Source organism: Ictidomys tridecemlineatus, chromosome 8 (genome assembly GCF_052094955.1).
Source record: "Ictidomys tridecemlineatus isolate mIctTri1 chromosome 8, mIctTri1.hap1, whole genome shotgun sequence".
Taxonomy (NCBI): Eukaryota; Metazoa; Chordata; class Mammalia; order Rodentia; family Sciuridae; genus Ictidomys; species Ictidomys tridecemlineatus.
This window is the reverse complement of record NC_135484.1, coordinates 143981925-144126103: the sequence shown is the minus strand read 5'-3', so window position 1 is coordinate 144126103 and position 144179 is coordinate 143981925. Positions and strand designations below refer to the sequence as shown.

General features: G+C 45.3%; 1 protein-coding gene and 1 long non-coding RNA gene across 5 annotated transcripts; one reads left to right on the top strand and one right to left on the bottom strand.

Moving 5' to 3' along the window:
• Positions 1 to 70058: 70058 nt before the first annotated feature.
• On the bottom strand, positions 70059 to 72392 carry LOC110598369 (uncharacterized). 3 transcript variants are annotated; one of them, XR_013425432.1, is made up of 3 exons: positions 71900 to 72213; positions 71645 to 71768; positions 70059 to 71402 (listed from the first exon to the last, which is right to left on the bottom strand). It is a non-coding gene; the product is annotated as an uncharacterized LOC110598369 (long non-coding RNA). The 3 variants fall into 3 exon arrangements; XR_013425433.1 differs by having other exon boundaries at positions 70059 to 71165; positions 71900 to 72210; XR_013425431.1 differs by having other exon boundaries at positions 70110 to 71768; positions 71900 to 72392.
• Adtrp (androgen dependent TFPI regulating protein) lies at positions 71555 to 130340 on the top strand. 2 transcript variants are annotated; one of them, XM_078020544.1, is made up of 7 exons: positions 71555 to 71670; positions 72303 to 72541; positions 82122 to 82256; positions 84179 to 84280; positions 110363 to 110478; positions 122344 to 122495; positions 129450 to 130340. In XM_078020544.1, the coding sequence occupies exons 2-7, from the start codon at positions 72392 to 72394 to the stop codon at positions 129482 to 129484; spliced, it is 690 nt and encodes a 229-aa protein (XP_077876670.1). In that variant the 5' UTR covers positions 71555 to 71670; positions 72303 to 72391; the 3' UTR covers positions 129485 to 130340. The 2 variants fall into 2 exon arrangements, with proteins under 2 accessions (XP_077876670.1, XP_077876671.1); XM_078020545.1 differs by lacking the exons at positions 71555 to 71670; positions 82122 to 82256 and having other exon boundaries at positions 72000 to 72541.
• Positions 130341 to 144179: the final 13839 nt, after the last annotated feature.

Sequence of the window (144179 nt, the reverse complement as noted above, 5' to 3'; positions counted from 1 at the left end):
GAAATTTACATAGAAAAAAAATATAGAGATAGGGAGTTGACCTTTTAAACAAATTAAAATAATAAACGGATAGAGGCAAGACCATGTGCTCTCAATATGTCACAGACCATCAAGAACAGACGGGTCGTGATGTTTGGAAGCCAGGGAGTTCCCTGAGGTCATGCTGCGAATCAGTGGTAGAGTAAATACGAAGTATTTTTGAAAGATATCAAATTCTCTTCCCATCATATCAGCTGAGGGCATATTTCCGTGCCTCTCTTCTCTGCAGGCAGTCGGGACCGTTGCCATGACTAACAAGGAAAGCACCACTTTCCCGGCGCCATATTGAGCTATTCAAGACCTGAGTCCTGGGAGCTGGCTCCCAACTTTGAGCTCAGCAAAGGGGAACCCGCACACATGGGGCCAAGGGACTGCCCTTCCAGAGGCCCTTGGTGACTGTTCTGGTGTATTATAGGCAACATTGTCTCCTGGATGGAGTGAAACTATAGTGTTGGCTTCCAAACCAAAATACTCTCTACCTGGGTACCTCCCAGCCTTGGCCATGTTGACCCTTGGGCTGGGTAAGCCTTTGCTGTAGCGTTTGTCCTGTGCATTACAGAGGTTTCTATATCCTAGATCCCAATTGTGACAACCACATGTAGCTTCAGACATCGCCCAGGGTCCCTTGGGGAGCCCAGTTAGAACCTGTTGAAAAACCACTGATACACACATTTGCTAGAAAAAAAAAATGGGGGGTAAATAACTCTGGAATAGACACAAAAGGCTTTCTGAAATACATTTTACTTTTCACACTGGAGTCTTTGAATATGATGTGTTAAAACATAAACATTCCAGGCTTTGGAAAGAAGCGAAGAATCTTTGTATAAATGCAGACAGCCCTCGGGACCATCGGAGAGCAACACTGAAGTACACAAAATAAAATTCTGTGTGTGGCATGAGGAATAATTCTCTGAGCAGATTATTTATCAGAGCCCGTGTTACTAATGGTCACAAACACGACAATTAATCTCTGGGCATGCCTTTAAGATACACAGTGTCTAAACGTGATCAAAAAAATATACTCTTACTTTGAAAATAGAACAAGTATCCGAGAGGATGGCTCAGTCAGCAGGTTGCTTCCCTGGCGCTCCCTAATTTCTATTTTTGCTCTGAAGAGCGGCTGCCTTTTCTAAAGAGGCACCGAGCCTTAGAATATGTTAAACCACTTTTGCTGCACATTGTTTTTTTGCTTTTTTTTGTTTTTGTTTTTTTTTTTTTTTGCTTGGATAAATTTGCGTAATGGTCATAACTTGTGCCCTGAAAGATAATCTTGAGCCAAATGTTTGGAAGGTGAATGAAGGAATTAGTCAGCCCAGGAGGCTGAAGTTAGAACAATTTCCAGAAAAGCATTTGAATTTTTTTCAGTCTTGCCTAAGACTGATGCTTCTGACTTCCGTTCACTGCGTTGACCATGGAATGCTGCCTAACTTGCCTATAAAAGGAAGTTTCCCTGACTCTGAGGCTGATCTGATCTATCCTTTCTAAGCTGGGGGAGGGGGCGGGATGGAGGTGAGGGTGGGGGGAGAGGTCACAAAATGTAACACAGTTTTCCGATGAAAGAAAAAGAATCACTAAGTGAAAATAGCTAATTGATGAGTTCAAAGTACTATCCTATGCAAAGCTCTTTAAGAGTATTAGACCCCAGACATATATAGGTAAGTATGTGTGTACAGGCAGATGCCCCAATATATATCCTTTATATAAAATCAGTTAACTCTCATATGACCCATGCACACCTTCCAGTACTAGATAACTTAATATATAACCTAATGCTCTGCTCTGTAAACAGTTGTTATACTGACTTGTTTAGGGAATAATAGCAGGATACAGTTATTATTGTACAGAGAGATATCATCTTTTCCAAATATTTTCTGTTTTTTGGTTGAATGTATGGTTCAGACCCATGGAATAGGGTGCTACTGAATATGTATGGATGTCCACACACGCATAAACAAATATTTCTATATGCACACAAGTATACACACATGTGGATTTGATCTCCTTAACAAAATCTAGTCCCAAGAAACCACCCTTCCAGAACCCTGTGGGAAATGAATGCTGTTTGGTTCGTGGGGTGAAGAGGTGGTAGGTGAGATTTTTCCTCTTTGTTTTGAAACATTTCAACCACACTCCCATCATGTCATTCGCTCAGCAGCCCGTCCACTAATTAACCCCCTGGTTGTTATTGAAGGGCCTGCAGGTTGAAGAAGGGGAAAGCGCAGAGCTTTTCTGAAGGAACACGGGTCTGGATCTTCAGTTGGAAAAATCCCACCAACTCGGGAATCGTGAGTCTGAGCCCTTCTTCGCGGCGTTTCTGAATGTGTAGAGGACTAGTTCACAAAAACAGAGTGGAGGAGAGGCAGGAAGCCCCTAGGTGACAGCAGGACAGAGAAGGTGAGGAGCCGAGAAAGGAAGCTATTCCCAAGTCTCTGCCCAGCCTCACCTGTCACAGAAAGGGGCGTCCTGTCCTTTCTTGTAGCTCAGAAAAGAGAAAACTGGAAACTCCCAAGAAGGAGCAAGGGTCACATTGCTTCTTTCCTAACAGAGGCAGCAGTTTCAGATGAGGGCAGAAATGTTCCTAAAAATAATTAACTAAGTAAATGAATAAGCAAATGAACAATAACACTCCTTGGAGATGCGAGGACACTGAAGAGAGCCAAATCGAGGAAACCCTGTGGGGCCTGGGTTGGATGCTGGTCTTTCAACCTAGAGCTGAATGAGAACCCTTGAAACTGACCTGCAGGCAGTGGGCCAGGAGAGCCAGAGGTGCCCAGCGGGCGAGCTGGGATGGGTGGGGCTCTTCCTAGATCTTAATCCCACTTCCTCCACTTTTCTCCCCTATCCTGCCCTCCTGCAGCAAAGTGGAAGGATGAAGTTGACTGTCTGCACACCCCAGCAAAAAGGCATCTGCTGTGCATACCTCTAATATTCTAAGTGTGAAATCCTAACTATAAATACCTGAAAGAACGGATGTTAACATGTTTTTAAACCAAAATGTGCTATGCAAAAGTGAAGTTATTAATAACACACTCAAAGACCCGGGAATCAATAGGTTCAACCTGCCTCTGCTGTGAGGGGAAACATTTCTGAAAGGAACCCAGCGGTGTGGCACCATGTTGTTTGCTCACAAACTTTAGCCACTGATTTCATTCATGCAGTCATCCAGATAACCAACCATGTGATCAGGATTGGCGTCCATCAATGATACGAAATAATCTGTGGGCCAGCAGAATTCTCTCTGGTTCGGCTATATTTTCCATGGTTTCTGCGCTATCTCAGCCTCCCACATTGGCTTCCTAAACTGCTAGGATAAGAGTAGATTCCAACCAAGAAAAGAGAAATGCTCAGATTCCCCTCTTGAAAACAGTTCCTGAAAAACACAAATGAGAAGTATCTGGGACAACCTCATTTCTTTATCAAAGATGTATTTCTGTTTGTTTTTTTTTATCCCATTCATTTCTATTTCTAAGGAAAAGTCTGCCTTTAGATAATCTAGTAGGCATTTTAGTTACACAGTTTGAAGCTCGAAAAAATTTTAATTGATGCATAATAATTCTACATATTTATGGGACACACTGTGATATTTTAATACACATCTATATAGAGAGATGTATTAATACATATTTAATACATCTCTCTATATACATATATACACATAAAATGTGTAATGATCAGAGCAATTGATGTATTCATCACCTTAAACATTTATCCTTTTTTTTTTTGGAGAAGAACATTCAAAATCCTTTATACTAGTTATTTTAAAATGTACAATAAATTGTTGCCAACCTTAGTTACTCTACTGTACTATGAAACACTAGACACATATCGGGTTGCACTGTGCTATAAATCACCCTAAAGCATAGTGGCTTAAAATAGCAATCACTGATAAGCTAATGATTCTAAGTTTGAATTGGCCTTAGCAGAATAATTGTACTGGTCGTGCCTGGACTTACTCATCCACCCAGGGTCAGCAGGTAGGTTGCTTGGGGGTTGTCTGGGGGATGGCCTAACTCCCATGTTTGGCTATGGGTGCTGGTTGCCATCTAAGGTGAGAGACTGACAGGGTCAAGGGTCCCCAACAAGTTTGTTGACTCACGGCAACTTCAGGATTCCCAGGAGCTACCATCTAGAAAGCCCTAACAGGCAAGCACTTTTGGAAGCCTCTCTTTGGGTTGCCTCTGCTGATATCCCATTAGTTGAAGGAAGCTGTATGACCAAGCCCAGATTCAAGGGGTTGAGAAACAAACCCCTGAGGGGATAGCCTCCCATTGCAAAGGAATATGCAAATCCCAGCAGCTCAGGAGGCTGAGGCAGGAGGGTAGCAAGTTCAAAGCCGGCCTCAGCAAAGGTGAGGTGCTAAGCAACTCAGTGAGATCCTGTCTCTAAAAAATATACAAATAGGGCTGGGGATGTGGCTCAGTACCCCTCTCCCCCAAATCATGAGTATGAGTCAGGAGATGCAACAGAGAATGTTGAGCTCATTTTTATCGTCTTCTATGTAGAGTTGCCGGCATATTTTTTTTGGAACGCAAGTTGGAAGGCACAGTAGAAGTTCACCCAGGCAAATCTCCCAGCAAAAGATCCCATTGAAACCCATCAGTGAGTGGCTTTTCAATCACTGCGATGAGTCTCGTAAAGTCCTTTCTTATAGTGAATGTGATTGTCTCCATGCAACGGTGGTTCTACCAAGTGAGACTCATGTCCAGGAACAACTCCTCCGATAAGTAAGACATGGTCTCGGCCCTTGAGCACCCTTTACGGAGGAGGCTGCTTATCTCAGCGGCTTCCACTGTTTCTCATCAGATCTGGTTGTAGTGCCCTTAAATATTCCACTGGCTCTCCTCTGCCCCAAGGTGAAGGTGTGGTATTCCAAGGTGATCCACCAATTTGCAGGTAAGAGAACTAGTCTTTTTTCAGCCTCTTCTTCACTTTCTTTAGGAATGTCAGATCTCACTGTGAACTCAGATTGGATGGCAGCGCAGGTTGCCCCAGCCTACGCACGGATGCTATTTTAAAAGAAGATACAAATACTTTTATTTCATTCTTGTCGAATTTCATCTAACAACACTGATGCCATTTTTCCCTGTGACCAGTCCTCTCAGGAGACTTACGTGGTTTTCAATGGGGTTAGGTGACACAGGTGTCACCTCTGACTCTAGTCCATGTGCTTTCTGGATCTTCATTCAAGCGTTGGATGGACTACTGGGTAGGACAGGGCTGAAGATAAAACTCTAGGGCAGGCCACGAGGAACCTGCTTGCATTTCCCACGAGGACTGTCACCAGGACTGTTGGTCTAATGTCACCATCCTCTTACCTTTGCTTTTATGTGTCCACCTCATTCCAAAATGGAGCAGTGTCAAATGCAGTTAAATGGTGTCTATCTTCTGATTCACCAGACTTGTTAACCCCACCCACAAGAAGCATGATTTATGTAACCCCTTTTCCTAAATCTTCACAAAATATTCCTTCATCACAGTTATTTCTGAAATTGGCATTAATCACACTAATCTATATTTAAAAACATCATACCAATCTCCTCTGAATTCCTGGTATTATTTTAATACTCTACGGTTATTTCCCAGAGGACACCAGTGATGTGTTCCGATGACTCCGCTGTAAGTTCTCTCTCCATCTCCCGGGATGTTACTCCCTGAGGCCAGCAGACCTGTTTATGACTCATCAGGCAGCTCTGTGCGTGCTTTGTTTAGCTCAGACATAAAAACTTCCACATAAATTCATCCCTCCATTCAACATGCTTTTATTAAACACCTATTGTGTTTTATGCAGCCCTAAGAACTGAGGTAAAGATGAGCAAGACTTCGGTCTGTATGTGTTGTTGGTACTGTGTCTGTGGATGAGTGTGTGTGTGTGTGTGTGTGTGTGTGTGTGTGTGTGTGTGTGTGTGTGAGTCAGTGGTACTATTAAAGGAGTTTGGACCAGGGTGTATGTAGAGGAACATATGGGGTCTAGAACAAACAACGCCCCTACTTGGGTGTGTGTTAGAGGTTATCCTCACTTTTTTAATATTGCAATTGAAAATAAAGGTTTGTGTGTATTTATCCTGTACAACTTGATGTTCCGAAATATGCAAACAGTGTTTAATGGCTGAATTGATTCATTAACCTCATGCATGAAATCACATGCTTCTAATTTTTTATGGTAAAAGCACTTAAAATCTACTCTCTCAAGCAATGTTCAAGATTGTGATTCCTTGCTGTTATTTATAGTCACCAAGTCATATAATAGATGGCTGAACTTACTTCATCTGCTTAACAGAAATCCCGGGCCCTTTCACCAACATGACCTTATCCCCTCCCACTCCCAGGCTCTGGTAACCACCCTCCTACCTCCTTCTTCTTTGAGTTCCACTTTTTCAGGTTCTACATAAGTCATGTGGCTTGTGATATGGATCAAGCTGTACCGTCTCTCTGTGCCTGGCCTACCTAGAGATTGCCTAACTTTAACGGCTTTCCATCATAGAGTTTATGTTCACACTCAAAGGCAAAAAAGAAAAAAAAATTCAATTCCCATTTGTAGCAAAGACAAAGGTGATGCTTTGGAGGTATGGTCAGGATGCTGTGGGCACCCTAGAGGGGCACCTCGTTCAGAGTGGATGTCCAAAGAAGGCTCAGAGATCAAGCGATGCCTGATGTAAGACATGGAGGTGGATACACAGGGTCACAGCATCCAGACGGTCGGTGCCTGTGGGCCTTTCTGTTTAAGACATTCATGAATGTGTGCACGCCTAGGTGTAAAGTCCAGAGATTCCTTGTCAGGCCACACTTTGGAGTTTGGAACTCTATATGCAGTGGAGATGAAATGGCTCATTTCAAGTAGGAAAGTGACATAATCAAATTTGTGGGTCGAGTCGAATTTTCTAGGAAGAGTTTGGAAGATGGTGACTGTAAGAGAGAAAGTTAAAAGTTGAGTCCTGCAGTCAGTAAACTGACAGACACATGGTAAAGACCTGAACTAGGGCAGTGACAGCAGAAAAGAAAATGAGGTACATTCAGCAATGGGAGAACACATCTAGGAACGGGGGGATGACAGCGATCAACTGAATGGAATAGGAGTGAGACAAAGAATTCTAGAATAGCTCTCCTTAGCTTCTAGTTCAATTGATTGGATAAATAATTATACATTTATTGTGAAAGAGAATCAGTTATTGGCTTTATGTTACTATTCCTGGGCTTCTACATATTTTTATTAAATTTGAATCCTCTCAAGAATCTCCTTATATGTCTTTCTCTCTTATTATTACAAATACATGTGATGACACAACCCAGTGGAAATATTAGAATATCTCCCTAAACTCCTAAACTGTTTGTTCCATGCAGTTGAAATGCTTTGGTATTTTTTCCTTTTACGTATGACCTCTCTTTTTCAGTTGACCATGTGCTACCATCCTTACTGGGTTAAAATTTTATTATCTCTGTTGGGTGTGATGGTGCACGCCTGCAATCCCATTGACTCAGAAGCCTGAGGCAGGAGGATTGCAGGTTGAAGGCCAGCTTTAGCAACATCGCAAGGCCCTAAGCAACTTAGTGAGACCCTGTCTCAAAATAAAAGATTAAAAAGGGCTGAGGATGTGGCTCAGTGGTTAAGCACGCCTGGGTTAAATCCATATATATATATATATATATATATATAATCTTCTAAGGTCCTCATCAAGTTCATTTCAGCAGGAAATTTCTGTAAATCAGAAGAAAAGACCTGGATTACCTCCTCCCTTACCATCTAGGATGTGAAATGATCCACCATCTGTCTAGAATTTCTCAGGGGCTCTGCTATTTTTGCTGAAGGAGATTGAGAGGCGGTGTCCTGAGGCTTAGACTGTATCATCACTCACGGACATTCCTTGCTTCAGTTCCAACTACACGGTTTATTTCAAAAGCACATTATCCACTTCCTGCCTTTGGCACGAAGTCTGCAGGATGTAATCCTACCACTTACTATGTGTTGGAGGGAGACAGCGGATCCCACGTGTAGCATTCCAGACCTGGAGGGGACTGCGGGGTCTCCCTACCCAATGCTCACTTTCTAGGTGAGAAAACTAAGTCCTGGGAGATGATGATGGGCTTTACCTGAGACAGCACACCGGGTGAGTTGGGAACATCGCCAGGTCTAGAGCACACGTCTTCTCACTTTTAGACAGAACCACGTTATGTTTTCTTCCTTGGCAGGGAGTCAGAAACTGGGACCAAGGTGAAGAATGTATAGCATTCCACTCCCGGCTCTTCAGGACCCAGTGACGCACCCAGCAGGGAAGCCCATGGTTGTGTGAGGCTGTGAGGATGTCCTTATAAAGTCACAGTCCACCCTCCGGGACTAACGCAGCTTCAGTAGCGCCCTTTGGTCTACAGACTCCACAGATGTGTAAACTTGGCCTTACCCAAATGCTCCTTTGCTCCCCTGGGGCCCCACTGACCACTAGACGGATCTCTGTGAAAAACCACGGGGGCATCTTGGGGCTCATGTCCCTGATCTTGTCTCCTTTTGCACTGCCCCATCGAAGTCAGCAGTCAACCTCCCCAAAGGGAGCAGCACATCCAGCCCAAGGTGTAGCTTTGCTCGTCTTTAAACTGGAATCCGCCCACGTTGACCCTGTGCCTGGCCAGACTCTGCACAGCAGCCAGGGAGCCATGAGCAGGTGGGCTGGCTCATGAGATGATCCTGCTCTGGCCTGTCCTTGACTGCAGAATGAGTGCTGCCACCATGAATGAGCCTGCAAGGTGGCTTCCAGGAACTGTTCCTCACGAGAAAGAACTGCACCTGCCTGAAGCTCATGTTACAACTCATTCCAAGGGGAACGCTACCTGCTGGGGAGGCCGCTGGAGAAGGTCTGCCACCAGGGTCCCTGCGGGGGTCCAGAAACAAGGTGCGGATGGAGCATGGGAGCTTGGTGCACAGTACTGTGGCTTGGCATGATGTAAAGTCTTGGTCCCCGCAGAGTGGCAGTGTTGGGGGACACCATGGAGCTTTCAGAGGTGGGGCCACTAGGGAGGTCCCTCGTTAATTATTTTTATGTCCTCAAAGTGGGACCCCAGTCTCTCTTCCTGTCGTGAACTGGGACCACTTGCTCTGTCAGATGCTCCAGCCACAGGCAGGTTGTACCTTCATCCAAGGCCAACCCGTGGGGCTGCCCAGCCTGGATTTGAACCTGCAGAGCTGTGAGCTGAAGAAGACTTTTCTCTTTTCCATGTGTCGCCCCGAGTATTTCATGGAAATAGTGTGAAGCTGACTAACACGCAGAGGTCCTATTTTGAAACATTTTCCGTCTGAGACACTGGCCTATTTCTGTGGGACCGGGAAACACCGTGGACCTAGCAGCATTTCTAGATGCTCTCGTAGAACAGACCTCGGCCACTGTCTTGGCTTTCCTTGAATTTCACTCCCTTGGGACAGCTGAAGTCAGACCAGCTTGGCTCTCCAAGATGAAGAGTTCAGGGGAGGGAGGAAGGTAACCCCTCTACCCTCACCCCAGGTGTCAACTGGGGTGTCCTTGCTATGTCACTTGGTGTGAAGGTCAGTGACGAGGAAGTTGGAGTAAAAGGAGGAAGCCAGGGGTCCTCACATCTTATGTCTCATTCAGCTGGTGGCTGGTGGTGTCACCAAAAGTTCATGTAGCCACAGACATGGGGACAGAGTCGGAAGTCACCAGCCCCATGCATGAAGGTTTGTGACACAAGGCAGTTTCTTTTCAAAATGAACATCCATATTTATGTGGAAGAGAAAAGTCAAATATTTATATCACTCATTCTTCGGCCTCTTCCTAGCATTTTAGTTCTTTAAAAGGACATAACATGTGGCCTTTGCAGGTAAATGGATGGAGCTGGAGAATTATCACGCTAAGCAAAATAAACCGAACCCAAAATACCAGAGGCTGAATGTTTGGCTCTGATAAGCAGATGCTGATCCATAATGGGTGGGGGGTAGGGAAGAACGAAGGGACTTTGACTTGTGCAGAGGGGAGTGAGGGGAGGGGAGGGGGTATGGCGGTGGGAAGGACGGTAGAATGAGACACACTCTTACCCTATGTACATGTCTGATTACAGGGCCCACCCGTGTGACTGCACCATGCACAGCCAGAGGAAGGAGAAGTTGTGCTCCGTTTGTGTACAATGTGTCAAAATGCATTCTACTGTCATGGATAACTAATTATAGAACAAATTTAAAAATAAAAATAAAATAAAAAGGAAAAGGACATAATGTGACACAGCCATATTGGTCATTATTTCTTAAACTTGCTTTACTCTCTGAAGCACCTGGGCCACTCTGGGTTTGGCAGTGGGCTGACCCAGGTCTGTACCCACAGAACCTGAACTTGTGACAGGAATTGTCAGACTTGCTGCTATTTCAGTAGAACTGGTCCTGCCAGTCAAGTTCTTTGAGACTATGAGGACAATGAGCCCACAGATCACACGCATTCCTGCAAAATCAAAATTGTTTTTAAGTATTCATGGAAATGGGAGGCGAAGGGTAGTTCTCCCTTTCATGATCAACTTGGGTTTAGACCTCTGGTCTCAGAGTCTGTGGCATATTTTAGATTCTACCAAGAAAATCTCTCAGGGTCCCTCAGAAAACAACCAACGTGAGCTCAAGTGAATAGACTTTTTTTTTTTTGCTTACCTGAAATTTTCCAAAAGAAGCAATGAGATCAGATTATCTCAGTGTCTAACCTTTCTGTAAAGCACTTGATAACAATCGCCCAACCCTAAAGTGGCAGACCACTGTCAAGTCTGGTGACATCGACCAGGACACCAGTTCTCATCCGCTCCCAATGAGACGTGCCCTGAATAAATGTGATAATTGATTTCACCTTCCAAACTGGCAAACCTCGCAGGCCAGAGCTCTTGAAGTAGGACAAAGAGGTAGGGAAGCTGGTTTTTGAAGGGGATTGTGCCATTTCAGGGCCACGCACGGGATGTCACAACTCTTGCACAAGCGCATCCTACACCTTGCACCCAGGAGAAGACACACTCCATCCCCTGGGGTCCAGCCACCATGGGAAATCACCCAAGCCCAGTCCACAGAGGGCGTTTCTATTACCGCCACATCTTTCCTTGCTGCATATTCTGAAAAGAAGGGGACCAAAGGATTTAAACGTGATCGCACCTCTCTGAAGTTTATCAGAAGAGGCTTCAGATGGCCCTGTGATTCCCTAGATGAAAGGGAGGACAGAAGTGCAAATCGTTGGCATTCAAAGGGAGCGACAGAATATGGGGAGCTCAAGTGCAGTTTGGGGGGAAATTAAAATCAAGAACAAAGGAAAGGAAATTAGACTCAGAGCTGTTCCTTAACATGTTGGATTCGGATTCTGATCATGAAAAGCAAAACAAAATATTCAAGAGAAAGCTGTTTCCCAACGGGTCCATCTTTTGACCTTTTATAACCTTTCTCCTCTATGGCATGATTTGAGGGGAAGGAGAGAGCTCTCGGGGATAAAGACATCCCAGGACTGAGCATTGAAAATAATGGCTTGTTTCTATAAAATGATGGCGGTTGTACATATCTGTCGCAAATAATCTAGGTCAGTGCAAACAAAGAGTAAAAAAGAAAGAAAGAAAAGCTTGCAGAAGGGTAATGTTCTTATTCTAATAAAACTCACTATTTATCTCCTTGGTGAAGATATGATGTTTCATTTTGAGTAGAAATAAACGGAGCAGGCATTGGTAGGGGTGATGTCGTCATTATGGAATTCTTTGAAGAATGCATCAGTGGCTCTTTCTCTATTTCTCTTCTTTCCATGCTCAGGGGGAATCCAAGGGGGCCATTTTTGGTCAAAAATGAGAGTTATGCATAATGCAGCAACATTCTAGATTGCAGGATAGGCTTGCAGGATTGTTACGGTCTTTGCCCTCATTAATAAAATAAAATAAAATAGAGACCATTTCCTTAAAAAGGTCTGTCTAGAGTAGATAAAGTATTTATTTATTTATTTAGTTTTGGTACTAGGCATTGAACCCAGGGGTGCTTTACCACTGAGCCACATTCCCAGTCCTTTTAATTTTTTTTTTTTTTTTTTTTTACTTTGAGATAGGGTCGTCTCAGTTGCTAAGGGTCTCGATAATTTGCCGAGGCTGGCCTCCAACTTGAGATCCTCCTGTCTCAGTCTTCCTGAGTCGTTGGGATGAGAGGCGTGTGCCACCACACCCGGCCTAGAATAAATACAATATTTTTTTAAATGTTATCGTTAGTTCTAAATGCAAGGAAAGCACAGTTTCCCCTCGTGGCCAGAGCATAAGGTTTAAGGTTAAAGAGCAGCTCTCCACCTCAGTTTTCTGAATGGTATTGGAGATAATATCATCCACCTCCAGCCTCTCCAAGAGATTAAATAAAGTAAAAGAGGGGACGATACTCTGGAAAGTATTAATTGATATGCCAGTTAGAAAGGGGACATTGTGATAAACCTTTGGCATTTGTGTGATTCAGTCATGAAGGCGCCCATTTTGGGTGGGGGACAGAGAGGACAGCTGGTAAATGCCAGACTCGGGCACGGTGAGAGGCGGTGGCATGTTACTTTGGACACCACTTTCTGTAGTCTTCCTCAGGAGAATGACTTTTCTCCACTTGGTTCCAGAGAGAACAGCATCTCCTGCTCCTGCTGCACCCTGAAGGTCGCTCCTGCTCCCTTTACAGGGCCCTTATCTCGTACTCTGCAGAGCGGCTGGAGATGCTGTGATAATGGTCGCTTAGTTATTCTCCTCCAGGTCTTCTTGCGTTTTAACTTGGGACAATAACTTATCCCACGGAGTGGTGTTAATGGCGGAGACCTTGGTGCCTGCTCTCAGGACGATGCCCTTCAGTCTTTGGATCACTGATTCAACAAATATGTATTGAGCCTTGACCTGGCCCAGTAATGTGCTCAAACTGGAAATGCAACGGAGAGCCAGAGAAGCAGCCTCTGAGCTCTGCTTGGGGCTAGACATCCAAACAGGGAGGGACCTTTGAGGCGCTGAGGACTTAGCAGGGCAGCCTGGAAGGCTGAGAGAAGCTTCCAGAGAGAAAGAAGGGCTTGGGACAGGCTGCTCGGGAGATGCTACAGCTGTGTAGGTTTGGGTGCCGCCCACTTGGGAGAGTGATGTCTTCCATCTTCAAGTAGGGCCAGTTCTGTTTGGAAGAAACTGGGAAAGAAGGAACCATATTGAGTTGGAAGTGGCATGTCCCAGACGGGGCCTGGGTTCTGCATTCAACCAGCTGTGTTTCTCTGAGGGATTCTTTCAGCTTTGCTGACCCTCAAGTTCCTCCTTGGGGAGGGAAAAGAAAAGAAAAGATGCCTTCTGTGATCTTTATCCATTTTAATCTTTTATATCAAGGTGTTTCCCTGATACCTGAATTAACCCTTTTCAGAGGAGAAATGATATTTCAGGTGCAATGCGGTTCTCCCTGAATGTCTCCTTAAGGTAAACATCATTGCCTGCTTATATTTTAGTTTCTTTGCCACGGGTGGTGACTACATCCACGCCTTTTAAAAATTCTGTTGCAAAGGCCTTGGTCAGATGAAGGACCGCTGTGTGCTGTGTCACCAGCCAAGAAAGAACCAGCAGATAATCGAGCTGGGCCGCTTCACCCACCAGCCCTCCTCATCAGCACCCTTATCATCTCAGGATCGGAATCCCGGGGTCCAGTGCATATGGTGCATTTAGAGAACCTCATTCATGTCACCCAAACCTCAAGCGAGGAAGGTGCCCACCAGTCAGGTAGAACGCACTCAGCCTCGACTCTGCTGTACCCCAGCACGCAGGATTGTGGTCTACGTAAGGGGAAAGGAGACAGAAAGGTAGTTCAGGGGAGGAACTGGTAGTTTCACAAGTTTGGACAAAATCAAGTTTTCAGTCTTCTCGAGGCCAGTGGACACCTGGTGGTTCATTGAGCAATCTACAGTTCTGCAAACCAAGCTTGTAAAGATGACGAGATGAGCCATTGATAATTAGAGGAATGGAGACAGGGACCCTGGTGAGCTTTCAGTGTTTTCACTGAAACTAGGGAAGAGAGAGTGGGTTAAAATCCCGTCAGAAGAGAACAAATTTTATTCACTTCACTGGTGGGCTTGTGTACCCTGCGGGGGGTAAATGTAAAAAAGATTAGAGAAACTAATAATTCTTCATCAGAGAAGCTCACTTTGTTATGCAAACATTCCTTGTTATAGAGCTTTAAAAAAAAACAAAACAAAAACAGGATTTCCTTGCCAACCACGGTGATACATGTATATCTCTAATCTGAAGGACTTGGGAGACTGAGGCCGGAGGATCACAAGTTCGAGGCCAGCCTCAGCAACTTAGGAAGACCCTGTCTCAAAAGAAAAAATAACAAGGACTGGGGATGTGGTTCAGTGGTTGAGCACCCCTGGGTTCCATCCCCATTACCACAAAAAAGAAACAAAACCCCGAAAAAACAAATAAACAACAACAACAAAACATGACCTCAGGATTGGGGTGTAGCTCAGTGGCCAAGCACTTGTTCAGCATGCATGAAGGCCCTGGGTTCCATCCTCAGCGCCACACACGCACACACACACACACACACACACACACACACCCCTAATGGAACCCAATCACAATGACAACTTCTTTCAGGCATACAACAATAAAAAATGAAAGGTACCTTAGAAGTCATTTGATACAAACCATGCACTTCACAGACAGGGAAATTGAGACTCAGAGAGGATAAAATATTTGGCCAAGAACCACAGCTGGTTGGAGGCAGGCCAAGACCAGAATTCTGCTTTTCTGATCTGCAGGCTCTGGGGCTCACGCTCCCTCCCCTTGCTACCCTCCCCAGGTTTTGACCTTTTCTCTTTAGTGCAAAGACACCCATGGAGCCCCACCTGCTCCCTCACCTCCTGCTCCCTCACCTCCTGCTCCCTCACCTCCTGCTCCCTCACCTCGGGAGAAGAAAGAGGTGAGCCTCGCTCCTCCTTCTGCAGAGCCCCGGAGCCCCAGAGCCTCAGACCTCGCAGGGCTCACTTTGTGGGTGCTTCCCTGGCCGGGAGGCCTCTATTCTTGGCGTCTGGAAACCCCATCGTCTCTATTCTCTGTTCTCTTCGTGGCCTAACATCGGCCTCGATTCTAACCAAATGCATCCGGATTTGACACAAAGTAAGACTGTGGAATAACCAGTTAGGGGACTCATTTTCTCGCCGCGCATTATCTTTGTGTTTTCATGCATCTCTTACGCTTTGAATGTCATCACTGTGGAACAAATGCGGGAGCCATCAAAGGCAGAGACGGGCCTCGGTGCCAAGCTGGGAATGCCTTCCGTGGGGCTGGGCCTGAGCCAAGCCTTTCATGTTGCCCTGCTCTTAGGCGGGCATGTGAACACCAGGAGGTCAGGGGGCCTGCCCAGCACCCCTGAGCTCCCGGGCCAGCTTCCCTGTCCAACCAGGGAGCAGGCAGACCACAAGAAGGCATCAGTAAGAGCCGTCCCACCTTCGTTTCACAAGTCCAAAGGACAGAGGTTTTAATTAAAATGAATTTTTGGAGAATAAATCCTTGCTTTCCTTATTCCCCTCTGAGAGAGGGGAAAGGAGGGCACGTGTTTGCATTCTCTTAAAAAGACGAAGAAGCAAGAACCTTGGGCACAGACATTTTAGGGAAAAAGTCAATACATAAGAAGAAGAACAAGGCAAATGGATGATGGTATTGATCTAAATGATACAGTTTCAAACCCACAGTCTCTGAGAACCATTAAATGCGCACATGTGCATGCGCACACACACATACACACACACACACACACACACACACAGATGCACTCACACTCTTCTAGGAGTTTTTAACCCAATCAATGTGTAGGCATTTATTTATTAGATCCCTATATGAAACAGACTGCACCAGTATTTTTTCTGATACCTGAATTCCAAAAGCCAAGTGGCCTTTCAAAAAAGAAAGAAATGTGGAACCATCTCAATAGGAAGAGAAAGAAAGCGGTCATGAATCCCGCACAGGCTCTGACCCAGCGTGCTCTGAGGCCAGGTCACCCACCTGTTGCTTATTTTAAGAAGGGGGATTCTGGCAGCAGCTGGGAGCCTGCCGTAAATAACTTGCACACGCGTGTTCTAACACTGAGCCCTTCGTGTCCCATCTTCCTAAGTGACTTTGACTTTGTGGGTGTCTCAGGTGACCATTCCTTCCAGAGCCACAGAAAATGACAGGTATGTTCAAGGGCGTTTTTCTCCCCTGAACCCTCTCCTCTTGCAAGCTGGCTATTGGCTTTGAAGGGCTTTCCGTGGTTGGAGCGCCAACGGCACCAGAATCATCGCAGTCACCGTCCCAGGTCAACTCCCTCAACTAAGGAAACCCACCCACATTTCACAACTCTCCGTTTCACAAGTCTCCACCATCATTCATTTTAAGCTCAAAATCCCCATCTTGGCAGGTGAATCTCCGCCAGAGTTCCCAACCTCCTCACCATCTGCCCGAGCCACAGCGGCTATGAGGGCTGCTTCCTGATTGAACCTGGCTCTTGAGCTGTCACAGGACTCCACCCTCAGGCCATGGTTGCTCTGAGGCTTAGCAGGCATCTTTCCCCAGCTCTGCTCAGGCAACTGGGAAGAGATGACCAGGGAAGGGCCTGGTGCTCTCATGCAGCATGAGTATAAAGGTGAGCTCGTGTTTTCTGTGCTCTGGCCAATGGCGGGGGGTGGGGGGCTCACCTGCCCAGGGTTAGAGAAACCTCAGCTCATTCAAATCCGCCATGTAAATGAATTCAACCTTCCGACTGGCATTAGCAACGACAAGGACTGACAAACCCTCAGATCCAAGGGAGAATCTGAACTTCTGCTTTAATGGTTCTTTAAAAAGTCAGCCAAAAAAAAAAAAAGTCCTTTCAAATATTGGCTCTAATATCTTTTGTTTATCACTTGATTAAGACTGGAAAATTCCCATTGCTAGAGGAATTTTTGATATGTCAAAAATTTTGACATAAAAGCTGATATGTCAGGGCACAACAATTCCGTTGGCTTTAACACTGGCAACTGTGTTTCCCAGTATTTGCAGATAAGATGACCAAACCTCAGAGAGAAATACGTGTGTATGTAAGTTCAGGCACTGCTTAGACCCCACTTGTGAGAATACGGTTTGATCCCTGTATATCACATCTGAAATGGGAATCATATCATCTTCAAAATATCCTAGTGCACAGACTTGGGTAGTCAATAAATATTGAAGAGATGGTGGGATGTTTTAGCTCACAAGATCGAAGTCATTGTCAACACAGTCGACCCTGGTGGGAACTCTGACAGGCTTAATTTCCCATCAGGAAATACAAAATCAACTTCACTCTTGTTGTCCTCAATAGACTTCAAGGTCTTAAAGGCTTTGAGTTTTAAGATCAGCCTATATTCAAGAACCTACCCTACTTGACTTGATGAGTTATGTTCATGGAAATGTTTTTACTACTAACAGGGAAAACCGGGTGATTTTCTGATAATTGTCTGATTCCCTCAGGGTCAATGAAACAGGTTCACTGTATCATTGACGGTTCACACCTCAGCAGAATGAATACTTCTCAACTGGAATACTATATCCTTTCTTTCTAGGAGCAACCAATGCATTTTCAAAGCTGGTTTGAAGTAGTATTTGACCACGACAGTCATTGTTTTTAGGCAGAAGTTTTGATGTTGTTTGCTTTTGAACATGATAAATTAAATGCATCTCCTCCTTGAGTGGAAGAGGAAAATCCATGAGTCCAGAAGAATAATGGGGGTCAGGGTCATTTGAACATTCATGGGGCAACCAAGTCAGAAGCCCATAAAAACATATCATATTACTGGATTCTGCATTAGTCTCTTGCAGAACGGGAGATCTCCCAAGGACGGTTTGGCTTTGAGCAATTAAAGGAGGTAGAATGTAATTATCATTGCTAGTTTGGCTGCTGGGTGTCTTCCAGGGGGACAGAGACCTCCAGTGGGTTCACAGAAGGATTCTCCCAACTCCATTCAATTTGAAAATCCGTTTAAATATCTAGGTCACCAACTCACATTGCTACACCACCGTAGTCTCTGAATGACATGGGACAGGGTCTTTCTTGGCCAAGACGACAGTCTTAGCATCCAAAGCAATTGCTTCTGTGGCATTGCATTCAGTAGACAGATTTTAACTGGGTGAATTGTGTGAGCCATTGAAGAGGGTAAAAGAAACGGCAGGATCCTGTTTCCACAACTGCTGACATTCCTTCTCAGGTCTCTGGCCCTTTACCTCTAAGGTCAGCCCTGGAGGGGCAGCTGGAGAAGACTAAGTACGTGCCCAGCCTTCTGCTCAATGTTAGCCCATTCCCCTGAGCCCACCTGCTGAGGGGAGCTCCTTGGAGACCTGTGGACACCAGAGCAGTTAGAATTCCCATTGCCTTCTGCGGGGGATAGCACTGGCTGATGCTGGGGTGCACCTTGGCTTGGATCCATGGTCTGCACCTGTGGGAATGTGGTTACACCATGGCTCACATTTTCTTTTTATCTTTTTTTTGTTCAGTTTTATTTCAATTTTAATTGACATAATAGTTCTACATATACGTGAGATATAGCGTGATGCTTTAATACAGATAAGACATTGTGAAATTATCAGATCCAAGTATTTAGCCTATCTGTTACCTCATGTATCATTTCTCTGTAGTAAGAACATTCAAAATCCTCTCTTCTAGCTATTTTGAAATATAGGACAAAATGTGGTTCGTTAACCGTAGTCACCCTACTCTGCAACAGAGCACCTGAATTAATTCTTCTTATCTCACTGTAGCTTGGTAGCTGTTGACCAATCTTTCTGCCTCTTCCCCTCCCCCTCCCCTTAATGCAATACTAGTCACTATCACCAAGACACGGACTTAACCTAAGTAGGTATCAGAGGACAAATGGATAGAGAAAATGTGAGATATTTTCATATATATTATGTAGGAATACTACTCAGCCTTAAAATGAGTATCTTATAGAAGCCAAGCATGATGGTGCACACCTATAATCCCAGGTAATCTGGAGGCTGAGGTAGGAGGATCACAAAATTGGAGGCCAGCTTGAGCAACTGAGCAAGACCCCATCTTGAAACAAAATAAAAAGGGCTGGGGATGAGCTCAGTGGTAGAGAACTCCTGGATTCAATACTCAGTTCTCCAAAAAAAAAAAAAAAAATGAAATCCTATAATTTGTGGCAACATGGATGAACCTCAAGAACATTATGCTAATTGTACAAAACCTGGCACAGAAAGACAAACAGCGCTCTGTCTTACTCATCTGTGGAAGTCTTTCATCTCACCATGACTCAGGACCCTCTGTGAGTTTACTATTCGGTGACTTTGCTAAAATTAGCTCATTTCCCTCTCTCCCCGCCCATATTAGTGGTGAGTAGGAGATAGTTGCTCATTCACACCACGGAAGCTAGACTCAATCCTTACTTTTTTTAGTGCGATTGTGAAGTTTTCCCTCTACTAGCACAGATCCTGGAAAATGAAAAAGAGTCAAATGTGCCTAAACATTACATAAAAGTCTATATGAGGAATTCATGTGAAAAAAATACCATGAGAGTCTATTTGGCAATTAAACCAGAGAGTGGAAATCAGAGTACCTCCCCGTACCTCTGTACACACTGGCACGACTGGTGATCTTTGAACAGATCCCTTCGCCTGGGTTTGTTTCAGAGGTGAGTGACGATTCAATCCTTCTTCTGGTTTGTAGATGAAGAGGACTTTCTTCCCACCTGGGAGATTTGCTCTGAAGCCAGGCCCTTGCTCTAGGTCCTGACTCACCTGGCTTTGGGAAGGCAGAGATCCCTTGTCCTGTGGATCACGGTGGGGAGCATCTTGGACAGTATTTGGCCCACAGCGGATGTTCAGGGGGTATCTGCTGAATTGGGAATGAGGGATGGGCATGTTCCATACACCTGACCCAGCGCCCCTACTCCAGACCCACTTCAGAGCCCTTTCCACTCCAACCTCCACACTGGCTGTGGATTCTCTGGGAAAGAAGACTTGTCCCTTCAACAGCTCCCCCTCCACCTGTGAATGAGAGAGAAAAAAAAACATAACCAAAACACTCAAATAGTGCAAGGGGGTAGATACAGGCACCAAACACTAGCAAGCCCAATTCAATTGCTTTTCCTTGCATTCAGTCGAATCGTTTCTCAGTTTGAAAACTAGAGCAGGCTTCTTAAGCCCTTGGCACACTTTTGATGATTCCAGAGGAAAAACTCGGATGGACAGGAAGCATCTCGGAGAAACACGTAGGAAAATTCAATCATCGGGCACCGTCCTAGCAAAAATGGATTTCAAGAAACTACTTGCATCTCCGTCCCTCTGCTGGGGACCAATCCTGTGTTCCCATCGGTTATAACATGGCATTAGGCAAATAGCAAATAGCGGTGGTGTGTGTCACAAGCTTTGTCCCCCACCACCACCCTGCCCTGGATAATCTCTTCTCCTTTCACCCACCGCTAATGGAATCCAGCGACAGTGTGGGGAGGTGTCCTTTGCAGAAGTCTCTAGGGAGGGTCTTCCCTTCTCTCCTGCGTGTCCTGCCCGCCATGTCTGTCTCCCACACTGCATCTGCGTCCGTGTCACAATATTTTCCCAAGAAGCTGCAGCCGTGGCAACATCCTAAACCCACCCCTCGCCCAGCTCTTGAAGGAGTTTATAAAAATCCAGCTGTAAAAACTGGCCGCAGACCATCTTAGCCGGTGGCTTGATTTGCAGGAGTCCGCCTTCTGCCCCTGTCTGTCGTTGCTACTCCCACTCCAACACGGGCCGCTTAACAATATTGACAGAGTCATTTAACATGTATTTAGCCCTCGGAGGGGAAACCAGAGCTGAGCTGGGGTCGACTACTAGGACACCTCTTTCTAAGGTCGACCTCGTCACTTTTTTCCCCTTTTCTCTCCTGCCATCGGGGTGAGCGCAGATGAGATCAGAAGTTCATTTTCGTGTCCCTCATTTCCTCTTGTTTGGAAGTCTTCCCTTTCCTAAATGCCTTTTGAGTTCAGTGAGAGTCCCATATGGGGGGGGGGGATACACAGCCGTCACAGAGAAGGGGACAGAAGTGTCAGGATGACTTCATCCCAATACAGTTAACCTCCATTTTTTTTTTCTGTAACCCACTTTGTGAGATATGGGATGAAATTCTTTTCTTTTTCTTTAAAGTTATATAAGGTGTCAGTGTCTCCATTATCCCTCATGGTGAGGGGCCTTTTCTTTGCACCAATTTGGGTAACTTGGGCTAAAATCCTGTTTATCCCTATTCTGAATCTTGATGAGTTGGATAAGGCGCCACCGTGTGCAGTGGCTGGGGGTGACACAGGGCACTCTGCCTCACCTAAGGGAGGGGAGAATTTTCACTCCAGTCCTAGGGATTGAACCCAGGGATGCTTTACCACTGAGCTACATCCCAGCCCTTTTTATTCTTCCTTTTGAGACAGGGTCTCATTAAGTTGCTGAGGCTGGCCTTGAACACACAGTCCCCCTGAGTGGCTGGGATTGTAATTGTGTGCCCATGTGGAGAGGGAGATTTTTAAGTTTTGTGGATTTTTTTTCTTTTTTCCTTTTTTTTTTTTTTTTTTCTGTAGCAGGGGGCAGGTGGGGAACCAGGGATTGAACTCAGGGGCACTCGACCACTGAGCCACATCCCCAGCCCTATTTTGTATTTTATTTAGACACAGGGTCTCACTGAGTTGTTCAGTGCTTCACTTTGCTGAGGCTGGCTTTGAACTCTTGATCCTCCTGCCTCAGCCTCCCGAGCAGCTGGGATTACAGGTGTGTTCCATCACACTTGGTTATTTTTTTTTTCTTAATTAAATTAAATTTGTTAGTCTAAAAGAAAAAAAAAATCTAAGGAATAGTCAACCCACTGGAAATATCCTGAGTTAGAGTGCTTGAAGAATGTAAGCGTGTAAGTATGGATATGTTCCTTTGTGACGTTTGATAAATGAGATGCCCTGGTGGAAAATTCAATTGGAAGTTTTGAGACAATTATCACTGAGGCGAATTTACTTCCGGTCAAACAGAATGCCTAAAACCAAACACTTCCGGGTAAAAAGGTCTTCATTGGAGCCGAATTGCATTATCTACATCCAAAGGGGAGGTAGGCTGCCCCAAGGTCACCTTGGGCAGGGTCTGTTCTGAGGCAGACAAACGAAGGCTCTTGTCCACCATGCCCATGAGGTGGTTCTGACTGTGACAGATGGGGCTGGCTCTGGCTCAGCCACAGCACTGGTGACATCCAGGAGCTTTTCTTTGGGACCTTTCCATTTTCCCTTCTCCTCGTCTCTCTCCCATGTCTGGGCATGTCCGAGACCTAGTGCTCCCACTCAACGCATGGGTTCTCTGTGAGTGACTAGATCCATTCGTTTCTAATTAGCAATAATTGGTAATATATTCTCTCAAGAACTATATTCATGACATCTAAAAGATCTCGAGAACTGTCATATCTTGAAACGGTTCCTCTTTAGTCTAGCAAGTGAAACAACTCAGCTCGAACTGAAAAGTCCCCCTAGTCCCCATCTGCAGAGTGTGGCAATTGCATCAGACTCCCTAATCACCACAGGATAGAGCAGTCACAGAGTGGCTGCAATGGAGATGCTTATCAGTCAACTTTTCAAACTATTTTCATGCACTCTGCCTCTTGGAATTCCCCCTCTTCCCCCACCACCTTGATGTGGAGAGCAGCTGCACACATGGGTCAGCTCTGTCAAGGGCCACAGGAGTTCAGCTGAGATTACCCTGGAAATTCCCTCCTAGGAGTGGGTTGGTGCAATGGAAGGAGAGGTGATTTTGCAAGGTAGATGTATTTCAGCACGACAACCATTCTGAACAGGAGGGGGAAAAAATCACTCTGTTTTTCTCAAAGTCTGTGATAATCCAGGCAGCGGCAAATATGTACAGAAAACAAGTCAGTAGTCCTGGTCTACAGAAAAACCCGTGAGTTTCCTCTGTGCTAATGGACTGAAGCCCAGGGATAGACCAGATCATCTAGGAAGAGAGCCAAGAAGAAGAAGGAGTCGAGGTCAAAGTCTTGAGGAATGTCAATATTTAATGGTTAGTGAAAGATAAGCTTGAAAAGGGGACCCAAAGAAATGGCAGGGGGTGAGAGGTTGCAATAATCCAGAGAAGAGAGGTTTCCAAGATGGCGTCAGAGATTGCTAGTGGGACGACTGCAAATTGGCACCACCCCTCTGGAAAGAACTAAGGAGATTCCGTATGAAACTTGGAATAGAACCATGATTGGACCCAGCTATCCCACTCCTTGGTATATAAACAAGGGACTTAAAATGAGCACACTACAGTGACACAGCCACATCAATGTTTGGAGCAGCTCCATTCACCAAAACCAAAGGTCAAATGATCTCTCGGGTATGTGGATGCTAACACACAACAAGGGGAGGGCAGAGTAGAAGTTCATTGGATTCAACAAAGGGGGATAAAGGGAAGGGAGAAGGGATAGGAATAGGAAAGACAGTGGAATCAACTGGACATAACCTTCCTATGTGTGTATATGAATTACCACCAGGGACTCTCCACTCCACGTACAACCATGAGAATGGGATCCTAATGAGAGCCAGATATACTCCATGCGTGAATAATACATCAAAATACACTCTACTGTCATGTGTATCTAAAGAGAACAGATGTTTTTAAACATGGTCAGCGTAGACTGAACTCTGGGGTCATCCCGAAAGGGCAAATAAAATAACCAAAGGGAACAAACAATTCTGGAGGTTGGGGTGGACTGAATCATCTCTTCCAAAATGCGTGCCCTGAAAGCTCCAACCCCCACGGTGCCTGCATTTGGAGATGGGGCCCTTCCTGGAGCGATTCAGATGGAGGAGCTCAGAGGGTGGTTCCCTCATCCAGTCGGACTGGTGTCCTTCCACGTGGAGACCCACAGGAGGGCACAGGGGGGAGGCCTCAGCAGACACCACCCCTGCCCACGCCTGGGTCTTGGACTTCAGCCTCCAGAACCAGGGGACGATCAGTTTCTGTGGTTTCAGTCTTGCAGCTTGTGGTGTTTGTCACCGCAGCCCTGGCCACCACCGACACAGCAGCCAGGAGTCAAAGGGGACCCAGGGTCGAGTTGTTTCGGCAGACAAGGGAGGGAGAAGACTGGAATGGAGAACATTGAGGAAGGAACAGGGTCGGGGCGGAGAATAAATGGAAGCAGGGTGAAGAGCTGACTCTCAAGAACCTTGAATGTAGGGGGAAAGAGAGGCAGGGCCAAGAGCTGTGGACTGAATGTGGACTGAACTTGGAAAATAGTCAAAATCACCTCACAGGGGCAGAACAGCCCTCAGGTTAAAGAGCAGAATGTGGTGGTCACAACAGTAACAAAGACAGTAACCAAGAACGCTATGATTTAGAGAGCCACTAATACGTGCCAAACTGTGGGCTTCATGCTTGATACATTCTCCCTGATTTTATCTTCACCGTTTAATGCCTGGAACTTACCAGGTATTCAAGGTGTCTGTCCTGGATAAATAATGTCAAGCACGGGTTATTGTTCCATGTATACAAAATTAAACATCGCTTGGTTTAAGTAACTTTTTCAAGGTTTATATGTCTCTAACGCCTGATCAATAACATGGACACATCTAGAGAGATGATCTGGCAACCAAAGAAAATGCTTCCAGTGGAAATAAAAAAATAAAGAGTCCAAAAGGCAAAACCTCGGGGGCTTTCCCATCGCTGACCCAGGGACAGGGATCAGGCAGCTGCCGTGCCCGCTGCTGAGGGTGGAGCCCTCCTGGGAAAAGGCACTTTGAGGATTAAGGACATTCCAACACTCACCCCCATCCTGGGGTCCGGTAGGCCCCTGTGGGCTCTCAGGGATGTGAGGCATGACTGGTTTTCCTTGCCCACCCGTGTGAGCCTCAGGAGATGCCAACATGAGTTCGTCCTGCAGGAGATTCGTTAGGAGATGGGAGAAGGCTGGGCAGCCGTGGGGCCCTAGGACAGAGAGGGAAGGAGGATGGATTGCTGGGTGGGAGCTGGCTGGGCGGCACTGGGGCCCTACAAGGGTATTAGCCAAGCTGACAAGGAGAACCTGAGCCTCAGGTGCCCGTGAGAGGAGGCCCTGCCGTCCAGGGAAGGGCCTTCACCATGTCCCTCCACACCAGGACGTTGCCTGGGTGCAGCCCAGGGGTACAGGGCTCTGGGGTAAGGGCTGCCTTCTGGAGCCCACCCCGGGCCCCGCCGTGGAGGTGGATGTCAAAGTGCAATAGCAGAGCTGAGAGTTACCACCGCCACCTCCCATCCCGTGCCTGTCTGTGACTTCTTACTCCATAAAATGGTTCTGTAAAAATGATCGAATTCAAATAAAAGTGCTAGAGGAAATCTGAAAAGACCGTCTTTTTCTGTCGCTATTCAATTGCTGAATAACGCATAGTACAATTTAGTTAAGTGAGTCCACGGAGGGCAACGGACTATGATCCAGGGAACTTGCAGTGACCTGGTAAGAGAGGGTTCCCTCCCTTACAATATTATCCATCTGTCATACAATGATTATTCAATCCCTCTCTCTTTCTCTCTTATTTATACCAGGGATGGAACACAGGGGTGCTTAACCATGGAGCCATATCCCCCGCTGGTTTTATATTTTCAGACAGGGATCTTGCTAAGTGGCTGTAGGGTCTCCTAAGATGTGGAGGCTGTTTTGAACTTTCGATCCTCCTTCCTTGGCCTCCCAAGACACTGGGATTGCAGGCATCACGCACCACTGCGCCTGGCTTGATATGTTTGAATGGATAAGACCAAATAAAGAGAAAAAGCAAAGAACACTCTCTCTGCTTCCCATTATCTTCCCATTATCTCATCATTTCCTAGCTCTGAATCCGTCCAGGCCCAGCTTGCCTTCTCCTCTTCCATATTCTAGCCCTCTTCCCCTATAGAAGGTGCTCCTTAGATTTTAGTCTAGCCTCTATCCCCAAAAGTCGAACAGAAAGCCACTGTTCTCCATGTATTTGTTGAAGGAACAATTCGCCCCATAAATGCACACTTACGTTTTTATAAAAAATTGTGATTCAGCAACCACACAGTGAAAGTATACATTTTGCAAAATGAGTATTGGGTGAGTCAACAGTTAATGATTTTCTAAGACAGGAAATAAGCAAAGGTGGACAACTGGCCTGCTTTTCTCAACTCTGTAGGCCAAGAGTGTTAGATGACCACGAATTCATTTTCTTCTTTTTTTTAATTGGGACATTTTTATGGGGACCAGGACAATAATTCAACCCATGTGCACAATTCACAATGATCAAATCTGGACCCTAAGCACCCCATCTCCTCCACATCGATCATTTCCATGGGTTGGGAACCTTCGTCCTCTTTTAGCTATTGCGAAATATATCACAGATCATTGTAACCAGTCATCACCCTGCTGTGCTAAAGAGAACTGGAATTGGGGCTGTAGCTCAACGATAAAATGCTTGCCTCGAATGTGTGAGGCATTGGGTTCGAGCCTCAGCAGCACATAAAAATAAATATAGATACTGCATGTTCATCTACAACAAATAAATAAATAAATAACTGGAATGAATCCCTCTCGTTCAACTGCATTTCAGCACCCCATCCCCCCCATCCATCCCCCCAACCCCACCCCCTCCCAGGCTCCAGCAGCCGCCATCCTGTTCCATTCTTCCATGAGACCAACTTTCCAGTCTCCACCAGTGAATGAGAACATGTGGCCATCTGCATCTGGCTCCCCTTGTCCAGCACAATGACCTCCCATTCCATCCATGTTGCCACAAAAGACAGTATTTCACTCCTTTTCATGGCTGAACAGCATGACCTGATGTATTTGTTTTCAGAAACAGTCAACTGAGTCAGAAGAATGATTTCCTTTTTTTGCATTCCCTTGGGAGTCAATAGCAAAGACAGAAAGGTGATATCGAGTTTTCCAGTCCTGTACCAACTCACACAGCTGCTGGAGATGGCTGCTGAGCACGTCAATACCCGAGAGTCACTTGTTGTGTGTCCATGAGACAATAACTGTATTTTTGCAACGGGATATCGATTCTTCATGGGCTATCGTATTGGACATACCATTTCATCTGAACAAAGTAATTTCTTCAGTATTGCAAAAGGAAAGATAATCGCGTCAGGACAGATTTCCCTGCCTCCTCGTGTATTAGTTACTAGCAGAGAACTTCCATTTTAAATTTACTAGTAATCACATACCTCCTGCTTCTGTTATTCTCAGTAATACCAATGCATTTAGGATTTTCGGTGGGGGAGAAAAGTGGATCTCAGATCAAGGGAAAGTTGATTTTTTTCTTCTTTCCCGGCTCAGACTGGGAATTCATAACCACATCATTAATTTTGTAGTGGTTCTTTCTCTTCCGATTCTTGAAACCTCCACAGCCTCTCTCTATGGAACACTGATCGACATCTTTTACTGTTTCTGAGACAAAACAAAAACTCTTCAGAACCTCACTACTTTAGGAAGGTATTCATTGACTAGAAGTTGTCCATGATAAAAAGTTCAGCAATTCAGAGAAGTTAAGACCACCCCAGGAAGCTATCTATTCTCTATATTGAAGCTTTAAGATCTTAAACTCAGTTCTAAAAAGATCCCAAAGAAATGTTACCTTCCATTTTGTTCAATTCAGAAAGGATGGGAACACAGCTGGGAGATACCAATCAGACTTCCATCGCAGTCCTCTGAAGCAAGAGAAAAAGAACTGCTTTAAAATATGGTCATGAAATACAATACTATGCTCTTAAAAGACTTGATATGAACCTACTAAATGTGAATACTGTATAAATACCAGAAACATCTGTCGATTTCATATACCAAATTACTCTTTTTTTTTTTTTTAAATATATGACCTTTGGTCAATAATTCTGGTTTCCATTCTTATTTGGTTTGGCCACACTTACTGGAATAGTATGGCAGAATCAAACCTAGACTTCCTGTACAGATGCAAATCTATATAATCTTTAACCTCATTTACAAAGACTTAAAAAAAAACAAAACAGGATTATGTGATTTTGGTTCCAGAAATTTTTTTTCTCTTTTTCCTCTGTTTTTCCTGTTCAGTGGCTCATATCCCCTTAAAAAAAGGGTTTTTTTTTGTTTGCTTGCTTGCTTGCTTGCTTTTGAAAAAGGATACATGAGGGTTTTGAGTAGTTTGTCCAGTAATTTCCCAGGCTACAATATTGATCATCATCATACACTTGACTTAAAGATCTTATTATTTTGAATAATAACTTTGAAGAGCATTCTTTTTACTTACTCAGGGTGTAAGTGATTTGAGGGTCTATCTTGGGAAATCCCACGCTGGATGCTGTGGAAATGTCTGCAGTTGACATAGACCCAGAGCCCCAGGCTGTGCAGCCTAAGACACAGGACAGACCTCTGTCTTTACTCCTGCTCAGCTGACCTCCCAGTTGGTTTCATCCCCAGGCTGTTAGCAGCATAGAGAAAGAAAGAATGCGAGAGGGGGAAGGACTATCCTTGTACCCTTGTCTTGGAATTTTTTTTTTCTTTTTTCACCTTTGGAAGCGTGGAAATTTTCCCTAGAAATCTTCTAGAGCTTTCCCTTATATATATATTTTATATTTCATAGATTCTAAGACCATTGCTGAAGCTGTCATTGATAAAAAGTTGATTATTGCAATGTTTGGCATGGGGCTAACCATTCTAGACGGTGGGAGATTAACCAAAATAACTATAATAGGCATGTAGGAAAATCATAAAGTGCAAGAGAAGAAGTCACAAACGAAAACTGATGTAATAAAGTGCTTTCGGGGTTAAACTTGGGAGAAAGGATTTCCAGTTAGACATGGGGAAAGCGCTTATCCCGGAACAGAACACTTGACCTAGGCACAGGAAGCCATATGGAATTGAGCCCTTTAATTTGCCAATCTGGAAATGAAATTTGGAAGAATGGAGCATACATAAGGTCACAAGTTACAGTTGGCTGAGATAGAGGTATATGAAGGTATATTTGCTAGTTTTTGCTATGGGAACAGAAAGCTCCCACATCTCAGATGCTTAGAACCACAGTCATTTATGTTTTGCCCACAGATCTGCTGGGTGTCTTCAGCTGTGGCTGAAGGCATTACCCATGTCTTCTTATTCCTGGAAACAGGCTGAAGAAGCAGCCTCTACCTGGGATACACCCTCTCCTGGGAGAATTAAATCGAACCTTGTGTGAAGTTTCCAGGAACCCACAGGTCTGGAGAACATTGATGTATTCCCTTTCAGATGAAGTCAATACACACACACACACACACAAACACACACACACACACATATATATTAGTACTGATAAATACTCAGGGGCATTCAACCACTGAGCCATATCCCCAGCCCATTTTTTTGTATTTTATATAGAGACAGGGTCTCACTGAATTGCTTAGGGCCTTGCTAAGTTGCTGAGGCTGACTTTGAACTCGAGATCCTCCTGCCTCAGCCTCTGGAGCCCCTGGGATTACAGGCGTGTACCACCTTGCCGGCTGCAGACGAAGCCAGACTTGTGGCTTCTTGCACCTCCTCCCAGTTAGAGGGACAGTAGCTGATGTGTGTTTGTGCTCTGGGGACAGTAGATGCGATAGGCAGCAGTGTTGTTGTGATCTATGTGCCAGGGTATCTGGAGGTAGGCAGTTTTGCGAAGGGCTGAGAGCAAGCGAGGGTTCTACAGCAGTTCCAGACACTTTGTAAGCTGCTCCACAACTTGAGTGCTTTGCTTTATCAAATAGGATGATGGATGAAGGTTCTGTGATGCTATATGTGTCTCCAAATGCCTCGGGAAGATAATAACTCTGCAGACCTTTTGGACATGGATGGATAGCTCTGTCCTCTTCTGCAATGACTCTTCTCTCCGTGAAACTCAGCTGCTGACTTGCTCCTGGGAGAGAATGAATCTGCGGCCCTAGGAACCAATCACCACTTGTCCCACCACAATGGCCTCCACAAAGTGTCCTTTCCTCCTTCCTTCCAAATCCTGCATGTGGTTTCTGTCAACACATTCTAACCTGGAGCAAGGGATTTAGGGAAATGTGATCCCTGACTCCTCTGCAGCATGAGGAGGCTCTGAGAGAGATGGTAGGTGCCACGTTGTCAAAGGTGATCAGCATGGGAGAGGGGAGGGACCTGAGATTGGAAGGCGGACAGGATGACATCCAGGAGGGCAGCGATGGCTTTCCATCATGACGGAAGGGGCACTCAACCACTGAGCCATATCCCCAGCCCAGAGCTTGAGAGAGTCAACATCAGGAGAAGAGGTTCCCCGCGGCTCTCGGTTTTGGAGGTGCTAGTCCATGACATGTTGGAGCCATGGCTTGGGGCTGTGTTGACGCCGCACATCAGGGCAGAGCACGTGGGGAACAGAACTGCTCACCTTAGGGACAGGAGCAAAAGAGAAAGAGGAAGGGCTGTGGTCCCAGGATCCTTTTCAAGGGCACATCACGAATGACATAAGGACCTCTCATAAAGCCCCACCCTCCAAAGGTTCCACAGCCTCCCAACAGCACCTCCCTGGGGACCAAACTTTAGCACACAGGGGACCCTCAAGAGCCAAACTATCACAATCCAATCATTTCACCTCGGAACATGCCTGCATGAACAAGGGAGCTTTGGGGGGACCCCTCCTATCCAAATTGTACCACTCTTGTGCGGTCACCACGAGCCAGACACCAGACACAGGGAATCACTAAGGACCTTATGTGCTCTGCTAAAGAGAAGGCAGTGGGAAGGCACTTGAGGCGTAGAAAAGTGGCACAGTCTTGGGTTTACTTTGAAGCTTTTCATACTCTCTACAGGCAGGAAGGTGACAGGGGACCCGGCAAAGTCACAACACTCCCTCTTTACTGGGCTCCTTTGTGTCTGGCGTGGAAATACATAAAATATAGAATCCTTACTCTTCAATCCTTTGCACCTTGGTGTTTCATCCTGGCAAGGTGGATTTTTTTTTCCATCCCGTCTTTAAGATAAGGAAACGGAGACTCAGAGGCTAGTGACCGGACCCAACTTCCCTCAACCAACAAGGGACAGTTGTTGGCATCTAAGGTTTTCCCGATTCCTGAATCCAAACTCTTCCACTCTGTTAAACCTGCGTCTCCCTGGGAGACACAGAGATGGAGCCCGACAGCCAGAGAAAGGCCAAGGCACAAGTACTTGGAAGGGGCTTAATATCCTTTGGGCCTTCATTCCTGTACGTATCCTTCCATTCAACAAATGACTCATTTGATACCTGGGAGGAATGCCGCCACCGTGAAAGATAGACGAAGGGCCAGAAGCTACCCAGGTCCGAGGAGGTTTGAAGAGTCTTAATTTACCATGGTTGAAATTGGAGTTTTAGGCATCACATTTAACTTGGGTTCCTTCAAATTATACCCAGTTATAACCAATGAGATACTTAAATCCAAGATGGCGCCCCTTGGATGGGCCTGACTTAGCCCCCTAGAGTCTGAACACCAAGAAGGTAGAATCATGCCAGTTTTATGTCACCATGGTCTAGCACACAGTAATTGCTCAATAAAGATTTGATGAGTGGTATGTAGTTTGGATGGGAGGTATCCCCAGAGCTCCTGTGTTCATGCAGGAATAGTCAGAGGTGAAACCATTGGATTGTGAGAGTTGTTACCTAATCAGTCCATCCTAGTTTGAATGGACTGACCAGGGGGTAAGTGTATCGTGGTGGAGTGTGGATGGAGGAGTGTGGGTGGGTCTCTGGGGGCATGCCCAGGAAGGTTCATCTACCCGGTGGCCCCTTCCACCTCTCCCCCTGCCTCTGATTCCTGGCTGCCATGTAGGGAGTATTGCTCCTCTACCACACCCTTCCACCATGATGTTCTGCTCACCCTTGGGCCAAGAGCACTGGACTTGCCTGACCATAGACTGAATCTCTGAAAATAAACTTTTCTTCCGCTAAGTTGTTCTTGTCAGATATTTTGTTCGTTGCAACAGAAATGTAAGTAACACAATGATTGAGCCGTGGTGGATTGGCTAAAGGTGAGACCTACCTGATAATAAGGACCAGATGGGGGGCACCCCTGGTTGGTGCGATTGGCTCTTTACACCCAAGGACATTCTCTCCCTCGTGTACTCATTAGATCCACTGATAGCAGCCCAACGCCTCTCTTCCTGCCTCATATCTCACTTTCCACTAACCCATTGCCACAGGGTAAAATCTCTAAAACAGAGAACCTCATTCATCACATTATTCTTCCAATGATAAACCTCCAGGGATCCTCCATTTGACTTCAGAGTTTGGCAGCCCATCTAAGGTCTCTTTGAGAGTTTGCTTCAGCCCAAATTTTCACCTTTATTTCTCTCACTGGTGACTGTCAGCTCCCCAACCCAATGGCCTACACTTGGTCAATATGGGACCATTTGCTATTCTTCACACCCTCTAGAACCTCCTCCATCTCTCTACCTCAACTCCACATTATCTTTCAATGAGGCACAACACGTGGAGTTAGTTGTGCTGCTTTCTGAGGTCAACATCACCCTGATTTTGACTTTCCTATCCATTGCTGCATTCTGATCATGTATTTCCATGTCTGCGTCTGCCCGGACTCAGAGCTTGGAGGTGAGGCTCTACTCTACGTGAGTGGTTCCTAGAGAGGTTCCCAGCAGGTCATAGGTGCTCAGCAAATGGTGGTTGAAAGAATGAGCCTAGACAGTGGTGCTAGTGATACTTCTGCCCACCCAAAAGGTTTTGATCCAGGCTTCTTGGTTGGGGTGTTTATGCTGTTTACAGGTAGTTGCATGGCCCAGTGTCTGCCACCACAGATGAAGGAGAATTTTCCTATGAATGGTGTATAGGTCACACCTTCTCACCCACAAACCTCTCCTACAGGTGGTAGTAACCTGGTATTGGTGTCTGGGACAAGGGACGTCCCCACAGATCAATCTGCAGAAAAACTGAGAAACTTAAATCCAAGATGGCGGCCCTTGGAGGGGCCTGACTCGCATTCACCACAGCTGTTCCTCTAATTTGCCATATAGACAGTCTTGTTTGTGAAAAGAGAAAACACAGTTGGTCATTAGGTGAAATGGGCGCTTGCACTACGAATTGCCCCATGCTGTTACATCAAGGGGTGTTCTCAAAAGGGGGCAGATACATTTCTTTAAAGCCAAATAACATTAAGAATATAATCAGACCTGCTCTCTTTCCACTGAGAAATATTCCCCTCTCCTTTGTGGCAAGGATGAGGATGACAGCAACCTTTCATCTTCCCTGACAAGATAACTCAGAGGTTTTCCTCAGGGAAAAGGGGACTGATCACGCTGTTCTGTTCAAGAAGAACATGGAGCGTACGCAGACTTCACCCAGCTCCTTCCTTTATAGCTTCCTCCTTTGAAAACCTGTGAGCACACACAGGATGTTCCTCATTAGACAGGAGCCACTTGTAATCTTGACTTCTAAAGGTTCTTCCATACCTGGTCCCACGTAAGAGGTTCTTTCCACTCTACAGTGTGGACCAAAAGAGTCCTCCTCAGCCCCCCACACATGCCTGACCTAACTACTCTGGACGGCATCCATCCCTCTCCTCTCTGAAATCCTCCAAGTTCTTTTGGCCTGAAGCTTATCACAGAATATTTATTTTATATGTGAATGTTATATTGTTTCTAATAGAGCCAAACCCTCTCATGGACAAGGGATCTACCACATGCTCTCTGGGTCAGTCCTAGAGTAGCCAGCACAAAGCTGAATAAATAAATCATGTTTCATAAATAATTTCTTATAGTCCCATACATGAAGAGTAAAAATGCCCAGGAGAGATTAATCCTAATGTGTCAACTTCTTTTTAGGAAAGTATGTAAGAAAACACCTTCAATCTATAACTGAACATTATTTCTTTCCTCCTCCTCCTCCTCCTCCTCCTCCTCCTCCCTCTTCTGTACTGGGGATGAAACCCAAGGGCACTCAGTCACTGAGCCACATCCCCAGTCCTTTTTCTTTTTTATTTTGAGACAGGGTCTCACTAAATTGCTTAGGGCCTTGCTAAGTGACTGAGGTTGGCCCTGAACTCGGGATCTTCCTCCCTCAGCCTCCCAAGCCACTGGGATTACAGGCATGAGCCCTTGTGCCTGTGTATATTATCTTTTTTGAAACCTAGATAACAGAAAATTTTCTACAGCCAATGACACAAACAGTTCCCCAGTTTCAAAAAATCACCTGAAGTTGGTCCCCTAGCTCATGCGAACATGAGGATGATTTTCAGTAATAAGACTGAAACAGCGTTACATTCTTGAGCCTAACCAAGATACCTCTACAGGAGGAATTCTGTGTACCATTCTGTGGTGTTACCTTAAAAAAAGGAGAAGAGTTGTAGAGATCTTCCAGAAGACATCTCAAAGAACAAGCGGATGAATTTTTTTAGGAAAAAAAAACCAACTTGACATATTAAAATTCTTCATTCAGACAACAGAAAGGTTGGTAAGAGATACAAAGTTTATAAAATCATGAAGATAAAAGTAAAGAGACTTTAGAATTACCCACTAAGTCCTGTAATTCTACCACGTGGCAAAAATAGCTTAGAGAATTCCTTATTTGATGATCACTTGACAAAAGATATAAATAGACAGATTAAAATCAATTAGTGTGCATAGAGACACAGTGTATTACTAAGGAAATCAGGAACACTTGGAATTCTTGTGCTGAAGAGCAATTTAACATACTGCCTTACCCAAATCTTCCTTGCTGGCCTTCTCAAACAAAATACTGAAGGGATGGATGGTGGTGTTGAGCTTCCTTATTATTACATGCCTTCAATTATTATTCCCGGGAATTATTTTTTTTTATCTGTGCTAGTCATGTGCTCTGTATATTTTATGCCTTCGACTGCAAATAGTTAAGTGGAATTTACCCTACTAGATGTAGAGGTCTTCAGTTATAGAACAATGACAGGGACGATGACAATGGTGACAGAAGTTCACATTTATGTGTTAGTCAGTTTCCAGTCACTGTGACACAATACCTGAGATAAACAACTTATAAGGAGGAAAGGTTTTTTCGGCTCACAGTATTGGAGGATTCACCCGGTGATCACTTAGCTCTGCTGCTCTGGGCCTGCAGGGGTTCAGTACATCATGGCAGGAGAGAGTAGACCACCAGGAAGCAGGAGAGAGACACAGGAAGGGCTGGGATCCCAATATCCCCTTCAAGGACATGACCTCAGGGGCCTAACTTCCTCCTACTAGCCTCCGCCTGGTCTAATTCAGGTGGCTGAATTCCCACGCCCCATAGTGCCAGAGGCTGGCAGCCAAGCCTTTAGCCCGTGAGCCTTCAGGAAACGCGGAAGGTCCAAGACACAGCAGTCCACTCTCCTCTCACTACACGCCGTGTTTCATTTGGCTTCGTGATGGGACTCATGCGATGGCATTGCATTCATCTTTGTCTGCTATTTTTAGGTCTCCATAACTTGAAATCGGCACAGGGTGAGCAAGTAGAGTGTTTTCCCTGTGGGTCACGCGGAAACGTGGGAGGATCTGGTTCAGATCTGGGTGCACCGTTGGTTCTTCTCTCCCCTTACCGCTCTTCATGAGCTCCTTTGGCCACGCAGGGAGCGTCAGATCTCCTGGGCGCCTGTTTCCCTGCCAGCCCCTCTGCAGTGGATTCCACCTGGTGGCTTCCCAGCAGAGGCAGCTTGACTTCTATAGGGCCACGTCCCTGATGGTGGAGAGTGACTGAGCATGAGGTGGGGCCACTGCTGGGGGGTACACACAGTGACCTTGCTAGGCATTTCAAACCCGGGAGGGGTTCAAATCCAGCACCCAGTTTCCCGAGAAGATGACCAGCCGTAGAATTGATGTGTGATCCACACGCCCCAAGTGTGTGTGAGAGGTCCCTGTGTGATTCCAACCAGTTTGCCTCCATCTGTGGAAGGTAGGTGCGTTCTAGAAGGCTGGTTGGAAATCTCTGAACGCCATGAAAATAATAAGAGAGAAACTGATGTTTCCAAGCTCCAAGTGGCTTAAAAAATAAGTCCCAAACATCCTCAAGAAACTCCCACTCCTAGTGAAATGACTAATTCATGAACAATGGGAAGACATTCTCAGTGGACTCCCAGTGTCAAGTCCCAACTTCCCCTGCTCATATCTCTTGTCGACTCCCAAACACGTGGAATGATCCCCCCCAAAAAATCATGGCTCCTCTTGTTCCCCTCTACGTACTACTCCTCATCCCTCCCTGCCCCCCCCCCGGGGTTCAGTTTTGTGAGGACCTTTCCCTGGGTGACCCGTGGCAGATGGGAGGAGAGGGCTGGGGAGCCTTGGTGACTAGTCTCTGGGCTCCCTCACGACCCTGAGAAATTCTCAAGGAGCCCGGTGCTCGGTAACAATCGTCGACCTTTCCTCCAAAGGGAGACTTGGAGGCTGCAGAGTTCCTCCTCTCTTCTGAGGAGGAGAGGAATCTTAGATCCTGGCTCCCAGAGTCTGCCCAAGTTTCTCGTCGGTGGTGGGCGGCTGGTCCAAATGGCTGCGTTCCCGGGCTTGCTGGATGTCTGTGAAAGTTCTCAGCCTCTACCCAAGCTTTTTCTTCTCTGCCAAGTGGTGCGATCAAACTTGTGAGAACAGGTTTTTCCTTATGAGGTGGCGGAGGCATCTGCATCCCTTTCTGGCGGAGAACCAGAGTTTAAAAAAAAGGAGTGGCAGAAACCCCACAGAGCATCTCTGAGAGGCTTGACGTGGATTTGGGTTAGGAGTCTAGTGATCCTTCACTTTGACCTTTACCCCAGCAATTTCTCAGCAGCCCTCACGCATGCCAGCTCTAACCCACTGAAGCAGCCAAGACCTGGGCAAGTTGCCTTCATTTGGATGAATTAAAGGACTTTTTCCAATTCAGCACGATCAGCATGAGGCCCGGAGGTCCTTTTCAACCAAGAAGGGCCACGATACCAGCGTCTTAGAACTCAAAGGCCTTCTACGTGAGTGATCACCTTTAATCTTAGGGGAGAATGGCTCCATCTGGTTCAAAATTACATTGATTCTAATATCGCAGAGATAGCAGCATTTTTTTTAACCTTCCAGTCTTTCTCCTTAATAAGAAATTCAGAAGGGAAATGTGTGTCCTTAGCTTTCCTTCAGAAATAAAGAGGGGACATAGCTCGAGTGTTACATTTCTCAGGGGATTGAGGTCTCACGTGGCCCCTGAGGGTAGCAGCCGGATCAGTATCTACCTTTGCTTGTCCCTCTCCTTAGAGCCAAGGAACACTGATGAGGGCTGTCAATCACCCAGCAAGGGCCCTCCCTTCTTCTCTCCTGGATTCTGCTGGGAAAAGCCCCAAAGCAGGCCAGCTGCCCCATACACACTGTGAAGGGGAGACTCCAAACAAGCACTTCTGTTTCCCTGGCCAACCCCGAACACCTCGAAATCACCAAGCAATGCGGAGCTACCCGGTGTTATACTGGTGGTCTCACTGAACTCCGAAAACAATACTTTGTGGCAATATTGGGTGGCAAAAACAATACGTTTTGTAATTTTGTACATGAAAAAAAAATCAGAATCTCAGTGAGAGGAACTTGCAAAACATGTACAAGACCCTGGATTAAACCCAAGTGCCATCTGCGGCTCATCGACAAAGGAGTTAACTCACCCCATCTTGCTTTTAGAAGCGGGACGTGTGCACCATTGGCATTACGTTGGCGTTGGTTAGAAATGCAGAACCTTGGGGACGCCGCAAAACTACCCCCTCTGACTTTTGTGTCCGTCGAAGTGTGATGAGTGGTGCTTTATAATATTACCTTGCCCGACAAGGGGAAATTCCCTTGAGGTCTCACACGCAGAGTGACCTACTGGGACGGATATGTCCCTGGTGGGAACACCCAGGCAAGTTCACGCTTGCTTCTTACTATTCATCTCCAGTTAATCCTAAGATTTAAATTCCCCCCAAACTTTTCCAAGTCCAGTGAAACAAAATTTCATCCTCTGCCAAGTGGATCTGTTGGGCAAGGGGACCATGGGATTCATATGGATTTTGTGCAAGGTCCCTGGGGCAAACAGCCTCCTCATTCCCGTCCACGGGGCAGAGGGGCGGGGGGTCCTAGATGACGTGGCTTTGGAGAGAGCCCATTCAGCTCAGTACTAGTGGAGATATTCATAGATAAGCAATATTGATTATTTTTCCTTGAACAAAAGCTGCTTTTGATTTCTAAGAAAGCGTAGTGGTAGCAGCTGGGGAAGCGCAGAGGAAGAAAGGGCTCCGAAGCCGCCCAGGGCATCCGGGAGGTGAGAGCCTGTGGCTTCATTCCTTGTTCCTCGGAACATCTTCCACAGGTGAGGACCGCATAGGCCCCTTAGGCCTGTCTTTAAGATGCCATTATTTAGATAAATCACGTCTGGATTCTTCTCACATTCCATCCTCCCAAACTCACATAGAAATAGGAAAACAAATGGCAGGATTTCAGAAACTGGGGGGAATCCAGTTATCCAACATGTGCCCCCAGTCCTGCCACCTGCAGGGATCCAGGAATCCCATGCAACCAGTGTTTCTGCTCGAGGAGTACGGACTGACAGTCCAGTGACCGCTGGGGGGCTGGTTAAGAGGCACGGCCCTAGGGGGCAGAGATGAAGCTTTGGATAGAGATGCATTCTGGTCCCTAAGGTTGACTTGTTCAGTTTGGCCACTGAGACTCAGAAATGCAGACTCTTCGTGACAAAACGCATCTTGGGAGAACCGGATTCTCTCTTGCATTTTGAGTACCCTGCGTCTGAGTGAAGCTGACCTAGTCCACAGGTGTGATTCTTCTCTTCTTTGCTGCCACACCTGGAACTCGCAGAGGGGACTCAGGGTGCCTCATTCTGTATTCTTACAAGATAAGTGTGTGATGATTTTTAACAGAACTTTTCTAATGCTGCCGATATTTAATCAGGTCTATTGTACGCAAGTTTGGGTCCCTGGTATATTATTTCACCTTTTTCTGATCTTAAACAAATATAGTACCTTGAACCACAGTCTCTCTTCAACTTAGCCATTTGATCTACCCAAATCCAGCGTGCCCCACTTCACTGCTCAGATTGCTCACCCTACCACTTGGACTCTGCATTGTGAATCCCTAGGTATTTCATAAAAACTTCTAGTCCAAATCTTCTGGGTTTATATAAGTATAACCATCTTCAAGTGAAAGCAAGTTGGACCAAGTGGAAAGTTTATGTAAGGGATACTGTTCAAGGGCCAAGTCCACATAACAAGTAGGCCCTTTTCAGAGATCTGGAGACTTTCAACATTTCCCTGTCTTGGAAGAATGCTCATCAGAAGGCATTCATATAGTGGTATGTATATACAATGGAATATTACTCAGCCATAAAGAAGAATGAAATCACATCATTGGCCGATAAATGGAAGAAATGGGTATCATGCTAAGCCAGTTCCAAAAAAAACCAAAAAACAAAAAACAAAAAAAACCCAAAGGCCAATGTTCTCTTTGATATTCAGAGGCTGACTCACAATTGTCAGAGGGTCGGGAAGAGTAGAGGTTCACCAGATTGGACGGGGGGAATGCAGGGAAGGGAGAGGGCATGAGAATCAGGAAGAGTGTAGACTGAATAGGACATAACTTTCCTGTGTTCACATGTGAATACACGACCAGTGTAACTCCACATTATGTACAACCACAAGAATGGGAAGTTATAGTATGTATGATACATCAAAATACATTCTACTGTCATATATAACTAAAATGAAAAAATGAAAAAGAAGACATCTACCTATATAAGTAAAATATTTTGAAATGAATAAAATTAATACTATGATAGTCCCCACCCCCTCCCCAATCTTACTTTCTAAGACTTCAGTTACTGGTGTTAGCTGTGGTTTGAAAACATTAACTGGAAAATCTTCAAGACAGACAGTTCATGAGTATTCAATTGCAACATGATCCGACATCATACTGTCCCACTGTGTTTCACCTGGGACATAAATGTTCCCTGTGTCCAGCCTCTCCACACTGTGTATCCTACCTGCCCGTTAGACACTCAGCCATCTCAATCATCAGATCCACTGGAACAGTACAGCTGTGCTTGTGTTCAAAAATTCACCTTTTCCTTAATAATGGCTCCCCAAATGCAAGAGTAGTGGTGCTGGGAATTCTTTTTTTTTTTTTTAATTCACCCCAAACTGTACTTGGAACTATGAAACCCAAAGAACACAAAACTGGGTCCTTTTCTACAGATAGCAGATACAAATTTTTCAAGACCCTCTCCCTTCCCTCCACTCCCCTATGTGTAATGCAAAGTAGCTCTATTTTTCCCTAGCCCCTGCTTACTGTGAATTAGCATCCACATATCAGAGAAAACATTCAGCCTTTGTTTGGGGAGGGATTGGCTTATTTCGCTTAGCATGATATCCTCCAGCTCCATCCATTTACCTGCAAATGCCATAATTTCATTCTTCTTTAAGACTGAGTAATATTCCCCTGTGTATGTATACCACATTTTCTTTATCCATTCATCAGTTGAAGGACGTCTAGGTTCGTTACATAGTTTGGCTATTGTGAATGGAGCTTCTATAAACAGTGATGTGGCTGTGTCATTGCTTTTTTGAAGTCTTTGGCGTATATGCCAAGGAGTGAGATAGCTGGGTCAAATGGTAGTTCCATTCCAAACTTCCTGAGGAATCTCCATACTGCTTTCCATAGTAGTTGTACCAATTTGCAGTTGATCCAGCAATGTATGAGTGTACCTTTTTCCCCACATCCTCACCAACATTTATTGTTGCTTGTACTCTTTACAATGGCCATTATGCCTGGAGTGAGATGAAATCTTAAAGGAGTCTTGACTTGCATTTCTCTAATTGCTGGAGATGTTGAACATTTTTTCATATATTTGTTGATCAATTGTGTTTTTCTTCTATGAAGTATCTGTTCAGTTCCTTAGCCCACTTATTGATTGGGTTATTTGTTATTGAGTTTTTTGAGTTCTTTATATATCCTAGAGATGAGTGCTCTATCTGATGTGCATGTGGTAAAGACTTTTTATTTCCCCATTCTATAGTCTCTCTCTTCATGTTTTTTTTTAATAGTTTTCTTTGCTGAGAAGAAGCATTTTAGTTCGACTCCATACAATTTATTGATTCTTGATTTTACTTCTTGCACTTTAGGAGTCTTGTTAAGGAAATCAGTTCCCAAGGGTAAAGATTTGTGCCTACTTTTTCTACTATTAGGTGCAGCGTCTCTCTGTTCTAGTGCTTAAGTCTTTGATCCACTTTAAGTTGAGTGGATCTCCAATGAATGTTTTGGCACCTTTGTCTAGTATAAGATAACGGTATCGTCTATTCTGTACCATTGCTACGTGTCTGTTTAGGTGCCAACACCATGCCATTTTTGTTCCTATTACTCTGTAGTATAGTTTAAGGTCTGGTATTGTGATACCTCATGCTTCACTCTTCTTGCTATGGGTTACTTTGGCTATTCTGGGTCTCCTACTTTTCCAAATAAATTTCATGATTGCTTTATCTAGGTCTATGAAGAATGTCATTGGATTTTAATAGGGATTACATTAAATCTGTATAATGCTTTTGGTAATATGGCCACTTTGACAATATTAATTCTGTCTATACAAGAGCAGGAGACCTTTCCATCTTCTAAGATCTTCTTCAATTTCTTTCTTTAATGTTCTCTAGTTTTCATTGCAGAGATATTTCACCTCTTTCATTAGATTGAGTCCCAAGTTTTTTTTTTTTTTTTGAGGCTCTTGTGAATGAAGTAGTTTTCCTGATTTATCTTTCAGTGGATTCATCATTGATGTATAGGACTGTGTGTGAATTATGGTGTGGATTTTATATACTACTATTTTTCTGAATTCTTTTATTAGTTCTAGAAGTTTTCTGGTGGAATTTTTTGGATCTTATAAATATAGAATCATGTCATCGACAAATAGGGATAGTTTGAGTTCTTCTTTTTCTATTTATTTCCCTTGATTTCTTTCATCTGTCTGATTGCTCTGGCTAGAGTTTCAAGGATGAAGTTGAATAGAACTGGTAAAAGAGGGAATCCCTGTAGTGTTCCAGTTTTTAGAGGGAATGCTTTCAATTTTTCTCCATTTAGAATCATGTTGACCTTGGGTTTAGCATGTATAGCTTTTATGACACTGAGGTATGTTTCTACTATGCTTAGTTTTTCTGGTGTTTTAAACATGAAGCATTGCGGTATTTAGTCAAATGCTTTTTCTGCATATATTGAGATGATCATATGATTCTTTTCTTTAAATCTATTGATGTGATAAGTTACATTGATTTATTTCTGTATGTTGAACCAAACTTGCATCCCTGTAATGAACCCCACTTGATTGAGGTACACTACCTTTTAAAATATGTTTTTATATGTGATTTGCCAGAATTTTATTGAAAATGTTTTCATTTGTCTTCATCAAGGATATTGTGTGAAGTTTTTTTTTTCCTTGATGTGTCTTTGTCTGGATTTGGTATCAGGGTGATGCTGGCCTCTTAGAATGAGTTTGGAAGGGTTCCCTCCTTTTTCTATCTCATGGAATAATTTGAGGAATATGGGTGTTAATTCTTCTTTGGAAGTCTTCTGTGGAGTTTTTCTTTGTAGAGCTCAACTGAGAATCCTGGGATTTTCTTAGTTGGTAGGCATTTGGTGGTGTCTTCTGTTTCATTACTTGAAATTGATCTGTTTAAATTGTGCATGTCCTCTTAATGGGTAGGTTATATGCTTCTAGATATGTGTCAGTGTCTTTGAGATTTTGTATATTATTGGAGTATACATTTTCAAAAGTAGTTTTTAATTATCTTCTATATTTCAGTCGTGTCTGCTGTGAGAGTTCCCTTTTCATCACAAATTTTGGTAATTTGAGTTTTCTCTCTTCATTGGTATGGCTAAGGGTTTATCAATTGTATTTATTTTTTTCAAAGAACCAACTTTTTGTTTTGTCGATTTTTTTGAATTGTTTCTTTTGTTTCAATTTAATGATTCCAGCTCTGATTTTAATCATTTTCTGTCCTATACTGCTGCTGGTATGGATTTGTTCTTCATTTTCTAGAGCTGTGAGATGTAGTGTGAAGTCATTCATTCGTTGACTTTCTATTCTTTTAATGAATGAGCTCAACACAATAAACTTTCCTCTTAGCACTGCATTCACAGTGTCCCAGGGATTCTGACATGTTGTACTGGTGTTCTCATTTACCTCTAAGTATTTTTTTTTATTTCCTCCCCAGTTTCTTCTACTATCCATTTGTCATTCGATAGCATATTATTTAGTCTCCCTTTATTGAAATAGCCTCTATTTTTTATTTTATCCTTGATTTCTAATTTCATTCCATTATGATTTGATAAAATGCGGGGTAATATCTCTATCTTTGTGTATTTGCTAAGAGTTGCTTCATGGCGTATGATATGGTCTATTTTAGGATATATGTGTTACTGAGAAGAAAGTGTATTTGCTTGTCAATGGATGAAATATTCTATATATGTCCATATGGTCCAACTTATTAATTGTAATTTTTAATTCTATAGTTCCTTTGTTTAGTTTTTGTTTGGAGGATTTATCCAGCAGTGAGAGAGGTGTGTTAAAGTCACCGAGTGTTATCGTGCTGTGGTCTATTTGATTCTTAAAATTGAGAAGGGTTTGTTTGATGTATGTAGATGCTCTATTGTTTGGGGCATAAATATTTATGATTGTTTTGTCTTGTTGGGGAGTAATTCCTTTAATCAGTAATAAATGTCCTCCTTTGTTCCCTCTGATTAACTTTGGCTTGAAGTTCACTTTATCTGATATGAAGATGGAAACCCCAGTTTGTTTACATGATCCACGTGAGTGGTATGATTTTTCTCATCCTTCCACCTTCAGTCTGTGGATGTCTTTGCCTGTGAGGTGAGTCTCTTGGAGACAGCATATTGTTGGGTCTTGTTTTTTAATCCAGTCTATGTCTTCTGATTGATGAGTTTAGGCCGTTAACATTCAGGGTTATTATTGAGATATGATCTGTATTCCTCTTCATTTTGGTTCATTTCTGGTTTTTAATTTGACTTCGTTTCTTCTTTGATTGTCTGTTCCTTTAGAGTGGTTCCTCCCTTTGCTGGTTTTCACTGTTGTAAAAAATTTCCTCTTCATGGAATATTTTGCTGAGGATGTGCTGTAGTGCAGGCTTTCTAGTTGTGAATTCTTTCAACTTTTGCTTATCATGAAGGTTTTTATTTTGTCTTCAAACCTGAAGCTTAATTTTGCTGGATATAACATTCTTAGTTGACATCATTTTCTTTCAGAGCTTGGTGTGTGTTATTCCAGGACGTCCTAGCTTTGAGGGTCTGGGTTAAGAAATCAGCTGAGATCTGAATTGGTTTCACCCTGTAGGTAATCTGATATTTTTCTCTCGCAGCCTTTAAAATTCTATCCTCATTCTGTATGCTAGTAATTTTCGTTATAATATGTCTTGATGTGAGTCCTTGGTAATTTTGTACATTTGGAGTCCTGGAAGCCTCCTTTATTTGATTTTTCTATTTCATTCTTCATGTTTGGGGAATTTTCTGATGTTTTCATTGAAAATATTATGCATTTCTTTAGTTTGCATCTCCATAGCTTCCTCTATCCCAATAAATCTTAAACTTGGTCTTTTCATGTTATCCCATAATTCTTGGAAGTTCCATACATGGATTTTTTACCATCTTCTCTGTATGGTTGATTCTATTTTCAAGATTATATATTTTGTCTTCGTAGCTTGTGGTTCTGTCTTCTAAGTGGTCTAGTCTGTTGGCGATGCTTTCTATTGAATTTTTAATTTTGTTTATTGATTCCTTCATCTCAAGGATTTCTGCTTGGTTTCTTTTCATAATATCTCTCTCTCTCTCTCTCTCTCTCTCTCTCTCTCTCTCTCTTTCTCTGTCTCTCTCTCTCTCTTTTGATGTTGTTGTAAGGCACTAAGTTATGACTTTTTAAAATTTTTTAATGTGCTTTAATAAGTTATACATGACAGTAGAATGCATTTATACACTTTGATATATCATATATAGATGGGATATAATTTCATTTTTCTGAGCGTACATGTTGCAGAATCACATTGGTCATGCAGTCCCATATATACATACAGTAATAATGTCTGTTTCATTCTACTATCTTTCCTATCCCCTCTTCCCCTCCCCTCCCATAACTTCCCTCTACCTAATCTAAGGTAACACTATTCTTCCCTAGTGTCCACTGCCTTATTGTTTCCCTAGTGTCCACTGCCTTAATGTTTTCTCTAATATGCAGATCTGCCATTTACTGGAAAATGTTGTCATTTCACTCTTCTTTAAAGCTGAATAATATCCATTTTATTTTTTTAATGCCATGATTTGAGCTTTCCTGCTGTAACTTCAGACACAATATCACTCTGTTCCCTCTGAAGCAAAACAGCATCATGTCACCAGTTGACAGGAATAAAGCCTTGGCCACCCAATCTAAATATGACAATGGCAATTTTCTCTAACATACTTATGGTCACCTTTCCTAAGAATAACATTTAGCTTTTACATCAGTATGATTCAGTGTAAAACAAATATCCAATGCTAGAACTTTTTCCAAGAGCCTCCCCCTCGCAAACATTTATGCCCCAGGGTTTCGCCTCATTGAAGAGGCATTCAAATGCAACATGTCCAAAGTAAACTTATCACTATTCCTTATCTAGTGATAGCATCACAGAGATGCCCAGATCTGTGTTGGGAGAGTCATTTCTAACCCCTCACCCCCTCCGTTCCCCTCCCACCCCTCTGTCCTATCTAGAGTTCGCCTATTCCTCCCATGCTCCCCCTCCCTACCCCACTATGAATCAGCTGTTTTATATCAAAGAAAACATTTGGCCTTTGGTTTTTTGGGATTGTCTAACTTCATTTAGCATTATCTTCTCTAACTCCATCCATTTACCTGCAAATTTTATTGCTGAGTAATATTCCATTGTGTATATATGCCACATTTTTTATCCACGCATCTACTGAAGGATGTCTAGGTTGATTCCACAGTTTAGCTATTGTGAATTGTGCTGCAATAAACATTGATGTGGCTGTGTCCCTGTAATATGCTGTTTTTAAGTCCTCTGGGTATAGCCTAGGAGAGGTATAGCTGGGTCAAATGGTCAAAAACTGGTTCCATTCCAGTTTTTCAAGAAATCTCCATATTGCTCTCCATATTGTCTACACCAATTTGCAGCCCACCAGCAATGTATGAGTGTACCTTTTCCCCCACATTCTTGCCAACACTTATTGTTGTTTGTCTTCATAATAGCTGCTATACTGACTGGAGTGAGATAAAATCTTAGAATAGTTTTGATTTGCATTTCTCTATTTGCTAGTGATGATGAACATTTTTTTTCATATATTTGTTGATTAATTCTATGTCGTCTTCTGAAAAGTATCTGTGCAGGTCCTTGGCCCATTCGTTGATTGGGTTATTTGTTTTTTTGGTGTTAAGTTTTTTGAGTTCTTTACATGTCCTAGAGATTAATGCTTTGATGGAAAGATCTCCCATGTTCCTGGATAGGCAGAATTAATATTATCAAAATGGTCATACTTCCAAAAGCATTGTACAGATTTAATGCAATTCCTATGAAAATCCCAATGACATTCTTCATAGAAACAGAAATCATGAAATTTATTTGGAAAAATAAAGAGACCCAGAATAGCTAAAGCAATCCTTTTAGCAAGTAAAATGAAGCAGGAGGCATCACAATACCAGAATTTATGGTATACTACAGAGCTATGGTAACAAAAATGACATGGTATTGGCACCAAAATAGACTTGTAGACCAATGGTACAGAATAGAGGACACAGAGAAAAACTCACATAAATATAGTTATCTCATACTAGACAAGGGTGCCAAAAATATTCACTGGAGAAAAGATAGCCTATTCAACCAATGGTGCTGGTAAAACTGGAAATCCGTATGTAGCAAAATGAAATTAAACTTCTCTCACCCTGCACAAAAATCAACTCAAAGTAGATCAAAGACTTAGGCTCTAGAACAGAGACTCTGTGGCTAATAGAAGAAAAAACAGGCCCAAATCTTCACCACATTGGCCTAGGATCTGATTTCCTTCACAAGACCCCTAAAGTGCAAGAAGTAAAATCAAGAATCAATAAATGGGATGGATTCAAATTAAAAAGCTTCTTCTCAGCAAAAGAAACAATTAATAATGTAAGGAGAGAGCCTACAGATTGGGAGAAAATCTTTACCACATGCACCTCCGATAAAGCATTAATCTCTCTCTTTATTGAAGTGATCTTTCACCTCCTGAAATTTATCACTAATTTTACTCCTTACTTCATCCTTTATGTCACGGATCAGTTTAACTACGTATAGGTATGAATTTCTTCTCTGACATTTCTTCTACTCTATTGTCAATATTCTATATTGGAGCACCTTGGTTTGTTGGGGGTGCTTTGTTCCCTTGTTTCTTCATGTTGTTCCTGTGTCTTCCCATCTAGCAGTGTGGATCTGAGGTAGTATAGTTTCTACCCTGTAGACTCATAGTGTCCCTGAAGGTTTCCAGTACCTCGCCTTTAAGGGGGAGATCAATATTAACAGCACCCAATGCAAACAATACACAGCCTTAAACCAAATAGCTCTTATGAGGGTGTCAAGCACTTCTCTCCCGGGTGACCTTGAGGGCTGAGCACTGGAACCTGTGTACCTGTCATGGAGACCTGTTCTGTACTGGTGAATCAGGACCAGGCACTGAGTGCTGTGGGCTGGCCACGTAGCTGTGAGAATTGGGCCAGATTGGTGCCTAGGGAGGAGTTGGCAGACTGGGGATTGGGGAGCTGGAGGGCCCTGTTGGGTGCCATAATGATGTCAAACCTCACAGGACCAGGGGATCTGGGGGTGCTGGATTAGGACCGGGCTGGTGCTGGGGCCCAGCGAGTGCCAGCTCAAGTGGGCCCCAGGCACCTGGTGGTTGCAGGACCAGCTGGCTGGGTGAACTGAGAGCAAGATGCCCCCACACCCTCCTCCCAACCCTCCGGCATACTGCAGTGAGCCCTAACCATCCCCAAATGCCTTAGGATTTGTGGAGCCGGGGAGAACTGGCTCTCTCCCACCTCTGCAGCAAGATGGTGGCATAGCGGTTGCTGGAGGGGGCTGCTTTCCGAGATCTGGCAATTCTTACCTGCTAAAGAGAAGCTATAGGTGCTTCCTTAGAATGGAGAGTGAAAGAATGTACAAGACAAAACACAGTATAGGGTTTGGTATGATCTGTGATTTCAGGAATCCCTGGGGTCCTTGGGACACATCCCTGGGAACAAGGGGGGGTGCTTTTATGCCAACAGACAAATCACATATTCCATTTTAATCCGGCTAAGTCTCTAAATGGCGCTACAGAGTGCTCAGCTCCCCCCTTGCAAGTATGCATGGTAATACATGCTCTACCTGGATTGAACTGTCACCTTGGTGGTCAGAACTTACCCAGCCAGCACATAGCAGGCTCTCAGCAATGACTTGTGGATGGTATCACAATCTCCCATGATTTCAGGAGAATTGACAGGCAGATTAATGGCATTATCCAAGTCCCTGTGAATTCTGCCTTACACGGCATGTCTACCATTTGAGTTGCCTTACCCAAGTCCCCACAAAAATTCTACCTTACACCGCATATCTACCATTTGAGTTGCCTTCCAGGACTTAGGAGACTCCAGACTGTCAGGAGTTTCAGACCAAAAGCTTAGTAAATATTTCCTAAATCAAAACCACACTGGCTGAGTTCATTCCGTCTACTACTCAAGAACAGTTGCTTTCCATAGTGAGACACTCAGCAGTTGTAAGTAAGAAATGGGGTTTGAGTGGAAAATATTTGTAAAGGGAACAAAAGCAAATGGTGTCATGTTTGCCAATGACATCTTGGAGAACCAGTGGGTATTAAGAGAGCAAAATCAAAAGGGACTGATTTTGTAATGTGCCTTTCTTTCAAGCCTACACTACACACACCAAAATAAAGTGAACCCCTTTCAGGGGAACATTCCTGGCAGAAATAATTACTCTGTACTTATTGCTGTCGGAGCTGCAGCCCTATAGGGAGCGAGGAGGCAGAGGCGATGGGAAGAGCTGGTGGGGGAGCCAACGGGCAGCTGGCAATTTACAAAGGGCTTGGTTGGCTCCACCTGGAGAGAGGAGTGTGTATTTTAAAATATCACATTTAATTAACACTTGAAGAGGGGTATAAAGTGGTTCACACCAGTAATTCCAGGCAGCTTTTGTACAAAACAGATGAAGGGGAAAAAAACCTGATTAGGCACTGGCCTTAAGTACAGTTTCTTTGGATTTCCTTTTTCCTCCTTAACATATAATAACACGGCTTAGAATTAGTTCTGACAGCTAATCAGAATGAGCGGCTCGCTCTCTTCCTGGAGTGGGTAACAGGTACTGTGCGTTGAGCCAACACACCGTAGTGCTGAATGGAGGGAAGGAGGAAAGAGAGGACTGGGTACTGTGTCACAGGCACCGAAGCAGAGGGATCTGAGGTCCCAGAGTCTGCAGGTGCCTTGGGGCAGCTGGGAATGGCATGATCCAGTGCTTCTCACAGGGAGGCTTCTTCTCCCTGTTGGTCCTGGGGACACCTGTCCTTCTCCAAGGCCTCCCTGTTATTGTCACTTCTGCCCCTGGCACACTGGACATCTGATCTGTGATGATGGAGGCTGAGCCATATTTATGCTCTTGAACAATGGAGCAGGAAGTAGCTGAAGGCAGAAATACACAGTCAAGTCTGCTCTGTCTTCAAGAAGAGAGCTTGCTTCAGAGCTGGGCAGGTGTGGATGAGTAACTGCAGGGGTGAGGTGAGGTCGTCCAGGACACTGGGCAGGGGTTCCCTCCTCGAGGTGTCTCCTTTACTGGGCTGGTTTGCTCCACCAAAAGTCTGGCTTTTGTAGTGGAAAATACTAAAGGGTGACTGTTACTCAGAGATGCGATGGAGCAGAGAGCAGATGAAGAGTTTTAAGATTTCCCAGGCGAAAGCTGGACAGAGGGGTGCCAGGCCTGGCCCAGTTAGAATCAATAGCAACAAAAAGATGTTGGTAGCTGGGCAAATACAGCCCAGGGATTCCAAGACCGGCCCAACGGCTGGGTTGCCTTCAAAGTCCCGAGGATCCCTAAGAGACGGTTCCTGACATGTCCCCCTCTGGGAAAAGAAAGAAGGGAAGGATTCTGGGCTCAGTAGGCCAACATGGCCAGTGAGCCTGGTGTCTGGTCAGTCTGCGAAGCTGAGAGCATCCGGTCCTTGCCAATGAGCCAGGGAGCTTCCCTGGGCCCAGTAGGTTCTTGGCTGGTCTCCCGGAAGGGACCCCTGTAAATCATCATCCTTTGGGGGAAGGGTGGGCACCCATGTTCTCTAGGCCAGTTGTTCTTCAGCTTCACAGAGAGACGTGAACCCCTGAGATAAGAGGGAGACTTCCCTAGCACAAGTGCCCAGGCCTTTGAGGGTTGTGTTTTGCAGTGTCCATGCGAGAAGAGCAAAAAAAAAAAAAAAAAAAAACAACCCTCCAAAATCACTTTTAACTAGGTTTTAGCTAGAAAGATATTTGTCCTTAAAAAAACAAAAAACAAAAAATGGTAAAATACATAACATTGAACATTTGAATCATGTAAAAGTGTGCCAGTCAGTGGCCTGAAGTGCTTCTGTGATATTGCGCAACCGTCACCACCATCGAGTTCCAGAATATTTTCACCACTCTAAAAAGAAACTCGTACCCGCTTGCAGTCACTTCCCATTCCACCTCCCTACAGCCTCTGGAAATTCTAATCTGCCTTCTGTGTCTACGAATTGGCCCAGATAGTCCATGTAAATGGAATGATACGATATGTGCATGCTTTCCTTTACGGAGGATGCTTCCAGATGCTTTGACATTGCAGCATGTGCCAGGATAATATTCTACTGTATGCAGATCCCTTATTTTATCACTTTTCCCTGGTACTGGGGAATCCAACCCCGGGCCTGCCATGTGCCAGGCAAGGGTTCTACTACTGTGCGAGTACTCCCCCTGCCCCTATTTTTGGTTATTCATTCTTTATTCAGTGGACATTCAGTGGAGTTGCTTCTACTTTGGGGATATTGCAAACAGAACTGTTATAAACATTTATGAACTAGTTTGTGTTTGACTGCCAGTTTTAAGTTCTTTGGGGCATATCCTGGGACTGAAATTGCAGGGTCGTGGGTCATTCTGTTTAACTTATTAATGAATGGCCAAACTCTTTTCCCTAGAAGTTGGAACCACTTAAATTCTCACCAGCTTTTTATATACTCACCAATACCTGCTAGTTTCTGTATTATTATTCCAAGTGGATTTGCAGTGGTGACTTACTGTGCATTTGATTTGCATTTCTCTCATATCTGAGGATACTGAGTATCTTTTTGCAGGATTATTGGCCTTTTGTGTATCTTCTTACAGAACTGATGTTTTTCAAGCACTTTGCCTATTTTGTCTTTTGGCTATTGAATTGTAGGAGGTTTTTTTTTTTTTTTGTATATTCTGGATATTAGACCCTTATCAGAATATGATTTATAAATATTCTCTCCAGGAATTAGAAAATAGAATAGTAACAGCTATGAAGTTCTGAGCGTGGAGAACTCTCCTAGTGTCACTTATTTTCTCTTCTTGCTTCCAATTGGCAGCACGTATCCCAAAGCTTCCGGGAGGTCACTGAACAGCAGTAAGTTGTGTCAAGACTTTATGTGCCAGACTCGGTGCCATGACATGACTTCCATCTTAGAAATCTTTAGAAATGAGGAAACTAAGGTGCAGATACGTGAATGAACCCCCAGAGGCCTCGGTTCTCACAGCAGCAGGGCCAGGATCCAAATCCAGGCCTGCTGGACTCGAAAGTCAGACTTCTTTCCACTCACCCACAGATTTGCCCAACTCTGTGCAGGACAGCCAACGAGCCGCCTCCGTGTGGATGTCTCTGAACTTTGTTGGCCGCCAAGAGAAGGGTCAGGAAAGGGTTTGGATTTGGGGGTGAGCACACACTCCCAGAGCAGCTCTGCTTTGATGTCGTCTGTACTGTAGGGCTCTGGGATAAGGTTTTCCCTGGGAATAAAAGAGGATTCCAGCGCCTTTACAAAAGGCGCTTTGAAAGCCACAGGCAACACACGCCCCTCCAAGAAAGAAAATCCCAACACTCTCTCGTAACCTCTTGTAAAATCCAAGTTTCATTAAAGGAAAACCAGTTCTGAGCTCCCAGAGGGAAACCTGCTCTTGGCTTTGCACACGCCCACACCCACGCAGGCCCTTCTTCCATTCCCCAATTCCTGCACCCTCCTGCTCCAGGTGGTGCCAGCTGAGGAGGGAGTGGCCTCAGAACTCCCACTCACAGGAGAAAAAAAAAAAGGTGACTGTTGCCAGAGATCTCGCCCATGCCTCCTGGCAGTCACCACCGCCTCCACTCACCGCTCAGGTATGCGCCTCTCACCTGTGACAGCCTGCGCAGCAGCCAGCCAGCCTGAGACTCCCACCCAAGCCAGCTCTCTTGTTCTTTCATTTTTCATTAGCAAAATGAGTTTCCACCAGCCCTTGAGGGCGACCTGTTAAGAGCCATCCTGTCATCCTCAGTCCTGATGTCGGGATTCAGGAGGAGAGCCACTCCAAGCAAGTCCCACAAGATGAGGCCAAGTCTTAAGGGAAACAGCTGGCCGGTGAGTGTCCCTGCTCCCTGGCTTGGATGCAGAGGTGGCTGAGTGGCCCTGGGAGGGGGCCGTGTGGCCCTCCACTCCCTCGGAGCCTTTCTCATCACCCAGACAGAGATTGTCTTAGCAAAGTGGTGATCTGGGCCTGGAAATCCCCTGATCCACCGGAAGTCGAGCTCTGTCTCCAGCTCTGCATCTTCCCTGGAAGGAGATTCAGGCAGCCAGAAATGCGTTCCCTGCACACAGTCTGTGGTCAGCGTGCGAGATGCATCAGTGTGTGCAGAGGAACAGCTACTCAGAAGGTGAAGGCTTTGAGGTGTGCAGGCAGGGAGATAGATTTGGGTAGCTGCTCAGAACTGCACCTTATTTATTCTGAACATTTTTCCGGTGTGCCAATCAATTGTTGCCAGACGTCTACTCCAATATAGTTTAGTATGAAATCGCATGAAAATGTTTAATGCCGTTAACTGCATTGGTCAGGGATGAAGAGGGTTGTGGGGGAGACTTCTGCCTACTACATGAGTTGGAATCCAAGAGCCAAATGCCTATCTTCCATTCCTGTCCCCTACCCTCTGAATTCAAATACTATGCAGGGCATTTTTTCCTATTTTGATCCTAAAGATTTTCCAACCCACCATGGGTATTTATGCAAAAGCTCCTGGGGCAGATGGTACTTCCTGGCCACTTTAGGAACTGACCATCGCAGACAGAAGCTGCAGAACCGCAGAACCGGTTGGGGATAAAGCTCAGTAGGAGAGCCCTTGTCTTGCATGCATGAGGCCTGGGTTCCATCTCCAGGGAAAGTAGAAAAGAAGGGATGGATGGAGGGAGGGAGGGAGGGGAAATGCAGAGTGGCAGGTGACAGCAAATGGGTTTCCAAACCCTCCTTAGTGACTTGCCCTGGCCCCACTCCTCCTCCTTCTAGAATCAAGTCTGAACTTTTCTGAACTTTCAGCCATCAAAGTCACTAGTAGATTAGCCAACCAATATGGGGCTTATGTGACCAGAAGTCCCCCGGTAAAGTATACCTGGCCTGGCAGGCACAGCTGCTGATTGACTCTGGAAGACTCAGACCACACAATGAGACAGAGATCAAAGCCAGCCCGGGTGTGTCCTGCTACCTGTAGCTTTATTGCACAATTACGCTGGCCACGCCCAACCTGCCTTAACAGAGAAGCAGCAACTGTCCCCAGCTAGCCAGATAAGCTGCAGCCCAGTGAACCCAGGATGAGTTACCCCTGGCAAGTCGGTGGATGCCTTGTCATTCAGAAAATGACATTCTTTCCCCCATCTTTCTCTCTTTCAAAGCTCGGGAGTCCGACTCTATTTTGTTCTTGTCTTTATAGACAGGAGAAGTCTTCTTTATCCCTTGAGAAGGAATAAAACTCAGAGATGTTTAGCACGGCCCTTTCTGCGTGATCTCCCAGCATCTGGGATATTTTTACATGTTGTAGTACCTAGTCTTTTAGAGCTGTGGGATCCAGCTGGGAGTGGTAGGTGGGAGTGAAGGAAGAGAAGGGCCTTATATAATGGTGTAATTTCTAAAGTATTTAGTTTATTAAAAATAGACGTATTTATTAAAAATAGATGTATTCAAAACAAGCTTCCTCCTTGAGAGAGAAAAGGAGGACCAATTCTAAGTGTTTAGCTTTGTACAGGGGGTGCATTGGTACACGCCTGCACCATACACACACCCACACCACACCACGCCCACCTCCCCGCAGGCCCCATTCATTCCTATCAACGCCATGACAAATAACGTAGGCTGAGCAGTGGTCACCAAGCCAGAAAGCCTGGATTGACTTACTCAGGGCTAAGTTTGCTCTGATGTTCAACCATTTCCACCCTTCCCATAGTTCTGGGGAGGGGCGGGTTGAACCCAGCCTGGTCCTGGATAGCATGCATGGGGTTGGGGATGGAAGTCTGATCGCAAATGCTGATTCTTGACCCTCTTGAGACATATTAAAGCAGAATCTCAGGCGGTGGGATTGAAAATCCTATTTTCTACACAAGATTCCCAAGTCATTCTTAACGCACAATGAAGTCTGGTAACCACTGACAGAAAAATTCTAAAAAAAAAATGAGTTCTTTAAAAATATATACAAAAACAAAGCAAAACAACAACAACAACAACAACAACAAAAAACTAGACCCAAGGCTTTGATTTCAATCTCATATTATTCTCAACAACTGTGTCTGTATATGTATGTAATTATATCTATAATTCTGAAATATCTGAAATTGAAAACTTTTGCTCCAAAACTGGAAAAAAATTTTAAGCACTGACAAGATGCTCAAAAAGTTTCAGATGTCAGGTTTTCAGGTTGGAAATGCTCAACCAGTAAAATCCATGCAGATATTGCAAAATCAGAGAAATCCAGAATCCGAGGCACTTGCTGCCCGGAGCATTTCTGGCAAGGGAGACTCATCCTATAACTTCATATCGTGCTCACCTGGGTCAAATGCTCCGAGACGTGAGAACAGCAAAGTGTAAATAAATACACATAAAAAGAAATGTTGGGATTCTTCTTCAAAATATAAAGATATGCTTTATTAATCTATGGTTCGACCGTAATTACCAGAAATATACACCTAAGGGGGAACATGACTCGAAATTTTTAACGATGAGGATGCATATTCAAAAGTATTTTGAGATGACTGTTTTAATCATTCCTTCAGGACCTTGATAGCTGAGGTCAATTTGAGTGTTAAAAGAACTACAGCATGGTACCTGTACATGGTTAGACACGAGGGTCCTTAGAAGATGCTTTTAATGGAAGACAACACTGAGCCCAAAGGGATCCATTTCTAGTGGTGTGTTTCCCACTCTCTGGTTGGCAGGGAGATGAGACGTGGGAATACAGAAGCTTCTACTGGGACGATGAAATCTGGTGCACTCCTAGTGGTTCTTACCCACATCTTTAGCTGGGATCAGGAATCCAAGGCCCTGAGACTGTAGTCAAGCTGTCTATAGCCTTTGACCTCCACTGGGGCTCTGAATGTCACCAAGCCAGTGACTGTAGGGTTCTGAAAGCCAATTGAGGGTAGTGTCCTGTGTGTGTTCTTCTCATTCAGATTTTTACTGGAGCTTTACATGGACTGTCTCAATTTAAACCTCTGTCTCATTGCTTCACATTTGTTTGTGTTTTACTTGGGAAGGAAAATCCAGTTCAACCGTCTCTGCCCTTCTCTTCCTTTTGGTTTACACTACAACTGCCACAGGTCTAATTGTCGCTTCCAAAAAAATCTAAAATATTTTAGAAAGGATCCACTTTAGTGTGACCAACTGTCCCAGTTTGTCTGGAACTGTTTTAGGTTCAGCACTGAAGATCAAGAAACCCCCTCAGTCCTGGGTAAACTAAGGTGGCTTGTCACCTTAAGGTGCCTCACTACCCAGTGCAGTAGCCACCAACCACCTGGTACTAATTAAATCCAAATCAATTAAAATAGAATAAAATTGAAAATCCAGTTTCTCCGTTGCCCTAGCCATATTTCGAGGGCTCACTGACTCCATGTGCCTAGTAACTACCATCCTAGACAACCCAGACACCGAAATTTCCATCATTGCAGAAAAATCCACTGGATAGTGCTGAGTTAGAGAGCGCTTCCTGCCATTTCTAGAACCAGCATCCTTTAAAACAGTGCCCTTGTCAAATGGTGAATGAGATCATGTGATGAGGCGCCCCCACCACAGTGCGCACACAGTGTGTGATGGGTCAGCAAAGCTGCAGGGGCAAAGTTTGCAGAGTTGGCATCAGGCTCCTGGGTCTGTGCCCTCCATCTTCTGAGAGCCCGGGAACTTATAAACACTTGTTGGCATTTAGTGGAAAATGATAACACTTAACAAAGCAGCCAGAAAAAGAGCACGTGGCCCCTTTAACATTGTGTCCGTAGAGCATAAAGGTCACATTAATTCTGTTCTTCCCGTTTATAGCTTCTCCCTTGATGTGCAGCACAGCAGAGAGGGTAGCTGGATCCAATGGAGTTAGAGCTCAGGGAGGAAGTGCCTGAGGAAGACCACTCTTGGGATGGGTGACTTGTAAAGTCCTTTGCCTCCCGACCCCAAGCATTGGCTAGGTGGAAGCTACAAAGTGGTCAGGAGTCATGGAGGGGAACAGTCCTCTGGCAGCCTCCCTCTTCCCCCAGGGTCAAGAAAAATTAAAAACAGAAACAGACACCAAATGGCTGTGTTTGAAGATTCACTGCTGAAAAATTGAGTTGTGAGCATAGGGTTGTATTCATTTCAGAAAAGGCTGTTGAACACCTAGACCAGGTCCCACTCACAGTCGGTGGGAGCCACAACATGTTCACTGATAGGTCAAGTATGACAAACGATGGCTTGTGAAGGTAGAGGGGGTGGTAGTGGTGTGATGATGATGATGGTAATGAAGATAGCTCACACTTATTAGGAGCTTCCCAAGTGGCAAGCTCCACTTTAATCTTTACGTAGAAAAGTAGAAGACAACACTCAGGGAATACAGATGCCAGAAGGTATAGAGATGTTAAAATATGACATTCGGTTTTTTTCAAGATTTCTAAGAAATCTAGCATTTCAGTGAAGCAAAGCCCTCTTTTATCTAATTTGGAAAGAGAGCACCGTAGAGCAATATCTATCATAGATTTTTTTTTAATAAGTCTTTTATTTCGTGATAATTTAGGCTTTTTGAACAGTTGTAAAAGTAGTTCAGAGTCCTCGTAGGATAATGGGTTTTTGACGGAGATAACAACGGCTTTAAGTCCAAGTTCTGCCATTTATTTGTTGTGTGTCTTTGGGCAAAGTTATTTAATCCCTCATGTTCTCAGATGTGACTTCCTCAACTGTCAAGTGGCATTATAATTCTTGCTTTAGAATGCTGTAAAAAAAGAAAAAAAAATGAGGGCTTATGTACAAAGTACATGCTTGGGCCACTGGTACGCTTTATCTACGCTGGCGTTTATTTTTGTTGGTACAGATGGTGTACTTAACAAATTAATGAAATCATATATCACAATAAATTTAAATGGCCAGTAGCCAATAAGGATAGGGTTATTTCTTCAAGGGGTAAATTCCATTTCTTTCCTTATTCCTTTACTCAGGTAGATGAAGTTCATTGTGATCTCAGTCGAAACCCCATTATCCTGACCTTCACTTGGCTTTCCCAAGCCACCTGGGGCCACCACCTTTTTTTCCTCTGACATCCATAAGCCTCTTCCTACCTCAGGATCCAGAGGGAACTTGGAGCCGGCGTACTCATGGTCTCCATCACTCAGACGACTGTACACACTATACATTGCAGGACTTAAACAGCGGACATTTGTTTCTCAGTCTTGGGGGTTGGGCGATCAAAGGCCGAGGGGCCCCCCTTTCTTCCTAGTTCCCTCCTCACGTAGTGGAGAAAGAAGAAGCAACTCTCGAGTGTCTCTTCTTACAGGGGTACGAAGCCCATCAGGAGGATTCTGCTTTCCTGTCCTAATCACCTCTTCAAAGACCCATCTCCAAATACCGTCATACTGGGGAGTCGAATTTCAACATATGGATGTCTGGGTCCATGCCCCTCATCCTGGGTGGGAAGCTAGAAGGTTCTGCTCTGGTCTGAAGAGGGGGCCACACCACACCCTCTCAGGAGTCCTGGGAGCAGGAACATTCAATCCTCTCTTCGGTAGGACGAGTAAGTGCCATTGTCCCCCTACTGAGCCACTGCTGGGCATGAAGGGGAAGAGAAACTAGAGTACCAAGCAGCTTCCATAGCACCTCTTTCCCCCACTTTCTGTGATTACGGAGGCAACAAGGGCCATTTCCCTCCTCAAACTGAAAGCGCCCCAAGATGGAGCAGGCTTCTGCAGGGGGTCACGTAGTTCAGGCACCTCTCCTTCCGTCACCGATTCACCATTGTTCGTAGCGCCTGGTTTCTGGAGAAGAAACTTCTTCTAAGCTGACCATACTTGGGCTATGCAACCGAAATCAGTTTTCTGAGTCTGAAAGATTTGAAAAATAGTTGATCTTTTTTTCCCTATTACCCAGAAGACACTTCCAGTTATCATTTAGACTCCACCTTGGCTAAAAAAGAGGTAGCAACGAAACTCTGAGGGTCGTCTCTTCTTCTTGATCTCGTCCCTTGCTTGTGTGAATTTATTCCCACTCCAAGTACATTCCCCCTCTCTCTCCCATCTCTCTCTCCAGAGAGAGGGTGATAATTCACTGGTCCTGAACTTGAGGTCAATTTCACTTGCCCTTTTCAATCCCTAAGAAACTTAGTAGGGGCTTGTGGGAAATTCTGGGTCATAATCATCTTAACGGAAAGCCCCGGAATGAGATTAAAGATTTTTTTTTTTCTTCAGTTTGAAAGTTAAATGTCGGCCTTAAGACAACTGTGAATTATGTTTGGAAATTGTTCCCACCCAAGGTCTTCTGGAAAGAATTCAGGCTGCTAGCCATAGATCTAGAACCTCCACCAGGTTGTTCTCTGAAGACACCTAGAAATGAGGTGCTCGTCATGGGCCACATGGGCACTCTGACCCTTCGGTGGCTACATGGTTAAACGTTTTGCAAGTACTAAAACCTAGTGCGCCTTGAGTGCTTACAACCTGAGCTCTCCCTGCCTGTTGAGAGCCACAGCCACTGCCTCTCTCGGCCTGCCCAGCAGCTTCTGAGTTGTGGGCTCTGGTTGTCCCTGGTGTATCATTGAGGAGGCTGAGACATGAAGTTTCACTAACTTGCCCACCCGTGGCCGCCCAGTGGGAAGAACTGCACCCAAGATGGACAGCAGGAAGTTCTGATGTTGGAGCTCACCCTATTGGCCACTTGGTGGAAACGGAGTTTCCTCACTTCACTTTGGAGTCCACATTTTTTCAGAGGCCAGAGTTGAAGTGCAGGCCAGTAGCCACATTTAAAAAACAGAAGGCCCCTGAGAGCCCTTGAGTCAACCAGCAGCTGGCCAACATCTCCTCTGACCTGCTTTCCCTCTTGGCATTCCAACTAGGATGTCCCCCAACTGGACACAACAGAGCCTCAGCAACAGCAGCGTCAGGGCCGTGGGCTGGACTTTTCCAAGTGGCCACCTGATCTGTATGGGTGGCTACTAGTCCCAGAATCTTCGCTCTCAGCTCCAGAGCCAGTGCTCCCTTTGAAAACACAGCCAGGTTTATGGTAGCGCAGATGCTCACACCAACTCCACTAAAAAGCCAAAGGACGATGTAAAACTGATGATTATTTATTTATCTATTTATTTTTCTCTTGCCACAAAAGTGGGGAGGGTGACTTTGGCAACTGGAGCTTTGTCATGGTGTCACTGAGAGCCGAGCCTCTTGAAGCAGCCAAACGTCCCCAGCAATTCAAGTGAGTTCCTTGGTGACGAGGCCTTTATCCTGGAGAACAGTCTGGAAGTCTAGCAGATGGGCTCCATTTCCTCCCTACATAGGCCCCCTCCAAATCCTTTTAACATGACTCCTTCTGAATCTTAGAAGGGGGACAGAGGGAAAAGGCAGAAAGTCATGGGAAACGTTTTGACATCTTTCAAGACAAGGTAGACAAGGGGCTGGGGCCGGGGGCTGGGGAAGCGGCTTCACCAGTGGATAACCAGCTGTACTTCTGTGTCTGCAGCTCACAGTCTGCACAGCATCCTTCTCCTCAGCAGGCCGTGTTCAAAGAACTCTACTTTGGCAAAGATAAGAAAGAAAGGCTGCTTTTTTTTTTTTAATCTAATATATTTTGGGTACCCATAAAACAAATTGAGATCATCACTTTGATTAGCCCAAAACACCATAAGCACTCTAGAGAGGCCGGGCGAAGATGCTTAGTGAACATCAGCAAGCCCTGACCAAGTGAGGCATGTGTAGCCATTCCAGATGAATAATTAAAATGCAATAACACGGAATCCAGGGGAAGGCAGAAAAGGCATGTGAGACCTTTTCATAAACAAGTGATCTGTAAGGCTTCCTCCTCATTTTGCACAGTTTCAGGATGGCAGTTTTTTTTTATTCACTGGGCAGTAAATGATTAACCAAAACAACTCTGCAGTGAACCATCCGGCAGTTTTTTTTTTTAAACTTGTTTTTGTTTTTCAAGATAAGGGGATTTTTTTTTTTTTATTAGCCCTGCAACCTGTTCCTTGTTTTTATGAAACACTACCCCATGTTTCCAGGCAGAAAAGCAAAATCTTGCGAAAGGTCATGTGATGTCATTTCAGCAATGTACAAATAAGAAGAAAACCCACTAACAAGCAATAAAGGATGTATCTGATAGTGATCTCTGGCAGCATATCTTACTGCTGAATGTAAGTATTTGTATTTGATTCTAGAAAGATTCCACTTTGAAAGTTGAGAGCTGCAAGCCCTTAATAAAAGCCACTTGTGTGTCAAGGGCTGGATTAATCTGAGTTGGATTTTGCAGGAAATCCAATCCTGCCCTCTGATAGGATCCACTTATCAGCATCCTCAGTGAGTTCAAGTGTGGGCAGATGGAGGAGGAGGCAGCTGAGAAAGCCTTTTCCTCTCCCCAGGGAAGGGGGCTGGTGCCTGAAAACACAGGAGAGGATCCCAAGGTCCACCCCTGAGCCTTGCAGGAGAATCTTACTTCTCTGCGGAGGCGTGGCCTGTCCCACGCTGTGAAAGCTGAATTCTAATGGCCTCTGGTGACCAGTGGATCACAACTAGGACTTGTGATTTTTCTCCCCGGGGGGATTTTTGATAATTTCCGGAGAGTGTTTTGGTTGTCACACCAGGGGCCCCAGGGACACTTTGTAAGTCAAGCAGATCAGAACAGTATAGCAAAAAGGCTCAGAAAATTAAATGGTCATCAGAACACGGGCCTACAGAAGTCAGGTCAGGATCCCTGTGCAGGATAACTGCCTGCAGAACTGCAAGATTCAAATAAGACAATAGCCAACGTGTCCAGAATGTAATAAAAAAGCAGCTGTCATGTCAAGAGTGAGGAAGCCTCACGTTATTATGATCATTAGGCACCAGAGATGTAACCCAGGGATACTCTACCACCCCCCACCCCACTCTTTTTATTTTGAGACAGGGTCTCGCTTAATTGCTAAGGCTAGCCTTGAGATCGGGATCCTCCTGCCCCAGACTCCAGAGTTGCTAGGATTTCAGGCATGAGCCACCTTGCCCAGCTGAAAATAACATCTGGACGGAGAACAACAACAACAAGGCAATCGATGAACACCACACAGATGGGTTGAGTGCTAGACTTATCTGATGAAGACTTCAAGGCAGCTATTATACCACTAAAGCTCAAGGAGCCATGATGAGTCTCTGGAAACAATTGAAAAATAGAAAATATCATTGAGGAAATAGAAGTCATTAACAAGAAGATCCCATGGGAATTATAGAACTTAAAATAATATAATAACAGAAATAAAAACTTCACTGTAGCAGGATAGAAACCCAGAGCACAGAATCAAAGAATCAAATCAGAGAGAAAATAGACTAAAAAAACACACACCCACAACAACAACAGCAAAACAATGGGGGACTATTGAGAAAGAAAAAAAGAGGGGAAAAAAATAATAGCGTTGGAGTCCCACAATAGAATAGAAAAAGAGTGAGGCTCAAAGAGGATTTGGGGGAGGGAAAAAACAGATAATGGCTAAAAACTCCCCATTGGTGAAAGACATAAACCTACAGATTTAAGAAACTGAAAAATGTTCAAATATAGCTCAGCACACCATACCTGAACTTCTGAAAACTAAAAACAAACTTCTGAAAGCAGCCCCCCCCCCCAACATAGGACACCTTAACTGTAGGGGAGCACAAATGTAGATAGCTGCACACTTGTCACTTGAAACCATGGCCACCGAAAGGAAATGGCTCAGCCGACAGTGAGTGCTAGAAGAAGAACCTAGGACGAATCCTTTATCTTATGAAACTGTTCTTCAGAAGTCAAAGGTAAATGAAGACACTCTCCGGTGAAAGGAAACTAAAAGGTTGTGTTACTAGCTGACCTACCCTTAAAAAACAGCTAAAGATTCATAGTGGGGTAGGGAGAGGGAGCATGGGAGGAATAGATGAACCCTAGATAGGGCAGAGGAGTGGGAGGGGAGGGGAGGGGGCATGGGGTCAGAAATGATGGTGGAAAGTGATGATCATTATTATCCAAAGTACTTGTATGAAGACATGAATTGGTGTGAATATACTTTATATACCACCAGAGATGTGAAAAATTGTGCTCTATATGTGTAATAAGAATTGTAATGAATTCTGCTGTCATTCATATATATGTATATACACTAAAGGAAGTCATTCAGCCTGGAAGACGATAAAAGAAGAAATCTGAAGCATCAGGAGAGACAGAGGAGCTGTCCTGCAAAGGACAGAAATACAGTACATGTGATTGACTAATCTTCTCACGAGTTTCATGCATTCTACTTAATTGGTTTTTTTTTAAAGAGAGAGTGATACAGAGAGAGAGAATTTTTTAATATTTATTTTTTAGTTATCAGCGAACACAACATCTTTGTTTGTATGGGGTGCTGAGGATTGAACCCGGGCCGCACGCATGCCAGGCAAACGCGCTACCGCTTGAGCCACATCCCCAGCCCATTCTACTTAATAACAAGTACAAAAATTATAGGACCATCTGAGAGCCAAGGCTATGGTATTTGAAAATAGGAAAAGTGAGAGAATTAACTTAGAAGTAAGGCATCTGTTTCCCTCGAAGTGGTCAAATTTTAGCATCAGGGGAATGCAATAGGTTGTATATGTGTTCACACTCAGAGCAACCACTAGGAGAACTATATGAGGTACAAAGACACTATAAATAACTCAAGACAGAATCCTAAAAAGTGTTCAGGTAGCACAAAGGAAGGTGAGACCAGAGATATAAGAAACATGAAGCAGTAAAACAAATAATTCAAAGACAGAGTACTAAACTATCAACAGTTACCTTAAATATAAATAGTCTAAGTATACCAATTATAAGGCAAATATTGGAACAGTGACTAACAAAACACAAAGAACATGTTCCAACTATATGCTGTATGCAAGAAACTCATTTTAATTTTAACAAAACAGATTGACAGTAAATGAAAAATGCCATATTTTACAGTATAACGGTAGTCACTGTATTAATGTATATTCACATGTGTCCCATGCATCCTAATCTTGCATCAAAGAAATTTAATAATAAATGATTTATAAGTAGTACTGACACAATTAAAAAATGTTTCATTTAATGGTAGTACCTCCTTTTTGCAAACAAAAAAAATTGCTAGAAAATCTGCAACAATTATATGGTGAAGTATCATACACATAAGTCTTAATTTTAAAAAGAATGGCTTTGGTATATAACATGAAGTATACTTTATTTGAACAAAGAAGCTTACTAGCAACAAAGAAGCACATTACATACCTAAAATGGTTAATCTACCAGGAAGACAGCAATTCTAAACATGTATGAACCAAACAACTGAGCCTCAAAAATCATAAAGCAAAAACTAATAAAGCTGAAAGGAGAAATAGACTAATGCATAGTCATTATTTTTAGTGACTTCAACAACTTCTCCAACAAATAATAGAAGCATTAGGTAGAAAATCAACAAAGTGCTATTCATGGATATGACTATACATGAGTCATGTTTTTCTGTACAAACTGCTAAAACAAAACAGCCATAGCTTAACTGACTGTTGTCCTTATGATGAATGTCACACTGGAGTTTCAAAACCTTGGAACTGGAATGTGCTGATTGGCCAGTTTAGGACATTTTTGTAATTTTAATGATTAATTCTGGATATAAAAGTCTATTTTCAATGTGCCTGAGTTACATTATGAGAAAAATTACACACTTCTGATTACCAGGATGTACAAAATGTGAAATCTGACAGTCTCAGAATGGTTTTTCTGGGCAGACAGTTTCTCTTTAACAATTTCATCAGATCTCACATAATCAAGTGACTTTCCAACTAAGTCACAGGAAAAAAATTCACTTGAAAATTCTAGAACTTGGATACAAAAAAAAAAAAAAACCCAAAACGTGTCATTCAAAAATAAGTGAAAGCACACAGGTCAGGTTGTTAAGAAATCTACATTCTGATCTTTGGCCTGCATTCATAGCTCTGTGAATCAGGGCAAGTTGCTCAATCTCTGTGAGCTTTAATTTTCTCATCTGGAAGATGCAGAGATTGAACTCACAGTCTTCAACATTTTTTCCCCCTTATCTAAACTCTTTAAATAAGTGAATCAATGTCCTGCCTGTAACCAGGAGGAGTTCCTTGGCCTTTTAAAGGTAGCTTGAAACACACCGACAGAGAGCTCTGCTTCTCTGGGGGAGTCCACGAAGATGGTCACACACTGCAAGTTCCTCTGCAAAAGCCAAGTGGGAGATTCAAGAGCAAGGCGGATGGGAATCGGTTTTCCTCATGCACGGGCCACGAGGTGGTCGAAGAGATCGATGTCCACCCATCCAACAAGAACTCAAAAAACCAAGCCCCGGTTCACTCGGTTGGGTGGCTGGGAATCCACACGCGTCCTCACCCAGCAGACTTCCGACAGAGGCCTTCGCTGAAAGTTCTAGTTTTTAAAGAGCAGGGGAGTCTCGGTGGCCTCTGAGAAAACAAGTGCCTTGAAGGTGTGACAAAAATCACCCAAATGGGTTCATCCTCTCATTCTTACTCAGTTCTCAGCCACCTCCGGCAAGGGGACCAGGACTCCCAGGGAAGCCCCTCAACTCCACTGGAAGGAAGATCTCCCGGCACCTGGACTTCAGCGGGACCTGGTGCACACTCTGGGGTGCTGCAGAAGGCAGTGAATGTGACATTGATTCAGAGACAGCAGGGGTTTCGGGGAAATGCAGATGGAGCTGGGAGACGATGATCAGGAAACCCCAGAGACCCCCTAGGTAGCCTAAGAAGAGCACAATGGCAGGAGTGATTCACACCACATGAGATTCTCACTGACATCGGGAGTTTGGCCATGTGCGGTGCCGAGGAACAGAGGTGTCTCAGACACCCCGGGAGGAGCTCCGAGCCCCTGCAGAGAAAGGCAGCCCCTCATCTGAGAATTGAATGGTGAGACTGTTTTCCCAAAGATGGACCCAGTTAAGTGAGCTCCTGAGACCGTGCAGGAATAGACCATGGGAGAAGATCTCTGCAGCCAAAGAGGGTGAGTGGGCATGGACTAGTCCTGCTGGCTCAGCTGGTCGCAAGCTTAAGGTCATTGGGGCTTATTGGTAGTTGTTTGCTTAGTACAGAGGTGGGAGGTTTCTGCCTTGTGTCAGAATGAAACTGCTCTCCCTCAGACCTGCTCAGCATGACCTCCAGGACTCTGGGCCCCGACATGCCCATTTCCTTCTCAGCATTCGCTTGTTACCTGTGGCCATCACCTTCCAGAACCTTCCACTGTGACTGGTTCTGTGGTTATGCAGGGGCGTGGCAGGGTATCTGTGTGGACTTAGGGCTTCCCTCCAGTCTCTTCAGAGGCCCTAGCTCAACTGCCCCTTAGCCCAGTTCATGTGGCACCTTTGGGCAGCAAAATGATCACCCCCTCTAAATTCCCCGAGCCTCATTACACATAAGGAAATTCACCCCTGTGTTATTCAGTTTACTGACACTATGACAAAATACCTGAGAAAATTAACTTAACGGAGGAAAGTTTTATTTTGGCTCACACTTATAGATGTTTAAGTCCATTAACACTTGGCCACATTGCTTTGACCTGTGGCTTGCACAGTACACCGTGGCAAGATTGCATGGTGGAGGAAGGAGCCAAGGTTCCAACTTCACCACAGGTTGGTGACCAAGACTTCAACTCTGGCCATTGAGCCATGCAAACCATAACCAGGCAAGATGGTGATCTGTGCTGGTAGCCAGGACTCCTATATTCAGGGAGATTACTTTAAACTTTATCTTCTCTTGCCTGGAGTCTGGAGTCTCCTATGGCCTACTCAATGCGTTTATCTTGAGCTCAATCTGCTACATATTTAAAATGACAGAATAATGTGCAGGATAATTTAGATTCCATTAGCAGTTTATGCATACCTCTATTATAGTACTTATCACATCATGCTATAATTTTGTTTTATATACCTGTCTCCCTACTTGACTGTGAGTTCTTCCAGGGCGTAGGCTCTCTGTGACTTAACTCCTCCTAGGATTCTGTCTCCTGCCTTGAATCCATCAGCTGGACACTCTGAACGTAATAGTATTTTAATGAATGAGCCAGATTTGTCATACAGCTCAGTAGACAGGTACACCCAGTATTCATATATTCATTAACTCAACAGATATTTTCATTTTAATTATTTATTTTTGAATTGATAAAAATCATGAACATCTCTGGTGTACAACATGATGTTTTGAAATATGCATATGTTGTCTAGTGGCTAAATGAAGATAACTAGCATATGCATTACTTCACACTCTTTTTTTAAAATTATTTATTTATTTATTTATTTGTAGTGAGAACATTTAAAATCTACTCTCAGCAATTTTTCCCCCCTTTTCTGTAGTACTGGGGATTGATCTCTGGATGTGCTCTACCACTGAGCTATATCTTCAGCCCTTTGCTTATTTATTTATTTATTTTGAGACAGGGTCTTGCTAAATTGCTGAGACTGGCCTTGAACTTGTGATCCTCCTGCCTCACCCTCCTGAGTCACTGAGATTACAGGCAGGCACACCACCCCTGGCTACTCTCAGCAATTTGCAAGCACTGAATACCCTGTTATTAGATAAAAATCCCGATGATGTAGAAGAGATCTCTTGTACTTATTCCTCCTTCTGTGCTGAAATGTCATATTCTTTCCCCTGCCCCCACTCCTAGCCCTTACTAACCACCTTTCTACTCTCGGCTTCTACGCATTTGGCTTTCATAGATGCCATGTGTAAGTGAGAGCAGGCAGTATTTGTCTTTCCACCCCTGGCTTATTTCACATAACACAGTGTCCTCCAAGTTCACCCGGGCTGTTGCAAATGGTGGGATCCTTCTCCTTTTAAAAGCTGGGTAATAGTATTCCAGTATGTGACCCATGTCTACCACATTTTCTCTATCCATTGATCCATCATTTAACACTTAGAATGATTCCATATCATACTATTGTAAATAATGGTGCGATGAACTTGCAAGTGAAGCTGTATCATCCACATTCTGCTTTCATTTCCTTTGGATACATACCCAGTAGTGGGAATTCTGGATCATATTGTAGTTCCATTTTGAACATTTTTTTTGAGGAACCTCCCTACTGTTTACTGCCATGACTGTATTAATTTACATTCCCACCAGTTGTGTATTAGGGTTCCCTTTTCTCTACCTCCTCACCCAAATTTGCTTTTGTTTATCTTTTTGATAATAGCCATCGGACAGGTGTAAAGTGACGGCTCCTTGTGGTTTTAACTTGCATTCCCCTGATTGATGATGATGTGGAACATCTCTTCTTATACCTGTTGTCCACTTTAGTCTTTTGGGGGGGGGGAATGTCTATTCAGGTCCTTTGTACATTTTCAATTAGGTTACTATTTTCTTATTCAACAGATATTTATGAAGTATTTACTCTGAGCCCAGCACTCTGCTAAGCTCTGGGAATTCAAACAATAGCAAACAAGAAGAGGGAGACTTTCTAATCATCATACAACTTGCAGAGATTCATAGGCATTAAGGGTGATTATTACACACGGCTTGGTGGAGGAGAGGTTCAGGAAGGGTTACTAGAGAAAGATACTGCTGGGCTGCATTTTGGAGGCTAATTCTGAGATCACCAGTCAAAAACTTGTTAAGAGGGGCCATCAGGAAAAGGAGACAGTAGGAGAAAAGGCACTGGGGTGTGTCCCACCCCAAGACTTGGGTGGGAGGCTCTGCCAATTTGGCATCATAGGAGGATGGCAAAAGATGAGATGGAGAAAGTACCCAAGCCAGTTGTGTGTGTGTGTGTGTGTGTGTGTGTTGCAGGGGGCGGGTCTTAAAAGTTTCCAAACTCATATATCATCCTGTTGGTGATGTTGATGTGGTAAAGGGACATAAGCCGAGGACAAATGTAGCATTTTGGAAAAAAAATCACATCCTCCAACCTTGTGAAGTACAGAACGGAGGAAATTAAAACTAGATTTGGGAAAACCAATCAAGAGACAGTTGCTATGGTGCTGGCAGGAGAGGAAGACCTGGACCAGGGAAGGAATAGAAGGAGTGGGGAGAAGGGGACCCATTTGAACCTGAACTTGCAGAATTTGGACTTGAGGAACGAGGGATAGAGAGCAGAGGAAAGCCTCTCAGGTCGATGATGGAGCCTTCATCCAAAATAGAGCAATGGACAAGAAAGGCCAGGTGTGGGCAAAGGAAATGAGTCCTCTTTAGACACCTTGAGTTTGAGGTGTGTCTTCCTCATTCGGGGGATGCCCAATGGCAGGGAGTGGAAGATGTATTTGAACTTGGAGGGGCTTAGGCAGAGCAGATGCGATCTTGAGGAATAGATTCTGTGATAATAAAAAATGGTGGTTGAGTATGCATCACCCCAAGAACAGGAGGGCACCAGCTCTGGGGGGAAACACCAGCCCAGAGGAGCTGGCGAAGAGGAGTCACCGAGGAGGAGACCAGGAGGCCAGAGGATGTGGGCTGGGTTGGGAGAGCCAGCGCTGAGCATGGCTCCCGGAGGGCTGGCTCCCTGCACCCCAGTCACCCCACTTCTGAATCTGCAGTTCCTTCCAATGATCCCACTGGGTTGGCCCTTCACAGAAGTTTCCATAATTATAAATTAACACCTGGCTTTGTTCTTGTTTCACATCTGCCTCCCATGCTGGAATAGAAACTCCCTGAGGTCAGGGATTGCCTCTCTCTTAGTCCTCAGGAACTCCCCACCACCTAGCAAGTCTCCTGCAAATAGTAATTGCTCAATAAATACTTGGGACATAAAGCAAGGGTGCTCCGGTTTCTTAGAGAGTAGAGGGTTGTTAAGAATGTCACGTCTACTAATCAAGTTAAATGTGTATTATTCAAATCAAAGTATGAAATATGCTGTTGTTTATATTTTTAATATTTCTTGTAAAAAAATATTAAATTTCTGCTATATTTGTCTTTTCACTTTTAAGTCCAAGAATAATTCTCTCCATTTCTCAATTTTAGCCTTTCAGATTTCTGAAGAAAGGAGAAAGACAGTCAAGGAGCACACTTAGGATGTGTTCATAATACCGTGTAGGCTAATTGGTAGTATTCATTTTTCTCCCAAGCTCCACCTGGTTTTATGGTGGGGGACAGATAGCCAAACTGCTCCATAAAAATGTACCTGGTTATTCATCCTGGGATACGAATTATGTTGTGAATATGGTCATAATCCAGAGATACCTTTTTTTGTGTGTGACTAGGGATTAAACCCAGGGATGCTTAACCACTGAGCCACATCACCAGCCCTGTTTTCTACTTTATTTAGAAACAGAGTCTGCTACGTTGCTTAGGGCCTTGCTAGGTTGCTAAGTCTAGCTTTGAACTTGAGACCCTTCTGTCTCAGCCTCCCAAGCTGCTGGGATTACAGGCATGTGCCATTGCTCCTGGCCAATCTCTCTTTTGGGCAACACTTGAAAGTTTTATAAGTAAATGCAGATATTGAGTTTAGAAATCATGTAGTTTTTTAATATACGAATCCTCATACGCATATATTATTTTACTATTTATTAAAACGCTAACAATTAATTGGATTCTAATGTCAAACCCTGAATCTCTTGCAAATCAAATTAAATAATCACATCAATATTTATGAGAGTCCTCCTCTGTGGGCATCGAGACAAGAACAAGGAAAAAAAAACAAAGTCTTGCAGTAAAAAGGCCTAGATTTTGACAAACCTAGTTCAGAGATGTGGGTCTTTATCCATCTTTTTCCCATCTTTCCCTCAATCTTTGCCCATCTGCAGAATTATACTTGAGATTTTTTTTTATATATATATAAAGGCATGAAGTCTCCAAAGCTACATCAACGTCTAAAATGGAGACGCCCCTGGAGACATAGCATGAGAGCTCATAGGTGCACCAAGTTTCAAAACATTTCTGATCCTTTTCTGAGAGAATTTTCTGATGGGAAGGAAAAGGCCCTCAGCCGAGAGGGGGAGACCGTTGGAAAAAGGGGTTGGGGGGCCTGCAGAGGAGTCCTGATTCTTGGTTCCAGGTCCACTGGTTACAGGACAGGCAGCTCTGCCTCTTAACTTGTTGTCAGACTCATGATTTGGGCAGCCAGGTTTTCATCTCCTCATCAGTACTGCCCAGACAGTGGGCAGTACCAACCTCACAGTGGGTTTTAAGGTGTTGAATTTCGTGTTCCCATGTAAAGCCTTGGACTCATGCCTGGCAAACGGTTAAATGCTATTTCAAGTATTAGCTGCCATTTATGATTTTACTAATTGTAGACCAGGCCATGGAGTTCTGTACAGAGTGATATGTCACCAAAGTCCTGGATCCCTCTCTGAAATCCATGTGTCGAAACCCTAACCCTCAAGGTGATGCTATTAGGATGTGGAGGGTGGAGATGGGGGGAGGTGATTGGGTCCCAAGAGCTCAACTTTCACAAGTGGGATTCTTGACCTGATAAGAGAGGACCAAGGGAACTTGTCTCCCCACCCCCACCCCCACCTTTACGCAAGGACACGGTGAGAAGATGGCCATCTCTGAACCAGAAAGTGGGCCCCCAGCATCTCCGCCTTTATCCTGTGGCCTCTGGATCTGTGAAAGATAAATCCCTGCTGTTTCTCAGCCACCCAGGTTGTGATGTCTTGTTGTAGCAGCCCCCACAGACTGGCACAAGGTTACAATGCAGACCCTGGGGGCGGGGGGCTGGCTCAGATGTACTCTCCTCCCCTCAACAGCTCCTGATGTGTGAAGTCCATCGACTCTCAGTCCTCAGGCTTGGTTCTGTATTTGTTTGGCTGTCCAGGATCCCCCTTGTGGTTCTTGGGAGCCCTGGTGAAATCAGCAATCGCACGGACAGCAGACTTACATAACTGCTTTGGGAGCTTTTCTCTGAGGAATTTGCTCAACCCTCTTAGTCGGTTGCCCAGGGAGACAAGCTGGTGATGTCACAAGGCTTGGCACTTCCAGTGGTCCCTCAGTTCCCCCGCTACTGGGCTGAGGCAGGTCCACTGCTGCGTTCTACCCAGCCCCACCATGTCTCCTCCCCTCCAGGGCAGTGCAGAGACCCTTACCCTTCCCAGGCACTATTCACCCTCAGGTATGTTGGGGGTCTGGGCCACGGATCTCTTCCCGTGCTTCTGGCCTCTTGGCACAGGAACGCCCAGGTACAAGGAGTGCCTGCCGACTCTTGGTTGTCTAGATTAAAGATAAACAAAAACCAAACAAGACCAACGGGAAACCAAAACAAACCAGGGTTCCCTGAGGGATCAAAGGTTGGCAATCTCAGAAGCCAGATTACAAGGATCCTTCCTTCCTTTCCTCCTTACCTTGATTCTTGCCCTCCACATACCCAGTCTCCACCTCCTGGTTTCTCAACCTGCTTCTCTCCAAGAGATACTATTGCAACTTCCGGTTCTTTCCAAATGAAGAGAGAGCTGGGCCGGGAGAGGGTGTATTAGCCGAAGCTGTCGGTGTTTCATAATAAGATTGTTTAAACCTGCCACCACGGCTGCTCCAGGGCCAGCTAAATGGTGCAAAGGGCAGCTCTGGCCCCTTGCCCTCCTCCAAGGCTAATAGGTTGAAACAAATGCAAATCCGCAGATTACCATTATGTAAACAGGATTCTGAAAAACAGCACTAATCCTTTCTCCCAAGTTTATCAGGACAACAGCCTAAGAGAGAAGCCAAGCCAGAGGTAGAACTCTCAACCCCCAGGGGTGTGTCTTACAGCTCTCCCACGGAATTGATCTGTGACTCACAGAAGGACACTACAAAGAAGTGACCTGAGGTATTCAGTGCCCTGGCCAGAGGGAGCTGGGATGAGGACCTGTACGTGCATATACCACTTCCTGGTCTTGAACTGGTACATTTTCCTCAATTACTACATCCCACGGCATGGAAATGAACAGAAGGAGTATAAAATATTTCAAGATGGTGCCCAGTGGAAGTACTTGACTCTTCTTAATCTGGTAAGTCCACACGGTCACATCAGGGACCAATGTATGTGTCATGTCAGGGTTTCACCCCCATATCTCCTTTGGATTTTTATGAAATACAAAACTCCATTTCTGTTTATCTTCTTCATTGGTGGTGAATTTTGTCTTTTTCTATTACCTAGCAGTTTTGTTTTGTTTTGTTCTTTTCCTGAGAATTCAACTTTGGAAGTTATCTATAGCTACATTTTTTTTTTTTTTTTTTTTGGACTGGCTAATTGTTACGTGTTCTTTTGCAAAGATTCTCATCTTGGAACCCCGATGGGGAACCAGACTAATGGTTTCCCCATGGGATGGACTACAAATACAGGAGGGATTTTGAACCTTGGTTGGGAAAGTCTGTGGAGAGAAGGCAGAGTGGCGTCTGTTGTGTAGGAAGTGTGGTTTCCATTGGAGGAATAATGCCATTTTATAGCACACACAGACTCACAGATTCATCTAAGAAAAGCAAACACATTTTGCCATGCTCAGCTCCCACTTCAACTTTTTATAGGCTCAAACTCCACCTTAAAGGACAAATCACTCAACCCCATAGCAAACACACATTTTCCAACTAGTTAAAAACCTTCTTGTCTTCCTAACCTGGCTGACCACACACGGATGAATGAAGTGTGAATGAACAGGAGAAAAAAAGAAACTTAAAGAAAAAAAAAGTATTTTGGGAATCTGTTAAAAAAAAAAAGTCTTGGAAATTAAAAGCTAAAAAGGGAACATCTTTTGGGGGAAGAAAACTAATGTATGAGGGTTTTGTCTAAAATATAGGGTGCCGTGTAAACATCTGATTTTTAAAACTGGGTGTAATATGCTAATCCTTTGGAATTATAATCCTCTTGACAGAGGGTGTGTGTGTGTGGTCAGAAATAGTGACATAGAAATCCTCCTGAGATGGAAAAGTCGGAGTTCAAGTTGAGGAGGCCTCTGTGTGTTGCCTCCTCCCTCTCTGGCCATGTACTACTACCTCTTGGGTTCTGGCCAGAAAAACTTGAGGTCCAAACACAGCTTGTTTTGGTGACTGCTTGTTTTAATCCTATAGTTTTGTGGAAAAAGAAAAAGAAAGCAGGAAACAAAATGAAATTGCCTCTTCAGGACTAAAAGAGTGCTATAGTATTTTTAAAATGCTGTTAAGATCTGTATTGGCTTTATATTAAAAAGGGGGAGGAGAAAGAGAGAGAGAGAGAGAGAGAGAGAGAGAGAGAGAGAGAGAGAGAGAGAGAAGAGAGTCAGTCTGTAGCCAAGATTGACGCTCTAATCAAAGCCAAATTCCAGTATGGATGTTCCATCTCACATAAGGGTGACTAAGAATAGATGTATCACCTACTCCCATAGACCAGCTAGCTCCCTGACTTCCTAGTTCTGAGTTCCCTTACAAGCCACAGAGCCTTCATTCTCTTCAATTACCACCAGAGGGAAAAACACTTTCATTAACAATACCCTCGTATCTCAGTGTTAATCCCACGTGTACCTCCCTGACCAAGCAGCCCCCAAATCCCACTGGCTTTCCTTCTCCCCGAGTCGGCCTGCCTCTCCTATTCCAGGCTCTTATTACTTTGGACCTGGAAGGCCACATCAGCTCTTTTCTGTCCTCCCTGTTCAGGCTTTCCACCCACCACTCGGATTCCATGAATCTTCCCGAAGCTGTTTTTTCATTTTGTTTTGATGATCTCCTTTTCCCCCATTTCTGTTAGAGCATTGCAATTAGACGTAATACATAGTCGGATTCATTGTGACATATTCATGCATGCACCTCACTCAATCAATCTCATTCCCCAGGACCTTCCTTCTTGTCCCTTGCTCCCTCCACCCTGATCTGCATGTTCTTCTTCTGGTTTCTCTTCTACTATTGCTGTTTTCTAATTAGTGTGCAACAATTCCGTACACCAGCAGGATCCGTGGTGGGAGGCCTGTCCGTGGGCACAGAATCACTTGGTTGATCTCATTCCTGTACCTCTCCTTCCTCCACCTCTTCTTCTCTCCTTCCTCGGCTCTGTTGGTCTCCCTTCTATTTTTTGGAGATACTTTTTTATTCCTTTTTTCCCTTAGCTTTTACATTATGAGAGAAAAACATTTGACCCTCAACTCTCTGAGTCACTTAGCATGAGGTTCTTCAATTCTATCCATTTACCAGAAGATGACATCATCTCAGTTTTCTTTACGGTTGAGTAAAATTCCATTGTGGACAGATGCCACATTTTATGGGTCCCTGCGTCTGTAGGCAGCTCCCCTACGCCGGTTCCGTAACTTGGCTATTGTGAATTGCGCTGCTATAAACATTGGTACGCATGGATCACTGTAGTATGCGAGTTTGGCTTCCTTTGGATAAATACCAAAGAGTAGGACAGCTGGGCCATATGGTGGTGCCATCCTCGTCTGTAGAGGACTCTCCAAACTGCTTTCCAATGTGGTTATACTAATTTGGAGTCCCTCCAACAGTGCATGAGTAGACCTTTTCCCACATCCTCACCAGCATTCACTGTTCTTTGTATTCTCCATGATTGCCATTCTGACTGGAGGGAGATGAAATCTCAGTATCGTTTTGATTTGCATTTCCCTGATTGCTAAGGATGTTGACCTTTTTTTTTTTTCATATATTTGTTGGTCATTTGGATTCCTTCTTTTGAGAAATGTCTTTTGATTATCATCTGCCCATTTATTGTCAGGTTATTCATAAGCTCTTTTTAAATTGTGATCTGCTGCTCAAGACACTTCTGTGGCTCCCTCCTGTTTTATGGAACCAATCCCCAAACTCCTGGTTTAGTCATTCACCTGTTGGTGCAACCTTCAGGTCTCTCCCCAGGAAGGTTGAGTTCTTTTGCCAGAGGCCTGGATCCAACCCATATTGGTCCCTAGGCTGGACTCTCCTTATCTGCTTGTATTCTCGTTATCTCTCCAACACTTCTTCCTTCTTAGACCTCCTGAAATCCTACATTCTTTCTTAAAATCTTTGTGGACTCCAGCCCGAATTCCTTTTTCCTTTCCTGATTTTTTTAGAGCATCTCTCCGTCTGTGCTTACTTACCCATAGTATCACTTTTGAATTCCTTCCGAAGTTGAAGTATTGGATCTCCAAAATTTCTAGATCTCATGAGCTGGTGAATGACTGTGGGTTCTTAACTGATTTATCTGTGTTAACTAATGATCGATTCGTTGATGATCGCATTGATCATTCATGGAATCCATCATGAGTTAACACAAATAAATCAGTCCCATAGTTTGCCATAACACCTGTGTATTTATTTTAGCTCAGCTTGGTGAAGTTAGTATCCCACCCATGTTATTGGGGGAGTTTATACCCCTCCTCTGGAATACCTGCCACTTCACATCGGCTGAGTCCTGCTTACACCTCCTTTTGAAAAGGCAAGCCCATCTTAGTGCCAGTCTGCATTCTGACCACTCCCCCCTGAAACTATTCCAGGAATCCAAAGAGAATCGGGATTGGGAGTTCCTCCGGGGTTAGTGGCCCTGGTGGAGCACCACTGAAGAGGAAGAGTAAAGGAAGGAGAGGAGGGGAGGTGTGACTCTCTGCCTAATGAGGGAGTGAACTGAGCCCAGGGCAGAGGCAGCTGATTCGGCCTTTGGAGGGAGAGGTAGTGTAGTCAGGTGGTTAGTCGTGAGCTCTGGACCTGTCTCTCTGAGATGTCATCTTGGTTCCATCACTGACTATCTCTGTCACTTTGGTCTAGGTACTTCTTTGGAATTTCCACAAATTTCACAGAAATGAAAGTAGTCCTTAACCACAGTGTGGCCGCCAGGGATGGATGAGCTGATAGGTGATAAGCAGACAGAATGGCCACAGCCCAGTGTGAGCAGACGGAGAGAAGGTGGGAAGGGGGTGGTGAGCTTCCAGCCATCTGTCTTTCACAGATAGTGCAGCTCAGAGGGTGATTCCAAGGAACATCAGTTTCCTCACTCAACACCATGTTGGTGTGTGGCGGAGCTGGGCAAGGGTCACCCACCACTCTCAAAGCTCCCATTCCCCCCCCCCCCCCCCCCCGGCTGCATGCTCTGTCGCCCCAGCTGGAGGAAGACCTCTGTTGAGCTGCTGTGGTTGCCCTCAGGCTCTGGGTTCTTGGAGAGATACAGTTTGCAGGTTCAAGCAGAGAGCAGCCAGTCCTGCTGAATGGGGGAACCCCAGAAGCTGGGCGTGGGAACCCAGCTGTGGATGTCCCTGATCTGCTTGGGTTGGCTTAGTCCATCCAATGCCTGAGTCCTATACAAATGTTGCAACCCTCCCTTCCATTCTACTTTCATCCAAGGACTGTCCTTGACCCCTGGGAGTACAAGCTGGTGGGTGCTGGGGTGGGGGATGTTTGGCCACAAAGTCTTGCTGTACAGAGTTCATGGGGCTGGTTGGTGGTTCCTCTTTTTAAAAATAAACTTCCTTCAGAAAGTTTGCTAGAGATGGTGCCACATAAGTAACTGCATCTCCAGGGAGATTCTGGCTGGGTCTCTCCCTCCTATCTCCCTCCACCCCTTCAACAACAGACATGGGACCTTTCCCGCCCCTCTGCAAAGCTTCCATCCCAAGATATTCTACTGTGATCCAACTCTTGCTATCAGCCATGCCACACTGGCCGTGCATGCTCCCCCCCCACCTATCCCATAATATTCTTCATTCCAATTTTTGTCATTATTCAAAATGGTGTTCCCCACATACTGGTGTCCTCTATCTTATCCTTTTATCTCAATTTCTTACTGAAGCTAAATGCTATGAATGTTACATGTCTACACCCATAGGCTTGGCCAAGGTTCCCTTCCACCTGCCCCAAATGCCACCCCACCCACCACTGAGAGCTAGAATATTCATCACAGTTCACCCTGATTGCTCTTTTATTCTGGGATATTCATTTATTGAAGGGATTGCATCATTTTGAAGGAGAGGAATAAAAAAGTCCCAACCCAGCTGAGTCAGACACAGAATCTTGAGCCGGGCTGGGATGACTTGACTTTTGAGTGCAGAGAACTTGTGGGATCTCCCTCTATGGAAATTATTACTATTTTTTTAATGGAAGAAATTCTCATTTCCTGGGGGTGGTTTAGCAGGGCTCTGGCTATAAGGCGAGGAAATAAACTTGATGATTTAGGCTAAGTTTCCATGGCTTTAAGATTTCTGTGGATCTGTGAAGACACAGGAATGTGAAAAGTAAATACCTCTTAACTACGGCTTCATAAGCTGCATTAGTTATGAAAAATGTAAATCCAGCTCTGTCATGGGTGGTTAAGTTCGTCAGTTAGCAACAGAAACCAAAGACAGCTCACAAATTTAGAACATCTTAGAAAAAGGTATAGAGCGCTCCATGGGAGCAGAGTTATGGAAGAACCAGTAGAAAAAGAAGATCAGAGACGAAGTTTCCAAACAGCATGAACAAGAGAGGACCACGTGCCGTCTGCTGTCTCAGGCAGCCCAAATAGGGCATCATCTGTATCAACAAGGGGTATCTGGAAGGGAATTTCTCAATTCCCATTGAGAAGTGGGAATGATTGTCCCTTGGTTGCAAGATTCTTCAAAGAAGACCAGTTGTTGCTGCCATGTTAATGCCATTACATGATGAGGGCTGCCATAGCATCCACCGCAGACCAGCGGCTGACCCAGCCCCATTTGATCCCCCGACTTCTGGAAGCTGCAGGCTGAGATCAAGGGGGCAGGGGTGGATTTTCCAGGCTTGCAAATACCATCTTCTCCCTGTGTCCTCGGGGCTCCTCCCTCTGTGTCTGGGTCATGATCTCTTCTTGCGAGGACACCAGTCCTGTTGGAGTAGGGCATTGAGCCCATTTTAACTCAATTACCTCTCTAACGATCCTACTTCCAAATGCAGTTATATTTGGAATTATGGGACTTGAGGTCTTCAGCATTGGACTCAACTGACCTCAGGACAACTAGCACTTTCTCCCCGGGTTGCACTTTCTAGGCCTGTTTGACAAACCTTCGATGGTATTGTCCTTGGAGAATGAGCAGGCCGTGGCTGTTTGGATGAGTTGATTCAAAACTGTCCTCAATGTCCCCTATTGCGTGCGGCCCCTTAGAGCTCAGGGCTCACCCTCCTGGTCCTCCAGCTCTGGCGGTGGCTCCTGCCTGTGACTTCCTCTTGGCAATACCGTCCTGCCTCCCTCCTGGGCATTGAGGTGGGGACTCCCCAGATATCCCTTGTTGATACAGATGATGCCCAGTCCCATCAGTGTGAGCTGGGGGCTGTGGGGGGAGGTGACTGTCAGGTTTGCAGTGGGGAGCCAACTTTTATTGATGGAGGAACCCCGGAGGGGCTGAGTAATGTGCTTTCTTCCCTCATCCGATTTCCACATCTTGTAACTGGGGAAAAGGAGAGAGAGGTTCAGCTTGATCACAGTGACTCTAGGAAGCTCTGCCTGGAGGAAAGTAGGTCACGTGGACTTCACATGCTGGGTGGAGGCAGCCTCTGCCCGCAAGGGGAAGTCCTGGCAGAGGCTCAGCCAGTGCAGGACAGTACAACAGTGGAGTCCTTGTCTCGGGTCCCAGGGCCCAGGTCTGCTCCTCCTGACTCAAGCAGCTGCCTGTTACGGCCTGAGCAGCTGCAGGTGAACCCAGGGGAGAGGTGAGAGCTACCTGGGAGCCGCCGCAGGGAGGCAGCTTCTTCTGACATCCCGGGCAAAGGCCTGCCCCTCAAATTCCCCAGCCCTGAGGGGATGATGTGCAAAGCACCCACAAGGTGACAAGAACTGGGGTGGCAGCCCCTGCATGGAATTTATAGCCATTGCCAACCTTCCCGATATATGCTCTTCCAGTGGGAAGCTCCCTGGGGCCTTGTCCAGTCCTGGTTTTCTACCACTCGCTCTCTCTATGCCACCTGCCTGGCCTATTGCCCCCCTCCTGTCTCTTAGGTGAGGACGCTCTCCCCTCTCTCACCCCCACCTCTTTAGCCGTCTCATGGCACCTGGAGGCTTTGACTACTTTGATCTCCTTGGCCGCATCTCTCTGGAGACCCCCGGGTATGAATTTCTGCCCAGAAGTCCCTGTAGGCAGGTGGTTCTCACCCTCAGCTACGGAGGACTAGAGTCACCTGGGAGGAATTGAAGACACCCTGAAGCCAAGGCTGCACCCCCAGACTCACTAAAGTAGAATCTCTAGGGAGAGGCATCGGTGTTTTTGATTTTTAATTCCCCCACCTGGAGAACAGCGGTCTCTCTTCTCACCTCCTACAGTGCTTTAGTGAACTGTTCTTAGAAATCCGCTGTATATATAGAAATCTGGTCCTTATATGTATATGAACCAGACTCTGAAGCCATGAGCCTTTACGAAAATTTGTTCATCTCTCTCTCTCTGTGCCCCAGTTTCCCCATCTGTAAAATGGTGCTGAGAAGCTTAATAATAGCACTTACTTTATGAAGTTGTGCAGTTACAAAGCTTAGTTATGTCTGGCACGAGACATGTAAGGACTCAAGTCAGCTGCTGGAGTTTTGAGTAGTTAGATTTCTGAGTGAAGAATTTATGTCTGATCTAGGCTTAATTTCTTCAGCTTAATTTCTTCAGTCTATACCCAAAGGACTTAAAAACAGCATACTACAGGGACACAGCCAAATCAACGTTTATTGCAGCACAATTCACAATAGCTAAACCATGGAACCAACCTAGATGCCCTTCAGTAGATGAATGGATAAAGAAAATGTGGTATAGATACACAATGGAATATTAATCAGCAATAAATAAGAATAAAAATCATAGCATTTGCAGGTAAATGGATGGAGTTGGAGAAGATAATGCTAAGTGAAGTTAGCCAATCTCAAAAAACCAAATGCAGAATGTCTTCTCTGATATAAGGAGGCTGACTCATAGTGGGGTAGGGAGGGGGAGCATGGGGAGCATGGGAGGATTAGATGAACTCTAGCTAGAACAAAGCGGGAAAGGGTGTAAAAAAGATGGAGAACGAGATGGACATCATTACCCTAAGTCCAGGTATGAAGACATGAATGGTGTGGACATACTTTGTAGACAACCAGAGATGTGAAAAATCATGCTCTGTATGTGTAATATGAATTCTAATGCATTCTGCTGTCGTGTATAACAAATTAAAATAAAAATTAAGAAAAAAACTTCAGCTTACATAGGAACTCCTGAAGAGCCTACCAAAACAACTTCTTGACCCCCTTTTCCAGAGATTCAGACCCCACAGTCCAGGGTAGGGACGTGTCCTGCCTTTCTAAAAAGCTCCAGGTGATAGGGTACTGCAGGTCTGAGGGCCCAGCGGGGAACAGAGACTGAATTCACCCCATATCCTCCCTGCCACCCCTTGGCCCAGGGAGTGGTGTGAGGACAACTGTGAAAGGTCTCTCCTAGAGCTGGACCCCAGAGGCCAGGCCCCACGGTCAACGTGACTAATCGCTGGCCCAGCTCCCGGCTCCAGGGCTCACCGTCTCCTCCCTAAGACCAAAGGCTTCGCTCCCCGGGTGTAGCCTCCAGAGCTTCCAAAAATCAGGACGGATTTTGGAGCCCAGCGCAAAACTGGCCCAGACTCTGTGTAGTTGGTGACCCGACCCCGCCACAGGCCTTAAATTAGACGTCCCCAGATTGTGACCAACACTGAGGATGGGCAAGGTTTGCCTTCGGGGTCACATTGCAGGTTGAACATCCAAATCCAAAAGAACCTGACATTTGAAAGGCTCCCAAACCCAATGCAAGGACACAAGCGAAAATCTCACAGTGAGAAACTCGGTTTCCATTACAAAATCGTTAAAAAATATGATAAAAAATCACTTTTGGGTTTTTTTTTTTTGTATAAGGGATATATGAAATATAAATGAGTTTTGTGTGTAAACTGGGGTCTCATCCCTAAGATATCTTATTCTAAAATCAAAAGAAAAAAAATTTCCCAATCTGAAATACTTCTGGTCTCAAGCATTTTGGATAAGGGACACTCCACCTGAACTTCCCTCAGAGGGCCTCTGCTTCTCTTTGGCCTTGCCTCAGGGGCCTCAGGAGGGCCCAGGGCTTTCTGGCTCCTTCCTTGGATTTAAACCACTCCCTTGGCCAGAGGGTCTCAGCGGAAGGAAACACATCAGCTCCTCCCGGAGCTAAGCAAGCCGCCATCTTGGGTATCTTCCTCAGGCTAGCGGGGAGCTCCAACCTGGTGCTCTTGACCCTGATCCTGGCTTTCCCAGTGAGATTTCAGCCCTGGGCCCTTTTCTTAGTTTTTCTTCCCAGGAAGACACCTGAGGCCAGTCTGCCCTACCTGGCTCTTTGTCCTGCCTTGCTCTCTCTGTTTGGCTCTTCCCACTTTGGTACCGCCAAGGTGTCTCCTTTTAAGCCGACTTTTAATTTTGTTTCCATTTTTAACTCAAGCCCATTCCACGAAATACTGTACCCATCACCATCCCCTAAGTGAATGAATTTCCTCCATCAGGTTTAGAGAGCAAGGTCAGGGTCCAACGAGCTGGAAGCCCAGCCCTTGAATTGGCTCTTAACCAAAGCAGCCCAACAGCCCCCTCCTCCTCAGACCCACATTGCTCCCAGAGGGATGCAGTTTTACATCCGTGAGGAAGGTATTAATTAAAGCAAATGGAAATGCCCTCATTTGTTGTAATGAATTTAGTTCTTGCAGGCCTTTTTCTTCGGGGTCGCCTGCCTGGATGATGTGCTAAAAAGAATCAAAGGAAGAAGAAACATTAGGTTCATAACTGCCTTCAGAGACCTACTGTTCACCACGTTGGCTTTCCCTGTGTCCACAGTAAGTTTCCAGGACGTAGATCTCATGGAATAGACACGTGCAGGTGCACAGACTCTTCTGGGCAGCCAGGCTGTTCCGGAACCTATTATGGAAAACCACGGCCACGGCCTTTTGGAAAACATTCTGTCTCTGGGCTGTACCCACACTGCCCAGGGTCATCAGGAAATAGGACACTTTACTGATCAGATTTATTGTTAGTTTTTGTATCTTTGTGAAAACTCAATGCAAGGTCCTTATCACTGTCCAATGGGGAAGTTTTAAGGAACTTCCTTAATCAAAATACAGTCAGTCCTTCATATCTCTGGGTTTCAATCCATGAATTTAGCCAACCATGGGATCAAAAATATTGGGGGAAAAAAACCACAATTGAATGCAAATTTAAAAACAATACATTGTAACAACTCTTTACATTATATTGGCTATAAGTAATCAAGAGGGATTAAAAGTGCACCGGAGGATATGTGCAGGTTACATGCATATACTGTGCCATTTTGTATGAGAGTATGGAGCATCCACGGGTTTTGGTATCCTTGGGGGGGTTCTTGGAATTAACCCATCAGGAATACTGAAGTCGACGGTGCCACTGAGACAATGTTATTTCCATCCAGGTGATGAGACTGGAAAGCCCTGGGGAGGAAGGTGACTTGCTTTCCCTATTGTACAGCTTGTTTCACTTGGTACAATAAAAGCCTGTGTTACTTCTACAAGTGGAAAAACTACCTAATTAAAATAATTTTAAAAATAAAAGAGATGAGACTTTCAGAGTTGGCACATGGAAAAGACGATCTAAGAGAAAGACAAGCCTAGTTAGTGTAGGGCACGCAGTAGGTGCTTTGTTCTTCTTGCTGAATGAACGGACATCAGGAAAAGGCAGATGTGAAAGGTTCAGTAAGCTAGCTCACTGACAACATCCACATTTCTACGGCCTTGTTCCTGTTCATTGCTAGAATGAAACAAACCGGTTCAGCCGCTGGCTGGCCAGCGGGGCCTAGGATAAGCAATGACCGCCTTCCTCCACCTGCCATTGTCCTGCTTCCTGTGGCACCCCGACTTCACAACCAAATGCAAAACACAACTCTGCAAACAGGAATGAGTTCTCAGGTGACAGAGTCAACACCGGCACTCCAGGTTCACTGGGCTGAATACCCCCACGTGCACCCCGTAAAGTCTTCTGAAGATCAAGTTTTAAAAATCATCAGTGAGATCTGCTTTTTTTTTAAGGCTTATACATTAAGCCTATGCAATTTCAGAAGATGGGAAGATCAGAAGATGAACAGTTGCCCCACCCCCATCCCAGTTCAGCATGGATTTGTAACACAGAGGACAGATGCTTGTACAGGGCCATAGATGGAGATCAGGGCAAGGAAGAGATCTAACTCTCAGCAAGCTCGCTTCTGAGTTACCCAAGAGTTGGTCAGTTTTAAGGGGTAGGCAAGAGTGTGTAAGCATGGAGCCATTCCAGGTGCAAGCTGAGAGGAGAAAGAAGTCGTTGGTTAGAGTGCTCGTAGTCTATGCACCTAGTTTTTTGTTTGTTTTAGTTTTAGTACTGGGGATCTAATACACTGAGCCACATCCCCAGCCCATTTTCTATTTTATTTTGAGTCAGGGTCTCACTAAGTTGTGTGTGCCACCATGCCCAGCCTGTGTTATCTAGCTTATCCCAGTCTTCTCTGCCTGCCTTGATAACAGATCATTGAGTTGCTAACTAACCAGCACATGGAGGCATCCCCTGGGAGCTCAAATATCGAATTTCTACCATAAGCATTCTTTCCTTTAGTTTGACATTCCTGTAACGTATATAGGAGGTATCTTTAAGACCGGTATCTATTTTTATTTCACTGTTTCCTTGATTATCTTAGAAAACTTTGATGAAAAACAAACCTAATGATCTATATATATATTTTTTTCTGTTTTATTTCCAGTTTGTATTTTTGGTATTCTGGACCATCTTTCTCTATGACCGAGAGCTCGTTTACCCCAAGATCCTAGACGAAATCTTTCCGATATGGATGAATCACGCAATGGTGAGTGAGGGGACATCAAGTGACCGTGGAAGGTCAGTGACCCGTGTCCTGAACACTCCCAAGTGCTTACCCATGAGCTTCTCTCCACCCCCAACATCCAATCACTCCTCCCTCCCTACCCTGTCCCTAGAGGTCACGAGATGAACAAAAACTGCCCCTGGTGTTGCAGAGCTCACTGAGAGCACAGGAGATGGCCAGACGAGACTCTGTCATGTCACTTAGGAAGTCATCAAAAAGCCATGTCACCCAAAGGGCAGGTCACCTTCTGGTTCAGCCTCAGTCCTGAAAAAGAAGCAACTTCCACCCGTAACACGTGACGCAATTCCTGGCTGGGAGTGCAATAAAGCAACTTTAAACAAAACCCGCCCCCCACCCACTGTAGCCACAGGACACCCCGCGCAGCTCAGCCGCGACTCCTAGCTTGCCTTCCCTCCAGACTCTGCATCACAAATGGATTCTTCTTTGCATACTTCTCTGGATACATTTCTATCTGGTTTTTCCTTCCCTTGTGTGTTTTTGAGGGGCTACACAGTGAACAGAACATGGCCTGAGATATACAGGCCACCGGAGCCTGAAGGCCACTAACGGTGACCCCCAAAGTAGGCCTGGCACAGAGTTGTCCAGGTCACTGTTGGGGCACTGAGCTCGAGTCTTTGATGCTAAGTGCATGAGGTCATCGCTCGAAAACCCAATTCATCTTCTCAATACTTGCAAATGTATTTCCATGTCCGTCAGGAGGTGATAAGGAGGTTTCAGAGTCTGGGAAGCACATGGCTTTTAAAAATCAGAGGAAGCCAGGCGCCGCGGCCCATGCCTAGAATCTCAGCGGATCTCAAGTTCAAAGCCAGCCTCAGCAACTGAGCAAGGCCCAAAGCAATTGAGCAAGACCCTGTCTCAAAATGAAAAGTCAAAAGGGCTGAGGATGTGGCTCAGTGACTAAGAGCCCCCGGGTTCAACCCCTGGTAGAAACAAACAAACAAACAAACAAAAATCAGAGGGAAATCTCAAGGGAGGAGAATAGCAAGGCCACGTCCACGCAGACCTCCTCCTGCCCCTCAGCCTTCCATTGTCTTCAAACTCACATGATGACCAACCTAGAAAGCAGCTCAGTCCTCTCACAATGCTGCCCATGTGGGCACCTCCCAGAAAAAAAATAAATCTCACCTTCAATTCAAATATTTTGCTCTGTGAACTATTACAGATGAAAATGCACCGGTTCTAATCTAATTTAGAGTTCAAGACCCCAAACTATGTGTGAAATAAGCTCTACCTCTCAGAAATCCCCTCCTACCTCTCCTTCCTGTTGTCTGCATTGTCCATTAGTAATAATCTGAGACACCTATCAGGGGAATCTTCCTGTTCTTTCATTCATTCTTTCTTTCTTTCTTTTTTTTTTTTTTTTGTTAATGACACATTACACTATACAAAGCAAGTTCTTCATCTGTGAGCTCATTTAATGCATACAACCTTCTTTTGATAACTAGCAAAATCTTGATTTTTATAAATGAAAAAAAAAATAGCTAAGAGAGGGCAAGTGACCTGCCTGGGGTCATCAAGCTCTTATCCACCGTACATCTAGGATTGTTATCTGAGGACAGATGGACTCTGTGTGGCCTCTGGTTAAAGGTAAGTCCACACTTTGTGGTTTTGATCCAGTTTCCCAATTTACCAGGCAACCCAAAGGATGCCAATCGTTTGGTTAATTAATAACAGCAAAGTGAGAATTTTTCACTTAAAAAAAAAAAAAGTCCAGGATCCCCATCTGTATGCTTCTAAGCAAAAACTGAGAAAGCAAAGTGATTTGAAACAATTGGCTGAGCTGGAAGTTGTAAAAATAATAAAGAGGCAGAACCTTGCGTGTGCCTTCTATGTAGGGCCAAACCCACATACCACACTCGGCGGCGTCATGTGGTGTGAGCTCACTGATGGCACGCTCCCTCCCTATTGGGAGCTCCATTTTCTACCGCGATGCATGACTGGCTTTCTTCCAGATAGTGATGTTGGTGATGCCCAATATTTGTGACCTTGCTAAATAAACAGCCATATGGGTTGTTGATCATTTTGGAAGCAGAGAGCCGGATAATGTAGTACATCCGTGAGCTGATTAATGAGGAAGGCGGATACTGTACAATGGAGATGTTTCAGTGTTCGGTGCCTTTACAACCTGGGGTGGGGTTGGGGACCCTGCCCCTTGCTCTTTGGTCAGCCGAGTCACTCACATCCCTTAGGAGGGGCAAGAGTCCCAGGAGGTGGGACAGGGATGACCAGGAGAGAAGAGGAGGAGTCAGCCTGCCTTGGGTCAGAGGCAGATACGCGTCTGTGCTTCTCTCAAGTTAATTGGGGAAATCCCAGCAGATCCATCTCTAGGAAGAGCATCAGTGTAGCAAGACTGATGTGGGGGGTCCCTGATGCAGTTATCCCCAAACTTCCTGCTTGCCTTGGTGTAGACGCTCCAAATCCCATGTCCTCATGGCTAATTCTGATCCCTCCGTCCCAGACGGTCCCTCCCCCTGAACATTCTCCTCCCTTGCTATTAAACTCTCCTGGCCCTCTCCCTGATGCTCTTTGCCAACCCCTTAAACTCCGAACTTCCATTGCAGTGGCTGTTCTTGGTGGCAGGGTTCAGGTCTGGAATCCCCCCTGAAGGCCCATGTGGTAAAAGATACGTCTCCAGGGAGGTGCTGTTGGGAGGCGGTGGGCCTCGTGGGAGGTCTCTAGGTCACTGTGGGCTTTAGAAGGGAGAGTGCAGCCCCTGCCCCCCTTCTCTTCCTCTTTTTCACTTCCCAGCCCCAAAGTGAGAGGTTTGGCTCCTCCACACTCTCCCTGCCATGATTCCTACCTCATCACATGCCCAAAAGCAATGGGGCCCATTGATCATGGACTGGACATATATAAAAAAAAAAACAAAAAAAAAAAAAAACTTTTTTCTTTATAAGTTGATCATCTTAGGCATTTGTTATAGTAATGAAAGCTGACGAACACTGGACCAATGTATTAATACTTCCCTTATTTTACTAGTGTCCTTTCGTGACAACCCCAAGGAGTAGATATGATGCTGGAGAATTGCCACTGTGGGTGCCAGAGTGATGCCAGGTGGTCTGGATGGACAGCTGATACTAGTGGCTTCTGTTTGAGGGTGGGCCCCCCATCTGGGATTCACTCCCTGTACTGCACTACTTTCTCTTCCTCTTCACGGTTAAGAATTAATGCCTCACGTTACCAGCATCAGGCTGTCCTGGAAGGTCCTCTCACTTCGCAGTGCTCCTATTTTGCTATTCTGTCTTTATTTCTACTTCTGTCTTCAAAGCACTTCTCTCTCTCTGCCTCCGCCCTACCTGTCTTCCTCCTTTTAAAAGGACTCTTTTGATTACACTAAACTCATAAAATTTAGGGTATGTCTCCATCTCAAGGTCTTTCCTTTAACCACATCTATGTATTAGTCCATTTCTCATTACTATAACAAAATACTTGAAGCAAAATTTGTATAAAGAAAAAAAAGTTTTATTTAGCTCATACTTTGGGGAGTCTGAAAGTCCAAATAGGAATGCACCAGCTCTGTTGAGGGACCCTTGGTAAATGGTGGAAGGAAGAAATCACATCACCAAACAGGAAATGAGAAAACAATTCAGAGGCCAGCTCAGGCTTTTATAGTCATCTGCTCTCCAAGGAGCTACCTTCATCCCTTCCAAGAGCATGTCCCCTGTCATCTATGGACCTTCTCCTACTAGACTCCACCCCTTAAAGGCTCCACCTCCTCCCAACCTTACCACACTGGAGTCAAAACCTCCAACCTTTGGGGGACAGATTCAAACCATAGGCAAACTGTACCAATCTAAAAGAGTCCCTTTGCCATAGAAGGTAATATATTCACAGGTTCCAGGGATTAGGACATAGATAACTTTGGGGACCCTTATTCAGCCAGCTATTCTGTCTTAATAGCACTAATGCAAACCTAGGTCCCTACATTTTATTTCCCCCGTTTTGAAAAGCTTGCCCAAACACTGCGTGTAATAAGAAGATCCCATGCTGCTGTATGGAAGTAGCAACGAGTTACTTAAACTCATAAACATGGACCTGAATTTTAAGTACTATCTTTTCAAGAAGTTACCCAGAACCCATCAAGAGAAGGTAAGGCACTTGATGGTGGTTGTATGCCGCAGATGAAAATCTTAATAGTAGGAAAGGGAGCTCAGAATCTTGAAGGGTATTGACAAGTTAGGATACTGATCAAGGTGAGAGCACATTCCCAAGTATTGATAACATCACCTTCTAACTTAGGTTGTTCTGGAAGCTTCTACTCTCCCCCTTTCCTTCTGTTTCTCCTCTCTGGCCTTATTCCCTCAAGGAGAATTGCTGGGGAAGTGTTATTCTTTCAAAGGGATCAACAAAAGACTCCATGGCACCTCAAAGTGAATGATACACCTCCCTCTGCCCATGTCACTTGGCATGAAGCACGCCATCTTGCTACCTGCCAGGGGAGCAGAATTGCCCCTCCTCCATGTTGTCTGAGACAATGCTGGCCTGAGCGTGAGCAGAGAATGGTGATTGGAAGAGATTGAAGGCTTTGCAACAAGACCTGGGGAGCCTCACAGAGCAGACTAAGGCACGGATGGATTTTTACCAAATGTTACTCCTCACAACCCCCATCAAAACCCATCCCCAGCTGTCCTGCACTCCACCCTGATGTCTCCTGTGGGTATTGAAATTTCGGAAGAGACTGTGGAGAGAACCTGGAGGCTGAGCCGTTTACGGAGCTACCCATGCAGATCCCTGTGTCAGAGGGGCACTGAACTTCCACGACCACCAGATCAATCCTACAACAAGTGTCCAAGAAAACCTCACAAGATTAGGCACAGAAGGGGCACCGTGTGGGAATGCAGGGGGTAAAAGAGAAGGTGCACAGTGTGGAAATAGCCAAGTGTCCAGCAATGATCTAAGTTGCCGCCAAAACATGCAAGATGAGGTTTGGACATAGCTTTAGAGTGTCCCTTCCCACTGCATGGTGTGGGAAAAGAGGACCAATGAGGTGGAGATTTGAACTGGATTCCAAAGGATGGATGGAAAAGCTAGCAAGGGGTGTCTTCAGTAGGAGGGACGGTGAGCCCCAGGCAGAGCAGTGGCCCAGCCCAGGCAAGCGGAGGGGCCAAGAGCATTGCTGTATTAGTTTCCTAGGACCCTGGGTGACTTCAATCGATGGCATATGTTTTCGCACAGTTCTGAAGCCTACAAGTCTGAACTCCAGGATCTGCAGGGCCTTGCTCTCTCAGGAGGCCATGAGGAGGCTCTGGTCCGTGTCCATCTCTAGCTTCCAGGGTTGCTGGTGATCCTTGCCTCATGGACACTTACCCCATTCTCTGCCTCTGTCATTACAGGGTGTTTTCTCCCTGGTGCCTTCCCTGTGTGCACGTGTCTCTGGGTCCCCTCTCCTCTTTCATAAAAGACGTCAGTCGAACTGGTTTAGGGACCCTTGCCTAGTCCAATGTGACCTCATCTTAATTAATTAATTACACCTGCATCTATTTCCATGTGAGGTAGTATTCTGGGGTTCCAGGAAGAACATGAAGCGTGAAGAGGACCCTGTTCCTCCCAGCGTAATCAGCTGGACAAGAGCAGAGCTACTAAAGGAGACACATGGAAAGAGACAGGGGGGATCCGATGCTGAAGAGCATGGTTGCTAAGAACCTTCTGTAGGTAAAGGAGATTGACAGAAGGGTTTGAAGTTGGAATTGACCTTGCCCCAAAGTACTAATAGTGAGACTCAAGAGTAAAACACGGGGGGATACAGGAGGACATGTCACCATAGAGGGTGAGTTGCTGTTACCAACACCCCACTAGCTAGGAGAATCAGAATCGCTGAATTTCAGATGCTGCATTGATGTTTAATGGGATTCTAGAAAGACTCACCACATTATTTTTCCTCTATTAAGTCCTGTTTTGTAGCACTGACTTAAAATACCCATTTTGATTCTGCTTTTTAATGAATGCCAGTCGTCTCTCCTCTGCGTTGGTAGCGATCTCAGTTTGTGTTAGTTACTGTCAACCAGCCCCGATTCATCTTCCCTTGAGTTGCTTCCTGGAGACACAAACACAGGCCTAGAATCACATTTGTCTCCTTCCCTACAAACTGGTCGCCCTGCAGAAGAGGAAACCGAGGGTCAAGCAGTCTATTCACAGGGATTACTTCTCCTGTGACCCTAGGGAAGGCAGAGGATCAATGAACCCAGTGAATGGGTGCTTCCCACTGACACCTTGGGGAAGACTCTGGTCCAGCATTGCCGAATATGTGCTGAGCCTCCTCAGAAGAATGACAAAGAGCAGCCGCCGCACCCTGACATTTCCTTGAATGTTATTCCAGGGTTAAGCACCACAGTGTCCCTCGTAGGTCATCCCACTGCCCAGAAACGCTTTCTAGTCACTTGGTTCCATTTCTAACGCCAGCTGGGTGAAGCTCTGCTTTGCATTCACGTGGGAATCACAAGAAGCTAAGTGAATGCCTAAATCTCAGGGGCAAGATCAGATGCCAACCTAGGATTAGGAGGCAGAGTGACCTCATTAACAACAATGAGGCCATCGTCCTCTCTGGAAATCTGAAGGTGAACAAGGAAGATCCCCAGTCCACGTTGGGTTTGGCACAACTAGAATCCACCCAGCAGCCCGGTCGATGTCTGCTTCCTTCATCTCCTCGGGGCCCAAACTAGGAAGACAGGAGTATGTTTCTTCATTGTTTTGTTTTTGTTTTTAAATCTCAATCAGAGAATTTCCAGTAGGTGTTAAAGGGTAAGTCTGCTTTTGAAATTCCGGTCTGCAGTGAACACCGATCCGCAGAAGGCAACCGTGCACAGTGCATCTCAACTTCAACATCAAGGTCAAAGATTTTCGTAGGTGATCAGAAAAGCATGAATGTCCTTGGAGAAGTTCTCAGGAATTCCAGTCACCAACATCCCTTGGTGCCCTTGCGGGTTGGCTCCAGGGTCCCCACTTCCATGGCAACGTGCGCGACACCCCAACGGGAAGAATGGCTTTATGCTGGAGAATAACCAAAAGGAAGAAACTCGTAACAGAAGATTCTAAGCCTCTCTGAAATACCAAGCCACAAAAATAAAACTCTAAGTAGGTAGGAAAGAGCCAACGTCTCCTAATCTCAAGGCAGGAGTGAAAATACCCGAGAGCAGACTGGTGAGTGGGCGGGGGAGGCTGCTCTGCCAGATTCGAGTGGACACCCAACCTCCCCGCTGATGAGCTAGCCACCGCACAGAACCGCACTTCTAATTGCTTAATAAGCCCACAGGCAGAGGCTCTGACAGCTGCGGGATGCTGTCCTGGTCTTCAACAGGAAGCTGCTGTCAGACGCACGGCGGCCCCCGCACCTCTCTTCCCTGGCCTCCTCTCTCCCCTGCCTATCTCATGGCCACCCGTGCCTTGGGAATTTGAGTCTGTCCAACAGCACTATCTCCTTCCCACCTCCAGGTCCCTGGCTTACCAAGTCACTAGAGTCATTCTGCAGGACATTGTCCCCAAGTCTGCTTGAGCTTATAATGAACACTTGCCCACCTGTGACACGTCTGTCGCATGGTTCTTAGCTCTCAGAGACTTTGTATCTTGAGTATCCAGATTTTCAGCTCATCCCTTCAATCACCTTCCCCATCTGTGAGCTGATCCATTTCCATATCAGGTGCTTGGTTTTCCATCTCCTTCTTCTGGACTCTCACCAACTCCTTTAACCGATTACCAGCCTCACTTACCCCAGTGCTGCGGCTTGAGGGTGTTCCCGAAAGTTCACCTGTTGGCAACCATTCCAACACCCAGAGTGTTGGCAGGTGGGATCTTAAAGAGGCAATTGGGTTGAGAAGCCTCCACCCTCATGAATGAATTAACTGAATTGAAAGAAAGTTTAATTAAGTGGACTGTGGAAGGGGGTTTCCTGATAAATGATGAATCCAGCTCTCCTTGGGCATGTTCCTCTTCCCTGTGCCCTTCCGCCTTCTGCCATGGGATGATATAACAAGAATCATGAGATACAGGTCCCCCAACTTTAGACTTTCCAGTCCCCAGAACTGTAAGAAATAAGTTTTTGCTCTTTATAATTCCCCGGGGTCTGTGGTGTTCTGTCCTAACAACAGAAAGCAAGCTAAGGCACCTAGGTTTATTTCCTTTCTACCGTCTCCATGTATGTGCTAGATTCATTTGTGTCCTCAAAGATTTTATGTGAGAAAAACTTAAAAAGAAATGAGGACGTGGGCACAAGAAAGCCTCGTGGTCTAGGCGGCCCAGACACGCTAAGCCATGTGACAGACAGGCGTATCGCCAGAGTCTGCATGAGTCAAACTCTGCTCAAGTTTGGGAGTCTGTTCCTCCAGCCTGGTGATTCTACATCGAGTACTGGGTGTCAACTTGTGGTCCCTTACCAGTGGCTGACAACTCCAGGTGCCCAGATGCCGTTAGAGAGCACCTCCAGGTCTGTTGGGAAACATTCCCTCTGTCCACTCCAAGAATCAGCTATTTATGTTGGTATTCAAACAGAATGAAAACCCATCCAGGGCTACCAGGGAGACCAGGGTGTGGCCTGTGTTGGCAAATGCTGCTTTTGCTGTCATCTTAGGACCCGTGACTCTAGCAGATGATCAGAAGACGAGATTTCCTTTTCTTCACCCATTTCAGACTCAACAATGAATACTCTTTTGTAGGAATGATTGGCAGAGACATTAAAATACTTAACCTATCAACTAGTATTTAATAAAGGTCTTTTGTCTCCAATTGGCACAGGGAGTCTAGTTTAAGGCTTATATATGGGAACATTTTAATTAATATGCGTACTCTCACTGACATATTTTAAAATAATACTTCACTAACCTAATGTCAGAGTCGGTAGCAATAAAATATCATTGCGATCACAGAAATTGTAAGCCTGGCAAAAAAAAAAATGGTGCTTAAGAAATATTTAGGAATGATATGTGGCAACTGGAATGTGGAGTTGTGTGTCCAGTGGGAATCATCATCAGTTTTAGTGACTTTTTTTGTTATTATTGTTGCTTTGAGAAGGTGACTTTTAAGAGTCTGGTGTAGATAATCACATCATCTCCCGCTACAGGCCATTAGGAAATGGAACATTTTGGTGGATCAAATTCTTTATTCATGGACATCCACACACATGTTAAACGCCTACTTGGGCTAAAAGGTTGAAAGGGATAAATGTTAGAGCTGAATGTCTAAAACTGAGATCAGGGGGTGGGAGTGGAGATAAAGTTTCTTAGCTCTATGTCTAAGTTGCAAAAATAATTGATTTCAGATATTTCTACAGGTTCATCTTTGATTTCATGAAAAGAATGGACCGTAGTTCCAGAAAACCTTGATTTCTGATCCCGTTTGTGCCATTGTCTTGCTGGTTGATTTTGGAAAAGTTAGTGAACCTCTCTAGGTTTTGGATTCCTTAGAACAGGGAAAGCCTGGTTACTGTCCATGTACTTCTGCGCCATTATCAGGAGCAAGTAAAACACTCCATGTGCAACAGACAGTGCTGTCAGTGATATATGTGGACTCATTCCAAATTTCGGTCCTCTTGGAGGTGCCATGGCCTCTTCTCCATCCTCTGCTAGAGTTCTGGGAAAGAGTCACCCACCTGGTGAGGTGTGAAAGGGAAGGAGAGGCCATTACTCTCTAGTGGCAGGAGAAAGCAGACAGGAGCGTGGCAGTGATATCCAAAGACCCAGGAATCATACGCCTCACACCCCCAACAGCCGAGATCAATGGTGGCTGTTCATGGAGAATTTGACATTCGTGCACAGTGTCTTCCTGGTGAGCCCCCACAATTCCCCTCCTCTAGCAGAAGGTTCTCTGCCCTTCCCCATGGCTGCTGAAGCCTCAGAGCCCTTGCCTCCTAGTAGTCGCTGGATGGACTTCTGTTTTTCTGAGTGAACCCCTGTTGATGCATGACCATAAAATTTTCTTCCTTTTGAATCCGGCCCATAATCCTGAACAGCAGGAGGAGAAGTCATCTATTTGCAAAGGATATGAGGTCCTCGGTGACTTCCATTTCTGGCCATATAGTGGAGTCATGGCCTGAAAAATACTTCTTTCGTTATAAGAAAGACAAGTAAAATATTGAACACAGCTTTTTTTTTTTTCCTTTTTTTTTTTACATCTTTTTAAGTACTTGGCTTACAGATAAGAACATAATGGAAATTCCCAAAAGCCAAAATAAGCAGATGAAGAGATAACAAAAGTAGTGAAGTAAGGACAATATTTGAAGAGATAACCACTAATGATTTTCCAGAAATTATGAAAACTGATCCTCAGAGTCAAGACATGCAAGATTTTATATATACACACATATATGTCCCCAGGGAACTAAGGGAAGACAAAGACCACTCTCATCTAGGTACTCGTGTGACACTGTAGACATCTGAGACAAAAAGGAGACCCTAAATGCAGTCAGATTCATAGAGTAGATTTCCTAAACAACCACAGTCTACAGGTTCTGAATCTGCAGATTCAATCAATTGCTGATTAGAAATATTTGAAAAAGAAATTTGCATCTGTACTGAACTTGTCCATTTTCCTTATCAATGTTTTCTAAACAATGTACAGATCTGCACATTGTTTCCTATTGTTGATGGACCTTTATTTTATTTATTTATATGTGGTGCTGAAAATTGAACCCAGTGCCTCACACGTGCTGGGCAAGTGCTCTATCACTGAGCCACATCCCCAGCTATGAACAACTATTTGCACAACATTGACAGGACATGAGGTGCTATAAGTAATCTAGAGATGATTTAAAGAATATGATGTGCGTATGCAAATACCGCTCTATGCAAATACTGCTGTTTTGTGTAAAGGACTGAAGATCTGTAGATTTTGATAGAGGATGCATCCTCGGACCAAATTCTCCATAATACCTGACCACAGTAGTGTCAGACTGAGGGTTGAATTCTCAGTGGCAACAAAGCCAGGAGATGGAATAATTGCTTCAAGGTGCTGAGAATAAAACCTCAAACTGTCAATCTATTTACTCCCTGAAATAATTTTCTAAAATAGGGGCACGATGAATTTCTATCACTAGGGAAATTTTCTAAAAGTCCACTTTGGGAAAAAATGTGATTTTGGAAGTGACGGCAACCACCTTGTCCAACTTGAAGTAATTAAAACCCCCAAACTAAAACTAAAATGAATTAAAGTACTAGATGGAAACATTGTAAATTGGGAGGGGGGGAACTTGGGGCTGAGGCATTCCGTGGGCTCTTTAGATTGCTGGTGGGAAGGGGCTAGAGATAAGGATACTGATTATCCGTCACCACGTGAAGGAAGCATGTTATAATTTCTAAAATAACTTTTACTGTAATAAAAATGGACTGCAATATCAGTAGAAAAAACATTGAATACGGGAAAACCATAAAACAAATGGATGGATGTTTAATTCCCTGGTCCTTACTATCCTGATTCAGAGAAGGGAACAGCAACCAGACGTGATGTGGGGCAGATTCAAACTAGTGAATGTGGGAGGTGGCTTATGGGGAAATGGCCAGTAGTCTCTACCACTGGTGAAGGCACAGATGTGTGCACTAGATAACTAACCCTCGAGGAGTTACTGCAGCCAGTAACACAGTCAGACTGGGGAAGGGCCTTATGGATGGTCAGAATGCATTTGGGGAGATACCCGTTTATAAAATACTCATTTTAAAGGGACAAGTGAAAGGAAGGAGGGAAACCGATTAATCCATGTTGTTCATCTCATTTTTAGGGACAGGATCCCGGTTCTCTGAGGCTTATTCCCAGGCTGTTATTTAGTAATTCTGATGGCGACTGTGGATGAATTTGGTGGATTGTTCTTTCTGATCCTGGCAGCTGTCCCCTGGAGGAGAGGCCCTCAGGGCTTCTGGCAATTAAGAAAAAGCTCTTGTCCATGACATTATCGCTGGAGGTGATCAAAGGGCCTGCCTTCCTGCTGGGTACCGTGACAATTAGCCATATATTTATATTTCTCTATATTCTGATGCATTATTAAAGTTTTGGGGTTGGGAGTTAGTGGCCCTAGGATTATTGATTGACTTCTTGGCCATTACCATCAGCATAGAAGGTGTGCACAAAAAAACCCAGAGTCACGCGGGGTTTCTTGTGAGGGGGTGCTGGATTGCAGGTTCTGTTGTTAAACTGGGATTCTCCCCATGAAAGATTTAACCTAAACTTAATTCTCAAGTCCTCTGTCCCCCAGCCTACACCAGTGGCCCAAATTCCTGATGAGAAGACTCTGCATACAGAGGTGCCTTGAATTCCACCCCAAACCCTTCTATTCCTGCAAATTAGATCAGGCCGTCTTGTTCCTATACCTTGAGACCGCTCTGGAAGCAGGATGGCTTCAGCTTCCATTCTTCACCTTCTGCATACAGAAGCAAAGTAGATAGGGAGTTACTAGTCACCTTCCCAATCTTTATCTGAGGCTCCCCATTCCACTTAGAATAAAACATAAACTCCCAGCAGCCAACTGGGCTAATAAACCTGGTTTATCAAGTTTAATGCCACAGACTCAGGCCGAAGTTCTTGCTTCTAAATTCCAGCTGCTCCTGGCTCTCCTCTGTTCCTGCAAACCTCGAAGCTCTTTCCTACACCAGAACCTCTGCACATGCTGTCCTTCTTGCCTGGAAGGCCCCCCCCACCTGCTCTTCCATGTTCTTGTCTTTCAAGACTCAGCTTAAACATGGCCTTCTCAGATGACCTTCCTTGACCATCTGCCATAGTTAGTCCATATGATAATGGCAAGGACAGAGGCCATATTTGCTCTCCTTTTCATCCACAGCACCTGCACGTTACAGGTGCTTCACAAAGATGGTTACCCAAGAGAAAGAGCAAAGGCTTCTCTTATTCTCATAGCTTATCTGTGCCCTTGACCAATCCCAGTGTGTGCCGGGGCCATGGGAGCATTGAAGGCAAGGGAAAGCCCTTAACAGCCCTGTTTGAGAAGCTGTGGGTGACACATATATGCTTTGAAATTTTGGGGTATGCATTGTAGAAAAAGTTACAAAAGAGGAAAGCTCTATAGAATTTTCTGGTGCCTTAAAATATCTATGGTACTTTGGGTAGTTATGTCTGAGACGTGTAGTAAGTTAGCGACTGATTTGTGTCTAAGGAAATGCAGAGTCGTGGCAATCACACATCTATGATATTGAAGGAGGAGTCGGGCGTGCTGTGGGCTGCGGCTCACAGGTGGATTCTCTCTGGCAGATTCTTCCAGGATGACAATCTCCACCGTCAGGTGTTACTTGGGTAACTGTGCATCCTTGGAGCCAAGGACCACTCAAAAAGCCATTGAATCAGGGAACAATAGTGGCAGAGACTGATATTAAGAAGACGGATGAGGAAATGGTGGTGGAGGTGACCGAACGAGAGAGAAAGGGTGGGAGAGATGGTGGGAGGTAGAAGCAGCTTCTTTTTGTCTCTGTGAAAGTGTTCGAGGGATCACTTTCCCTCCTTCCATTATTGCCAGGAGAGATGCTTGACACAGCAACCAAGGGCTTCTATGGGCAAAGTGGCCACTAATGGGGGCATTCGGCTTGTGTGTGGAAGGTGACCCTTGGGAGCCTTGAACAAGGAAGTCCACAAGTAAAGACACGGCCTGTTCTTCGGTGGCGGCCATGGAACCGAGCATTTTAATAGTTCCATAGCAATCAAGGACCCTCTTGTGTTGAGATAATCTTTGAAAAACAAGCCTCATAAAAGCAGGGGAGATTTTAGCATTTCGTTTCCCTTTTTAGGAGCAGATTTTACAAGTGAAAATTCAGATTTGGAAGCTGAAACACACTCAAACAAAACAAAACAAAAACAGAAGATAAAAACCCCCCTCGTGCTCATTTTCTTTGTCTTCTGAGTTTGGAAACCCAAAACTGCACGATGACTTCAGAGGGGTATTCCAGAGAGCTCGTGAAAACAATCATTTCTGTTTGTGATGATGTTGTTTGTTTGATTCTCTGATGAGAAGGAATCTTGTCATCTTTGGAGAAATTTTGTTTTTGTTTTTCCTAAGAGGACCATGAAAAGGGAGTGTGCCCGAGTCCTCGGTGACAGGGGGTTTGGGTCAATGCCCCAGGCACGCGCCCTCAGGAGTGTGGAGGGTTCTGAGCAGCACCAATCTGTTCTGCATGTGGGTTCCCAGATTTTACATGTACAAACCTAAGACTTCAGCTCTCCCCTGTGACTTGTGGAGCAGATAATGGTGGCAACCCTGGAGATGTCCCCCAGTCAGTCTCCTGCTCCAGGCTCTGTGTCTAAGAACACTACAGACAGCAGGTTGAACCCCAAAGGTCCAGAGGAGTGGGCAAGGGATGCAGGACTCAGCCTGGGAGGAAGGACAAACCATTTGGGAATTCAAGGAGTCAGCTTGCAGCAGTCTGCTTGTCTGTTGTTCATCCAGTGTGTGTGCTGCTTGTGTCTTCGACTTGGGTGTGTTCGTCATTTAATTCAGTGACTAAAAGATATAACCAGAACATCTGTAGAGGAGAAAAGGTTCATTTGAGGGCTCACAGTTTCCAGAGGTCTTAGACCATAGAAGGCCAGAGAGTGTGGCAGAGGGAAGCAGCTCCCTTTGTGATCAGGAAGCAGAGACTCCACCCTCCAGATACAAATACCTACCCCAAGCCACACCCCAATTCCCAGATCCCCAGCCACGCCCACCACTGCAGTTACCACTGGGTTCATCCCTATCAGGAGATCAAATCACTGATGGGGTTAAGACTCTCACAACCCCATCACTTCTCCTCTGAACTGTCTTGCATTGCTCACCTGTGAGCTTTTGGGGGACACCTCACATCCAAACCATAACATGGGACACTTGTGGCCACATTGTTCTTGAAATGACCTCTTTCCATCTCTTAATTCCGTGCTTGCTCTCTGCTTTGGTCAGTTTCCTTCACAAAATGCTCTTCTTTTTGCTTGCCCTGTAAGTCACGAGCACCCAACCAAGATAAGTGTTGTTCTCCAGAAGACTTTCACCAATGTCTGCAGAGAGTCGTCATTGGTCCAACGGGGACGGGGGGTGGGGTGGGGGTGGGGTGGGGTGGGGTTGGGGTTGGGACACAGTTGCCACTGGCGTCTAGTGGGTAGGAGCCCGGGATGCTGCTAAATACCCTGCAATGCACAGCACCGCCCTCCAGCACAGGGAATGATCTGTTGTAAAATGTCGATGGTGCAGATGTTCAGAAACCCTGACGTAGTGCTGGGGTTCCGCAGTGCTTACCCCCAGATCCTTCATTCTTCCACTCATTCTCACACTCTCCAAGTCATCTTCTCTTCTGACCCTTAGAAATGATCTGTCTGTGAATGTAATTCCAGTGACTCAGGAGGCTGAGGCAAGAGGATTGCACGTTCAAGGCAGCCAGCCTCAGCAACTTAGCAAGGTCCCAACTAACTTAGTGAGACCCTGTCTCAAAATAAAAAAGGCTAGCAATGTGGCTCAGTGGCTAAGAGTGCCTGGGCTCAATACCCAGTTATCACCCCGCCCCCCCCCAAAAAATGAGGATATATCTACACTCTGACGACTCCCCAATCCCTGTCTCCAGGTAGATTTCTCTTCTGAGTGCCAAATTCATTTATCTGCCACTTTTCCTGGACATCTTTAGTTTGAGATCCTAACCACAGCCCTTATTTCATTTTTTCCCCTTCACTGTTGTTGGTTTGGGTTAGAATTTTCATGAAGAAAAAGTGTTCATCATTGAAAAAGTCCCTGTGATATGTAATTAACTAAAATCCATGTTTATTTTATAATAACAAAATACAACTTGGTGACACAGTATGAGATTGATCAGACCTGGCTTTGGATTGCAGAAATGACCTTCTGGACCCAGTGAGCCCTGCCACAGGGGAGGAGCTCTTGGAGTTGAGCAAAGGCTTGTTTTCTCTGGTTGCTCCCACTGCTGCCTCACATTGTTCAGATTCCCCACGACATAACTGTTTAGGACCAGCCTGGTCCTAGAGTGACACAGCATAAAGTTAAGTTTCAGTTCATTAATACTTCTCGATGACAAAGACGATACTTTACATGCTTTTCAACTGGTGATATACTGCTGAATCAAAACCCTTCTTTGGAGATATTTGATGGATATGGAATGAGAGCATTTCCTAGGAAAAGTTCCCCTTATCTTTTATCTCACTCCAGCCATTTCCTGCTCCATTGACAAGACCCCCACAGTGAGAGCATGTGTCCCCCCCAGCACAGTAACCCTGAATCAGCTGATTATAACCACCAGTGAGCAATTGCCTCTCTCTCTCTCTCTCTTTTGATACTGGGGATTAAACTCAGTGCTTTTTTGTATTTTATTTAGAGATGACAGGATCTCACTGAGTTGCTTAGCACCTCCCTAAGTTGCTGAGGTTGGCTTTGAACTTTTTTTGGGGGGGGGATTTTTAAATTTATTTTTAATTATTTTATTATTTCTTACATACATCACAATAGAGAAGTGCATTACATTCATAATTTTTTTGCATTGCAATTCTTAATACGCCTTTATACCACAATTTAGGTTGTTTTTGTTTTAAGAGAGAGAGAGAATTTTTTTAGTATTTATTTTTTAGTTTTCAGTGGACACAACATCTTTATTTTTTACTTTTTTTAAATTTATTTTTATTTTTTATTTTTTTTATTGTTGGTTGTTCAAAACATTACATAGTTCTTGACATATCATATTTCACACTTTGATTCAAGTGGGTTATGAACTCCCATTTTTACCCCGTATACAGATTGCAGAATCACATCGGTTACACATCCACTGTTTTACATATTGCTATACTAGTGACTGTTGTATTCTGCTGCCCTTCCTATCCTCTACTATCCCCCCTCCCATCCCCTCTTCTCTCTCTACCCACTCTACTGTAATTCATTTCTCCCCCTTGTATTATTTTTCCCTTTCCCCTCACTTCCTCTTGTATGTAATTTTGTATAACCCTGAGGGTCTCCTTCCATTTCCATGCAATTTCCCTTCTCTCTCCCTTTCCCTCCCCCTCTCATCCCTATTTAATGTTAATCTTCTCATGCTCTTCCTCCCTACTCTGTTCTTAGTTACTCTCCTTATATCAAAGAAAACATTTGGTATTTGTTTTTTAGGGATTGGCTGGCTTCACTTAGCATAATCTGCTCTAATGCCATCCATTTCCCTCCAAATTCTATGATTTTGTCATTTTTTTAATGCAGAGTAATACTCCATTGTGTATAAATGCCACATTTTTTTTTATCCATTCATCTATTGAAGGGCATCTAGGTTGGTTCCACAGTCTTGCTATTGTGAATTGTGCTGCTATGAACATTGATGTAGCAGTGTCCTTGTAGCATGCTCTTTTTAGGTCTTTAGGGAATAGACGGAGAAGGGGAATAGCTGGGTCAAATGGTGGTTCCATTCCCAGCTTTCCCAGGAATCTCCATACTGCTTTCCAAATTGGCCGCACCAATTTGCAGTCCCACCAGCAATGTACAAGTGTACCCTTTTCCCCACATCCTCGCCAGCACTTGTTGTTGTTTGACTTCATAATGGCTGCCAATCTTACTGGAGTGAGATGGTATCTTAGGGTGGTTTTGATCTACATTTCTCTGACTGCTAGAGATGGTGAGCATTTTTTCATGTACTTGTTGATTGATTGTATGTCCTCCTCTGAGAAGTGTCTGTTCAGGTCCTTGGCCCATTTGTTGATTGGGTTATTTGTTATCTTATTGTCTAATTTTTTGAGTTCTTTGTATACTCTGGATATTAGGGCTCTATCTGAAGTGTGAGGAGTAGAGATTTGTTCCCAGGATGTAGGCTCCCTATTTACCTCTCTTATTGTTTCTTTTGCTGAAAAAAAAAACTTTTTAGTTTGAGTAAGTCCCGTTTGTTGATTCTAACTCCTGTCTCAGCCTCCTGAGCAGCTGGGATGACAGGCTTGCGCCACTATGCCTAGCGGCAACTGGCATTCCTGCAGAGCAGCTGGAGAGCCCCTGGAGAGCCTGCAGATGGACCAGGGAGAGGAAGCAGGAAAGAGAAACTGTGGAAACTAGTCTCTCCTGGGGTCCGCCACGTGGAGGGTTTGGAACTTTGGTCCAGAGCTCCAAGCTTGTGTTTAGAGCGGGCTATCCTGAGTCACTGTCATCTCTCAGGGAAACCAGCTGCCTACACATCTGAGCTCTTCAGGACATGAGGATGAGATATCTGGAGAGGAATGGAAGGTGCCTTAAGACCAAAGCCAGGGCAAACCCCGGCGCTCCCTGCACTTCCTCTTTGGAGAAAAGAACAGTCTCCTCCCTCCAAGTTGGAGCAGCTTTCTTCGGAGCTGCCCCTCTGTCTCTGTCTTTAAATCAAGCCTCTGCATGGAGCCAGGCCAGCACACATGGAGGAGGGTCGCATGACGAAGGGGAGGGTACCCAAAGCTGGAGGTGGGGAGGGACTTGTCTCTCCTGGCCCAGCCTCAGAATGGAGGCCGTCGGGCCAGGGACTCCCAAGATGGACATAGGGCACTCTGCTGGCTGCATAGCCTCCCAGGTCCCTCAGGGCTGTCAGCTCCTCTGTAGTGACACCATTTTGGGGGTCCACTATTCAGTTGTCATGGTTGGGGCACCGTTGGTGGTTCCCAGGAGTCACAGTTACTCAGAAGTTTCCCCGTAACCTCCCTGTAAGACACATGCTTCATCTTTAGCCACAAGAAAGGGCAAAGATGATCATCTGGGATGGAGATTGATTCTGTGACCCTGCCATCCTGGATGTGACCTGACGTGTGGCTGCCGCTGTCACAGGACCGGGTCTGTTGGCTTCCGGGGCTAGGCAGAGGACCTCTTTCCCTTCTGCTCCATTTTTGTTTCATGGACTCTCACATCAATGCCACTAATTCTTTAAGTGGCCAGAGTAGGTTAAGCTCTGTGCTGGGCACTGGAGAGAGAGTGGTGACAGCCCCAGGCCTTGAGTTCCTTCTGTCTTGGAAGACATTTAGTTATTAGCAGGAGGATGTCTTGGTGTGACATGAAGGAAATGGCCAGAGACAGAGGACACTTGCTGGAGGTCAAGGAGCCTCACACAGTGGGGTGGGTGCGGGGGAGATAATTGACTTATCAGTGGTGAAGGAGGGAGTGGCATCTTCAGGGGGACAGCAGAGCAATCCGAAGGTGGGGGAGGAGAAGCAGGCAGGAAGCCAGGGAGCAGAGGAAACTCAAAATTTCTCCATGCATTGGCCTCTGCCGTCTCCAGTGGATCACACCTGTACGCTAGGCTTTCAACGGAGAACAAGATCTCCACTGGTGTCCAATTAACCATGGGAACCCAAATATTGGTGGAGAGGATCCTGCTTATGGAGTCCGACTGCTGTTCCGATCACAGAGGGCCACATCATTTTAAAACCTCATCTCCTTACCTGCAGGGTCCCCTTCTCTCGATGGGGGTTTTATTGTGTTGTTTTTAGTTGATGGAATCTAGAACTCTGGACTTTGTTGAAATCGCTATTCTTCAGTGTCCCCTAGAAGCAATACAATGGCATAAATTTCTTTCTGACCTATTTACTGCAGGAAAAAACTTTGTTTTCTCTAAGAGAAAAAAGAAATTTAAAAAGGAGATTTGTCCATTTCATCGGTTTTGACTTTGGCTTTCTGGAAACATATGGCTAAACTTAAGTCTCCATAATAGCAGACCTATAAATCTTTGGTTGGCAGAATCGTGTTTCAGTGTCCTCCTGAGTCTTAATTTTCTTTTATATATTCTTGTGTGAATGTGTGAAAGGTATCTTTTATGGAAAGGTATCTCGAGGGCGTACAGGACTACTTTAAAGAATCAAGTTAAAATGAAAAAGTGGGAAGGATTCTAGGGAAGGAGACATGGTAACAGCAGGATAATGATGGGCTCAGGTTTGAACAGGAGTGAGGGAGGGGTGTTGAGGCGCTGTGGGCAGTAGGCAGGCGGGTTAGGAAGGAGTGTAGAGAGCGGATGGAGGCAAATAAGGATCCATGGAAGGTTTTTGAGCAGGGGAGTAGCAACAGGTGACTTTTTTAGAAGGTTGGCCTGATTGTAGTGTACCAAAATATGCATCTGATTGATAAAAAGCTCGGAAGTTGAAACTCAGGAAGATGAAAGCGTATGAGGCCATGGAGAGTGTTTTGGAGAAGAGCAAATGAAGAGAAATAAAGGGATAAGTCAAAGATTATGGGTGGGTAGGATGTTATTGCTAGAGAGAGCTCAATTAGGTAAAGGGTTCAGACACATTGGAAGAGTGAATAAAGAGGAAGGAGACCATAAGAGGCAGATATAGTCCTGCCTGGAGGGTCCTAAAATCCCAAATCTTTCTTGTATTTCATCCTGAATGAGATGGAACCCAAATAGTCACTTTTTTTTTTTTTTAAACTAGGCTTGACTCTTTCAAAACCAAGTAGCTTCCCAATTGAAAAAGAATGATGCGGGCTGGGGCTATAGCTCCGTGATAGAGTGCCTGCCTCAGCACCACATAAAAATAAAGAAAGAAAGTGTCCATCTACAACGAAGACAAATAAAAATAATAATCACAAAAGAAAGAATGATGCTTGGAGATGTTGGTCAAACTACATGTTAACCCAAACGACAACAGTTAGCAAATAAAAGATCACTTAGAATCTCTCCAGAAGATTTGCGGAGTTACAATGTAACCACCAGTTCAATTCGTATACAAGTTCATAAATGATAGTATATGTTCCTCCTTGGCCCAGTGGACCATTCATATCTCTTTCGAGGTCAATAAAGACGATTCCCTTTTCCTTCAAGGTTTTATTATGAAAATTTTCCAACATAAAGCAAGGAGGAAAGCATTTTACAGTGAGCACCTGTTGTCGTGTACCACTTAGATTCCACAATTAATAGTTGACTTTTTCTGCTTAGCATAAATATGTCCATCTGTCTGTGCCTGCATTCACCTTGTTTTTGGTGCATTTCAGAATGAAGTGTAGTAAACATTCTTACTCTTGGTGTACACAAGACGGTTGGTTTTTAACTTCTGCTAGCAGGCTGGGCAACCTGGCTCAGCCCACCTAGGTGGATCTGGAGATCAAAGAGAAGCCTGCCTGTGGCTCTTTCTGTGGGTGTTTATCTCCCTCTCCCTCCACCCCAGGCATTTCACCACTGACTCTTTAATTACAGTGGTGGAGCTGCCAGTGAGTTCCTAGAAAGTGGAATAGAAATTGTTTGCAAATTCAGTCATCTGAAAACTTGTGATTGAAAAACACTCCTGCAGATAGCAAAGGTGGACATTTTCGTGTTTGTTTTGAAGCTCCCTAGAAATATAAGCTCTATGGCCCATGGGTACATTTCCGAATTTACCTATATGAGATTCATGTAAATAGAAATTGTGCCTTTTACAGGAAAAGAAACCTAGAGAATATAGATGGTTTCTGTTTTAGATATAAAATACTTCTGGAAGTGTGTCCAAGACCTTCGCCATTGTCTCATAGGGAGTTAGAGGCAGAAAGTGAGGCGTGGGGGGATGTAGAGAGAGGGAGATTATGTGTGGTAGCACGGAAACCAGGGATTTCATTGCTAGAATTTCAGGAGCAACTATTACTCCAAGTCTTTACTGCATGCAGTTTTTAAACTTAAGGGACGCTCCCGCAGTGTAACAAGAAGCCTGGGTATAATGACACTCTATCCAGATTGTGTTTCCTCCATTTCCACGTTTGTTTTCTTTGTATTTAAAACTGTAATCGATGTTTTAATGATGTGTTGGTCTCTGCAGAGCTTCTGTGATGGCTCTTCTTTTAAATTAAAAAAGAAGATACATCTAATGCATTATAAGCCCCAAATCTTCCTCTGCGTGCCCAGATGAGATCTTGTCAGTACATTGAAACTTCATTAAAAAATATCTGTCTGTTAGTACCATGAACAATCCAAAAGGCATTCTCTTAGAAACTTGAAGGAATGGACCTCAGCTGGGGAAAGCCAGTATCAGGAACTAATTCTCGGATCCACATGTTGCCTGGACAGAGGGAAGAACAAGAAGATCGAGGCACATAGGAAGTGGGCAATATTATGTGAGGCACACAGGAAGTGGACAGTATTATGGCAGGGCATTCAAGAAGGAAGCCCCTTGATGATTGGCCTGTGTGGCAATTGCAGTCAAGTCAACACGAGAGAGAGAGAGAGAGAGAGAGAGAGAGAGAGAGAGAGAGAGAGAGAGCGCTTGGTGGTAAAATGTAACAGAGGAAGGAAGCAGAGACTATATTTTTAAACGTTGTCATGGGATTTGTAAAATGTGTCAGCTTCTTGAATTTCTTTCACTGGTGGAAATTAAGTGCTCCTAGAAGGAGTGCGACCTCCCCTCTTTAGGGATCCCGTCTTTGGAGCCTCCATGACTTGGGACTCCACACATGATCTCAGTGACAAAGGCTTGCCCCTTTCTCAGGAGTCAGGCCAAATGCTTCCACTCCAAGTTTGGCCTCATATGCAGGGAAATTGTTTATAAAAGCTACTTATCTCCTGCTATGGGGTGAGTAGAAACAAGTTCTTAAATCATTATCACTACTTTCCAAGTTGCCACTCACTCATGCAAGCTTTTAAGAATGTTTTCTGGGCTGGTGGATTTTAGTAATGCTCTCCAAGGCTATTTTGCCACCAGAGAATCTCAAGTGCAATTATTTTGCTAATACTTAAATCAATGCTTGTGGTTCTGTCTTCAAGATATTCAGATAGAAGTGGAAATTATACAAAGGCTGGAAGGGGAAGGGACAACGGCGGGAGTAATGGATGGGGAAAGAACAGCGCTGTCCTTCTGACCAATGCACTTGAAAGGAGACATTAGAGCAAAGTCCCCCTAAACAGAAACGTAACTTCATTGCTCTGTTTACATGTGCTATTGTTTCAGCCCTGGGTGCTTTGTTTACTTTGAAAGGAAATATTTTACCCCCTCTGAGATAATTAATTTTTGTCAGTTTCACTGTTTATAAGGGAAACTGAGAAACTGTTAATTGAAATACAGAGTGAGTCACTGTTTTCCGTAATTTTTGGCAGCATGCTAATTTGTGTCAATCCCAGCCTAATTATTAGATTTTTTGGAAGCAGAAAGCATATTTGATTTTTCTCTTACTGATTTTTTCCCCCTTCCTTTTTTTGGAATATAATATGCTATCTAACAAAGGTTATATAACTGATGTCAATGTGGGGTGGAAATTCAAGCCCATTTGAAATTCTGGGAGGTTCCTCGGTCCTTCTTGGCACCTGACGGCAGCTCAATATTTAGAAAGTTCACAGAATGAGGTCTTCCTGTCTCCCAGGCCCACCCTGCCCCCACCCCGAAAACGTGGTTCTTCCAAAGACCTTCCGGCTCGTGTGAAGCCACCGCCTGTGGCCCATCACTAATGACATCACCCAAGTCCATTTCCCAGAAGCCGTCAGGGGGAGTTCATTTGGAAATCCAATTGAATGTCACAGACAAAGGGCAGACTCCTTGAAGAGGTGACCAGCCATGCATTCCCAAGTTGTTTATTGTAAAAGCATTAATCACCACAGACTCATTTGCTCCTAAAGCAAACACGCCACATTATTCCACCGGAATCCTGTTCCAGATGATCATTAATGTCCAGAACAGGGAGCTGCTGATTGTGGGCGAGGTTAATAAAATCTGTCAGATCAGTGGTCAGCATAATGGGCCTGTTAATGGCTCTTAATAGCCGAGGCTTCCTTCTGGCTGCAGAGAGCGCACGCAGGCAGAGAGGCAGATGGCTGTGCCGCGTACACAGGGCTGTCTCTCGCCTCTTGAGGGTGGCCCCTGGATAAAGGGAACATGGAAATCAGTCACTGAAGTGCCTTCGACCCCCATGGGAGGAAGCCCCCCACGACTGCCCACGAGGACAGTCCCACAGTCCAGCAGCGTGCACATGGCCGCCTCTTGCAAACCACAGGTCAGCGGACACCCAGCCACCTGAACAGACACTATCCCAGACCCTTGGCCTTGACCCCCTGGGCCCACCAGTGAGATGCAGAATGGCAGTCACACTGATAATAGTGACAACCACAGTGAATGTCACTGGAGGCTCTCAGGGGCCCATGACTAAGTACTTGGCAGGCCTGTGCCCCGTCCTCATAGCACCGCCCTGAAGCTGAAGGTCGGAGGAAGGTCGGAGGTAGCTAGTAACTAGCCCAAGGTTAGGTTTGGAAGCTTGCATCCCCAAACCACCGGTGCTCCTTTGTTAGAGGAGGACACAGAGGAGCAGCAGCCTAAACTCAGACCAAAGAAGGACACGAACAATGGGCCTGGACATTGTTCCACTTGCACATCCAGTGGTCGACGTGTTTGGGACCAAGCTTGGGCAGAACAGCCATGTTTGTCAGCAATGTTGTCCCACTGGGATTTGTTACTAAAATGTGAGTCCCAGTTGTTCTGTGTCACCTCCAGGAAGTCTTCTCTCCCCAGTGATGGCCACCCCCTTCTCTACCCCCAAGAATTAATCTTTCTCGCCCCACCCCTGCCCCATCAAAACTTGTCATATTTCTTGTCATTAGAGGGTCATATTGATGATCTAACGGTGCCCTAGCTAGCTTGTCTGGGCTGGGAGGAATCTACTCCTTCTTGGGAATGCCTCCTGAGCACCAGACTCATGGCACCTGGTGGTAAAGAGTGCCTGGAGCTGAGGACTGTTGTTCCAAATACGTGGAGTGGGAGCCCAGTGACGTTCCCGAGCTCTAAGCACTGCTGTGATCAGGCCAGCTACCTGGAGGCTCAGGATCAGGAGTGGAATGGAGCTGGAAAGCAGACGCTTTAAGAAGCTGCCAAGACTGTGGAAATTGGGGTGCAGGAATGAAAGAGGAATAATAACTGTGACTCTGAAAAACAGAACGTTCTAACACGATTGGAAATTGCCAATAAGTACAGAATGTGGCCAGAGGGGTTTGTGCATGTTTTCAGTAAATGAAAGGGCATTGCAATGTCTCCAGTGACCTTCCCAGATGAGTTTCCAAAGCCAAGAAGGGGTGAGCTTCAGTAGTCTCCACAAACACCACCCCTCCTAAGGTGGATCCCTGGCTTATGTCATTTTTACAAGTCTAGTTTTAAAAGTTTGGAAGATGTGAGAAAACAGATGGTTATAACTAGGGGTGATACAGGGAAGGGGGGCCGTGGAAGGTTACCCAGGGAGGTGTATGCACACCCCACAATACCTAGCGCCCTCGGCAAGATTGAGCTCAGTCACACAGTGCTGCGTGCAATGGGGAATACAGAGAGGTAAGATGTGTTTCCTGTCCCCAGAACTTGTGGATCTGCACCCCGAGTGCCGGACTGCAGGGTGCACGATATCATGGCAGCAGAACTGAGTGAGAGAAACTAGCATGGGGAGAACTCGGAGGCATCATCCTGGGAGATTGTGTTAGCCACAAAGAACAGAGAGGATCAGAAAACAGAGAGAGAAGATATAGTCCACACGGAGAGAGGGTCACCCAGTTCTACCATCATACTCTGAGCTGTGCAGTCTGGCACTTGGGGTGCAAATTCACAAGCTCTGGGGACAGGGAACGTGTCTTACCCCTCTGTGTCCCCTATTGCATGTAGCAACACGTGACTGAGTTTAGTCCTACCTGGAGCACTGTTGGAAGTGGGGGAAATAGGCTAAGTACAATGGAGAATGAGGGCCTGGTTCCTGTGGAGGTTAAATGTATGTGTGTGTGTGTGTGTGTGTGTGTGTGTGTGTGAGAGAGAGAGAGAGAGAGAGAGAGAGAGAGAGAGAGAGAGAGAGAGAGAGAGAGAGAGCATGTGCATGGGACGTTGTATATTTGAAAGAATGTATGAGTGTGTGCGTGCTTGTGTTTTCATGTATAGGTGTGTGCGTGTGTGCACACATGTGTGTATTTGCACATGTGTGTTAGAAGAGGATGGCAGTGGCAGTGGGCAATGAGCAGGGCCATTAAGGTTGATGACACATTATAAAGAGCCCTGGTAGCCAGACAGAGGAGTTTAGATCAATCTGGTAGTGAATAGGGAGACACTGTAGGTCCTTGGGCCACCAAGGAGTGTGATCTAAACCAGTTGTGGAAAGTCCAGCCTTCAGTGTGCGAGTGGGCAGACTGGCGAAGGAGGAGAGAATCCTGGGTACCGTGGGCAGCAGGACACCCTCATGATCTGCCGTCTTTTCTCCTCCAGCACACGTTCATATTGCCCTTCTCGCTGCTTGAAGTCGTCCTCAGGCCACATCACTATCCATCCAAGAAGACAGGAATCACGTTGTTGGCTGCTGGCACTGTTGCTTACACTGCCAGGTAAGAACTGCACACAGAAAGTCACCTGACGCTTGCTCAGGACCTTCTGGAATATTCCACAAAAGTGTACCATTCTGTCAGAGTCTTTATGTTGGTTTAAAGGGGGTTTGACCATGTTTAAGCTTCCAGGTAAGAAGAATACTTGTCGCTTGATTTCAACACCTGTGGCATGCTCATGTGCCTAGGAATGGATGTGCAGGTGTGAGCGCAAACATGGCGAGTCACAACTTCCTCTCACTCCCTCATGAAAAATTAATCTTTCCAAAGCCACAGATGTTGATTTCCCAAGAAAATGTTTTGTCTTTGGTTCCATTTGGAATTAAAATATTTGAGTGGCTGAATGATCTGAGGCCTCTAAATACTTTCCATCTGAAAAGGCATTTGACAGGTGGAGTGTGTTTTGGCCCTTCCAGGGGCCTGGTCATGATGGGTTTATTTGCATCCACATCTGCCATTGGAGCACCTGGAGGGCCTGGGACGATTGCCAGGGTCCTGCAGAATGGCCTCACGGGAGGCTGGGGAGAATCAAGTAGCTGGCCTAGATTTCATCATTCAGCCACCTGGTGACATGACACTCAGAAATGCTGCCCCAGTCTGTAATCAGGGAATGTGCCTGACCTCCACCTAGTGACAGGCAAGCTCCCTTGCTGCTCTTCCTGTCCAGCTTCAAGCTCCCACGGGAGGGACCACACCAAGAACGAGACCTGCAGACTGGAGGATGATCCTGTTCCTCTCTAGGCTCGCATAAGCTCTTCCCATATGTCCATCTGGAGAACCTCTCAGTCTCTGTACAGGGCGTGAGTTCATCCAGTGCCGTTATGTCAGGGATGGAAGCTTTGAGAGAAGAAGCAGGAGAAAGAGCGGGGGAGCCTATGCCCAACCATGCGGGTTCCAACAGCACCTACCTAGTGGATTTCCGCAGACTTTGCTTTAGAGCAAATAAGCTTGGCACTCATAACTCAGGTGCTGGTTTCTCCCTAACATTCCTGTCCCCTTTCCATGGCTCTTTTCCAGGGATGCCCAAAGTCTTTCTTGCTCTTTCATCTTAACAAAAACACTTGCTAAGGAAATCTCCCTCCAGACCCCAGTGTTTTGACTGCTCTTCAGCCTTGGGAGCCTTTGCATTTTAACAAAGGACATTTTTAGAGAGCAGGGCTTAAGCTGAGGACCAGCACCGTGTTCATGGATTCTGCGGAGAAAAACTTGTGTGATCCATAGCAATGTCTCACCGCAGCATAAGACTGGACTGTGGTAGGGTATATGCCTTATTGTTGTCATATGTGACTTGACACCGTGGAATAAATTCTTCAATATAGAAGGGGACCTGGATTGAGGTTAGAGTATATGCGCATAAAGATATATCTCTCTGTTTTATGTGTTGAAGAGAATGAGAGTGGAGAGCATCCGTTTGTACATTCTATCTTTTGTACACTTCAATTTTTTTTTTACCAAATGCAATTTTTGGAGTTTTGAGTTAGTACCTTTAGCACACTACCTTTTTCTACCTAAGGATTTGAAAGCTGATCATCGACTCACAGATCCAACCTTGCTTTTCTTTTCCTCTTGGAGGCCTGAAGAGCACTTATTGTCGTGGCCATAATGATGAAAGGCAGTGCCCAGGGAGTCTTGGCTTGTCAGTACCTGGGCACAAGTTCCTACGATGCAGAGGATCAGGGGTTTGGGGAAGAAGATGCAAGGGGGGAATGGGGTGTGAGCACCTGCAGTGTCCACTCAGCTATTTGTCCATGTTGTGCTGATGCCGAGCATGTGACCAGATACAGGTGGTCTGCTGTGTTTAGGGACTGTCTCGGGAAGAGGAGTGTGAACAGACAGTCGGAAGGCAGAGTGGTGAGACCAGCCCTGGGTGCCAGGAATGCTCAGGAATGGTTTTCTAAAGGGAACGGTTTTTCTAACTGAGACCCAAGAGGGAGTAGGAATAAGTCATAAGAGACATGGAAAGACCTTCAGACAGAGGGAAGAGCAGCTCCGTAGGGCCAGGGAATCAGGGGTGCAGCTGAATTGGGGGACAGGGCAAAGCTAGGTCATGAATCACAACAATGGATTTGGACTTTTAAACTACTAAGCAGAGAAAGTTAAATGTTGTGGTTTACATAAGAAAAAAAATAGATGATTCTGGCTGAAGTGTGGAAATTAGACTGAAGAGGAATAAAGTGGATGCGATGTTGGCGTTTGTGGAACTGCAGGGGAGCTGATGGTAGTAACAGATGACAATATTGACCAACCACAAATAAAAGCTGAGTGTGTGAATGGCAGCGGGTGACTTAGAGGTCTCCTGGCGTTGTGGTTTGGATATGAGGTGTCCCTCGAAAGCTCCTGTGTTAATGCAGAAATGTTCAGAGGTAAGATGATCCGATAGAGAGTGGTACCCTCCAGAGTCCATCTCAGTTTTAGTGGACTGACTGGGTGATAACTGTGGGTAGCTGGGGCATGGCTGAAGGGAGTGGGTCCCTGGGGGCACACCCTGGAAGGGTACATCTTCTCTGTGGTCCCCTTCTCTCCCCTCTGCTTCCTGGCTACCATAAAGGAAGCAGCCTTCCTCCATCTCTCCTGCCACCACGAAGTTCTATGTCACTCTGGGCCCAGAGCAATGGATTCAGCCAAGTATGGGCTCCACCTCTGGAATCATGAACCAAAATAACTTTCCTTCCTCTAAGTTATTCTTGTCTGGTATTTTGATCACAGAAATATAAATCTGACTCAATGCACCTGGCATTGAAAAATTGGAGCTCCAACAGGTTAGACAACATGTCCGAGGTCATACGGCAGAGGTGGGGGGACGCGCAAACTGGGACCTGGGTCAACGTAAACCGAGGTCTCCTATCTCCAGACTCGGTTCTCTACCCACTGCCTTCCCAGGGCCAGGCACTTGTTCAGCTCCCGGCCTGTGCAAAACCACCCAGCTGAGTGCTGGTGGCTGGGCAGCCAGAACAGACTCTGCAGCCTAAAAACCATTCTTGATGCTTTTGTTCCCAGTTCTGTGCTTGGAGGGACACTAAAGTAATGGTAACGGGGCCAGCGATTGGAGGGATGGAGCCCTGGGCCAGCAGGGTGGGCCCTGCCGCTGGGAAACTGGATGATTTGGTCCCTGCTATTGATGAGAAGTACTAAATCAGCACTTGGTACATCCTGTTCCATTTTTGCTAGAATAAATCAAATCAGCTTATTTGAGGTCATTTTATGCTGGTCCATTGGGGAAAATTTCCCCACCTCTGTCCATTCTCTGGTTAGGGGACCTGCGACTTTTTTGCCTGCCGTCTCCACCCTTTCACGTCATGCACGGGCCCCTGGGCCCTCGTGGCCACAGACCACCATCAGCAAGTCCCCCACACCGTGGATACCCGTGGAGACGCTGCTGGGCGGTGGCAACGGGCCAGCTGTCAGGTGTGCCGATTTGGGTGGTCAAATGGGGAAATGGCAGAGCAGGAATGAGGTAAAAACATGGGCTGTGGGCACAGGGAGCGTGAGAAGCAACCATGAGTCAGAGAAAAACTGCAGTCACTCTGAGCTGGAGAAGCATTTCACTGCTAAAACCATGTTACAATGACCTAAAAATAGCCCCGGAGACCGTGGGGACTGCCATCCAGATACTGCTTGCTTTTTGTTATTTTTCAGATTGCAAAATCGGAGGGCTGGCCCCGAAGTGGGAAAATAAAGCTTTGCAGAGTAGTAATGACTGCAAATCTTTCACTTCCTCTGGAAAGCATTAGTCACCTGTGAGGATGGGAGCTGTTCTCTCCTTCCTGCTCTCTCGCCCCAAAACGCCTCACCTAGCACCCTGTGAGGCAGTGGTGAGGAGCAGGAAAAACAGAAACATTCCTTCTGCTGGTTTTTATTTCTTCTTTGATTGAACAAATATTTCCTCTAACACAGCACGGGTCCTGCTGGGAAAAGCAGCCACACAAGCCAAGCCTCAGCCTGCATGGGGTTTTATACTTAATAAGTGGAAATGAGCTGTGCATCCATGTTGTAAGAACATAAGCTTGGAAAGTAATAAAATGTCATTAAAAAATACCAGGAGCCACAGGAACACGGAAGAGGAGGAAGAGGGGACACCTGGCTGAGAACTGTGGGAAGGACTAGCAGGATCCAAGCTACAACAAGTCAGAGAACGTGAAACCCAGGAGCACAATCCAAGGGCAAGAGGTTGCAGAACACGTGGAAGCAAGGATCAGTTCCTCTCTTCAGCTGGACCTGGGAGTAAATGAGACCAATAGGAAATAGCCCTGGGACTACCTGCCGCAGTCCGCAGTCCGGCTGCAGCAAAAACCGGGGGGTGCCGAATAACTTGTGTATGTTGATACAGCAGGAGTAGGAGCCATTTATTGTAGGACAACAGAGGTATTTATACATTTTGCACAGCTTATCTTAATTAGCATAAACTAGATACATCAGTCAACCAATAAGGAATCTCCACACTTAATGGCTCGCTTTTGTTACTTCTCAAACCACTCCCTCTGGCATTTTGCCAGGCACCATCCAGACTTGTTTACAGACTCTAACATTCTCCTGGCAAAATGCCAGGTGTTATTTTGACTTGTTTATAGACTCTAACAACTACCCACTCATGGGGGCTTATGGGTGCAAACCAGAGGAGATACGTGCACACGTTCCTTAACTTATAATGGGCTTTGGTCCCAACAAACCCTTCGTCAGTTGAAACTTTCCTAAGTGGAAAATTCATTGAATCCACCTGATCCACTGAACAGCACAGCTCAGCAGCCAGGACTCTGTGGAGGGCTGCTGTTCCCCTGTTGGTCATGTGACCAACTGGGAGCTAGAGCTCACAGTCACTGCCCAACATCGGAAGAGGACTGGACTGTATCTCACTATCCTGGGGAAAGATCCTAATTCAGAATTCCAAGCACCATTTCTACTCAGTGCCTATCTTGTTCCCGAAGTCAAGAGATGGCTAAGTCCAGCTGGGTGCACTGGTGCATGCCTGCAAACCCAACCACTGGGAAGGCTCAGGGAGGAGGATCGAAAGTTCAAGGCCTGCCTCAGCACTGTGGTGAGGCCTTCAGCAGCTTAGCAAGACCCTGTCTCTAGATAAAAAAAATAAAAAGGGGTGGGGATGTGGCTCAGTGGTTAAGTGCCCCTGGGTTCCATCCCAGTATCAAAAAAAAAAAAATTAAATGAAACCATGTATGTAGACAGAGTTGGAGAGTTTATTGTTGCTGTTGTTTGTTTCTGTGGGTTGGAGGCAAGAGTGAGAAGTATTAACGACTTGGACAGAGCATTTTGCCTTAAAGAGTCTTGACAGTTGTGCTGAAAGTGGATTGGACTGACGAGATGGGAGCAACATGAAGTCAAGTCATACTGTGCAAGTGAACCTCAGCCAAGGTGTTATCTAGCTTAGTCCCAATGTCTTATTCTCCACCCAAGGTTATTTGCACTTCCGTGTGTCCCACTTCTGAGAGTTTGGAGCACCCTTCAGCCTAGCTGGGTGTAGACCGATCCTTTAAGCACTCTGTCCCTGAAGAGTTCCAGTCATCTGCTGAGGACCACTACACATCCACGTTGTACTCCATACTGAAGATCACAGGCTCCTAGAAATGGCAGAGCTTGATTCCCAGCCCCTGAGCCCAACTTGTCCACCTGGCACCGCGTTAAGATTTGGCACGCCACTTCCTCGGGCCAAGGCTGCTAATGCTGCCATTACTCACTTGCCCCTCTGCTGGTAGAAGCAGAGCAATGCCACTGGCCACCACAATAGCCCTAGCTGGCCTGCGGGACACCATCCTCTGCTCTTGAAAGACCAGGAACCCGCTGATGTGTGTGTCTGCTTGTGTGTCAGGCGTTACATACCCAACACAAGTGTCCCTGGGATATGCAGCTGAAACTCAGCCCTGGAGAGACTTCCCCAAAGCAATTCCCCCGAGGCAGAAGATTCTTGTCTTCTATGCTGACTCGGGTGAGGTCTCCCTGCAAAGCTTCCTGCACCTACGAGTGCAGCGATCCTTTTAATTTCTGCCCCATTTACACATGCACACTTACACCTCCAAGAATACATTAACAATCACCAAAAGCTGGCCTAAGGGAGTTCTAGACCAGCCTCTTGTCATACCCAGCATCAGCAGTCCCTGCTTCTCCTATAAATATGTTATGGTAAACTTCCTTCCAGAGCCGCTGTTATCTTTCCTGAAATATGACCTTCATCAAGGTCACCATAGTTTATAACTTCCAATCTCAGTGGGAATTGGGATCCCAGTCTCTTTCCAAAGAAGGATTCCTCAGCTGTCATATAAATGAATATATAGAAATAAATACAAGGACGCCATACCAGCATCCTTATAATCAACATCTGGGGTCCAGCCGAGCTGAGGTTTGCAAATTCAAAGAGGGCCAGTGGTGGAGGTCCAGGAGGGGAAAATGTTACCTAGACTTCCCATCCTACAGTCCAGACCTCCATTCCTGTCTTAGCACAGCGTCTGTAACAGAAATTAGAAACAAGAACAGCCTCAAGAGGGTAAGAGCTGTACAGTCAGGATAAGAGACATACCTGAGTCACATAGTTGAGGGGACAGAGTGGGTTTATGGACTAACTGACACACAGTGAGCAAGTGCAAAGGGAAAATTAGGATAATTGTAAGAATTTTCAGTGAATGAACTGGAAAGACAGTGTTTCCATGACTAGATGAAGATGAGTCGGGAAAGAATTAGTTTTAGGTGTAAGTAAAGAAGTAAGTTTGAAATTCCATACCTAGGTCCGATCCCCCAAAATTACCCATTCAATTGGTTCGGGATATGTCCTGGGCATTGGAATTTTTAAAACTCCCAAGGCAATTATAACATTCAAGTGGGACTCGCTGCCTGCAGGAGCTCCAATCTGGAAATTCACAGTGGCAGACTTAAGAGAGATGGAGTTTGGGAGATTCAGGGAGTTGAACGCTCATGGTCAGATGAGATGACTGGGGAGACAAGGGAACAGGAGAGAAGCTATACGCCCATCTGGGAGGTGCCCTCCTGTAAGGGACAGGAGGGACCAGAGGCCAGCCAAGGTAGCAGAGGATGATCAGATCATCAGGTGGTAGAAAACAAAGACTGGACAAGAACTCTCTGGTCCCTAAGTAGAGAAGAAAGTTCTCAATGGAAGAGGTATGTCAGGGAGGGTTTAGGCAAGTGTTTTCAATCTCCATCCAGGGGTCGCTATTCCAGTAGCTCTTCTCATTCTTGATATTGTCAAAATCCAGGCAAATTATTTGTTTAACATTCTTGCTTTGAAGTTTCTGTTCTGTATTAGTCAGCTTTTCATTACTATAATAAAATACCAGATGCCGACTATTCTATGAAGAAAAGAGTTTTATTTAATTTAGAGTTTTGGAAGCTGAAATCTAAACAGCATGCCCAGGTTTGGTCAAGGGCTGTATCACTTCATGGCAGGAACAAATATATAGTTCTGTGTCTTTGTGTTCTCTTCCTCACCTTATTAAGCCACCACAATTCAATCCTGGGGGCTCTACCATAATGACCTAACCTCATCTAACCACTTCCCAAAAGTCCTGTCTCTAAACACCACAGTCAGATTAAATTTTCATTCCAAAGGGTGAAAAAAGACTTTGGAGATTAAACTCTTGCGTGAATTTGGGGGGACAAATTATAGCTTCTTTACTCTTTTATTGTGTTTTATTCTGCTGAGTGGGAAAGACATGACAGGAAGGTTAAAACTTCAAAAATGATATGCCAAAAGCCCACAGAACTTCCTTATCTCCTTATCTCTAACCACAGACTGCCACTACTTCCTTACTGATAAGAGAGGAGATCTGAATTCCATGGTCACCAAGTTGATGCTGTGAGATTCAGAATGAAGAAACTCTCATTACTATATATATATGCATATATTTTGTGGCCTTCCGGCCTGGCACCCAAAGATTCCTCTGGCAGACGGTTCTAGAAGGACATAAAACATTGTTCCATGACAATTGAGGGGCAGCACAAATTGGCCTCTTCAAAGTATTAATTCAGTGACATCCAAACTTGGAAGGCTGCGGGGTTCAGTGCTCAAATTCCAGAGGCGACAGTGATGTGGTGGTTCGCGAAGTGGAGAGCTGACTACCGTAACTGTGTGAGCCCCAACAGAACCACCCTGACAGCCATCACTTGCAGCGGGAAGAACTGGCTGGTCCTGGGTCCTTGGGAAACTGAGGTGCGTGGTGGGAACACCGTCCCTGTCCAGTGCAGAGCTTACCCTGCAGCCAGGGTCAGCTGCAGGGTGGGGAGCTGGTGCCGTAAGCCCCCACCTGAATGGAGGTTGGAGTAAGGCTCTCCAGGAGATCTTTCTAGAGAAGTGGATTTTCAAGATGAGATTCGAAGTGCAAGGCTGAGCCTGGCAAAGAGCAAGGAGACGTGTGTCCAGGAGGTAAACTCTTTGGAGACGTTTCAGGTGGAGATAATTACAGGGGTGAAAACCCAAGATCCGCTTCATTCAAAGCCCAGAAAGGGGTCCGATAGCGGTGGACTGCAGGTTTGGGCAGGAGGGTTGCAGGCAGGGCCAGGTAGGCCAGGTGAAGGAGTCTTGGAATTTTCTGGATGCAGAGCTCCTGAAAGCAGCAGGTGTCATGAACGGGGCACCTTGAACAAGGATAGCTTTAGACAGATGCCTGGTTCCTGGTGGCTTGCAGGGTGGACGGTGAAGGGAGGGCAGCAAGAAGACCAGATGGGAGAAAAGGACAGAATCACAGGCGGCATGGAGGGGCCTGGACCAAGGTCCTGAAAGCACGTGCTGGAGGGACCCTCAAGTAGAATTTCGCGGGATTGGCTGTGGGGCAAGAGGGAGCCAAGAGCTGGGTGGGCTGAGAGGCGGGACCCGTGAGGGCCAGGTTCCCTTCTCTCTCCATCTCTGTTTTTGCCTGCTTGCTCCTCCCTGCCCCCTCCCTCCTTCCTTCATTGACCCAGAGAAACCACAAAGAGGTGATGCCCTTGGACAGCATGGCTCCCCCCCTCCTGCCCCCTGCCAGGGCCCTTCCTCTCCCTCCTGCCCAGTTCTATTTCCATGACCTTCCCCGACTTCAGCCAACCCATCTATAACTTCCTCAGCTCACAGTTCACTCCGTCACCTCTGCAACTTTCCTTTACGAGTCTTATGCTGAAGGAAACGGAAATTGAGGTACGCAGAAGCTTCCCAGGCCTCTGGGGGGGGATGTCTTTGTTTGTGGACTCTCTTATGTAAATGTGCCTGGGAATCGGGGAGCCCTGATCTCAGGTATATAAAATAAACCGACTGAACCAATGGATACCATGTGTTTGGGGTGTTTTCACTTCTCCTTGCTGAAGCCCTCATGACTTGGGGATATTTCTTTTCTGCCTCTGGTATGTTCTCCGCCCTGCTGTGGGAAGCAGCCATGCAGGCAGGAAGCCCCGTGGGTAGCCTTCCACAACGCCTCCCTCCATCATCCAGCTTCAAGGCTTCCAATCATAGTAACAATGGCAAGAATTATTCTTGTTGTAGTCAACTCATTATCTATCATTCTGGGAGGAGCATCAAAATAGGATTGGGAAAACAAAGTGGTATAAACAGGACCAGGTCCAGGGACCATGTATCAAACCTACACTTGTACAGCCCAAAGACCGACATCTCCTTCAAGTTTTAAAATTGTGATAAAATACACATAGCATAATACTCACCACTTTCACCACTTTGAAGTAAAGGGTCAGTGGCTTTCCATCACCACCATCCATCTAGGACTCTTTTTTCTTCCCAAGCTGAAACTCGGAACCGTTTTTTACAACAGTCCCAATGCCTCATGATCACCATCCCACCCTCTGTCTCGATGAACTTGACACTGTTGCTTCTTCATCTAACTGGAATTATACAGCAGGTGCCCTTTGTGATTGGCTTATTTCACTTCGCATAATGTCCTCAAGGTTCACCCATGTTGTAGCATAAGTTTGCGTTCTTTCTGTTTTAATGGGTGCATGGATGCCACATTTTAATTATCCATCCATCCACCAATGGATGCATGAGATGGTTCCACCTTTTGGCTACCGTGAATAATGCTGCTAATGAATGCACACGTATTTCTTTGAATCCCTCCCTTGGGTATATACCCAGAGGTGAAATTACAAGATCATATGATTATTCTAGTTTAATTTTGGGGGGAATGGACATATAGTATTCCATAGCAGGTGCGCCATTTTACATTGTCGTCAACAATGCAAGGAGGATTCAATTTCTCCCCATCCTCACTACTTATTGTTTTTTCTTTATACTGATTATCCTAATGCAGGTAAGTGAGGTGGCTTCTTGCTGTAGTTTTGATTTAGTCATCAAAATTTATTAGTGGTGTTGGCCATCACTCCATGGGTTTGCTAGCCATTTGTATGTCTCCTCTGAAGAATTCTGTCAAGTCCTTCATCTGTTTTCAATTGGGCCGTTTAAGTTTTTTTGTTGAGTTATATGACTTATTTATATATTCTGAATATTAGTCCCTTATTAGATATATGATTTGCAAACATTATTTCCCTTCCCATGGGTACCCTTTACATGCTGTTGATTGTATCTTTTGATGCACAAAGATGAGTCCCGAGTTTTACACCCCAACTGCCTCCTTGGCTTCACTCTACTCCTGGACCTGGATGTTAGCCCTTGTCTCTTTCCTGAGACATTTAACGAAGAATTTGAAATGACAGAGATCACACTTGAGCTTCTGCAAGTTTAATTAACCTCAAGACTTCATTTTCCTCTCTTAACTCTTTTGACAACCCAGCACAGTCACAATTGAGTGCTGATTCTGAAGCAGAACCTGGCTTATCTCAATGGCTATAAGAGATCAGCAGACTCGAAGAAAAGTTGCTGAGAAGATTCTCACGGTGCCACCCCTCTGTGGAGACGGAAGCTGGGAACTCTTGTCCATGATCACAGTGGGTCAGGCACTGTTCTAGGTAGCTTCCTTAGAACACATGCATGCAGTTAACATGTGTCACCTTCCTCCTTCTTAAGGTGTGTGCTGCTCCAGTCCCCACTGTACACCACAAAGGTTGAATAAACTGCTGCAGGTAACATAGCTGATAGACGGCAGATTTGGGATTTGAATCCCAGAAACCTGGTTCCAGATTCTGTACTCTTAACCAATTACAAACTGTGGCTGATGCGACGTCTTCCTCGTATTTAATTTTTAAAGTTATTTCAGACTTTGGCATCTTCCAGTGAAGCATCTTGGTTTCCAGCAAACCACATTCTTAGGCTTCGCTTAGATATCACGGCTTCTCTCCTAGCATTTCTTCTCCTTCTCTTGGCTTTCGGAAATGACTTACAGTCAATCTCTCAGGAGCCAGATCTGGGCCTTCCTGTGAACCCATCCATTGCTACTTAGCACTCTATCCATAATTATATCTTGAGCTAAAATCGGAGCCAACAATTAAACCCAGGCCTACTGTATCAGGGCAATAGAGCTCCATCTCTCCATCTCTGTTCCTCCTAGTCCTAAAGGACTTGGAGAGCTCCTGGGAAGCTCTTTCTTACTCTTAGGTACTAAAACAAAAAAAAAATCCTTCACTTCTTTGGCGAGAGCCAGCAAATGGCGCCATCTTAGCAGGTCCCTGGTCTCAGCAAACCTTCAGTCTCAGAGGGGGAATAATTTACTCACAGATTCACAAACTCTCCTTCACTAACGATTCGTTTCCCTTATTCTTTCACCAAGATTTGATTTTAATGGATTAGGAAGGAAAGGCCCACTCTTGTTAAGTCAAGTTGATTTACCAAGAGAAGACTCACTTCCAGAGAGCTGTGGGAATCTGTGGACAGACGCTCCTTGTGCTTGCTTTTGTCCAGCTCTGCACTGACGGTGGGGACAAAGTGGCCAGTCTGTCTGTCTTTTCCTAATGCTTGTCACTTGGTGCGTTCTACAGGGTCCTGTGGATCTACGCCGAGACTGGCCGGTGGGTGTACCCTGTGCTTGGAAAACTCAGCCCGCTGGGCCTCATGGTCTTCTTCTCCTCCAGCTACTTCCTGAGTGTCAGCATCTACCTGTTTGGAGAAAAGATCAACTGCTGGAAATGGGGTCAGTGTATTTCTCTCTTGTGTACAAAGATATTTCTTTCTTACCCTTTCCTCCACTCTTTCTGGAAATGGAACGAAAAACTACTCCAACCCAGAAGGCAGTGGTGTTTGAGGATGTTTCGCCAAAGGACTGGGAGAAGTCCTACCAAAGTAGGCCAAGGCATGGCCTGGGACGAGCTGGCATTCCCAAGGACTCCATCAAATCATCTCCCTCCTCCCCAGACAGCATCTTATTTAACTTGAAAGGCACATCTTATTTAGAAAGCTCAGGACTCAGAGAACAAGATATTATTGTTCTAGAAATGACAAAATAAAATGGTAGCAGAATCTCCTAGTACCTAAGCCAGGAGGACAAAAGCTGTTAGGACAAGGACATGATTTCCTTTTTGAAGGAATTGAGCTCAGGTGACCCTCTTAGCTAGTCCAATCTCAGCAGTGCATTCCCAGGTGAGTTTTTATCCCTCTTTTATTAGGTTGCTTCTCAAGCTTAAAAAAGCATTTACTAAATAGAATCACAGGCTCTACTTGACACTGGAATTCTCATTTAGACAGGGTCCTGGGCGGTGGGAATACGTGAGCAAGCCAAGCTTTCTAATTCCAGGCAGGTAGAACCAGATAGGTTCTTCATAGAATAATCCTCAGTTAATTTTGGAAGGGAAGATTTTATTCTCCTCTTTGTTTCCCACTCTGCACCTCACCTCTAGAACATGCTTTTGCTGGAAAAGTAACCACAGGTACTAGAAACTCAGGTTGCAAAATGTGACTTTTGTCTCCTGCTCCAGGAGATGTCCAGGAACTCTGCCCTCGTTGTGTATTTGAAAGAAGGCAGAGAGTTAGCTGCAGTCCCCCATCCATACCACTAGCTCACTGCCACCCAAATAGAGATGGCATCTTCTGCCTTTGCCTGAATCGGTGTGACCCCTAAGCTGCTGTGTGCAAAATGTCCCCAGTTTAGAAGGCTTGGCACCACAGTGTGTATTTCTGAGGACAGGCTGAAACCCTGGAGAAATAAGCAAGCAACCTGGACTTAGGATGTGTTTTCTACTCTTGGAGTATTTGGTTAAGATCTAAGGCAATGCCCTATATGAAAGCAAACACTTAAAAATAAAATACTAAAGATTATAGTTCCCGAAGCAAGATTCCATATTGTAGAAAATTATCCAGAAAAAAAAAAGATATCTTGACATTTCAAATGCATTGACAGCTAATTCTGACTATTTGTGGCTCTTTGGAGTTCTGAGTAAAGATTTTCTGATGCCCTCCACAAATCTATACTTAAAAAAGAAAGAAAGAAAAATTCCATTTGAAATTTGGCAGATGTAAGAAGTGCAGGAAAAAAAATGGGAATACTTAGAGAACAACAACTTTTTCAATCAATTGTATGGAGTTCAATAATGATTAATTCTTAAATTGTTACCCCACAATGAATTTTAAACATCCATTGAATTAAAAATAAAATTTCACTATTATTTATTTCTTGAAATCACTGCTTTCAACACAAATCTCTTCTTTTTTTTTCTTAAATTTTTTTTTTAGTTGTAGATGGAAACAGTATCTTTAATTATTTATTTTTATGTGGTGCTGAGGATTGAACCCAGAGCCTCACACAGTGGAGGCAGGCACTCTACCACCAAGCTACAGCCCCAGCCCCACAAAGCTCTTCCTAACATGCCCTATTGTTTAGGGGCTATATTCCAATTTTCCACTACGACTAAGTCAATATAGGGACCCTCACATGCTTGTGTAAATGCAGATGGTCACACGAGTGATAGGACTGTACGTCTCTTCTCTTTTGATATGTTTATCTCCTTATGAAAATAATGGATGGCCAGGCATGTAATCCCAGTGACTCTGGAGGCTGGAGCAGGAGGATCACGAGTTCAAGGCCAGCCGTGGCAACTTAGTGAGACCCTGTTTTAAAATAAAAAGGGCTGGGGATGGAACTCAGTGGTAGAGAACCTCTGGGTTCAACCCCCACATCCTGCAAAAAATTTAAAAATAAATAAATAAATTTAAAAAGAAGAGGAGAATGGGTGAAAAGTTATAGATAGCATCAAAATTGAATCATAAATGTGTTAAATACCAAACAGATCTTTATTAATTGCAAGTAATTAAACAACAATTAAAAGAGAAACCGAACCCCTCAAAATTGCAATGGCAGCGAATGCTTTTAAATTGCTGAAAACCAAGTAGAGTGGTCTGCTGATCCACCTGGACACGGAAATCAACCCCCTGTCCTCCTCTGCCCACCACACTTTAATCTCCCATTTACAGAAGCAAGGCCAGCCTTTAGGACGTGCGACACACCAGGGTCTCCGTGACCCAGTCCCCGTCTCGTGTTCTCTCACCTTCTTCTCTCCCCAGCCCCCTCGCAGCATCAGTTTACTTATGTTACTTGCCTGTTGTAGCTTCTGCCCTCCGTGGGCTTCTTTCTCCTACCCCCAGTCTTTTCCCAGGTCTCACCTCCTCATTCACTTCACCTCACCTCTTCCGGGAAGCCTTCCCTGCTCTGCCCAGGCTGGACCTGACGTCCTTCCCACATGCTCCACGGCTCCCCTGTACCTCCCAATGCCAGACTTACATTGTACTGCTGCTGTTTTGTGTTTTCCTTTGTTTGTTTGTTTGTTTTGACCTGTGCCTCAGGGTTTTGTTTTTACATGGACCTGGGGTTTCTGAAGGATGAGGAGCTTGTGTTGTCCACACCTTAAGCTTTCCCAGTCTCCAATCAGAGCGGTGGTGGGATTTCCCAGGTCCTCCTCTCCAGGCCTGAAGTGGGGCGTTTTGCAGAGGTGTTCCAGCGACAGCAGACAAGGGGTGACTCCACTAGTTGTAGGTGAGGGCACTGGACCAGGAGGCTCAGGGGTGTGGGAGTGGTGATAGGGGCTTCCGCTTGCAGAGCTGTTGAAGAAGAGGTGCAGGTGGGGGCAGGCAACGCAGACCAAGGGAGACCCTGGAAAAGGGGATGGAGACAGCCGGGGTGTGTCCCTCACCTGGCCTCAGACCCCCCGAGGGAACGCACTTCAACTCTTCCAAGGCAGGCGGACATCTCGGCAGGGTGGCCAAGAGGCCCGTTTGTCTGGGCTGGTCCTAGTTCCGCCGGCTGTGCCAGTGTCCTTACTGACGTCTGGATGGTCTTAGGCCCAACGATCCATCATCTGTCCCTTGACTGGGGGTCCCTCTCCACATCTCCTGTCCTGGATTTATGACAACATAGAGGTGGTCACCTTGTCTGTCCAAATCCAAACTGGAATTCTCTGCTCTCATCCTTCCGCAGTCGGAGCTCTTTGTGAGAGCAGCAAGTCAAAGAAGACTCTCTGTGAGACAGTGGGGGGACAGCGGCTGGGAGATAAGCTCTGGGGTCTGGCTGCCTGGGTTCCATGTCACCAAGACTCTAGGCAAGGCACTCAAAGTGTCTGGGTGCCAATTTTCTCCTTTCACAGTTGAGATAACACTTACACCCCTCTTCTAAGATCCTGCAGGTCCTTAGATAGACTGTCTGAGTATCAAAAGACTTGCCTACAAGAAAGAGTTGTCCCCATCGCTGTTAGTCTCAATCTCCCACCAAAATCACCATTTTTCTCCTCTGTGTGGGTATTCCCAGTTTTCCCCTCCACTTTATACATAAATTACCTGCAAATGGATAGAGATGGTGCATGGATTCAAGAACTTAGTGTGAAAGGGGTCATGTCGAATGAAGCTAGAATTCATAGGAATCTCTTTCTCTGAAATTCTGAGTGTGTGACCTGGCTAGGTGCCACCAACCAGTATCAAGTGGTCAAGGATACCAGGCAAAGTATCAGCTGTGACCAGTTAAATGTGCCAGGTATCTCTGTGACAGTAGTTCTCGACCTTAGCCTCACATCATAGAAACACTAGAGATGTCTTAAAAAATTAAGTCTCAAGCCCACTTCAGACCAATTACATCCACATCTCTGGAGATATGGGGATTTAACAGGGGTGTTATTTAAAGTTTCTCAGTTATTTTAATTTGCAGTCAGGGTCAAGAGTCACTGTTACGAAGCGGTGTTTCTCAAACCAGTATGTGCCTCTGGATAGTGTTAAAACGGAGATCTTGGAAAATCTGGAGATCTTTACAGAATAGGTTCTCATTCAGCAGACCTTGGATACAGATGGGATTCTGACCTTTGAAAGCGTGTCCCAGAGATACCATTGCTGGTCTGAGGATAAGTCTCTATAAAACTAGGACCCTGGAGGCCTCCCAAGGGAGATAATTATGTCAGGGCCACTGTTGCTAAACATCTGCTCGCCTCCTCCCCACTCGTTTATAATGTCAGTGGGTGAGTGGGAAGAGAGCAAGGAGGACAGTTACAAGAAAATGAGACCAAGAATTCAATGGAAACTTGGCAAGCGTAGGAAGTCTTCCCGGGGCCAACAGTAGCAGGGTCTGGCCCTGCGTGCCAGGGATACAAATGCTATTTGCACTGCAGTCATTACTAAGATAACCCACCCACCTAGAAAGATTCCGTTTCTACTTTTGGAGCATAGAATTGATTTCAAACAATGATAGAAAACAGACAGGGGAAGCAGTCTTGGCAGATCACTGTGAGATTGGCCTGTGCTGTCTGACCATCTAGACGGGCCCCAGGCAGATTCTCCTCCTACCTGACCCAGGCAAGGGTCACACCCCCTCTTCCTTAGGGCCACTAGGCAGGGATCAAGCTATCCTTTTTCAGGTCCCAAGACCATGGATGCTTTTTCTCCTAAAGAAAATCATAAATTGATACACTGAAAATTACAGTCTAGCCAAGTGACTTCGTGATGGTACTGGAAAAGAATTAAGATTTTCCTAAAACATAATAAAACAACAATAAAATAAAACAACAAAAACTTACCTTCAGAAGCTTTTGTAGTTGTAGATTCGTAGCTGTAAATCTTTGAGAACCCTGTTTTTATTTATCCTAGGTTCTGCCTATTGAGTAATACAGTATAATTATACATGATACCTATAGCAATATTGATGAAAACATGGTTTCTTGGACACACCAGAAGATGAACATTGAATCTTTGGCCTAAAATCTCTCTAGCCCTTGGCACATCTGACGGAGGATAAAGAAAGAACTATAAAGTCGGGGATGGATCTAATCCATCGCCTCCAACTAGCAGACTTTGTACTGGGAAAAAATTCTCTTCAATCAAGAAATGTTATAACAAACAATATTATTTCCCAGAGATGGAAATCCATTTTATGAACTCTGTTTTACTTAGATACATGACCTATTACTAAGTAAACAGTTCCCATGTACCATAGAAACAGAGAGAGAAAGTCAGATGACTTAAGAAACTTAGAAACTGCTCAGCTCTGTGAGAATTCAAAACTAAGGACTCACTCCATACCACCCCTGTTTGAAGCAAAAAGAAGAACAAACTTCTGAGGTATTCATACATGTTAAATCTCTACAGAATAAAATTATTGTTGAAGCTCAACACAAAAGACTGGGGATGGTGCCTTTCTAGCGTATTAGTGATATTAGTCAGCTTTTCATTTCTGTAATGAAGTACCTGAAGCAGCTAACTTTACAAAGAGAAAAGGTTTATTTGTAATATAGCTGTGGAGGCTCCAGGTCCAAGCTGGGTGGCCCCATAGGTTTGGCCTCTGCTGGGGGAAGCAAGTGGCAGTGCATCATGACGGGTGTACGTAGAGGAGCATTCATGAGGTTATAGCTCGAACCAGGAAAGGAGAGAAGGCCAAGAGGGGCCAAGCTAAGGCTCTTAGAGCTACTACCTCTGAGTCTCATGAGAACTGCTTCCTGAGGGCAGGACCTCAATGAACTCAGTTCTCCCACTAGACCCCGTCTCCGGAAGATACCGCCACCTCCCAGCATCACCACAGTGGGGCGAAGGCTTTAATCACAGTAGGCCCTTGGGGTGCACTCAGACCACACCCATCCACAGCAGTGGGAGGTGGGAATCTCCTGGTGTCCCCCCCACGGCTTGGTTTTGGTTAGAGGAGACTCTGATCCACCAGGAGGAGAGTCCCCTTCTCTCCTCTTCCGTCAGAACTTCACACCATCACTTCTCCTGCTCGCTAAGCCGTCACGTTCTGCTGTGTTTCCTAAAAGGGGCAATCTCCAGCCCCTGGCACCTGGACTTTAAGGAGGAAGGTCATGATCCCAGTTCGCCTCAGGGGGCTTGGTTTACCAAACAGCACGATCAAGAAAGTGACTGCGGAGGGAACAGATTTCAGGAGTTCATGTTGACCACGCTCTTGAACGGGAGGGTATAGGGCTGCCACTCCGTTTACAAATGATTCCTTAAAGGCCCAAAGTCGGCCCTGCAGAAAAGAGAAGGTGCCATGATTGCAGTTAGTATGTGACCTCGGCAGGACCTGATTGGGTGGGAGTTTCACATCAAGATGAAGATACGTGGAAACACAAATAGGAAGTGTGTTTACCCTGCAAAACTAAATCCATGCCGAGGCACTGCCGGGGTGGCTGGATCGGTGAGGAACAGAACAACAAGGGAGAGTTCTGGCCTCAAACCCTTGTTGCCAGGGATGAAAACAAGGGTGGTCCTAAGACTGAGTGACCAGGAGATGGCAGTTGTAGAAAACCAGAGTGCCTAAGAGGCCACGGGTAGGACCTTATGTCACCAATCACGGAATCCTCTCCATACTAACTGACGGATTGAATGGATGTCATTCTAGAAATTGAAGGCTATGCTTTCAGTAGAAGAAGGTCCCTAGACTGTGTTTACAAAAACAACACAACAACAACAACAACAACAAAGAATCCGCATGTCAGTGCTTTTCCACCTGGTTGATATAATTAGATTTGGTGAGAGGTGGTAGAATTGACCCCAGTGAGGTGAACACTCACCCTTCCTCCATCTCCTCTCTAACTGGACGTGGGCCCTTCCTTTCCATCTCTGAGGTCTCAGCGTTTGCCCCTTAGGGAAACCCCGAAGCCTGAGGTGTGTCTCTGTTCTGTTTGTTCAGGTCACATGATGCAGCCGTGGATGAAGAGGAAGTGACTGCGTGCCAGGTTCCAAGGACCGAGGAGGAAGAAAACATGAGAGATTTTTTTTTCTCATATTATTATTATTATTTATTATGATTATTTCTGTGGGGGAGGTGATGGAATAGCATAGGAAGGTGCAAAGGGCAGAGGCTGATGTTCAAATGTAATAAGAAGTTATAAAGATAGCTTCACTGGAGGGTTCTGGGTCCTTTGAAAGTTTATACATGCCCCCAAACAACTCCTTGCCATCTCAGAATTTGTTACCCGTGTCTGACCTCCACAGAGGATGATGGTTTCTGGGTCAAAATTTGGCCAAAGACCAAAGAATCTCACGTACAATTGGCGTTAAAGAATACTTAGAGAAAGGGAGAGGAACGTAGGGTCCTCCAAAATCTTCACTTTCCCAAGGAGGACAATGAGGATCCAGAAGAGAAGTTACCTGTGTCAAAGTATCTAAATGAAGATAATGGCTCTGTCTCCCAGATCTCCTAACTTCCCGTTCTGGGCCATTTTTCCAATAATCCCTTTTTCTCTAAAAAATAAGTATTTTAGTAAGGTAGTTATGTTCGTGGATTTCTCTCTCTCTCTCTCTCTCTCTTTCTCTTTCTCTTTCTCCTTTTCTTCTTGATTTAGAAATGTAGGGAGGTGGTTGCCCCCAAAAGTTCTGTCCACCTGGTATCATAGCAAATTAGTTGGGACAATGAGAAAATAAGTTATAAACTATTTGGAAATTGGTCCTTTTTGGAAATCAACGTTTGGGACGAGAATGAATTGTGAACATAATGACATTATCAAAGTCTCTTCCATTCAAACATTGTTTAGTTTGTCAAATAAATGTTGTGCTTTATGCTTGGGGAGTAATACAATAATGAGGTCTTCTGAGATGCCTGTAGTAAAAAGTACTTTGTTGAGATAGTATACGGCTTAAGAAAGCTGATTGTAAGGTGATTAACAAGGATTTCTGAACCCTTTAGATCTAATTTTCCAAGTGGTTTTATTCTAGGCCTTTATTTATAGACATATTTTTAAAAAGAACACAAATGGCCATTGTCCACTGGTAGGTAGCCATGATGGAGTCTTCTAGTGTCGGGATATAGACTGCAGAGTATGGCCAGGGCAGAGCCAGGGGGAGAGGTACACAGCCCCTTGGTCCTCAAGAGCCTGTCTTCAGCACACTCTGGGTTCAGAGCAGGAAAATGACAGGATGACCTGACAGTCTATAGGAGAAAGTTGGTAAAAATGGACACCATAAAGAGTCTTCCTTTTAGGGAAGAGAGAAAAACATTCCAACAGAGCATGCATCCCTGGGAAAGACGCGGGCAGGCACCAGGACAGCTGTGCCATCCCCACTCCTCTTCTCCTTGCTCATAAACAGGTCTTTGGGGGATAGAGCTGGGGACATCACCACTTCCCACACCTGCTGCTGCCTCTTAACTGCTCTGAGACCTGGTCTCAGCAGGCCCCAGAAGCAGTTGCCACAGTGGAAATACCCCCACCATAATGCCTGCTGGGGATCACCCAAACTTTCCACACCCAGAGATGACTCGGGCTGCATACTTCTCGGTCATGGTAAGCTCTTGGCTGAGATGGGGCTGCAGATGTCTATTTGTGGCTTTGCTATCCCAGGACCAAGTTAAACCCTGGTTGCAGTATGACTGGTCACTGTGCAAGTCCGTCTATTCCCACAGCAGAGATCTCCAAGCCACTTCCCACGGAGCACGTACACAACCGGCACACAAGAGCTTCCGTGGGGCAGCTGGAGCTTGAGAAAAGATGGGCAGTGCCCCACCTGTAACGAACACGGACTGAACACGTGTTCCAAGATGTACAGTATTTGCTCCTGTGCAGGGCTGTGTTAAGTCCCTCATAATTACGAAATGACAATAATGGAAACCAAACCATGATACCAGCGAGATTTATAGAGTGTCATGAAATTTACAATCCCCCTCATTCATTTTAGCCTCGTAAAATTTTGTAAGTAGAAAACATGTCCTTGTTTTACAATGAGTAAATGAAGCTTCAAATGGTGGTCAATGTTTAACAACCAACTCTGGGGGGCGGGCGGGCAAAAGAGTTGTAAAATCCTGATTTATAGAGTTTGCCCATTTCCATGACGTAGACAGGGATACCATGTTTGTCCCTCTACTGGGACCTTTTTCAAACTACCAACATGGGACCACAGGCAGAATTGGGAAGAGATGTGACCAGTCCCTGGGTCCTCAATAGTTTGTCTCCAACAACACACATCTGGGTTCAGAGCAGGGAAACGATAGAACCAAGTTTATCAGGATATTTGATTTTGCAGCCTGTCTTTCTAGCTTTATTACAGAGCAAAGCAGTAACTGGTCATCTAAAGGCCTTTATTAAAAATAACAATGCATTCACATCTTGCACAGAGAAGGTGGTCAGGGCCTCCAGTGATCGGAAACTCTCCCCTGCCCAGACACCAGGAGTAGCAAGCAGCAGCACCACCCCCAAGGACCGGCTCAGCTTGTGCCTCTGTTTCCTGGTGGCTTGCTCTCATGTGAAACCGATTTTGAATTTGGGTAGAAGATCTCATCCACCTCTTCCTCCCCCCGAGGGCCATACATTTCCTGAGCTATTTTGAGCTCTGCACCTACATGCTAGCAGTATCTGTCATAACAGGAAGCCGGTTTCATATACTGTAATCCCCAAACATGTTGCACCCGCACCCAGGGAGCGTGGGGGGCCAGGAGGGTGGTGCGACTGGGCCAGGCCTCCCCCAAGGCCGCAGGCCGTGTCCTGAGCCACCCCAGGGCTGAGTGCCCTGTCTTCCCTCCCAGGCCCAGAAACCTGACTCCATCCCCGGCCTTGTTTTCCTTTCTCATGCCTTTTTTTTTTTTTTTTTTTTTTTAATAAAGCATTTGAGTAGGCAGCAAAGCCAGTCAGAACTGTTTATTTATAGCTGTGGATTTTCAATGCTGTATAAATTAGAAATCACTGCTGAATGAGGCCTGCGCCCACTCACACACGCAGGGCCGCTATCTGGGAGTCCTTTCACACAGTCTGACTGTACGCAATCTAAAATGGGAGAAAATGACATGCTCCGAGTCAAATGACGGAGTCACAGCTAAACGGCAAAGCAGAAAACCAGCAATTATTTTTCTTCGGCACAATATGGGGAGCACGACAGGTGCAATTATCCAATATTATTTAACAGCACTGGTTTGTGGTGTAGGGAGAAAATAAAGGTTTCCGTGTCTTGGAGAGGAAAAAAGAGAGAGAGAAACCTGCCTCTGGCTCCGGTTTCTGTGGATGAAGCTGTTATGTAAATGGAGACTGGCCAGGCTTCCAGGGAGGGAAGGAGGACCACCTGGCTCCCTCACCTGTCCGCCCCCTCCTCAGCAGGCTCCGGCAAGAGGCAGCTCCCTGGGGGGCCTCTGAGCAGAAGCCCCCACAACCTACTCCAGGGGCAATGGCTCCCAGCAACTGTCCCCTCCCCAGTGGGACAGGGCCTCCTGCATTTCCCTCACCTTTCCACAGCTGCACACGGTGAGAGAGAGAGAAGGTGGCCCCTTTTGGGCCCCAGCACATAGTTACCCTACTCTCCAGCCCTGGGAAGACCCTGGTGTCCCAGCTACCGTGGAAGGAACCAGTCACTGTCCCTGGCTGCAGACTTCACCTGAGGGCCACTGAGCCCCTCTCCTAAAAGTTTTTTGTACCCCTCCAGGGTTCCCAAACTCCCACACCGTCCACATCGCTGTCTGCACATTCCCCTGGGCCTCGGTTTCTTTCCTGCTGTGGAAGGCCAAAGGGAAGGCCCACTGGAGACCCAGACCAGACCTCCGTTCCCATTCTGTCTCCATGGTTCTTTCTCTGTATTGGACCTGGGGAAGACAGTTTGCTTATCTGAGCTGGGATTCCTTATCTGCAGAGATAAGATTACAGTATCTACCAGGATTAGATAAGATTATCCAAAGTGGTGGCTGCAAGTGCCTGGCATTCGGGATCCCCCATTCTATCCTGCCTGATGGCAAACTCCTGAGGCCAAGTGCCATGTCTACCCGTCTTTATCCCCAAGGAAGCTTAATTCCACGTCACTAGACAGTACTGAGGATATAAACTGACCAGAGAATGAATGGCAGCTTCTTACAGACTTCATTACCAAATACCATCTACCTTAGGCTTCCCTGGAAGCTGAGGTCCCCAACATTAGAGAGAACAGTAACATTTGAGGTCCTCTCTCCACCGTCAATACCAGATTTCCTTTAAGAGTGATGATCAAATTACAGTTTCACATGACTTTGCAGTGGAGAGAACGTGGATAGAATGGGACATAGGACAAATTAATAAGTGCTTTAGTCAGCTTTTTCATTGCTGTCACTGAAAGACCTGACAAGAATATTTTTAAGGAGGAAACGTTTATTTAGGGGCTCACAATTTCAGAGCGGGTGCGTAGCTAGCCCCATTCCTCGGGGCTGCAGGTGAGGCAGAACATCATGGCGGAAGAGGGTGGCAGAGAGAAGTGACTCACAGATGATCAGGAAGCAGAGAGACTCACTCACCAGATACAAAATATGGATCCCAAAGTCATGCCCCCAATGCTGCCCTCCTCTAGCCACTCCCTACCTGCCTCCAGTTACCACTCATGAGGAGATTAATTCACTTACTGGGTTAAGGCTTTCATAACCCCATCATTTCACCCCTAAGCCTTCTTGCATTGTCTCAGACGTGAGCTTTTCGGGGACACCACATCCAAACCATAACGATAAGGAAAACAGATGAGGCGGGCCCTTGAGCATCAGGATCACATGCAGGTAGAGCTCCAGATTGGAGCTTACCCTTCTTACCCAAAGAACCTCTGCTCTTACTGCACACCAAATATTCTGCTAAGTGGAAAGAAGAAATCCTCTGCTAGGAATAAAGTCTCCCACGTTACATGGAAAGACAATCTGAACATGAAACTACTTCCAAGAAAAGTGATGTGTTGGCTGAAACTCGTGCATGTTCAACAACAAATGAGGGACGTGGGGTGACTTGTAAGTGTGTTTTAATATGGGAAGGAGTAGGCTCAGGAGTAGGAAAAGGAGGATAGTGTAAGAAAAGGAACAGCGGGGACAGAAAGGGTTGGCTCTAAGGACAAATGTCACCTAATTTACAACTGTTCACTGTGCAAGTTGCCAGGGGATGGCTGGGCGTGTGCCTCAGCCCTCCACCCCTCCCTGAAAGAGCTAAGGCATTTTACAGCACCCCCCAAAATGAAGCTGGTCCGTGATCTTGGCAGCCGAGAGCCAACTGAGGTTTTCCTGCCCTTGGGGGAATAGAGAAGGAGGATATAGCTTTGACAGTCTTGATTGTCTGGTTCATACCATAAAAACTTAAGCTGTTTTAGAGAAGCTGGTGTTGGTTTGGCACCAGGGGCTGAAAGTAGAACAACTGCTGGGTTCTAGTGGCTCCTGAGGAGCCTGCGGTGGGCTGAGCTTTCCTAAGATCTCTTCTTACCCAAACAGGTATCATTTCAGCCCATCACAGAGATCCCGAAGCATTAGGGAGCCTGAGAGTGAGCCCTGTGGGAGCAGGAAGGGTGTCTTATTCACCAGTGAAACCCCCACAGAGCACAGAGAGTAACAGAGACTTCAAGTGGGTGTTAGGTGCCCAGACAGAGTTAAGTAACGCGCTCAGTGATTTACGCGCACTTGGAAGTCGAATCCAGATCCGTCGGACTCACGCCACGATGGTTTTCTCTCCACCACCAACTTTATTATTATTATTATTATTTTGTTTTGTTTCGTTTCAGCACATTTTTTCTTGGTGCCTATAGTTGTTAACAACGGTGGGGTTTGTTGTTACATCCCGTAGGGACACACAATATAACAATATAGCTTGGCCAACATTCACCCCAGCACTTCCTCCTCCCTCCCCTCTCCCCACCCTAGAACGTTCCCTCTATTCTACTAATCTCCCTTTGCTTTTCATGAGATCACGTCCTCCCTTCTTCTCCTTCTTCCTCTCTAGTTTCCACACATGAGAGAAAGCATATGACCTTTGGCCTTCTGAGTTTGACCCATTTCACTTAACATCAAGGTTGCAAGATCTCTGTCACAGTCTTTCCTCTTCCATTATTTGAACTCTATTGTGACCATTAAACGGGCATCCTCATCTAATTAATGGTATAGTTAAACATAATGCATTTCTTTGGTGATAATAGGGTTCTACTTAATCCATTAAGGTCCCAAGTTTTCAGTTCTGTGAATGTATCAATAAAACTGGTACAAATGCATTAAAATAGGTTGGAAATCATCTAGAGCTTACATAATGTGGATTAACATAAACATTAGCATATTATAGCATAACCATATTATATGTGAGAATATCATTTTTACAGGACACTCTACGTTTAAGTTCTGATCGGTGTTCCACATCTGGGATGATGAAACAAAATGGATTAGTTCAAGGAGCAGAACCACATGACACTCCTCTGCACCGTAGAATTCCTCCATTAATTCAACAAATAATTGCAAAGTGCCTACTGTGTGTGTGGCTCTGGCCATGTGCATTGATCGCCTGGCCAGAGTAGGAACACAGCAGCCCCTGCCTGGCCATCTGCATTAGTTTGGAGGTTCACGTCCTCTCGTGCCACGGCAGCTTTGGTAAAGCAGAACTGCCTGGTCGTTCCAGCTCACCCGGAGCAGCTGCTCCTCCAGACCCCGCTCCTCTGAGATGCTGACAGAGGGAGAGAAAGATGGATTCCACTACAAGAGCTTCCAAGCCTTCCGCTGAGGCTTAAGTCTAGCCTGCGCAGATGTATTTGGTTACACATTAGGGATTGTTTTCACTCAACACTAAATTTTATTAAGACTTGAATGATGAAGCGAGACGCTGTGGTTAGGAAAACAAATGCCGAATGACTTTACCTTGTCGGGAATCGCCTGCGAGATTTTGGAAACTCTCAGACAAGACGTGCTCTATTCCATATGAGGATTTTCCCCACGACATCCTAAAAGACAATTAGGCTGTCGTTCTGTGTGCTCGCAACAACTCAACTTTTCCGATTTTTAAAGTCGCACGGTTAAGTAAAACTCTCTGTATCGTAAAAGAGATCGTGTTGGCACCGCCAAGCACCGCCTCTGCCAGGCTTTTTCTGCCGTGACGACCTTGTAGCATCCAACCAAACCTACAGGAAGAAGCCAAGAGAACCGTCGTTCCCTAGATGAGTCAGGGGCTCCGCACCCGGCATTGTGGACGACTTTGTAAGCCTCAAGTCAAGAGAAACAACCCCCAACTCAATGATGCACTCTAAGCCCAGCTGGGAGCCATTGTAGACCTGGGCTTGTAAGACAGGGATGGTGTCTGTGGCTGTGCAGCGGTACCCCGCATGCACGGCCATCATAAAGTTTAATTTATAATAAGGCACCATAAGATATTAACAGCAATCCCTCAGAATGAAAGAGCACAATTATAACAATACACTATGATCAACGTCATTTAACTCTCAAGAGCTCTTTACTTCTGGGATTTCCATTCATGTTTTTGATGGTAGTGGACTGTGGGTAATTGCTACTTCAGATGGCAATACGTCACATGAGGACCCCAAGGGGGTACCATATTGATGATATTAAAGGAAACTGACTTGTTCAGTCCAGCGGGCTTAATGAAAACACCATGTGCTCTTGAACCTTGGTTCTGTGGTTACTTACTGAAGAAAAGTTTGAAAACACAACTCTAGGGGATCCCCAGATGAGAGCCAACAAACTCTAAGCTACTGTTGTGCAAATGTGATGTATGTCTGTTTCCAGGGCCTGGCTTGTGTTACAGGGACCAAGGACAAGACCCCTATTCCCTGGTAGGTGGGTGGAGATGCCCTTTGCTGTCTCTTACTGCCTGAGTGCATCTTGCTTTGCCCCCTCCTGCACTCCGTGCCTGCCATTTCACCTCACCCCTCACACCAGCACTCCTGAGATACCCTCTAAGTACTCCTAGCACGGACTATCATCACACAAGTTCGCTTATCCACCGTCTAAATAACCTCAAATGAACATTTAGCTAAAACTTTATTACCAAATCAAATTATATTTGCAAAAACCTAATTACAGTTACAATAACCTGGAAGTAGTGTAGCTCTTATTATTTGTTTTAGATTCCTAGAGTTACTATAACGAACCACCACAGATTGGACAGCTTAAAAATAAATAGAGGTTCAGCCTCCCACAGTTTGGAGGCTAACAGTCTATAATCAAGTGTCCGTCCGCAGCACCATGCTTACTCTGAAGGCTGTAGGGAAGAAACCTCCTTTCTAGAAGCTTCTAGCAATCCTTGGATGATCACAGCATCATTCCTATCTGTTCCTCCACCTTCACAAAGCTTCCTTCCTGCAGGTCTGTCTCTTACCTTACAGGAGTTCCGGACTTTTCTCCAAATCTCCCTTTCCATTGTCTTCTAAAAAAATACCAGTCATTGGATAGATGCAGGGTCCGCAATGATCCTTGACCGACTATATCTGCAAGGACCCTGTTTCCAACTAAAGCCACTTTCTGAGGTTCCAGGTGAACAAGCATCTAGGGAGAGGGGGGACCCACCTCTCAACCCCACACATTATTCCTTCGTCCACTTTGTGACAAACGAGGAGATTGAGGGTCCAAGGTCAGTGGCTTACCAAATTCCAGTTTTTGACTCTTTCCTCTTGTCTGTCCTGTAATGTGTGCTAACTCCTGAGTGTTCTCTGCAGGGTGGGCTTGTCTCTGGGCCTCGCCACATCCCTAGGAGATAGACATGGTCGAGAACAAAGAAACTGAGGCTCAGTGAATCTGATGGATCTTCTCAACGAAGAATTACCCAAAGAGAATGGAGGCCGGAGCTCAGTTCGCCTGGCCCTTCTCCCATGTAACACAAGCTGAACCAAATCCTGCTTGTGTCCTTCATGATGTTGGAAACCCAAGGTCAAAACATTAAGCACCTTCCTTTCACGCTTTCCAGCCAATATGGGAGGGGCGCAGGCTCAGGGAAACCTCGTCATTGTGGAAACACCTCCTTTCTGAACCCCAGAAACTTTAGTAGGAGAAATGTGGGCTGGGGCTGTAGCTCAGAGCCCAGCGTAGGCTCCGCATGGCTGAGACCGGTGAGGGGAAATGGAAATGCTCAATGCTGCTAAGGGGTCGTTACGGTTTGAGTGTGTACCCCAAAAGTTCATGTGTTAGAAACTTAGCCCCCCAAATTCATATGCTAAGCAATTAGGATTAGATGAGGTCATGGGGTCAGGGACCCTCACGGTGACATTAGTGACATTATAAATAAAGGAAGAGAACTGAGCCGACATACTTGCTCGCCTCATGATGCCCTGGGCCGTGTCCTAACAGCAAGAAGAGCCTCATCAGAGGCTGAGCAGATTCTGGTGCCCTAGTCTTCAGCCTCCAGAATTATGAGCCAAATGAATTTCTACTTTTTTATTTTTTATTTTCATTTTTTGGCAGTGCCAGGATGAGACCCAGGGCTTTGTGCATATTAGGCAAGCCAAGCGCTCTACCTCTGAGCCACAAAACCAGTGTATAAAATTCTACCCTTTATAAAGTACCTAGTCTGCGTTATTCTGTTACAGCCATGGATGTGGATCCAGACGGGCACATGGCAGGACTGTCCAGCCTTGCCTGCGTATTTGAAGTCACTGAGGAGCTTATGAAAATCCTTTTGCTCAGAACGCTCTTTCGACGATTCTCCAAAGATTCCTAAGTGGTCTGGACTATGGATTGGGCACAGGGAGTTTTAAAAACACTTCCAGGTCACTCCGACCCGCAGCCAAGGTGGGACACCACCTTGACTCCTGATGTATGGAAATTCTCCTTTGATTTTCCTTGGAAACGGAGCAGCTGAGGTCTCCAGGCTGCTTTAACACTGCCTGTTCTGAAGAGCCACTGCCCGAGTTCATGCTGGTGCTCAGCTCATCTGGCGGCACGGCTGACTGCCTGGTCTCTTTGGGTGGACGGGCAGAGGTGACATTGAGGCAGAGTGCAGGACAGGCTCCAGGAGCGGATGCGAGGCCTCTGCCGAGTTTACGGGTTGGCTTTTTCCTGCTACCGCAGGCCTCCATGTACCTTGCTGTGGGTTAGAGCCCAGGCTGCTGGAGCAGAGGCTCCCGATGGACTCCTGCTGCACTCAGCAGCCTTCAGACTTGAACCCCACATGGGCTCTTCCCTGGACCTCAAGCCTGCAGACTCTGGACCTGCCAGCCTCCATCACCAGGTAAGCCAGTTCCTTAAATCCTGCACATATGCACACGGTACCCCGGGGGTCCCTGGCCCTCCTCCACCCTCCTCCACCTTCGCTCCCCACCCCCCTTCCTCTCGCTGCCTGCTGCCTCCTGGCACCCACCCGCCCTCACTCGCAGGCTCCGCGTCATTTTCCTGCAGCCCCGGTGACTCATAGGCCTATAATAACCCTCGGGCTTCCGCTTGCCTCCTCATTCAAGAGTCTCCCCAAATCCCGCAGCATCCAATCAAAGCAGCGGCCGCCTGTCCTCCCTCGGACGAACCCGTTCAGAAAGAAAACCCTCACGTGTGAGTGCTGCTTTGCAGATTAACTTTCTGAGACCCCTCCACACGTGACAGTCAGGGGACTTGCTTCGTGATGCTCTGTGTGGAGGTGGGGCTGCAGGGGGCTCCTTCTCCAGTGACCTGTTGGGTTTGGCCCCGGAGGATCTCAAGGCCACCGTCTTGGGTGTGGCTTCCTGAAGGGGCCCCTAAAGCCCGCTGCTCTGCACCGGCAGCTCCTAACCAAACCCCTGCTTCTGTCCTGTTCAGTAACATGGCTCACCAGGTGACAGGTGGAGGCGGCAGGAGTGAGGGAAGAGCCATAAAAGGCATGTGTCCTCTTGACCATGGGCCACTGTGCCCTCCTCCTGGGAGCAAGGCTCATACCACCTACTCAATGGGAGCCATGATACATATGTCCACAGCAAGGAGCACTGTCAAATCTCGTGGCCTGGAGACCCCCTGTGTTTGCCTGTGTGCATCCCAGCTGCAGAAGACCATGCCGGCTACTGCAGAAGCCCTGCACAGCTGGGTTTCAGCACTGCCCGCACGCTGTGGGTGGTGGGGCTGGGGGCTCCACCCTCGCCTTCCTCCCACATGTGGGGAACAGTCCTTGGGCTACTGCAGCAACCATCAAGCCACACTCCCAGCAGACACCAAGTACACTCCACCAGGGGGGGCCGAAACCCTAAATGGCTCAAAGAGAAGGTGGTCTCAGAAAGAGAGCCCCAAGTACTCTAGGGGGCTACTAAAATGTCAGCGTGGAGGAATGCGAGCCTTCCAGATTCTAAATTCAATGCACCCCCTTTCCACAACACTTTCAATCTTGGGTGAGTCACTCAACCTTGCAGAGCTTGGTTTCCTCTTATGCAAATCAGGGGCGCAATATCTGCTTTGTGTTAGGGTTATGGGGAGAAGAGATGATAATAAGAATGGACTTGGGACATCCATCTTGGTGTTCGCCCTCAATAAAAATTCATTTCCTTCTCTCCTCTCTGAACCGAAAGGCTCTCTGGATGCAATGAGGGATTTTACAGGTTGTGATTTGCATGCCTGGTAAATTTAGTGGTGAAATCACTGAGCCCCAAGGAGCAGGTGGTGGCCATCACGAGTCAGAAGGTGTTGATAGGAGGAAAACTCACCTATGGGTGATATCAATTCACAAAATCAACAAGAGGGTCCCAAGTCAGATTATAGCATCTATCCCCTACCCTGAAGTTCAAGCAGAACAGAACCAAGGGAAGACAATAAAAATTGCAAATGCTAGGCACTCTAGCTATCCTAGATTTTTAGAACCTTCCAGTCCTCATAAAGCACTAAAATTCCAACAAACAACAGCTTCAGCAGGCTCACAGGAAGTGGCTCACCACAGCTCCCCCTTCCTACCTAACATATGGAATACCTTCCAGGCAGTCTGTACATCACAGAGCACGAGAGGTAAAATTCAAATTGCAGCCAACGAAAGACAGGAAGCCCCCTCAACATGAGAATGGAGTATTTAAAGCACATTTACTGATGTTCAAGTCTCTTATCCTGTAATAAGATGCCTTGGCATCTTATCACATTGACATCCACACACTGGTGACAGTGTAATGGCGAAGAGGGTAAATATATGCATAATATGCCTAATTTTGTTTTTTCTTTCTGGTTTTCCACTGTTTTTTTCCCTTTATCTCCTGTTGGATGCATGCCTACTGTTAAATGCGAAGATGGGCGCCCTCTGGTGGCGAAGCCGACCCTTGCCTTTCCTGAGGGACACTGAAACACATGATCTTATCCTGGGAAACTCCTGTGCCCTGTTCCAATTAGCAATTTTCTACTGTGAGCCTCCTCTTCACTCCACTTGTGCCCCCTCATTCTTGAGATGATGAGATATTGTGTTTTTAATCTCTCCGATGCTCGTACTCTGTGTTTAGGCGAATATTCGAATCTACTTTCTGAAAAGAAAAAAAAATGCGGTTTTAGAAATTTCATTTTCAGACACTTATCTGATAAATATTTATTGGGCATCTACAACAAATCATACGAAATACTGTAAGACATACAAGGAATTTTAAAATATAACCTCTAATTGCAAAAAGCTTGCAGTAGAGGACAGAAAAGAAAAGCCTTGATTTTTTTTAAAAGCTTTATGTGTTAATTTCCATAAAATTTCTTTTATCAGATGCATAAGTGTTCTTATCAGAGGTATGCTGCTAGGTCTCTGGGAGTGGATTCTGTCTCTTGGGACTGGTGTTGTTACCAGAGAGTAGCTTGTTATAAAGCAGGTCAGCTTCTCCCCTGTCATTCTCTTGCAAGCCTATCTACTCTTTGCACTTGCTTGCTTTCCCTTCTGACCCTCTGCCATGTTGTGACACAGGATAAGGCCCTTACCAGAGCCAAGCAGATGCTGGTGTCATGTTCTTGGACCTCTGAAACTGATCCAAAATAAACTTCTTTATTTATAAGTATCCTAGTTTCAGGCATTCTGTTATAGCAACAGAAAACATTCTGAGACAATGGTCAATACATGCACATACTATAAAATAAAAAATGTACAAGAGGGAATGCATAAAAAGGTACTTCTTACCACCATATAACCTACGTACCCAATTCCCTTCTTCAATAGCACCTACAAGTCTCAATCTCTTGGTCATGCTTCTAGAGATACTCTGTTGCATTATAAGAATATGCATATTTTTTTACACAAATGAATGTGATATTTGGCATCTTATTTTCACACCTTTTAGTACATGTTGCTGGAAATTCTAAATCAGCATAAAGAGGGCTGCTGTATTCTTTTTAAAGAAATACAGAAAATTCTATTATATGCATATCACTGTGATTTAATCAGTTCCCTATTGAAAGAAATTGAGATGGTTTCTAATTTTTCACTATGATAAGTTGGCACTCCAATAAGCATCTTTATACAGACATCATTTTGCACAAGTGCCAGAAAATACTTAGAATAAATTCCTAGAAGTGGATCAAAGAATATGCATATTTTTACTTTTGATAGTTATTGCCAAATTACTCTTCATAGAGGTTTCACCAGCGTCTACCATCCCTGACAAAACATGAGGCTCTGTTTTCTCAAATCCTCAGCAACAAAGCAAGTTATAACTTTGTGTTTTCTCTTTACCAGTCTCAGGGGTGGAAATTATATCTCCACACAAGTTTAACTGACATTACTCTTACTTTGAATGAGGTTGAACATCATTTCACACGTAAGATAAACCTTATTATTTATTTATATGCTCTTTCTACAAACAGACTTTTTATATTGTCTATTTTTTTTTTTGCGTGGGTTTTTCTCTCTTTGAATGGTAGGAGCTTGAGGCAGGTAGTCTCCAAGATGGCCCCGGATGACCCCCAACCTCCCAGATGGTACTGCTGTTGTCTGTGCACCCAATAAAACATGGCGGACACAGTGGTATAAAATTTCCAAGATTAGCTTATAGAAAATACTCATATCTTGTCTTGGTGACTTCCTCTAGCTCCCTCTCTCCAGGGGAAGCCAGCTGTCATGCCATGAGCAGACTGATGGTGAAGACCATGTGGTGAGGAACAGAACCTTCCAGAAAGCAGTCAGTGAGGAGCAGAGGCCTCCTGCCAGGACTTGAAAAGATGGTCTCAGAAGCAGCTGCCAGTCTCAGGCAAACCTCCAATGTCTCCACCACAGCTTCCTGCAGTATCCTGAGCCAGAACCACCCAGCTGGACTGCCCCAGACTGCAGATAGGGAAATAATACCTGTTTGCTGCTCTCGAAAGCTCACCTATGTGCTAACTTTGTACACATCAATCAATAATAATATGGAATTCTACTATATTAAGGAAAACCATCCTTTTGCTTACGCTTGAGCTTCCTGGGGTGAATTTTAAATATTTTCCCCTGTTTGTTGGATTGCTAGTGGTCTCCTTAGTCACTTCTTTTTCACTTTTTTCTTTCTTGACATGTAGGATTTTGTTAGAGTCTGTAAACAAGTCTGGATGGCGCCTGGCATTTTGCCAGAGGGAGTGGTTTGTGAGGTGGCGCCAGCAAGCCATTAAGTGTGGAGATTCCTTATTGGTTGACTGCTGTATCTAGTTTATGTTATAACGGGGGGGGGGAGGGTTGACGAGCAACTTGTGTACATTGATACAGCAGGAGTGGGAGCCGTTTATTGTAGGACAGGAGGGGTATATATACATTCCACACAGCTTATCTTAATTTACATAAACTCGATACAGCAGTCAACCAATAAGGAA

What these genes read in the sequence shown, in the direction of transcription:
- Adtrp (XM_078020544.1), top strand. Translation starts at nt 72,392, where the DNA reads ATGAGGACCTGTACGTGCATATACCACTTCCTGGTCTTGAACTGGTAC. An exon ending in ACTTGACTCTTCTTAATCTG is followed by an intron (nt 72,542 to 82,121) that starts GTAAGTCCACAC and finishes TAATGAATTTAG; the next exon opens with TTCTTGCAGGCCTTTTTCTT. An exon ending in GATCAACTGCTGGAAATGGG is followed by an intron (nt 122,496 to 129,449) that starts GTCAGTGTATTT and finishes CTGTTTGTTCAG; the next exon opens with GTCACATGATGCAGCCGTGG.